Genomic DNA, 116,673 nt, shown 5'->3' on the forward strand with positions numbered 1-116,673 from the left:
ACATCCAGTACACACCTATACACCTGATTATTCATGTAGTTACCCAGTCAGCCAATCATGTGGCAGCAGTGCCATGCATGGAAAATTGTGCATATACAGGTCAGGAGCTTTACTTCATGTTCACATCAAACATCAAAATGGAGGAAAAAATGTGATCTTACCTTAACTGTGGAATGATTGTAAGAGTCAGAAAGGCTGGTTTGAGTATTTGGGAAACTGTTGATCTCCTAGGATTTTCAGTGTCTTTAGAGTTTATTTAAAAATAAAACCCATCCAGTGAGCTGTAGTTCTGCAGACAGATGCGTCCTGTTGATCACAGAGGTCAGGAGATAATAGCCAGGCTTGTTTGAGTTGACAGAAAGGCTATGGTAACTCAAATAACCATAATGCCCCATGTCACATAGCAAAAGTCATCTCAAAATTGTTTCATGAAAATAACAGTGAGTTCAGTGTAACTTCAATGACCATCGTCTTTGGGATGTTGTAGAACGGGAGATTCACAGCATGAATATGCAGCTGTCAAATCTGCAGACATCTGCAGTTACACCCCATAGGGGGCGTGGTGTGATCAGGGCGTGATGTAACCATCTAGTTACACCCCCAAACATACAATTGGCCAATGGAGGACCACTACGTTGCATACCGTTTTGGGTCAAATTTCATTAGAAAAGACAACCCGCGAAATAACATTTAGAGGACAAAACAGATGAAGCGCAATGGCAGAGAAAAAGCAACAGGTAGAAGCATCAGACCTCCATGCATGATGCATGCGTGTGTGAGAGAGACGTACAACATATGATGATAGTAAACGTTATTTAGCACACAGATTTTACGTTCAGGATTGAAATTATTTTCTGTAGCAACGTATGTGACCGAGGCTAACTGTAGCCTAGTTAACAGTGTTTTGTTTTCAGCTTTTTTGTTCTGGAATTTATCACTTTATGGGGACAACAATCTGTTTACACGGTCACGTCATGGGGACCTCTTGCAGAGTGGGGACAAAAAAATCAGGTTCCCATGAGGATAACCCTTTTGAATGAATGCAGGAGCTATTCTGAAGGTGCCTGTGTGATTTTTAGCATCGGCCCATAACACATGTTTTTCAGTCAGTGTGTGTGTGTGTGTGTGTGTGTGTGTGGAGTGCTCAGTTGCACTCCCCTATAGTTTGGGGCTGGTAATGCACTTCCTGCTCCACACAAACACACTTATTCCAAATATGGTTGGGTACTGACCACTTCCTGGTCCTCCTTGAGAAGGATTTCAGCAGCAAAAATATTTTCAGTGTTACCCGTAGCAATACACACAGTGGACAAAGAAGAAGATTATTTGCAGAAGATGCCAGCTAATGAGCTAGGAATTTCTGCAGTGGAGCATGAGTCAAGCAAAAGGTGAGCACATTTGTATGACAAACCAGTATAATTAGTGTTCAACCCTAAAATTAAGTGAATTAACTTTAATTACTTAGCAGGATAGCTAGTTAGCTCTAATTTACTAGGCCACAGAGGCTGTTTTACTTCATCTGATTCTGAATGCGAAATGATCCATATTTGTACTGCTATATTTAATATAGAGAGTACGTATTTAAAAAAAAAACAAAAACAGATTTTGCCCACTACGAAACGCTATTTCTCCGCTACTTCCGTTCGGAGGCTTTTAATTTGAATGTGGGCAGGAAGTACACGCAACATTAATGTAGCTAACTTACGCCTCCATCAAAATAATACATCCATGGTAAAAATACAACTCATGGGAAGGATGAAAACACAATGCAGCGGGCATTGGGGTGCTGAAAAGAGTACAGTAGGTGTCGGTGCTTCTGTGGTAAATATCAAATGAAGCCCAACACAATGTTTATACAGTAGGACGGTAAGGTAAGACATGTATTCATCACACCACTTGGATGTTACCGGATACTAGCATAGACTGTATAGTTAATTTGCTAGCTAACTGGAGCAGGGATTAAAATTGTCACAACATGATCTGGTCAAATTAAATTAAACAAGCATTTGTAAGGGGAGCTTGTCTGAGGTTGAGGTCCAAATCAGTAGTTAAGTAATTGCCGAGGCTTCCCGGGAAGATGATAGGGCCGGACGCGGGATTTTGTGAAAGATAAGAGACTAAATGAAAAAAGTGAGTTGCTCCCCTCAAGACATTGTGTCAGATATTTAACTGGCAACCAGGTGGCAACGTTTTGTCCGTATTTACTGAAAAGATCAGGTTAATTCTGCTCGTCTCCCCCATTTACCTGTGTCATTCATTACACATTGTAGAAAACAAAAGATAAACTTATGTCCTATATTGTGCATTTCACAACTATGTGTTGATTTGACAGTGGCCCTGAATCATTTAAAATTGGGAATGACATCAATTGCTTAATTTCATACAGTTTACTTGAAATAGAGAGCCCAAAAAAAGTGTTTGCCATTTAACAATATGTGTTTATGGTCAATCTATTTGCATGTTTTGCAGTATTTACATCAAAGTGACCATTTGTTTCGTATGTTATCATATTCTAAAATACTGTCTTCATAAAATGTGCGTTCACAGACGACCAGCATTGCAGCTGATGCTGTGGCAGTGGACGACTCCCATCCTTCACTCCTGCCAAAGATACATACATGGTCATCACTTCAGATTGAATTCTACAGTCTCTCTTTGTCATGTTTTTCTATTTTGGTTTTTATTAAGCAGCTAAACAGGGAAGGAAGTGCATTGTGATGGTAGTCTAGTGTGAATCAGTCCACCGTACAATTTAATGTAATGAATATAGAAGGTTAGTGGTAGAGGGCTGTTTAGGGTTGATTTTAACCTTGTCATGGATTTTTTTTCTTGCTTAATTATCGCTCTATTCTGGACACTCAAGATGTCCCCACACCACACTTTCAGTCAGTGTCGCAGTAGAAACTGTGTGAAAACAGTGTCTGAGTAGAAACTGTGTGAAAACCTGGACAAACTGGTCCCCTCATGGAACTCATTCTGTTTGAAAGGTCCCCAACAAAGCCTCTTTTATTCAAGGTGTGTTAATCCAGACAGAGCTTGGCTGGGCAGGAAGAAATATTTTATTGTGAATTTGAATTTTTGTCTCTTCAGTCTGCTCAACTAGTTTTGTTTAATAGCAAATAGTGTAATGGTGTAAAATTTGGTTTATACTGTTGCCTCTATTTATATTAATATAAATTTATAAATGAGACTGAGATGGACAAAAGGTATAATAGTAAGTTGTCAATAACTGGGATTGTGTTAAGGGTCTAATCAACAATTATTTTCACTTTCAATTATTCGTTGAATTATATTCTAAAAATGATGTTTGTATAAAATACCATCACTTCATATCACACAGCATCACTTTTTCTTTGAGCCAAAGATGTCATCATATGTTTTTCTTTTGTGAGATGAACTGTGCGAAACCCTAAAATATTCATATTATTATAACGTAAACAGCAGGTAAAAAAAAGTGAAAAGTAGTATTAAATTCTTGCCAGTACTTTGCGGAAAAATCAAACATCCCAGTACAATAAATCAAAAAACGAGTTAAAAGCAATTTATAAACAGACAAAGTGATGTTCAAGACTGCAAATTGCTAGCAGATCTATTTTCTGGCCTAAAGTACGGCCGTGACTGGTTCTGAATTTGGGCTTTAGCAGGCAGCCGCTCTCCCCTCTTCCTGGTACTGCGTACCGCCACTGAATCTTTTAGTGGTACGCAGTACCAGACCGTTCCAGCTTACTTTCACCCTTTTCACAGTTAAACAGTGAAAGGAAGCAAATTGTTAGACTTACAAAACCCACTGCACAATAGAAAAATTACTTGAATGATTAATTGATTTTCAAAATAGTAGCTGATTTAATTCTGTCAATTTACTGATACAACAATTATTATCAATATCAGTATCAGGAGTCAATCAGTGAAAGATCATCATTTAAATATACTTAAAATTGAATACCTTTAGTTCAACAAATGACACATTGATTATGTATTGTCTACATTCTGTTGTACATGTTAAGTATATATCTTTATGAAAATGTTGAATTTTGATTATTTTCCATAGAACCATCGGTAGAGGAGTCCCTTGCTCCTACTGAGAGGAATGAAATACTGTCACCACCACCACCAAAGAGACGCAAACCACCATCATCAGATGATTACAGACCTTCAGAAGTGAGTGCATTGAGGCCTTCATCCAAAGGTGAGCTCTTTACACTTTTTTCTTCGTATATCAGTAATGATTATGTCTGCTGCTTTTTGTAGGTGTACTTTCCACGCATGAATTAAACTTAAATGGACCAATGTTGTAGTAGCAGTAACAGCAGGAACATGGGAACATAAAAACAAAATCTACACACTTTGGAATCACTGACCACCTTACAACTGATTGTGATTTTGTCACTGAAAAAAAAAATTATAATTGTATCACAATATATAACTCTTTGGATGTAGTAACACAGCTAAGAACATGTTAGATACTGTCGTTTCTTCTTTAAAAAATTCTATATTAATATTTTTTTCATGACACAATATGTATGGTTTATAGGAAAAAGGTGTCCTAATCATCGTTGCCTTTCTCCAGTGATTATTTCAGTCTAAGTGGCAGACTGGACAAATCAGTGTGACTGACAAAGTAATTCTATTAATAAGTAGATTTACATGTTAACTGCTGGCATATATACTGATATAGGATTCATAGCTTCAGATCCGAATTACAGCCTTTTGACTACTTTAGGGTAAAGCTACCCAGAAAAAGAAAACAACCTGGCAGCCACCAACTCTCTGGTATGGCAGTTTTTGTTTACATTCACATGTCTCAGCAAAATACACTACATAGACCTGTTAACATGTTAAACTAATTTCCGGCCTTTTAACCCATTCAGAGCTCAGGTGCCCTCTAAAACCTCAGCACTGTGGAAAACAACCTCCTAGAACCTGAGGGTTTTCTGAGAAATTTGACATTCACTAAAACTTTTATTCCTTAGCCTCTAAAGCAGGTAGAAACATGAAATGAAAACCCTATGAGAGCTTAAACACATTTGTCACACATTTAAGCACATTTATCAACATTCTCAGTTCAGTTCAACTTTTTTAAGGTTTATCGATTTTTTTTTTTTTTTTTTTTTTTGGCGATAAAAGCCAAAGGTTTATGGTCTCCAATTCTTTTTATTTCATGTTTCTATCTGCTTCAGAGGCTGAGAAATAAAGGCTTTAGTGAACACATTGCATCAGGTGAATCTCTACCTTTAGCTAGCGGTGACAGTGGCTCTCACTCGCCAGTCTTCTGCCTCCTCCCCTCCTCTCACCCTGAGCTTTGACTAGCTGGTTAGCAGCTTAACAGGTTGAAGTCAGATGTTTACAGTTGTGTATAAGCTAACAAGGCTGTAGTTCGTGAACCTAATTTCTTTCATACCTCTAGGACCTTTAGAAAGGGTGGTCCCCACAAGTAATGATCAGAAGTTGCTCCCCATCCAGCATGCAAACCAGTATGTGTGTGTGCGTGTGTGTGATTGATTGATTAACCGTGGCTTGATAACGTTATGTGGGATTGTATGATCGTTAGTTTCACATTTCACTTTCTTTGTCTTTCGAAGAAACCTCAGCCTCAGAAAGAAAGACCTGCAGGACAAAGCCTAAATGCACTGCCAGGGGTCTGCACTGGAATCCCTAGCCTTCATTACAAGACTGTGAATGGATGGATATAAATATAATATTTAGAAATATATATTAGAATGGATGGGTAGAAAAATGAATATACTATAATACATTGATATAAATACAAATATACTATAGGGTAATATAATAGATGGATAGGAATATAAAATAGTAATAGGTAATTAGATACTTTCTATATGTGCATATGCAAATAGAACAACAAAGGCAATAAAGACTGTATAATAATTCAATGTGTTGAACATGTTCTGTATGACCAGGTATGAGTATACTTACTGTGGACCACATGTTTTTTGGTTCCTTTTTAATGTTTTTTATGAGGAATGAAATAAAACAGTATGTGTCAGAAAATATTATGTCATCAATAAACATATCCATCAATGCCTTCTGGCTGTTGTGTTCATCATTAGTGCATGCATACTCTGTTTTGACAACCTGAGACAGTTAACTGTTGATTGTGCTAGCCTTCCATATAAAGCTTTATAATATAAAGTTACTATTGTGGAAACATGAATACCAGTATGTCCTAATTTGTACTCATGAAGATAGAAATTTAAAAATGTTTCCAGAACTTTGTGGCAGCATTGTATTTATGTAGTATTAATTGTAGAAATTTGCTGCACTCATGCTTTTTCATGTTAGTTGTATATTTGAATTCTTTACTTTCCTGGATCTCTTGCTAGTTCTAGCTTGTGGAAACAAGATCAAATTGATAATTAAATTTTGGATTTTATGCTAATGCTATGACTCAAAACAATATCATTGTCTGTGAACAAAAATAGTTTATATTGTCATAATTAAGAAAGATAATAAGATCCATCCGTCCTTTTTCTAGTTACTGAACCGGATCAGATCCATGGTGGGAAAAGGGCCACCAGAGCAGCCCAGATAAGTTCCTCCTAGATTCACAGATGCTCCCAGACCAGCTGGGAGAGTCGAGAATGTATATATAAAAGTATAAACTGCAAACCTTTTGTAGAAGTCACAGAGACTGATTAAATGTTGTTTTCATTACATAATGAAGTATTTTAACTATATAAACAGAACAGGTTTAAGTCTGCATTTATAACAATCACTTTTTCACCCTTTCCAGGGGTTAAAGATGCCATTATAGTACATCCCTCATCCATTCACCGCAGTCTTGAATGTGTGCACAACTGTATTGATTTCTTAATTGAAGAAGTTTTAACAAGCATTTTTGATGCATTGACATTTCTTTGTTTTCTTTGTTACGCGATTTGTTGTCACAAGGGATAGTACCCCTCCACTTCTTTCTTGGTCTAATCTCCAATCCTCCAATCCACTCTCCCCATCACCAACCCCCCCTGCATGTGCACAATGAAGTTCTGAAGGTTATGCTATGACAGGGGTTCATAAATAGATCCCAACAAATATTTGTTTCATGATCTGACAAATGGCACATAGTCTTGATAGTCTATCCCCTGAGATGTTTTATTCTTCTGTAATTCCTTCCTTCCTGTTGGGGAACTTAGCGCTCACTTCATTGGCATGACTGTGATGATGTTTTTTTTAAAAACCTGTAATAACAACAGTGGAAACATGGACACTGTTCACAAGACCTTTAGTCTTGTTGCACACTGCGTACAGTGGTTACTGCATGAATCTGAAAAAAACTGAGGACAATGGAAACAACCTTCCCCTTAGGTCATCCTACACAAAGACTTTTACTACAAAATGTAAAGTGTGGTGATCTCCACTTGGTTCTGTTGTTTTCCTGTGTTTATGGAAAATTTATTTGGAAAAACAGACTGGGTCACTCCACACTTACCCTCAAACAGGATAAGATTAAAGTTTCATCCAGCACTATCCCTCATGTAACACTGGCTTTGTGAAGATAAACAAAACAAGTCACAGTACACACAGTATCTGTCATATTTCTGCAGAAAATGTGGAAATAGATAATGTTACAACATTTGGTGAAGTAAACAAAGTCGCTAAATATAGCTGGTTTAATCCGTGCATGGACATCTCACACACTAGACAGCAGCAAAAGGAAGCATCAGTAGACTGAAGAACAGAGTGAGCATGGGAGCACAGGGTGCATATGAACCAGCTTATTAGGAAAGCGTTGGAAGTTGGAAATATGTAGGCTACTGCCAAATATGGTGATGAGCTATCTCACAAGCATGACTTCATTTAGTGAGTGTGAAGCATTATCATACTGAAAAGTGAAAAGCCAAGAGATTACTTTTATGGTAAAGTGTTAGGGTAAGAGATGAGAGACCAGCTAAAAAGAGTGTGGGGATGTAAAATGACTATTAAATAGTTTAAATAAGGTTATTATTGAATGACTCGGTTAAAATCCATAGGCATTAGCCACTCTTCTGGTTTCAGACTTTCCACCAGATGTTGGAATCTGGCTGCAGAACATTCTTGCCATTCAGTCATAAGAGGCCCAGTGAGGTTGTGCACTGATGCTGTGAGGCCTGGCTCTCAGTTGATGATCCAATTCATCCCAAAAGTGCTGGATGGGGTTAAGGCTAGAGCACTGTGCAGGCTGGTCGGGTTTTTCCACACCACACTTTGAAAACAATTTCTTTATGGACCTGACTTTGTGCAATAAGGCATCATTATGTTGCAACAGCAAAAGGGCTTTCTACAAACTGTTGCGAAAAATAAAATTGGGATATAGGTTTTGGACGTGAGGAAGTGGGTTTATAACATGTACTGTGTGACTGTGCTGTTTGTTATGCACTACATGTTATGTGTCATTAGAGAATGCTAATGGTCATGTCACGCATTCACATGGAAGTTCACTGCTCACATCGCACAACTCTGGACTAATCTGTAACATCTTACATGTGAAAATCATATGCATTTACAGTAGATGAGGTGTTTTGTTTTTCTTCCACACTGCTTCAGTGTCAGAATACTATCATGGAAGAATGTCCCCAAACATGTAATATACAGTACGGTAAAGAAAACACACGGGATGACATGTCCAGCCTGACTAGCCAACAGTATTGACATACTTTCAATAGATGTGTGACATTACACAAGTTACAGCAAATTCCTCTTTTCTTATTCCCTTTTTGTCAACCGGGACGTCTGTTAAAAACCTTCCCATTCATAAAATGTCTTGCAACACAGTTTATTGGAAATGTAGTTTTCACTCAAGAATATTGAGCAACAAAATATTCCAGGATGTGTCACACCCTCATGTCATACAGTATGTGGGTGTGCACCAAAAAAAAATAAAAAAATAAAAAAAAAAAAAAATAAAACTGCAAAAGCAAAGTTGAACAAATATGAACTAAACGTCATATTTGCTATTTGTCAGATCAATCACTGTGTTTATTGGTATTCTGTATCTATAATTCCTGGCCACAATATTTCATCAGTAGTTGTCAGTAGAGAAGTCACATGCAGTAATAAGAGGCCATGTGACATCGTCAGCTGTTAAATATACAGCATGATGATATTGTCTTAGCATGTAGCCAAATTAAATGTCAAATAATTAGAGGTGTGTGCTATGACTAGTTTGCTGGATAACAAAGAAGGGAGACACACCCAAAAATGGTATTAATGAACTGACATTTATTTCAAAAAATAATAATAGCAAATGCAGTGAGATAATTACAATAATTCTGCTTCGTATCAGACAAATATCTCCAGGTTCAGACAGTTTTGGATGAAAATGAATCAAGGATTATCTTACAGGTAATGTTAACTGACAGAGAATGTACCACGGCTTTGACAGTGCGTAACCGCACAGAGCAAAAGCAGCAAAGCTCACTGTGACGGATCGGCTCTCTCAAGCAAGTTTCATATTGTGAAGACATGAAGTCAAACCAGTGACTTCCTCATTTTAATCACTTTAATGTGGTTAGCACATTACAGTAGCTTTACATACTTTGTAGTAAAAAAGCATTGGTGTGACATACCAACAGTCCACAAGTATGCCATGACAATAAGAAAGACAATGTGATCAAGTACTGCATGTGTGTGTGCCATAAGCCATTCTTTTAAGGAGGAGACTTTTTGTCCTTGAAATCATCCGCCATCTTCACAGATAATGTCCTCCCGACATTTTTGAAAGACCTGTTGGACATCAGCCGCTGTCAACAACAGCGCATTCAACGCTACAGTCTTTTGATCTGGTTTTAGAATAAACACAAAACAACCAGATCCACCCCCCACGCCCGCCTCCCCGAAGCTACAAGCCTTTTTCAAAACTACCAGCCTTCCTTTGATCACTTTCACTCAGCCGTAGTATTTACACCCTGACAGTGCTGACCACAGCAAATTCTTATGTCCTTGTCTTTAAAGCATTTTGCTGACACCGCAGTAGTATATTAAGGGACACTGTAATTCATTATTGAGGTGATGTTAAATGTTCAACCTGTTTAGAGGGGTGTGTTTGGCAAATTATATTACATTATTGTTTGTTTCATAACCTGCTGTAAGCGTCTGGTCTATCCTGTGTGTAGTCACTGTCATATACAGTGTGTCTAGAAAGAAGACACAAAGTCTTGTAGGTACAGTACAGCATGTATGATGTGTTACAAAACCCAGCAAGACTTCACTTAATTCCTGTCGGCACACAGCAATCCTCAGCCATCTAAAGCATCACAGTGGCCCCAACAAACATTAATGATTATCAGCATTGCTTAATGCACTTGTTCCAACATTTGATTTGTAACATCAGCTTTACAGAAGGATCCAAATCATTTCCGTACACCGCACACATAGCTTGTAAGTGAATCACAACATACCAGAAAACAAGAGGAATCCTGCTCTGAAACATGACCTGGGTGTTTGATCGCTGTTGTCACGGTTACCCTGGTGTTGTTCTGAGTCCCACGATGCAACGCTTCCAGGCACCACTGTCATATTTTGATGGATGCGTTTAATTACTGCAGACTCCAGTACTGCAACACACACACACACACACACATGCACACACACGCACACGTTTTAATACTTTAATTTAAGTGCAGGTTTTAAAAAAGCCAGCAGCAATACTAAATGACTAAACTCTGCTCCGTACATGTGTCACATGTCACATCTAACTTTCATTCAAGGGCACAGGTAGCAGCACTTTCTCTAAATACAGCAGCAATCAATATCTGTGGACATAAAGCTGTACTTTACAAGTGAGCCTTTTCATACGCATACATCCATCCTCCAAACAATGGTCAGAAACACAGCATAGATCCAGAATGACATTTGCTTTCTGCTCTCACAAAGACAGCATGTGCGTTTTGCTGTAGTAATACGGTTTGCAAACACAGTGCAGTTAGTACTGATTCGACTCAGAGTCCTACGAGCACAACTTTTGTTTTACTGACGATACTACTGAAGAATGTTAAGTTTTTCCGATTAAATCGGGCTAGTAGTGTACAGTCCAGTTCATATTCCAACAGTGGCCCATGTAGGAGAGTAAACATGATCTGGGAATGCAATTACCACCTGGAGCACATGGTTAATCCTCACCTTCACTACTCCATCCAAAGTTATTTTTAAAACCTCTGTGATTATTTTTCCCTGCTGATGCAGACAGACTCGTGAGCCAACACCTGCTTCAGTTCAGTGAAACTTCCTTCTTTCTTCCTTTTCACTGACTGCAAGGTTGCACGTACTGCTAAACCTTAATGATGCCAGTAGCCTGCATGCATAGCCTGACCCACTGTCATAGAGACCGTTTACTGGCCATTTATTGTTGACATTCATTACTGCACCTCACTTTGCAGATCTGTTATTTTTTCTGTGCATTGATGTAGTTTTACATTAGCCGACAAAATTGTTGTAATTGTTTCAAAGGACAAATGAAAGACTAAACGGTGACTCTTCCATAGTAGGTGCAGCTAAAGGTTGAAACAATTAACCTTAAAAAATATTGTATGATCATGTATTGTACTTCATCTACTGCATTTTGATGTAACTGTACATGTGAAAATGATAAAATAATAATAATAAAAGTCTTTGTGAAAGGCAGGTACGTAAAAAAAAGAAAAATGAATAATATAAGTTGATAATATCTACAGAGGTAATGATATCGTTGGACAAGGGCACTTCATCTTTCACACAACTACACCCGGACATTTGCTGAAAGGATCACTAAATCAGTGTCACCGAAACTGGTGTGCAATAACACAGGAAATCAGAATCTTTCAAAGGTGTTTCAAGGCAACTTTTTTTTTTCTTTGAAGTGGAAATTAAGTTCCATTTAGGTTTCTAGAAAGCAAAGCGAAACACAGAATGCATGTTATTCATTCCAGGACCAGCTGTGACAGACATGTTTTAAAGGTTTCTGCATCAGAAGCACAACTGTACCTTATGAAATATTGGTAATGTGACACATCGCGTACTGTTTTGTAACTTGCTGATTTCCCAGCATTTCTAAAATCATTAACTTTATAAGCCTCAGAAATTATACCTGCCCCCTATGAAGAGGTGCAAATTGAAAAAAAAGGGTTGGCATTGAATTCCAAGGCTTGAGAACAGATCATGGGGGAAGTGAAGTCAGTTTTTCTGTCAATACAGTAGGGTCCAAAAGTCTAACCCTAACCCTAACCGCTGTATGTCTTCCCCCTTATCTTAACCTTAAACGAACCTTCACCCTACCCGGCACCTCACCATAAGATGCTCGGCCAGTTATCTCTGCCTGCTCTCAAGCTTTGCTGTGTTTAATGTTGAGCAACTAATGTCACTGATGTTTAGTAACCACAACAATGAGACCGTGGGTGGTGAGAATGAATGAATGAATGAATGAATACATGTATGAATCCGTCTGTCACTGAGTGAATGAGGGCAGTTTTACAAAGGTGTGACCAAGGATTAATCCTCAGAACACCACATCTACAGCAGCGTTTAATGTCAACACATGTATCCGTGTAGTAGCCTATGGACATAGGGCATTTGAGTGAATGAATGAATGACTCCAACACTCAGTCAATCGGCCTGGAGCCATGTCCTGCACCTGTCTGTTTATATATATGCAGTACTGCCCCAACCACATGAGCTGCAAAACAACGCGTAATGCTTAAAACGCACTGGGTCCATATCCATCACAACGATGCCGGCACCGCATTACTTGGCCTTAACGTTTTACACCAGTAAAGTGAAACTGCTGGTGAGGACGGAAGTAAAATCACATGCTGTAGTTGCAGCACCGACTTACGCAGGACGTGGGAAAGCAGGACTGTATTCCTTGAGCTCAAAAGCCACAAGAACCGCGGGAATAGTGACAGGACGGCTGGGTTTATTCTAACAGTGTAAAAGCAGGACAAACGGAGCACCTAAGCCGCGATGAAGACACACCTGAGAGTGTGTGTTTCCAGCTCCAGCCCGCGGTGAATATGAATGAAGAATGACCAATGGTGAGTAAGAAAAACGTACTGCATGTACAGTACGCGAACTCAAGTGGCCTGAAGTGGTGACGCACTGAGTTAAACTGGCGTTAAACGCGCCCGATCCGAGCCCGGACTGAAGCCTGAGTGTAGTCCGCGTCAGTGCGCGGATGATAAAACCCATATCCGAAGTGTGTAGCGTGGAAAGCGGCGTAGTGAAGCGTCTTCGAAACTTACCGGGAGCTGACTACATGCGCATCCGTCCTCCTGCCTGCGCCGCCGAGCGACTGGCTGATGTGCTGTATGTCGGCTCAAAGGGTTTTCCAAACAGGGGAATTCCGTGTGAATAACTTCCCATCTGCCATTCAGAAGGAAACTGAAATAGGTTTAGGATTTACGGGAATTGACCTGCGACTTGCAGGAACTGGATGACTCATGTAGGGCAGCTTGAGCTGATACCTCAGTCAATGTTAAAGTGCAGGGACAGGTTAGGTTTTCAGATGAAAATACCAAAGCCAAAAAACTGCACTGCATGTCCCGCAGTCAGTGATTTGCTTGGGAAATGTACAGAAGTATAAAAAGGGGAGAGAAAAAAAAAAAAAGTCACAAGTACTACCTCTGAATGTGAATGTGGACAAGGGAACTGATGGCTTGACTAGTTTTGGAGAGACTAACATATATTGCAAAAAAGAAAGAAAAGAGCTTTGCTCACTTGTGGAATCCCTACATAGACTTTTTGGAAGCTCTTGATTTTGAAATGTGATTCATTTTAAATGTTCTGTAATTTATGCACTGCTGTGATCTTATCTTAAATACATTTTTTTTATTTTATTTGTGTTTCTTTTTTTTTTTTTTTTTTTTTGCCAGATTGGGGGATAATGTGTTTGTTTCATTTGTTAAAATGTTCATGTTTAAAGTTAATATAAAAATCTCAATAAAAATATGTTCAAAAGAGACAAAAAAAAACCACACCCCTTTCAGACTGTGGATTTTACTTGCTGATGTATTCAGTGTAAGCAGCATTATAATCGTGGTTGGTCAGGATGTAGATATTACCAACTACTTTATTAACTGCAGGGTAGTTAGTCTATAACCATGCAACACGTTTTATAAAGGTATTATGTATTAATTAATTAGCTATAGCTATCAAATAACTGTGGCAGAGTACAAATTCAAAACCATTTCCCTCTGAAATGTAGTTAAGTTTAATGTAGCATAGAATGAAAATACTAAGGTAAAGTACAAAGATAGAACCTCAAAAATGTAGTTTAAAGCATGCACTTTATGTATGTATATATATATATATATAATGTAGCTGGGTGTATTGCTCTGTTGTGGTAAAATAAAATGTGCGTGGTCACACAAGGGGACCTTCAAGTTTCTTGAGAAAATGTATAAAATATTTTAATTGCCCTTTGGGTGTTATTCAGGCCAACACTGTAAAAGAACTGTCTCAGTATTGAAGTGAAAATTTAGAATGCTTTGATCATGTTTCTCTGCAGGGCCCAGTAACAAATGTGTTTTAAAATAAATGGATATTAGTAGAGTTATTGGGGTTCCTTAAATGAAAAATGTCCATCAGTAATATATGCAGACATGTTTAAGATTAGATGACTGACCCCTCTGTCTCCCTCTGTCCCTGTATCCCTCACACTGCGACTGTAAACTCCCAGCCTCTTCTTTGCATCAGTCTCCTTGCTCTTCTGCTTCTACCTCTATCTCTGTCCTGTGTCAGCAAAAGGCCCCCTGCAGAAGTTCGAAAGGATTACATGGAAATCGTGGAAATTGAGCTCGACAACACGGTAAGACACCGATTTTCTCTACTTATATGTTTATTTTCCCACACTGCACTCAAGGTCAATAGACTTTCGGTGTCCTTCAGTTAGAAGCAAGCATACAGGTGAGTAATGACATCTCAAGGGATCAAGGGGTCTGATCAAATGTGCAGTGTGTGTTTTAGAGCAAGCACGGAAAAGACTGACTGTATGAAGTGACTTCATGAATTGCATTGAGAAGTTGAACCCAAGTATCCTTTAATGATGAGATATAAACACTGTAAAGGGAAGCAGACAAGTTAGAGCAACACTTTGAAGACAGCTGAGACCCTGGAGATGTTGCAACCTAATATCAGATATGAAATGTTAACCATTCTCTGTGCATGCACTGTACAGTTTCATTGAAATGTCATTGCAGGAAACTAAAGCTAACAAGGAAAGAGGCTTGTTTGGTCAGGAATTTAATGAGTGTTTTTTGGAAATTGGTCATTATATACGTATCTTAAAAGTTCAGACAGGTGCTCACAGTATTCCAGTGGGACCATAATATAGATTACACAAAATACATTCGAGGAAAGTAATTCTTTGCTTTTGTGTAAACCTCTTGTAGAACTTGACTAAAGACTTTATTGCATCAAGACTATTCAGGCTCTTTTAGGTAAACTGTCAATTTGTATGTTTCCTGTATGGAGACCCCTTCCCACTACGTGCAACTATGAGTTCTAAGTTATAAATGTGTGTGACATTTTAAATATTACCAAAGAGATCACCTTCCCCCTTCAAAATAACCTCAACCGTGCTTTGAAAGCAATAAAAGGTTTCCAACAGTTTCTTCGGGCATATCATGAAAAAGAAAATGAAAAGACTTAAATCTATCTGCCCCATGAACGCCTGATTTGGTCCTTCTGCAAAAGCTTCAGTTTTATTACTAAAACTGACCACTGTCATATTCTCATTTATTCAAGAGAGGAAGTATTATGGCTTTGCTGCACAACTCATCCTGCCCAGAGCTGAAACAAAAGCTGCGTCGCTGCACAGACACCACAGTGAGTAATAATTATTTTGTAGTTGTCAGCTAAAAGGGTTTGCTTTTGTTCATTAGTTGTGCTTTTTTGACATATGTTTCCTCATCTAGCTCCTGAAATGGTATCAAAACATACAGTGGTACTAAGTGACCATGAAAACAGAGACCCTGTCGTTGCTCTTCATTTGATAGCTACTGTGCACACACAGCTACATACAACAGCATCTCTATTTCCACAGCTTCTTTATACATGAACACATTAAAGGACCTAACGGGGATTGGCAGTTCCAACAAGCTTCTTTGTGATGGATTTGCTGAGAGCAACATCTCCATCAAAAAAAAAAAAGTCCACCCATCAACCTTTGGCCAACTGCACAATGCACTGCTTTTGACGCAGTCAGCTGTTGCATTATCACTATGATGCATGGCACCTGGCCAAAGGTGGTTGATTATGTTATTCAACGTTTGTGGTCACTGAGGATACACACTGTATTATTCAGTTGTTCCAAAATGACTCACGTGCCTCTGTTCTCCAGAATGTTGTGACTACCCTGCACTTCCTCACCTGCAAAATGAAGAATTTAAGGTTTTCCCACACAGACGGACTGGCCATGTCTGTCATAAACTCAATACGCTGCCCTTGTCTTGGGAAACCGGTAAGTGTAGTCACATTAATTGATTCAGTTAAAACATAGATGACCATTTCTAGTAAATGTAGCTTGTGTACTTCTCTATTGAAACTTAGAGTTAGGGCCTAAAACAAGCTGTCAAACTTGAGAAACTAATTCTTTCAGTTTCTGTGTGAGATTCTGGCAAACTTCTGACAAAGACAGTGGAATGTTGGCAAGCGGCAGTGTTTCCTTCTGCCACACACAGTGGGTGACTCACTGATAGCTTACATGGCCAGTCGGCTCTGTGAGTGTATCCAAACATGAGCCTATTTGTTTCCTGTACTAGTTAACTTAGTTCCAGGCAGGGGCAAGTTACAGCAGAAAGTGTATGTGCAAAACCTATTCTAGGTTTTTTGCTCACTCTGGCTGTATTTTCAACAAAGGCTTTCACAAGTCACACTGGAATACCATGAATTCAGATTTGTATGTTTGTATGTATGTATCTTTACCTCTGGTTCAGAACTATGAACTCTGCTGTTCACACGTACTTCATTTTGAACATTGCGATGTCAGAATCAGATTTGATGATTCAGGCTCATAGTTGAAGCCTGAGTCAGAGCCTCAGGTCTAACAAGACCAGCACAGGTTTAAAACACTGATTCACACTCTAACATGGCTGGTTTGAATATGATCAAATATACCTGAACTGCACTTTGATCAAACCGTCAAACCATCAAACCCCTACATTAGAAGCAGAATGATATTCTGAGGTCAGACTTTGATTTGTTTTACCGTGCAGAGTGAGCCTTGTTTCAGTTTACAGTGATAAGGATTATAAATTATAAAATTATTATATAATTATACTTTAGCATGATACCTAACATATGTTCATGAGATCAATTTAAATGTATATCAGTTATAGGACAGAACTCATCTCATTAAAAGGACTGAATACTAATTAGCACACTGTGTTTGTGTGTTGAAATCTCTTGACTAGACTAACGAACCCAGCACGAGGTCGAAGACGGCAACAAGACAAAGGCGGAACGATCAGAGAAAGAGCAAGGAGATTAAAAATCTCTGCAAAGCCAAGGCAATCCTGTCTACCATGACTGAATGCTATGAGATGCTCAATACTCTATTAATGGACACCTGAGACCACAGTCAACCACACTGTGAAGCAAAAAAAAAAAAAAAGAAAACCTGCAGCTCTTCTGTATTATACAGCTCTTCATTGGATTATGCAAGAGGAAGCTCCCACTTCATTTAAGCTATCCTGTCAAGTACTAGTATATATCTCTTGCGGCTGTTTTGCGTGTTGTATGACAACTGACTCTTCAGATAAGTTTCCAAGCTATGCAGAAACAAGCTATCAAGCCAACTTGGAAAAGAAAGCTCCAAGGCCGTACTGGACTGTGACATGCAATGTAAGCAGCTGTGTACTGCATGTACCACCCACTGCCGTGTAGAATTCAAACAAATGACTCCATTAACAGTGCATGATGCACCAAACAAAGAAGCTGTTGTATGGTTTTGAAGGTGTGTACAAAAGGGAAACTATTTTGTAAGATTAAGTGACAAGGAACCTTTCAAAGCAATTAGATTGTAAAGAATATGTTATGACATTTACTTGCACTTAGTATTGAGCGGATGGGTGCTCAAGCATGACCAGGAAATATTAAGGTGCTCACATAATTTTGCTTTCACTTTGGATTAGAGAGACCAGCCCTGGCACATCTTTGTTATCTCTGTTATCTAAAGCTTCTCTGTTTTTTTGTCTTGGGAGTTGTTTTAGGCCGTCCGTCAGGTCATCGGTGCTCTTCTTAAGATGACATGGCATTGATTAATCATTGAGTATGATTGATATATTAACACCACATTCTGCCACAGATGGTTGAGTTTGTCTCACAGGCGTGACTCTGTTCTGGGATGCACATAAAGAAGCTGTCTTGTCACATACAGTACCTGCCTAATTTAAAAAAAAAAAACAAAAAAAAAAACCTACCAACAATGTGCTGTAGCTTGGGGAGGCAATATGCTCAACTGCCACATTTATAGTTTTTCATAACTGTTAAATATGCTATTTGTTGATTCATCATCATCATCATATCATCATAATCACTAAAAATGCTTAAAAAAAAAAAAAAAAAAAAGAAAGAAACAAGCATGCAGACTTTGTTGATAGTTCCAGCTCCCACTTTCAGTGGAGCAGCTATTTTCTCTTCCTGTCAGGGGCCATAAGCAATGCATTATCATGTAGCCAATTTCTGTTTGTAAAATGTTATGTTTTTAACACTTAGAGCAACTAATATTGTTTATGACCCATGGAATATGTATTGCAAATATATTTATATCTACAACAATGCAAAGGCTCATGCGTCACTTTGTACTTATTCCCCTTAATAATTTACATTTTCATACTGTTTTCTACTTCCTCTCTCTTCAACAGACACTCTCACAACTCCATCAAAGCTGTCTTAATGGAAGTTTATTGACGGTGGATATACATGGCATTAAGTGCACAACCAGGTATCCAGGCTAACAAGTGTTGTCATCAGTACAGGAAAACACATCTGTCCAGTCTGTTTAAATATTATCTGTCATGTAAGATAATATCAGTTGCTTCTTGGAACTTGGAGCAAATGTCTTACTTCTTAAACATTTTCATGCCTAATCGCTGTTAAATGGCCAATAAGAGTTAATGAATATTAACTATGCACCTCAAGTCAAGGCCTTTCACAGACCGTCCCACCCGTAAATGAATATGTGGGGTCACAAATAGTGTCTGTTATATCAAGCAGAAATATTGACCATACCCATACAGAGCATTTCTAATGACTGTAGTGTTACTGTACTTTTGATCCTAAATACATGAATATATTGAATACTGACTCAACAGACAAGCTTTCAAGGAAAAGAAACTGCAACATGTTCAGGTGCATTTAGGTTTCATACCATTTCAAATAAAAACACATTTTAATTCTGTAGAACATTAACGAAAGATGCAGTCATTGTTCATTCAGTGAAAATGAAAGGGGATAAGAAAATAAATAACTCATTTCATTGTATAAAATGAGAGGGAATTTAAGAGACTGAATGCTACATTTGTCTAGAGACATCAGGCCTATGATGGTAACATTAAGAGAGCTGGTAACGAACTCTGCCTGTAAGGTGGCGGTAAAGGGAGCACTGACTTTTAATGGTTAGTTCATTTTTGGACCGGCCCCTGCCAAACCAAAGTGACATCCAAAATTCTGCTTTTAGAAAAACACATTGTTTTCTTCAGTAGTTAATCATATTGCACTTCAATAGTAGCATATTCTGTTTTTGAGGAAGTAGAGACAGATGGCAATAAGTGATGCATTTCAAATCACAGTTGACAGGGGACTGAGATACAGGGGTAATCACTCCTACCTCAAATGATCTATCCAACACTTCTATTCTACCTCCTTTTTCACATTTTACAACCCACCTCTTGTATCGACACTCTTACACATCTTTCCTCCTCTACTTTCTTCTAAGGATGCACCGATGGCTTTAATTGCTGATACAGACTCTACAGGGTACTCTTCTTATTATTCTAAAATTAAGATTTTGTAATAATACCAACTCAGACCAAATTATTTCCCATGACGAAAAAAAAAAAATAATTGGAAAAGTTTTTTTTTTCCTTATTACAAATTCTTAATCCCTCTAGTTTCACAGCAATAATGTGAATGAGTTGCTGGAAACAGCAGCAATGTTGTGAGCAAATCCTGCAGCATTTATGAGCTGTGTGGGTTCTTCCTGTGTCATTCATATGAGCTGCTGAAAATGATCACTTTAACATTGCTTTATACCAGCTAGGCAGTTATATTTGTGTTATGAAAAAGGGCAGAATTTGTACTACTTTGAACTTGTACACTATTCAGCAGGACTGCAAGACCTGGTTATAATATGTACCAACCATTTCCCTGACCCTAACCTTTAACAGCTTTATTTAGATTCACCTTAGAAAAGGAAACAGCACCATAGAGCTGTCTGCAGATTACGCCACTTTACCGCTGTGAAACTAGACCCAAGTATGAAAACACAGGGTATAATGGATGGTTGTAAAATTCTCATGAGTTTTGATGAAACTCTCTGATGCTAGCTTGAGTGCCTGTGTGTATCTCTACTTTCCTCTACTTTCTCCTCTTTCTGAGAGCCGTCAGATACACATCCTCCTGACCCCACACTCACAGCAGAATTTGGCGGACTCAACAGGGTACTTGGTCCCACAAGCGTGGCAGAACTTGCTTTTCATTCCGCCGTTGTCGACTTCGTTCCTACCATCGACATCATTCCTGAGAAATTCAACAAAGACGATCAACAGCAAGGTTAGAATTGATGTATATTAACTTGTTAATAATAATATTTTAATTACTGCTGGTAATGTTGTTAATGGTTGATTATTAGAAGATTTTAAGGTACTCTAAAAACAGCAACAAAATTTATTATGAGCATCAACGGAGTCCATATGACAGTGATACAACATACAAACAAAATATAACTTTAAATCCCTTTAAGTGGTTTAAATAAATGTTTTAGTTTTATAGATAGGAATATCAGTTCCATATTAAAATACTTTGGCTTTCCTACAAGGTGGACTGCAAGTAATTATCCACGCTAGCTGTATTGTCACAAATTTCAGCTTAATTAAACTTACAGTTTTTTTTTCACAAAGACATTACCGTAAACTAATCAGAGCCTGGAGCTGTATGACTTGCATAACCATTTATAAAACATAACTGCAAGCTATAAACATTCCTTTGTTTACGGTACCATTCTGTCAGAGCATGCACATGAACCAAGGAAACCTGAAAAAATAGATTAAAATAAAATCTAAATAAATTTAACTTAAATTTAATTGCAGTTCTTAAAGCATCTCTAAGAGGGTAATTTTGTAAAATTCCCAAGTAAGCGTGTGTTTATATAACAAGGTGACTCAGTGGGACCAGAACAGACCCATGAGCTTTATGCAATACACCACCAAACCACAGGAAGTCAGTACAGTTTCATAACACCATATGGTGATTTTTCATTAATTCTTGCTGACTTTCTGTGGAGCAAATGTCCTTGCGAGTTAGCTAACCTTGATATATAGGTGTCTACTTTCTTCTTGTTGAGTCCTATTCCAGAGTGAGTGTTCCTTGCAGAGCCATAGCCAGAGCTCGCTGCTCGCGTCTTACTTCCCACACTAACAGAGGAATAAAGAAAAACAAAAGAGAAGAGAGACAAAAGATGTGTCAAATGCATACCATCTGTGGGGCTGTGTTTGTAGCGCAAATGTCAAGTTCAAAACATCCATTAAAGCTTAAACCCTCTGAAACTACCTAGTTTCCCATCATCATCCACAGCTACAGACAAACACAATACGCTTAAGCAAATTACACACAACTGGTTCTAACCTTTAATGTCTTTATTGAACGCATCCATTATATAAATAATATATAACAATGCTTTTGGAAAAAGCTAGTGAACCCTTGGTCAAATCTCCTTTGGCAGCAATGACCTCGGGTTTGGACCATTCTTCCTACAGAGCTGCTTCTGCTCAGACACATTCTTAGGATGTCTGGTGTAAGCGGCTCTCTGAGCTTATTCCACAGCATCTCTATGGGGTGAAGATCTCGGCTCTGAGTGGGCCACTCCAAAATGTGGATTTTATTTATTTGTAGTCAGTTTGTAGTAGATTTACTTTGATGTTTAGAGTCATTGTCCTGCTGCATCACCCAGCTCCTATTGAGCTTCAGCAGGTGGACAGCCACCCTGACATTACCCTGTTAGAAACCTCCAGAAACTTGGGAATTCACTTTCCCCCTCGATGTCGTCGAGCTGCCCAGAGGCAGCAAAGCCCCAAATCATGATGCTACATGATCCACCCTACTTCGACACTGGGATGATGTTTTAATGTGCCCTTTCCTCACCATTAATGTTTGAATGACGTATTAAATATGAACAAGAAAAACACAATGATTTGTGTGTTATTAGTTAAAATAGATTGTGTTTGTTCATAATTGCATCTTAGATGAAGATATGACCATATTTTAATACAAATTTATACAGAAATTTGTGGATAATTCCAACAGGTTCATTTACTTTTTCTTGCTACTGTATAAACACATTTCTACTGATCTGTTCATCTGTCAGTCACAGTATTGAATATTTTTATATCAACAGTCTTGTCTAGAAAAGATAATATAGTTAGCAGAAAACACTAAATAAATAGCATAATGATATTACGAGAATATACATTTTTAATGAATGGTTAGAATTGCTACTACTTTTGTTACTGAGCTATGATGAGTTAAAGAAATTCAGTCTTTTTTCAGTAACAGGCTTCAAGCACTTCACGTGCTTGTGCTCAGTCAACTCAATCAGATAATCTCTAGAAAGGTGAACCTGCAGTGTAATTATGAAGCTTAAATCATCTTTTGATGTTAAGTTATTGTAATTAAATGATCCTGGCTAAATACCATGGAGACAAAATGTCTTGCATACCAAAGCAAAGACATAAAAAGTGAAAAAGTTTAATCAAGTTCTTTATTGATTTAACTTATTTATCAGGCAAACTCCCTTAACTTATTTTTCAGTCCCTTTGTGGTTTTTATTCTGACTTGAGACATAATGCAAAATTATCTAGGCTGTAAGTACAGGTGCAAGAATTTAAACAGAACCAACAAATGCTTGACGAAACATGACTTTTTTTACGAAACATTTATTTTTACTTTTTAAAGGGTAAAAATAAAGGTACTGCTTAGTCATCAGTGCATTTTAAATAACTGAGCTACACCTTCGACATGTCTAGTTTAACCTGCATTATTAAAAATAAAGTGTGCACTGACCCTGACGGAGGGCTTGTGAGGCCAGAGGGATTACTCCTCACTGAACCTGCAGAGGAGACCTTACTAGAGGGGATTCCTGGAGCGAGAGAGACATGGTGAGAGAAATAATGAGAGTAATACAAGACAGTGTGAGTGTTACTGTAGTCCATGTAATCAATTTAGCCTGGCCTAAGAAAAACTTCATTTTTCAAGCAATTTCAATTGAAAATCTGTTTCAAATTTAGAAAAGATAGAGGTCAACACAGCTGTGTCCTGTCTTACCAGTGGGCTGTCCAAGGCCTGATCTCTGGGGTAAACGAGAGGAGGCTGAGGGGATGGTTGACACAGCAGGAGAGTTGGCCTTCTTCACAGTAGCAGGAGGCTTGTACTGAAGACAGAACGACACTAAATAAATACACAATAATATAATACAAAATAAAGTACACAATGCACAACATTACATGTCATAGGATGCAAAGCATTAATATTGTCACTCTACCTGGAGACACTGAAACAAAAGACATACATCATGTATCCCTATATGGTAGCCTTCTTGACTACAGGTAACTGTGCATGGAGTGTGGTTGGTGGTTGTGCATGAGTGTAAATGGTATGTACTGTGATACATGCAAACACTGTGATGGTCTGGCTCACCTAATGTGTGTAATAACACACAAAACTGCAGAGGGGGGAAATCTGAGTAAACCATAAAAATGGAAAAAACTGATTGACTTGCACAGATCTGTTATAAATAATAGCACACTGGCAAACCTACATGACAAAATGATCAGTGGCCATCAATGAGGTTTATGCACTATGATGGAAAAAGCAGAGGTCTTTGGACCTTGCTGTTCTTATTGGCTGCCAAAATAACTCCCCAGTCACCGCAGTGCATGTTTGAATGTTTTATGTTTAAAAACAATCCAAACCAGATTTATAGTGAGAAAAGTGTTATATACAGGTGTATTTCAACTCAAGTAAAAGAAATAATATTTCCAACAAAAACACAAATTGTCACCAGAGCGGTCTCTGCGAGTGTGTACCTGTGTGCGACCAGGAGGCTTCTTGGTATCTCCTAACTTGCCCTTGTTGGGCATACGGGCCGCCTGCTCCTGGCAGAACTTGATGTGTCTGTCAGCCGCACTCTCGTTAAACCTCCGCTGACAGTAAGGGCACTGAATATAGTCTGAAGACCAAACAGGTGGTGAGACAATATACCATGGTAAAACCTGCTATAAATTGCCTTTTATCACGTAAATCCAGTACATAGAGAGAAATTGAGTGTGTTTCTTTTGCAAGTGTAAACTCAATGAAATAAGCTACCATTTCATCTGAGCCCATATTTATAATTTTGTCATTAATATTACCTACAAGCTCCTACTTCACTGTGTCACAATCTTTTTATGATTACTTCCTGATATATTAACAATCGAAAAATAAACCGTGGGCTCTGCAAAGTAGCTGTTTTTGTTTTATCATCACAGTTATACAGAGTTTCTAAACAGTAACAATAATTCTGTAATCTTTACTGTAAATCTTTCTATTTTCTTTACTTATCACAGGAGCTATGTGTTACCTGGGTCATAAGTAGGAGGAGGAGGTGGGGGTAATGGTCCCCCATCCTTAATGACCTGAGTGAGGGCCTTGGCGGCCCGGATGGTAGCAATGAAGTCCTCGTGTTTCCTGCGCCAATTGGATGGTTTCTTAGGCGGCTCTGCCTGGCAAGAGGCAACACAGAGGTGATGCTTAAAACAGCACGTTTGAACCAGCTGACCTGCCCATCCTGGTGTGCTTTCACGACTATCATGAATGATGATGAGTGTGTCATCATTACTGACTGAGCTGACTGGACGTTTTGAAAACAAGGTCACCTTGTTTCTCTCTTAGCGTCTCTAGTTTCTCCCTACGTGTTATTGAGCCACCAGGATGCCCAAAAGCCAGATGTAACCTGAAATGTTCTCTTGGCCAAAACGTCAATAGTCACATTATTATTCCTCTCTTACTTGGGCCTGAAATTTTCTATGATAATGTAATAATAGAAACCTGATGGTTGGCAGACAATAGATTTCAAACTGGGCACAAAGACAGAGCCATATTACTGAGCTCTGGTAATTTTAATCTACAACACATTCAAAGGAATAATAATGGTACAGCCACAAGAGATAGAAGATAGCAATAGTAGAAGGAAGTGAAAATATAATGCGATACATTTTAATATTGTCAGTTGAAGAATGTAGGTAGGAATGTGATTTTGCGTTTTAAATTACCACCACCGGTAGGAGTTGACAGGCCTCCAGAATATTCGAACCAATGTCTCACAGCAAGGAAATCACTATAGCGCTACAAAGAGTGAGTGAAAGGCTCTGTAGCAATTGTGTGGTTGCGAATCATTTATAAAAAAAAAAAAGAACGGACAAACGAAAAAAAGACAAATCAACTTACTTTCTCAGTAGCAGATGAACTTTGTGACTGAAATACAATTGAAAGTGGTTTACACAATAATCTGCAAACACAAAATACTGAGTGTCCTACAAGGGACAGCAAAGATTCAAAACATTAGACGTGCCACAGCGATGATCATCATGTTGAGCTAATTTGAACAGCTGATTCCTTCTGGGTTCCCTTGACCTACTTTGGCTTCCAAAAGGTGGCATCTCTTCACACTTTATTGTCTTGTGAATTTTTGATTTATGGATGAACATTTTCTTTCAATAACTCATCGTGAACATTTGGAAACATGTTTTTTTTTTTTGCAAATGTATTAAAACTCAAAAACTGAAACCACCATTGTCACTAACAGCTGGGTCTTCATTTCTCAAGTTCAGAGCGCAGAACTGATTGTTGATACTACGGTCTTTAATAATTTAGCACTGGGGCCCAAATAATACCGGGTACTGGAGTGACTGTCCTGTGGCCCAACCAAAGCCCAGACTTAGACCCCGTAGAAAATCTGCGGAGAGACCTGAAGATGGAAGTTCACAGTCAATCTGATGGACCCTGAAAGGATCTTCCTGGAAGAACCAGATAAACTGCCCAGATCCAGGTGTGCATTGCTTGAAGACCCCGGAAAACTCAAAGCTGTAACTAGGGCCTTCAAAGTACTGCATTAAGGGTCTGACTTTTGTAAATGAGAGATTTCAGTTTTTTTATTTTTAATAAATTTCCAAACTTTTCTAAAAACATGATCACTTTGTCATTATGGGATATTGAGTGCGAGTGTAAAACTCTGTAATAGAATTAAGTCTACAAAGGGGGTCTGACAACTTTCTAAAGCCACTGTTGAGTTTAATGTAAACAATAGGAATTGTTCCCTTGAACCAGAGTAAACAAGGTTATGAATAAGGCAGCAGATTTGCTGTGTGGCCTGAAAATCTACAGTATCTTGGCTTGTGATATGGAATATTATATTGAAAATAGCACTGTCCAACCCATGAATTACTCTTAAATATTTACTCTGGAACGATAAATTAAGGAATGGCCTCAGGTTAAAGATAGATGAGTCCTTTTTTATCATGAAAGTAGATTACCATTACCTTAACAAAATACATTTATAAGCAATTTAATGACAAGAATGTGTAACAGTCAGTGACAATGTGAAATTCAACTTAAATTCATCAAGTTTCTGACAGAGTTTCTGAGATGTGCAATTCTGAGCAGTTTTTTCTTTAAATCATTAATGTAACTGAACTCTGGTCTTTGTTGGATTCCCTTCCCCTTCCTCAGCTGTGGCCTTACCTTTGGTTTGATAGGTTTGAGTGTGGGGATGTCTGTGCCCTCAGCTCTCTGTCTACTGGAGTCAAAAACCTTCCTCCTTTTTGTTGTTGACTTTTGGCAGATTTTAGCATGCCTCTCCTGCAGGGAGAGAAAAGAAGTAATAACGACACACTGTAAAACTTCTTGTACAGTTGATATTGTTTCAGATTCGTACCTTTAATTTATTCTACCACAGGTTCAAAACTTTTTTTTTTTTTTTTAAAGAGGCAAAAAGCCTTCCTCCTTCTGGACCAGGGTTCAAGGTCAGTACAGAACAAAACGAGCTTTGTTGCAGCACCCATCAGTCATATAAATAAGTTGTACACTGTATAGAAGCAAAGTTTAATTAATGTATTCATTTATTTTCATTTACCTTGTGGACATGGTGTTGTCTGCGCTGATTGTTAAACGTGTATGTGTAAGACTAATGACTCTTTTTACTGCACACCAAATTTACCCACAGGTACAAATAAAGTAACCTAGCCTAAACAAACCTAACTTAAACAGAAGCAAGACAAATGTGATTTCTGTGCTAAATAATAATGCAAACACTTCTTTTAAACTAAGTTGTAGCTGCTTGCGTAACATTAACACCATCAATATTCTACAGAATTCTGCAATCAATTTTTTTCAAACCGTTTGAACTCCTAATGTAGACACAAACACACATCCCTTCACAGTTACATGCCAACAAAAGTAATAAGATAAGACTGTCCTTATCATATCTTACTACTTCAGTAACTAATGCACCATGCAGCCATTGTCAGCTAATGAGGCTTAGTGCTTGTGGAAGTGCACTAATGTGTCTATTTGCATTACTAGGAAACAATATCTTTCAATAACTTACTGGATCATTGTAGCTTTGATGTGGTAAAATCAAGCTGATATATTGTGTTTTAGTCACATTAAAGTGGTAAAGTAAGAATACAAGCAAACACAGTGTTGGCAAAGAAAATATGCATCCTAATCATCTTTATCCATGTGTATAACTACTACAGTAAATATATATAATATCATCATATATACAACACACTTTACACAATAAGCCAATTACAAATAAGTGTTATAAGTCATTTCAATAATGCATCAATCTCACTGATAAAAATTAGCCCATTGAAATTGCTTAAATGTGAAAATCTGGCATTTGTATTTTGTTTGAATCCTTGGTAACAAACTGTGTTACATAGCAGCCATTATCTATAATGTGCACAGCTCCCAAAATTAAATTTGACAACAATACATTTTATCACTAGACCAGATCCTTAGTCAGACTTTTAAATCATGTAGTCCAAAATTTCACACATTTGCTTTACCAAATAGCTTCATCAAAACTCTCATCTTCCACATGGCCCTGCTGGCTATTTGGATTGTAGTCAAGGACACATTATTATCCAAACAGCTGACATCCTGTCAGCTGATAATCACTGCCAAAAATATTGTAACCACAATAACCTCAGCATATCTTACTGCATACTCAACACAACAAATTCATTTTTTTTAGCACAGTATATTGACCATAAGAACAAAGGACAATTTTGATTGAACCAAATCCACTGCATTTTCATTTCAGGGGCTTGCTCTCACAACACTGCTCTGTATAGACCAGGGGGGTGATTTTTTACCAGGACTTTAGGGAAGAACCATCTTTTACAGGAGTCGCATTGAGTCAGATCCTCAGCAGGGGGAGCTTCACTGTCTGCAAAAATAACAGATAGTGTGTAGTGAAGAGGGTTAAATATCATGGGGAATAGAAATGGTGCACACCTGGCCATCCTTGATTTATTGATTCAATGAGATGTGTTTTACAAGAAAAAAAAAACAAAAAAAACAAAACAAGTCACACAAACTAACAATCAATATCTGGTATATGACAAACGTTTAGTTTCGCTCTCACAAATTGTGTTTTAGGCATTGTTGTTGGCACATTTACCCAACTACTGTGTCATATATCGTTGCCTTGATTTTCTTTTATTTTGCAAGGATTCTGTCAGTACTTTCCAAACACTGAAAACAGACACAGGCAGTCAGACGGTAGATGAGGTTATTGATTCTTAACGCTGGTTTTTATATCCCTGCCCCCGGTATAACGGTAGGCACTGTTCAAGAAATATAACATCCGACGGTAATTTGCAAAACGGTGGTTTAATTCATTTAAAGCTTCATTAGTTAGCAGCAGGCTAACACTGGATAGCGACGGCGGCTAACGTAGGGATCACACCCATACAGAGACAGGCAGCAGCTAGTTTCATCTTTGGCCCTGGCGTTACCTAGCATTACATGGGCTAAATTCCAAACAAAAAAAGAGGTCGCTATCAAAACTGGCGAGCAAAAACAGCATTAAGTCCTCAAAATTAAAAGGATGGAAACTGAGAGGCTGGGGGCTCGATTTGACCACCAAACAGCTAAAAAAAAAAATCTCCTGGAGGGGAATTTCTCTCACCTTCCAATTCTTCCATCATTAGGTAATCCCTTGTCTGATGCTGCTGCTGTTGTTACAAACGGCCAAAAGTAGAAAGAGGAAGTGAGAGGATTCACTCCTGCGCACTTCCGGTTTCACAAAAACACAGAGAACACCTATCAAATTCTTGGCATTACCTATTACTTATGCCCACTAATTTAGTGGACTACAAAAAAAAGAGCGATATTTAAGGTCTTTGTAAGTTAGCGGTGGTGTTGCAACACCTACATCTTGCATAAATTACCTTCATTTATGTATCAGTTAGATACGCTTCAAATGTTAATTAATTCTTACTCATTCTGGCTTTTCTACGGCATGGGGCATAATGATTCAGTTATAATTATCAGTTCATATCATGATAATTCAGTTCTAACGAAATTTCTAGACGCTGCGATTGAAAATGAACTATCTTGATATAACTGATCTTTGGCAACCAATAGCAACTGGCTCGTCTAAAGCCGCTTCATGTCCTAACATCCGAGCATGTGATTGGTTGTTACCGTACGGTTCGTTAAACGGCATTAATGCAAGTGTGTACTTTGAACAGCAGGTGGGGCCTGGGAGGCAACCTCTGTTCCCATGTTCTCAATATTATTATTATTCCCAAATATGGCCTCTCACTATTTTTGAAGTACATTACATAGCGGTTGGTGGGAATGGAAAATGAGTTCTTCACTGTTTTCACGGAAATCCGTCAGGTGTTGCCAACAATAATAGTGTGCAGTGCTATCACAAGCCTATTACAGATATTAATCGGGTAATAGTTGGGTCACGTTAGCCAAGTCCTTAATGATGGTAGTGTGTGACCTCTTGCCAGTTTGGCATATTGAGCACATGTGCCAGCTGAATGGAGCAGTTCACAGCCAGATGCTATGACACCACAGAAAATGTGATACTACTGGCTGTGGCCTCTGTGCATTCATCACAACAAGATCACTGTTTGCCCCCCCCCCCCCCACCGGCTCTCTCTCTCACACACACACACACACACACACACACACACACAGTAATTGCTCTGTCTTGACTTTTGACCTGAGTCACTATTTCTTCCATCTGAACGACAATCCAACTTCTTTTGGACTTCTTTTTAAAAATAACACAATTGACTGTAATATAATATAATATAAGTATAGTCAGGTTTATCATAATAGCCTTTTTATTTTATCATTAGTTTATATTTTACAAATGACTCACTTGAGTGATTCAGTGACTTACAAGAATATATATTACAATAATAGCATTTTGGATGAAGGTAGTTTTATAGGACTGGTTAAGCCTATTTGACGTTTTGAACGGTGGCGAAACAAAAGGTCCATTTCAAGCAAATTAGAGCTTTATTTTGAAACGGCACCCGGAAGTAGTTTCATTCTAACAGGGACTTGACGTGGGTAAATCCTCGGTCTTGAGCAGCGGAATGGTAGCGGTGTAGTGGTTTTCAAGCTGATGTGATTGACCTCTGCGAATATTCGGAAGCCCTCTAACCCAAACAGGTACCTACTGATAATGATGGGAAATTGCTGGAGTAGTATGTGGCTTGCTTCCTTGTTTCCATGCGTTACATTAATATCCGTGCAGGCTGCGTGCACCGAACTCTGCGGGGGTCTTTGTCATCAGAGAAAGACATATAGCTGTTGATTTATTATCAGCTTGAGCATGCCGATCCTGCACAAAGATCCTGCACCATTAATCTTAATGCACATAGATCTTAATGCAAATGCGAGGACTTAAACTGTGTCAACAATGCAAGTGATTTATTATAGGACCCCACCGTGCATGCCTAGATTTGATGAGCAGCAGCGCCTCCACTTAGCCCTTAATAGATGATAAATGTTGGAAGACATCAATTATTTAGACCATAGTCTAACAAAGGTTTTCAATGGACTGAAGACAGCTCAGGGCAAGAGCAGGCGCACTTGACAAAATACTTAACTACTCCTGTCATAATCCTCACCTATAGATTTAATAGGGTGCTGCAGAAATAACAGTAAAATACATTTTAAGCTCCTCTTAAGGAGGTGTTAAGATGTTGGTGATACCATAGTTAGGAATAAGATTAGTGTGTATTTCTGTTTGTGGGTGTGTGTGTGTGTGTGCGTGCGTGCGTGCGTGCGTGCGTGCGTGAGAGAGAGAGAGAGAGAGAGAGAGAGAGAGAGAAACAGAGAGTTAGGCATCAGTTCAAGTTATGCCCAGGCCACCTAGAATAACATTGGCATAAGTTTGTGGGACTCTGTTCCTGCACTGCCCTCATCTCTGCTAATTTTCTGTTTGGCTGCAGGACAAATCAAATGGTTGCAGAGCAGGAGCAGCCAAGTCTTTTGTTTTTGTTTTTTTTTTTATATATATATATTTATTTACTTTTTTCACTTTTTAGTCAGTGACACAGAGGGCAGGGCACAGCAGGCTGTTGTATTATTAAGTGATCTGATCATTTGTTTTGGGTCTGTGTCTCACACACACACTGCTGAACTGCTGATGTTCTACTGGGTGCAAAAGTGTGGCTAAATAATGTAAACTGTCAATTAATATTTCATAGAATGTGAGCATGGGAAACACATGCCAAGAGTGCTCTGTCACTCCCAGCTACATATAAAACCATCTCTTCAGTACAACATATCTACATTCATCTGCAGTTGTAAATGAACTAATTATTGATAACAAAGAGCCAGTCACCATTAGATTTACATGTGTTGATTAGTTATGTTCCAAATGAAAAAATAAATCAATACAATGTTAGAACATAGTCATCTTGTGTCCGTTGCTTCCCATGTTGATGTACAATTGTCTGTCAATTGTACATGGACATTTGTTTGGTCTTGCCCATCTTGACACCATTTTTAGAATGACAGCTGAGTGGGAGCGTGCTGATGATGACAGAGGAGGCATCCAAAAATAGCCACGGTCAATCACAGCTTGTGTGGCTCTGGAAATAGCCACAACTGGACATGGGAGCTGAGGTCATTTTTGCAGTATCTCCAGTCTGACTCTTCTCCAGAGTCTTAACTCGTGGAGGTGCTGACGTTCAAAATTGAGAGAGTTAAAAAAAATCTTTAGACAGACTGATTGTAATTAGTGGAAATAGGGCAGGGAAGCCAGGACCTACTCAGCGGTGAAGGGCAGATTGATACAGAGCATTAGAATGACAGCAGAGGGGTTTAGCCTAAATCTCTGTGGCAACACAGTTCCCATCGGGCTCCATGCTTACTCCAAGTGGGATGACATTTGAATACAGCACTGTCCTCATTTGCACTGTAATTACCCCTTGGAGTGTGTGTTTTTGGTTGCTGTACTGCTTTAGTTCAAGAACACCCTCATTGTTTTTTTTTTTTCATTCCACTGACCAGTATTAAGCTACTGTGTGTGCCAGGTCCTGCTATGGTGAGGTGTGTCAGCGATGACGGATGTGGAGGCGACCTACGAGGACTTCATCGCCTCTCGACGGTCTGGTCGTAGGAACGCCATCCATGAAATCCCAGCAGCCCCTGGAGTGCAGGGACCCACAGACCTGTCACAGAGTCTGGCACAGCTTAAAATCAACAAATCAGGTAGGAAACGTCACTGGTCATAATGGCACATAACGCACAAGCACTGATAATGTGGAAGAATTCAGTGTGATTAATAGGGTAGCTTGTTATCAGTGAAAAAATCTGTTATAAAACACTAATTCTACAACTGCTTTGACTTTTTATGGTGAAATAATAAAATCTTATTATACAATTGTTGGACTTGCACTACTAGTATCTAATAAGTGTATGTCTATTGATTTATTAAATAAAACACCCATTAACTTGTGCAAAACCTAATAGACCATAGGGATAGTTTTAATGCCTTTCCATAAATTTTGATTCTTTGATAGTTAGTTAGTAGTAATTTTATTTTTTTCTTTTATGCACATGCAAGTGCCCAGCCCACATGGCTTTATAAGACACCACTTCATTAAATTAAATTAAATCCTAATCAAAATGTAAAACTAACTACGTTTACTGAACTTGAGAAAAGAAGTTCAATAAATTTAAGCTATTAAGTCGACTTGCCTGTTTAGTCACATGGACAGTAATTACAGACAAATTTGCTTTCCTTTTGCACATTCTCCATTTTACATGAAGAACTCAAAGTGGTCTGCAAATTAAAACCAGGTGAAGTTGAAATTAACAAAACATACATATTTCGATTAAATTAACGAGAAAAGATAAATTGATTCCACAACGTTCTGTATGATGTCTTACAGTGCAGAGATTAAGGACATTTAATTAAAAAGTGTAAATTGTCATAAAACATTGTATAAACATAAAATATGAAATGTACCTGACCTAAACTACATAACAAACAAAGCCTTTTCTCTTCAGGAGACCTTTAAACAACATGTTTCTTTAGCTGTCATGAGTTGATTCTTTGCTCATTGGTGACGTAAATTCCTGCTGTTTTTATGGCATCTTACTTGCTGATTCAACCAACCTCATTCGCATCACTGACTTCACAAGTACTGATTTATGCATGAAACTTTCTGTCTGTCTGTCTGTCTGTCTGTCTGTCTGTCTGTCTGTCTGTCTCCTCTCTGGCCCTGGTCCTCTCCATCTCTCAGGTGATGAGGGAGAAGACACTGAGAAAAGCCAGGACTCTCCAGCGAAAGAGGAGGAGACTCAAGGTGAGGGCAACTGAGCAGACATTTATGGACTGAGACAACCGCTTATTTTTGTCAACCTGATCCCTGAATGCTAGGCCTTTGACTGGCCAGTTGCATCCAATGACTAAAGGCACACAAAGCAACATCCTCCATTACCACCATCCCACCATCAGGAAGTCATTGGCGTGACAACCAGTGCATTTTCCCTTCTGTACCTGGGTGTGTTCCAGTTTCCTTAAAAAGCCTCCTTCCCTTGCTGCCTTTCCTTTATGGTTGTTGATATGAGAGTGGATGTGATGCATGATGGACTTACCATGATGTCAACGGCCATAACCAGTCCCGTTTGTCTGTCAGGGGTACTGAGAGGAAAGGAGAGCAGGGAACAGAGGCCGTGCAAGGATTTTGGAGAAGGCTTACGCATTTCAGCTGAATTCAAATTTTGTCTTCCCTACCCCCCTTGCCTCGAATCAGTCGCGACACAACACTTCCAGGGAATACAGGATAGTGATTGGACACCTACTTTTCCTCTGCTCTTATTGCATCAACACATGTGCTTTCCATATCAGTGCTCATTACTGACTACTTCCAGTCTCACTCAATGATTTTGTGGGTCTAGCTTCATCTAGAGGCACTGTTATGTATTTGTCATTTGTTTATCCATGTCACGGGTTATATCTCAGACACTACTGACTTAATTTTAAAGAAGCATGGGTAAATAATGTTGCAGGCTTCATTACATTGATTGGTCTGACAGGGCCAGTTCTAATCAGGTCAAAAGACAGTACGCGCAGCGTTTATTACTGAGTTAGGAACTTGATCTGCTCTCTCACTCTGTTACAGTGGTCAAGCAAAAGTCCTCTTAAAAGAACAGTTGTGTTGTGTGTCACTGGCTGACTTTCCTTATTCTTGCTTTTTTCTTATACACTAGTCCCTTCTGTGTCCACTGCCAGGCCTCACAGACGCAGCTAGCATTTGCTCCTTCTAGATAACACATAATTTCTTTCCTGAGGACAGCATTTTAAAATGATTTTGTTGCCAAAGCAAGTCATCTACGCTGTTATTTCTGATTTTATATATTCAAAACAATGTGAAGTTTTTGTTCTTGGTCTTTACATGAGAAACTATTTCCAAATATTTAGTATTTAAAAATTGCAACTTACCAATGATTTTCCTAAATATGATTTACAATGTGAACTTTGTAACTTTGTACGAGTACATCATTGACTTTAAATATTCCTTGTGAGATTGACTTTCATTCTTGGAGTTATTCAGATGTTTGTTAATAGTGGGTTTTTTTGGGGTTTTTTTTGGGCGGGGGAGGGGGGGTTCTAATAAAAATTTTACCATACATCTTATGTAAAACAAAATTTTGTTTGGTTACTAAGTATGTTGAATCAGATTTAATCAGCCATCTGAATGTCTGTGGAAAAGTCTTCAGTCTTTTGGTACGTGATAACGATGGATGGAGGAATTTGCCATTCTAAGTACAAGGTGTAATGACTTAATATTCTGCATACAAATGTGTCTATATTACTGCTGTTTCCTGGTTAACCAACATTAGATAAATGCACTGCCTTCCATTAAGCATATGTGTGTGTCTGTGTGTGTGTGTCTGAGTGTATGTGTTTATGGTGGATGTTAAGAGAAATAATTTATTTGCTGCTGGAGATTAGAAAAATCACAATACTGACTGCACTGAGGTACACTTGTGTGTTATTTATAATTATTATTGTTTATTATAGATCCGTATGTGTGTGTATACACACATCGTGTCCTGGGGCTTATAGGGCGTCTGTTAGAATGATTATTGTTGGGATTGTACAGACTACTGATTAATTTTTCCATTTTTTAAAAAACCTTTTCACAGAGAAGAATCAGAATCACCCCTCTCAGTACTATAATGGTAGCTATCGTACACTGCCTTGTTTTGTTATACCAATTAAATGTGTGCATATACACTCTAAATGTCTCTAAAAATGTCTCTTGAATTGACATATTTTACTTTTTTCTAACCCAGTGACATCTGATGATTTAATGTTTCATTTGTCTTGTTTAGAGAAATATTACATTAATTATCAGCAATTTTATGACTAAATCAGGAATAATTTGTACATTGAGTCAGGCATAGTGTCATTTAATGACTAGCACTGTAGGTGACCTAGAACACCCATGATCATGTTATATTTTTAGTACTGTTATTTTCAGAGGTTCATTCGTGACTCATGCCACTGTGTTGTCAATTACTTTACTGTATAATGCTATCATATTCGACATTGTCGATTGTGTTAGTTTTGATTTGCAATTAAATCTCGCTGGTGAAAAATGAAATATTGTTAAAACTAATTAATGTGTGTTGTCCCATCTACTGACAGGAAGGCTGAGTAAACTATGTCTTTGTCTCCCTCTAGTGGTCAAAAACCAAACATTATGTCACAGAAAAACTATACCCCTGGTCCATTTTGTTTTGTAAATGATAGATAAAGTTCTGTGATGCAATAGTTATTGTAACTATAATTGTAAAATTGTGACACCCTATACTGTGATTTTAGGTCTCTGTGATGCAATAGATACTCTATTATTATAGACCTATGTAGTTCAAAAAAGATTGTGATGTTGCCCAGGCTTGTGATTAGATATTGATTAAGACCATGTTAGTCATTCAATACTGTGATTATAGGTCAGACCGGTGTCATGCAAACTAGATATTAAATAACTTAACGCAGCACTTTTTAAAACCAATAGCTTGAATTACTCTAAGCTATTCTAAAAGGGTGGTGAGGACTATTTTGTATATGCTTCCACTAAAACACCAGTGGAAAAAAAGATGGAAATAATGCCAAAGAGCAGCTCATTAGACTGCAGCTCAGCCACAATACTGTATCACCAGGTCATTCTTATGTCCTTGTGATGTCATTTTTGTCATTTTTGCAGTATCCAATCATTCACAGGAAATTTAGCGTACTTTGAATATAAAGAAACTTGTGCTATTTGGTAGATACTGTAAGTATGCTGCTATGTGATGCAATAGATCATATTAATGTGGGAATCTGTGACAGAACAGATAATTTGACTATAGGGCTTCTGTGATGCAATCGACAATGTTATTACAAGCCTCTGTGATGCAATTAATAGCATATTTATAGGTCTCTGTGGTATAACATGCTTCTGTGATGCAATAGATATTATCAAAGGCATCTCTGGTGTATTAAAGGGCTCTGTGTTACATTAAATAGTCTTATCATGGGCCTTCTGGTGTTACTGCAGGTTTCTGGGATACAGTAGATTGTCAGAAATATAACGTGATAAATTCGTCTGAACTGCCTCTGCTAGATGATCTCATGTTAAAAATTCACATTATGCTTTTAAGATTACAAAGGATGGGTACAGGGGTGCAGTTCTGTTGAGTCCCTGCCCATTTGGATGTTAAAGGTAATGAACAAGCAGATAAATTAAGTAAATTAATAAGTAAGTAATAAAGATGGCTCTTATAGTAAGATGACAAAGTGATTAAAGTAGCTTACTTTTTTTTTTTTTCTTTTAAATAAGTATTCAGGTAATCGAATGCCATGATTCTACACACTCTGTGTACATTAGGTGGCGGTATGCACCAAGAAATGCATAGAAGCAGGGGAAGCTAAACAGTCTCTGCTTATCACCTATCCTGCTCCTGAGCAGGCTGCTTGAAATAACCAAAGAGCAACTGGGCCTGAAAAATTAGGCCAACACAGAAATGCCAAAAACTGCAGTGCCTCACATGGCCACATGAGGCTGGCTCCGAAAGCGAGTCAATCCACATAGACTCCCATGCTAAAATGCCCAATTTTACAGCAGAAATAAATATGTTTATAGCCCGGTACAAAAAACAGTTTTGGTCTTTATAGCTAATTTCCCCAATCATGACAACTGTATGGGGGTGAATTTTTTTATATAACTCACCTGTTTTTCAATTTTATTATTGGGGGCGTGGTCACTTTAAATGACTGGTGGGTGCCATTAGCCACTTGGCGTCAGCTCAGTATGGAATGCCTATTGGTCCAAAACGCCAAAAATATGGACCATCCTGGTTGGGGAAGTTTTAGGATTATTTTTTCTGAACTGACAGTAAATGTATCAAATGTGCAGAGATAAAATATCACTTCTATTGTAATTTCCAGCATGTTTACCATTCACCGACAATGACACACTCCAGTAACAATGCAGAATCCTGCGTTTACCTGCCTCAATGCTGATAACCTTTCTTGGCTGATTGTGTGGACTGTTGCTGGCACAGAGGAGACGTGGCAACTTGGGTCTTCATTAGTCGTAGCATTTATATACTGACAAATGAGGAAGAAAATAGACGTTTTGTGTATTGGGGACTTTGGCACCCGTCTGTCTTGCTTTGTTAATTTCATGAGCTGTCATACAATACCACTACCTTGCTAACTGTTTTAACCCTAGAACACTAACGTCGGGTGATTTTCACCCACACGATTCATGTGATTTTCATTGTGTTGCTGCTGTCTGAGTTGCATGGGTCCTTGGGTAGCTTCAGGCTGCTCATTGATGTCATTAATGGTATGTTTGTTTCCCTCCTCCCATCTATGGTTTTTTCAAGAGGCATGCGTTCAGGTGATTTTCACCCGACATTACTGATGGTGTTACTAATTTTAACGTTAGTGTTCTAGGGTTAATCTGGGTATAGGTGTTACACTGTGAGGTCTCCGCAATGCCTGTAACAACTGTGGCAACTTTATTTACATACAGGTGACCACACCCTCCGTGTATCACATCTTTAGGTCCGGTAATGCAAATAGCCTTCCTTCCTCCCTTTTGTACCTGTATCCTGCCTAATTACAATATCTGTAACCACTATATGATCAGCATTTAGATACTGTGTGACCCCCAGCTTGTGCCTACTGTATAACTGTTCTCCTGCGCTTCACTCTTGGTCAGTCTATTGCCTCAGACCCGCTCTGTGTCAGTAGGCTCACCGTATTCTGGAATACAATTAAACTCACACCACTGCAGCAAACTCTGAACTGGATTGAATGAATTTTCTTCAACACAAACAGCCTCAAGTGCACATACATCGCACTACATATTGACAGCTACACTGCTAACTACTAACTAACTAGCTAACTTTCTGCTCCAGTTGCCAGCCTCACCCACCCTCTCCTCACCTGCTACGCCCGCAATCTACGTACTGAGCTGTTCCCGAAAGGACCTGCGCTACTCCTGTAAGAACAGTCTGCATCAAACTTACTGCAGAGAGGATAAATCAGTGTCATTTGCTTGTTTACTTGCTATTGCTGCCACTTAATGCTTAATGCACAAGTTTAGTTTCCACACGTCTGTGCAAGCATATGATGTGTGCAATGTCATAACTGATCTCTAGAAGCACATAAGTTAGTTTGGCGTGATGTTTTTTTGCAACTTATACACACTCGTGAATCTTTGATTATACTTTTTATTATTTATTCTTGTTAAACATAAGAGTGGGAATACATATTAAAACTTTACTTCTTCAATTTTTCTTTTCTTTTCTTTTTTTGTGAAAAGGTTAAACTCAAGTACAATGACAGTCGCAGCAGCACAAAAGAGTAATGTAGACTACATAAGAAACACTGATTATATATAGCTTAAGCAACGTTTTGATCCATACAAAATCAATAAATCTGCATTTTTCTTAATAAACATATGAAGAAAAATTTGTTTTGATACAATTCATATACATTTACAGAGATGAGGCAGTCCATTAATCTATGTGGATCCTCATTACACCTTGGTCTAAAACAACGCTATTCAGCAGTATGTTTTTCAATGTTCAAACAGATTCCTATGCCATTCTATTTGGGAACAGGTTGTTTTGAAGTTCTCCATAACTGACTAATTTCCTTGTGGGATGAAAAATCCATGCACGTCCTTGTGGAGCTCAGTATTCACATATGCTCGAGCGACTTCCTTGAATGTCCTGCCATCAAGAATCAGCATGAAACAAGACTGGCCTGGGTTGGAGTTGATAACTGATACTAATACCACACCTGAAAATAGAAAAGGAAATATTGAAATGTGAATACAAAGCAGAAAATCAAAAATCTAAGGAATCACATCAGTTAATACAGTTAATACACAATATATACAGTAAATATACAGTCTTGCAAATACAGGTGTTACCAGTGAGGGATCTTATCTTTTTAGGCTGGTAATCCTATCCATTTCTACTCTAGCTGATACTCTATATAATAGCATATATAACACAACATACATACTGCATACATGCCAAACATTGTGCATGCCCACCACACAATATTCTCACCATCATCCTCGGACTCTCCATTTGGTCTGGGGACGAACACCGCCTCTGATGGCCAGCAGTTGTCTTCAGACCAGTAGACCATTTCCTTGGTTTCTGTGTCAAACTTGGCAATCTTCAGTGATTGAATTAGTGAAAAGATTAGAAAAAACAGTTAATGCACACTATTATGCAATTTTAAATCCCACGTTGTTTTGTACAGGCTAAAGCGAACTTTGACTCAGCCTGTACAAAACAATAGATTTATCCATAGAAAAACATTAAAAACCAGCACTTTGCGTTTTCTTTACTGGATCTGACAAGCACTGATAACACTCAGAAGCTGTGATCACTGGCAGAGGACACAAAAACCAACAGGTAGTTTTTTTCTAAAAACACATGTTTATGTTGTTGATACAGAATTTATAGAATCACTGGTTTATTGAAGTAAGTGCAAAAAATGTGTCTTTTCTCATTTTCTCCTTTGGTGTTACAGATTGTTATAACTTAAATAAAGAGAACTTAGCATAAACAGCTTATCTTGTAGATAAGCACCGTGTTAGCACAGTACTTTGGCCCAACAACAAGCCATATACTTGCAAAAGAACTGTAAAGTTGTAAAGTAGACCATCATCTTAGTTCTGTGAGTTGGCTGTGCCTATGAAGGAACTGGCACCAACTCTTTTCCTAGGATTAGCTGGGTTGAGTTAAGTCAGTTTGCTGGATCAGATACAGTAATCACTAGGGAATCAAGTCATTTTTTCCCCGGAGGTACATCAGTGAAATTCTAATACTTCTTCATGCTACAGAGGAGCGAGCTGTTTCATTAATAAAAATGACCAAAAAGCCATATGTTGAGTTCATTCAAGACATCAAGACAAGACAAGGAGGTAAAATCACTGTGTATATTAAGATGTCCTCAACCACAATCTGCTGAAACTTTTTGTTTTTTAAACAAATATAAACAAGTCCATTAAGCAATTGTAAAGCAACTGTTTCCTAAAGGGAAACTTTAGCATGACTTAATCTGGATTTACACCTAGGTAAATTACTGATAGCGTTACATACCACAAAGGAGGAATACTTGTATAATTCCTATATAATTAACTCAGTCAAATACAACCATCCTGCAATAAATAGTACCTTTATGAGCTGGTATTTTGTTCTTGTTGAGAATGTGAGGTGCTGGTCCATCTCTAAAGTCATAGAGATGGACCATATTTAAGTAGATAAAAAACATTGTCTTGATGTGTTGATGAGACAACATCCATATATCCTGCATCACATGTCAAGTGGGGATAAATAAAAATATCTAATTGTCTAAACCAAGATGTTTCCTTTTGTCCCTTCCTCTTTGCACAAATTATGCCTCTGGACTGTGGGTGTGCGTGTGCAGTGAGACACAAGGGGATCTTTTCAACATATAATCTTTCTGCTGCTTCCGGTACCTTGCTGTACAAGTAAGCCCAATGGAAAGGATGTGGGTGTTATAGCCAGAGCCATTAAGTGGTTTGGTCTTTGTTGGTGCAAGTGGTGTTTCACATTTCAACAGTGTTTCCTATCTTCCATTGCGCCAGATGGTAATTCTCAGTTCGGCAATGTGCTTTCTAACTCATCAAAAAACAACAACAACAATGCTGTCAGGAAATCTGTTTCCCATTAGCCTTGCATCTAAAATCTCTATTCTTCTAGAGTTTCGGGTCTCTCTTGGCAAATATCCCTTATGAGACTAGGCGGATGTACCCAACACTTCTGTCATGCAATAGTTAAATTAAAAACAATAGGGAATGTTACCTGTCTCGCCAGTGCTGATTCCTCCACGCAGTTCCCATAGACATACCGGTGCCTCTTGCCATTAAAGTCGTAATTAATCCTGGGCAATTCAAGGCCTGGTGGAAATAAAATGACAATTTACATATCTGTATGGACAAATCAATTTCTCTTAAAGACACAATGTAAGAAATACAACCCGAACAATAATTTTCTGATTTGCTTCAGGTGTTATTAGGTAGGCTCTGGTTTTACCTTCAATGAGCACTTCTGCCTGGCACATTAGTTTGCCTTCTTTCTCCTTCACTGCACTGGCTGTCGTGTATTTGAGTTTCACCAGGTCCTCTCCAACTGCAACACCCTGCAAAACCCAGTCAAAAAGAAAAGCACAAGTGTCACAGGAACATCTTCTCAAAATTGTATGATGAAATCAATTTGATCATTTAAAAATCGCACCTTGTCTGAATGGATGGGAATCACAAATCTTCTGTAACTTGGTTTGGAATAGCTCTCATCTTGGAACCCGGTGTTTTCCTTCAGCTTGCTCAGGTAGAACATTTCATAAAGGCTGGTGTCATTGTAGGCAATGACATCGAAGATCACATGACCATTGTCCTCAAATGCATTCACATGATGGTAGACGACCATTGCTCCAGTGTAGAACTTAGTCTCAACTTCTTTGCCAGTCTTTCTGTCTATCAGGTGGATCAGAGTCTGAGGAAGACATTACCATAATAAAGACATCACACAGTCAGATCTAGACTCAATCCCACACTACCCAGATTTTCTACTGTCCATTTTCCACTGGTGTCTATAGATACATACGTATAGATGTTCAGCAGTATGAATATAAAGAATGACATACGTAGCAATAAACAAAACACAGACAACAATGGTCCCTTACATTTTCCTCAGGGCTGAATTTCAGGCAACTCGCCCAGTTGACGCTCCTCATGTACGCAGTGGCCATCCTGAGGATGTCCAGTTTGAAAGGCTGCTCGATGAAGATAAAGTAGTTGTCTGTCATGCCAAAGCTGTGGTAGTAGCTGGGCGTCAGCAGGGAGCGACAGGGAATTGTGCAAATCACCTCCACGTTCTTCAGTGCAGGGACATTCTTGCCTTTGTCTGAGAGGTAAAAAAGCCAAAGAAGCAAAGAAAAGAAACACATAAATTAATAAAAGCTGCCCAACATGTATGTGAGTTAAAGTTTATTGTTATAAAGATGCATTTAATTAACATCCTGTGAGATGTGCTGTTAGGTTTCATTATGATGTATATGACACAGGAGTGACTGTGTGATAATCATTTATTGAGGAAATGTAAATGAGGTGTAAAGCTCAGGATTGGGGATCACATTCTTTTAAAATTCAAGGAACCAATAGCAGCAGGATCATTTCACCCTGCCTCTTCTTTATCTGTTTCTCCTGCCATATATATATATATCACATTTGCATAATTGTGTGTTAAACCTTGACTTTTTACATTTTCTACAAAGTGCAGCTGATAGGAAGAGGGAGCAAAGTAGAGCAGGTCATGAGGTCCACATACCTTTCTCTGACACTGCAGGGACTTTAAACAGAGTGTATTTGGTCTTGCCCTTCTCTGCTATTGAGGTTCCCATGTTGTAGGCGTTGCCCTCCTTGTCGTAGTGTGGGTGGGATGAGGCTAAGTTTACAGCCAGGTACTTCATGTAATCCACCTGTGTGAAACAGTTCAGAAACATGTGAGCTTTGAAACACACTCCTTACGTCACTGTGTGTTACCAGTGGACAGGGGCAGCAGATGGTTTTACCTTGTCCTGAGTTTCCAGGGTCACAGGATCAATCTTGCGGATGTAGTTAGTTTCAGAGGTGGCATAGAAGTCGTTTCCATATTTGATGAAATTGCTTGCGCCGTTGTCAGTAAAGTCAGGCACTGTGTGGTTGAGAAAGGTGATTGCCCTGTAAAGTAAGGGGAATTTATTTTTTAAATGACATAGAAAGGGAAATAGGGGGTTTTGCAACACAATAGACCTAATTATCCCCAAACAAGGCTAATGCAGAGATGTGTGAGTTATTTGCATCTCTCACTGGCAAATCCACAACAAGGATGGAAACAGCAGGTGGTCCTCCACCACAAAAGACTGATTATCGTTATGTTATAACTCCTTTGCCTCTCTAAGATTACCCCCATTTCACAAAACTGAAACACATTGCTTGTGTGTCGCAGACGTTCTTGAAGAATTTCATCCAGTTTTCAAATTTGACAAATTTATGTGATGCCTAACAAATATTGTAACAATATTATAAATTTGTAAAGAAATTAGATAAGAAGACTTTAACCATTCTATGAGAGAAAAAGAATAAATTAAGGACAAGTTTGAGTATGCTTACTTGACAATGAAGTTCTTGCTTGGGTCTGGATAGGCCATAGTCCCCATTTCAGACACAACAATCCTATTTGCTTCCATGTTAGATTTATAGGTGTCACTTCTAAGGAATCTGCTTCGGTGTGTCATTTCACCTGTAAGAAAAAAAAAGCCATATTTGCATTTGTTCTGCATTGCACTGACATAAAATGACATGAAAACAAAGCTTTCAGCGTTTCTGATATGACATTTCATTAACTACACCTAAATTCCATATAGACAAGAATTGCAAGACCAACCATCTTTAAAGGCAAAGCTGTGCATGATGGCCATCCCATCAAACCAGTGGTTGTAGCTGGTGTCCCCCACAGAAAAGATGCCGGGGCCATTGCGCAGCAGTATGCCTTGAAGCCAGGTGGGAATGCTCCCTATATGAAAAGACACAGAAAACAACAAAACCTTCAGTGATATAATTCAAGTCAGTGCATCTGTTGCTCCTTCAGTAGTGGAAAAACACGACCTACCTTTTACTTCTGCTTTGAAGGGCTCCGGGCTCTCCACTGCATTCTTTGAGAAGTCTGTGGCCATGTTTGCCGGCAGTGCAATGAGGAGCACTTGGAGGTGTCTGAATAAATAGGCCTGCTGCAGGCACAACTGTGGAAACCACTCCCTTTGTCTTTCTTGGGATTTGTCAGAGGGCGTATTATCTTATCTCTACGTGGAGATGACCGTCCTCTGTGAAGATTTCATTGAAATCTTGTGGCTCAGTTCGGTGAAATGCTCCACTGGGATAGGGTTATGGGTTATAGCCAATTTAAATGCAGAATTGGAATCAGCTCATTTTGTCCTTACATAAGATGCAGTTGCAGCTGAAGTGTTTACCTCTTACTGCACCTTTGGTCTTCTCTGACTACACTGCGTAATCAGCAACTCACTTTTATTGACCACAGTGTATTTTTATTTCCTTATATTTTAATTAAGACTGCTGAGTGGAATACCGCGTAGCGGATATTTTCTGAATAACTGGTAACTTCTTCCTACAGGGAGTTTAATGTGAATTTAGAATGATCTCATCTGTTTTGGTGAGCAATGTTATGTTTGTGTATTGGCTGTATGTTTCACAATCATATACATACGTATTTCTTTTTTCTTTTTTTTTTTGTATAATTTTTTTTTTTGAAGGTTGTCTAGTAATCCCACACAGTCAGTAACAGCGAACAATTATCAGCTGCAGGGCTGTTATCTTGTGCTTTCTCTCTCTCTCTCTCTCTCTCTCTCTCTCCGTGTAAGTGTGTATGTGTGTGTAATAACTACTATTAATTATGTTGGTAGTATGTCATTGCCAGTTGTATTGTGTAATTTGTGGATCACTTGCCAATCATGATTGAACCCTTAACCCAAAAAGTGATAATACACCATATCAAATCCGAGGGCGAGCAACAGCTTTATTCTTTTATAGCATTCGTATGTTTGTTTCTCAGAATAACCAGCTGCTGACACAAGTGTTTTTGTCCTGAGCTGACCAGGTACAGTGCAGGGGCAACTTCTTATCTATATCCTACTTTCTGTTGTAGTGACGATCTTGTTTCTTCCTACAGGTCATCAGAATTGCATCAAATGCACTTTAAACATTGATAGGAACCCAACACTTAGAATTCATATCTCCACCAACTCAGTTACCGAGAAACACCAGTCAGATTTTCACTAAACATGAATTTCTTCATTCCAGGTCAACAACTTGTTTCATAACAGGATTCTCACATCTTTATGATATTTGTTGAGACTGGGGGAAGGACTGGGTGTAGGCGCTCTTATTTTGTTTTAATTTATTGTCATCAACTGACTTACAACATATATTCAGTCTCAGGCTGTCACGTCACTTTTCTGCTTTTTGAAAAGTTATTCCTGTCATGGTTTTATATGCTATGTCAATATTGTGTGTTGTGCACACTAACAGCTTTTCCTGCAAACAAACACACACACACAGACAAACAGACCAGGGGAAAACAACACCCTAAGAAAGTATGGCATGACAAGTTTTGAGTTAGATGTAAAAAAAAAAAAAAACGATCGGAAGTGACGTAGCACGACAACCAGGGGGAAAACGCGTGTTTAATGTTCGCCTCCTTTTCCGTGCGGTCACGTCTTTTAAAGCAGAGTTTAAGTTTTAGAAAGCGTCTCAGTGGAGACACTGTCCTGGCAGCAGCAGCCCATGTCCCCAGTCTGCGCATCAGCGAGCGGCGCACTCTTTGGATGTGTGTGTGTGTGTGTGTGTGTGTGTGTGTGTGCTCTTTCTCTGTAACTGCATGTGATGACGTGTGTCTCTGTGATCTCAGTCCAAACAGGAAGGCAAAATCTTATCTTTCCCTTTTTTTAAGCTTGTTTACCCACGTTTATTTATTTGTTTATATATATATTCTCCGCTCTAGCCCATGGCAGTGGTGACAGATGTAGCAATCCCAAGCAACAGCATCAAGAAGAAGGAACATGAGAAGCTGGAGAAATACCAAGGGCTGAAAGAGGAGCTAGAAAAGATGTGGAGAGTAAAGGCAACAGTGGCACCGGTGGTGACTGGAGCATTGGGGGGGCTGTGACCCCCAAACTGGAAGAATGGTAGATTCCAGAGAAGAGCAGTTCTAGGGAAAAAAAACCCTCAAAATCCCAGGCCTCTGGTAGAGGACACACCACCCATTTGCTAGTTTTCAATCAGAGGTGGAGGAAGGGAAGAAGTAGGCCTAGCTGCTGTTTAAAAGCTTTAGATAGGCCTAAATAGAAGTAGCAATACCACAAGTCCCACATTTCCCACAAACTGTTTACTTGAGTAAAATTATATTAGCATTAGAAGTTGAAAGTTACATTAGTTATATTTTTTCATTACCTAAATAGTAATACTGTTAATAATTATAAAAAAAGGTCAAATTTGAACTCCATTTTAACAACTTATTCTGTTTAATCTATAAATCACACAACATACCTGGTAAACATGTTAACATACTGGTAACCATGTATTTATGTACAAACATGTATGTAGTCTGTTTACATGTAATGTCCTAATCTGAAAAGTGACTAATAACTAATAACTATAGCTGTAAAATAAATGTAGTGGAGTAAAAAGTATGATACTACACCCACAATGTAAAATTAAAATTATGCATAATAATGCTTGCAGGTCCACTGCCTGCTAGCTCTAGTAGTTAGTAGTTATTTCTGCATTTTGCAGATGTTCACGGTGGTGATCTGTGCCTTCAAAAATGTTCACTGATTCAATCCAAAATAATCTGATACCCTGCATTCTCTGTCTAGACGTGTTTCTATCATTCTTTCAACTGTCCCGATGAAAACCTTTGTATGATGACATATGCCAGTCCTGTTAAAAATCTTGTAACCATGACAACACAGATATGTTTATCATAACAGTGCTGACACTCTTGGTTTCCACTGTCTCCGTAATGTCTCCGTAATGACTGTGGTTTAAGACCTTTTACTGTGACTTGTTAGTGGAAGAAGATCCAATCTTTTTTTTGATGTTTATTTTAATTATCCATATCTTCAAGTCAGGTCAGGTAGCAGATACATCTTAAATAGCTGTTTGCAACAGTAGGTCGTTGCCTCTGGCTCCAGCCAAAATGATTGCTGATAAGCACAATTCTCCCCTTGTCTTCTGGAGCTTCTCAGGCAGGTCCCTCAGTTGGCAGCTAGTTTGCTGGTGACGTACAGTGAGTGGCAATGACAAATCAACCTGTCCAATGTGTCCTTCATTGTTAATTCTATTTAAGACTTAATTTCCTAAGAGAATATACCTTAAGCCACAATCCACCCTTTTTGTCCCTTTTAGTCCCATGTGTGAGACACAAAGGGTGACACATTTACTGTGTGGTAACAACGGTACTGTATGGTCTATTTGCAAGTCAGGCAAACCTGCTCTTGGACAGTAGTATTTCAAACTACTCTAAACACATCAGAGAGTTTAATCTTTTCATTAATGACCAGCGACCGAACACCTGTAAATCACAGCCCCTTACTGGCTACAGGTTTAAGTGAAACCAGAGAGAGTAGATGTACAGGACACCACTGTCCTCTAGTGGCTCATGGAAGAAATTACATCTCATGGAGATTCATACAGTTGGTCCTAATCAATAGTTAATAGACAATAGTAAACAATTACATTAAGATAAAAAAATAAAATAACTGTTAACTTTAAGACGCTTTAGTATTTGAAAATTGTGGGGCAGAAATAAACAATTTGAATGTGAGGCGATCATTATGCATAAACATTACTAACACCATCACAGAATTAAATAAATTTACTTAGCTGACTAGGATTCATGTGCTATGTCAAAGCCTTACTTTTACCAGCAGGGGGCAGAAATGATTTGCCATTTTTTTGTAACCAAAAAGCCTTTTAGGTCCAATGGTTTTCAGCTTTGTGAAAATACGAGGACAATATCCTGCAATGTAAGCCATAGAAGGTGGTAGCCTGTTATTATTGTTGTGACCATGTACATTTTAAAATGGTTGGAATATATCTTTCTGTGAGACTTAGAAGTGCTTTGGTGGTCTGCAGTTTCCTTGAAACATGACAAAGAGAAATTCGTCCAAATATGCACTGTAATAGCTGCCTGGAGATGGTCAGTAATAAAATTGACATAGCAAAGTTCACTCTAAATATCTATTGACAGTGATAGCTTGCTTTCCTCAAATGGTATCACGTGAGCAAAAACAAGATGATGTCTTAAAATAATAATGTGTAATAATAGTGTTTAAGACTAATTAGGCTCTCGTGTTAACATGTCCATCCCAGATATAACGACTTTGATCACGTTCTTGGCAGCACAATGAAATCCTTATAACAAATTAAGGGCTCATTAATTACGCACTCAAATGTGCCAACAAACCATTTTCTTGATTGATATACATCACGTCATTTAATTTTGTATTTATTGTAATGAACAAACAAAAATGTAAATGACAAATATTTTCTCATCTCCAACACATTCATAGAATGTCACTAAACACTCCTACTCATATCTCTCCTCCATACAACATTCAGAACAGACACACCAACACCATGTTAACCAGCTGGCAGCAGCAGCACCATACTCTGTTACCATGACATCTGCTGTGTTTTACATTTACTTCTCTTGGATTAATAAATTAAAGACAATGGTACGCAGATGATGCAAGACGCTCATAGTATTAATGTTTATTTGCGCTGTTGCCCATGTTGTTATAAACTGTGCTGATTAGTATTCAAGTATTCCCTTACTGGTTACGTCTGTGCTGGACATTATACTAAATATCTGCTTCATGATGTTCTAATCACATTATCATCATCATCATCATCATCATCTGTGGATTACATTATGCGGCACAGTACAAGAATAACGTTTAATTAAACATTATGTACATGTACTAAGAAAAAGAAATCAAAGAATAAAACTGGTCTCGCAAATGTATATGCTATTTTGTTTATAGTGCAATCCCCATGCAATACCACATGCAGTTATAGAGGGTGCATGAAGAAGACCATTTTGACCATGCATGACCTTGCATACAGAGCCAGCCCTGATTCTACGAGAGGTGACAGTCTGCTGCTGTCCTGAAACCCTTGCATGACTGCCAATTCATTCCAGTGAAACACTGGCAGACGCCACATCCTGACTCCTTTCTAAGATGTGAGATGTGATATTCTCTTGCAATGTAGATGACATACACCCATAATCAGTTGTCAAGTCCGTCCTGTTCCGAACACACTGGTTCGATGGCATAACTGAAAGAATTTTTCCCAAGGCAAACTAATCATCATTACTGTCATTACTGCGACTGGCCACAGCATGCATTGTCAACAGAACTGATCTGAACCATTGAATCATGGTTACAAGTTGGCACTGCTGTATGAAAATCCTCATGGAAGAAAAAGAAACCAGCATCCTCCTATGACGACACCGTAAGTTTTCACCATGGGGTAGTAATGACTCAAGCATTGGCACGTATACAGAAATCTTTTGAAATTTCAAAATCTGTAACAAAAGCAAAAGCACTAAAACAACCAGCCTTAACAAGCTTCTTGGTTTTACATTTGAAACTGATCTATGACAAAGGCAAAACAATCACATTAGACGAGCATCAGACATGGAAAACACAAGTAAATCACAGTGTTTTGAGGAATTGGGTGTAACATAATATTCACTGTGCAATCATAATTTCTTTTAAAAAGGCAACAAAATCAAATTCTGAACATAGCAAGGCATACTTCAAAAACTAGCAATCCTTTCTGATTCACAAACATTTGACAGCTTTTGATGTACAACTCATAAAAAGATACATTTACAATGAAAATTCAAGTACATGTTTCGTAAATCATTGACTAATTTTAACTTTTAATTCGAACAAATGATACATTTGCCTTGAATAGCTTTAAGCTGAATTGTTCCATGTGTTCAGTGTTAGGTGATGGTCAGAAGAAAAGTTAAGAAAACAGTTATAATGTGAATCTTCACAGCTTTTTTCCATATGTTCATACCTACTGAAAACAAAACACCATTGTTGCATCCATCCGCTGATAATTATGGAAGGGCACATTATGTTTAACTGGAAATCATATATAACAGGAAGCTTTTGTTACTACAAGGCTCTTAAACAATCACAAAATATTTTTGACATGAGCTTTTACCATCTGAAAACACTGATTATTGTCTTTGACTTCACACAAAACTAAAATCTGCAGAAAGAAATTCATTCATATTAGAAATGAATGTACTGAAATCATGTACTGAATAGAATTTCTTGGTTTAACTCCTCAAGTCCCCCTTCGTGGAAAAAGCACTATAGCAGCATGCAGCTTGATGGCAAATGTTGCCCAGGGTAAAATTAACAGTTTGTGCCTAAAAACATATCATAAATACAAAGTGTGAATATTATATAAACCTCAGATCAACACCTGATGATGGAAAAAGTATAAGAGTGTCAGAATCCCGCTAACATCTCCCACCTAGTTCTTTATCAGCACTCCAGGTCAGTTTCACCCCTTCGCATGCAATGCACAATAGTGTCAACAAAATATTTTTTGTTTATGTAATGTGAAACTTTTTGTTTGCATTCTGTGAAATATCAGGTTGTACACATGTTGAATTGTGGATTTACAAATCGGATGTTAACAGTGTCGACTCTTCTTGCATTGCCTAATGTCGGCGTAAAAACACAGTAGTGACATTCAGCTTCCCTTTTAGCACCTCTGTACTGACGTATCCTGTACATCAGTGTCCTGTTTAACTGTTTGTGTCTTTAAAAATCCATTTGCCTCGATCCCCGCAAGACCAAACAGACTACAGTACACTCAGAAAGTATTCAGACCCCTTCTCTTTTTTCACTAAAATTGTTAAAATTAATTTTGTTCCCTCATCAATCTAGACTAAATACCCCTGATGACAAAGTGAAAACAGAATTATAAAAAGTTTTGCAAATCTATTCAAAAGGAAAAAAACTGAAATATCACATTGACATAAGTATTCAGACCCACTGATATAGTTGAGTTGCCTTCTATTTCTCTTGATCATCTTTTGAGATGTTTCTAGGCTTTGATCGGCGTCCCCCTGTGGTAAATTCAACTGACTGGACATGATTTGGAAAGGCAACTGTCTATATAAGGTCGCACAGATGACAAAGCGTATCGGAGCAAAAACCAAGCCATGAGGTGGAAGGAACTGCCTGCAGAGCTCAGTATTGTGTCATGGCACAGATCCGGGGAAAGCTGAAACCTCCAGGACAACCATGACTGCAGCACTGTGAGAAACAAGATTCTCTGGTCTGATGAAGCCAAGATTTCACTGTTTGGCCTCAGTTCTAAGCATCATGTCTGGAGGAAACCACGCACTGCCCATCACCTGCCCAATACCAACCCAACGGTGAAGCATGGTTGTGGCAGCATCATGGTGTAGGGGTGTTTTTCAGACGCAGGGGCAGGACTGGTCAGGGTTGAGCAAAAGCTGAATGGAGCAAAGCACAGAGATATCCTTAATGGAAACTTGAGGACAAAGACTTCAGGCTTTAATCGCTGCCAAAGGTGCTTAAACTAAATACTGAGTAAAGGGTCTAAATACTTGTGCCAAGGTGACATTACTGTTTTTCCCTTTTAAATACTTTTCCAAAAATGTATCATAAAATAAATTCTGTTTTCACCTTGTCATTATGAGTGTAGATTGATAAAGGGGAAAAAATTAATTGAAACTATTTTAGCGTAAGGCTGCAACATAAAATAAGTGTGAAAAAAACAAAGGGTTTGAATATATTCTGAAAGTGCTTTACATACAGCGTACCAAATGCCCGTTCAACCCTTCATTATTTAAATTAACCATTTGAATGTAAACGCAACCAGGACTCACGATATTCCAATACATTTCTTAAAGGCTGGTTTATTAAAATGAAACTCTCAAGTGAATGACAGTGGATGAATGGTGAGTTGATTCATTCATACTTATTCTTCTTTGTGATTACACTTTATAAGATCCGATTGTAACTCAATCAAGTCCCTGCAAATTTATCTCAAGGAGGAGGAGAAAAAAAAAAAAAAAAAAGACGCTTCACCTCTTTCCTTCAACAGGCATTTGACAATGATTTTATGGCACTGACCATTGTTGTGAAATCACTAAATGTTTTCGAGGATTCCTCAAATCTTTGCATCATCATCAGCATGAACCTAAATTTTGAAGTCTTTTGTTGAGCAATAAGTAAAGAACGGTAAACTTTTTGACAATTTGTGGTTGGGCTAACAGTCCACTGTCCCGTGATGACCTCTTTTGTGTAGTGATAAATTGTTCAAGAGAAAAATAATCGACCATGCACACAGAGTATTGCTAAGATGTCATTTCATGGCTTAGGGATGGCCAATTAAATGGTCCATCGTTACAACTCAGTGACTGTGCCCGCTTGCCACAATAAATCTGTTTCCCGCATTACATTCGGCCCTGTAATGTCACAAGTCCCAGGTGTGCTACTACTGAAGCAGCTTGACATGTAAGGGTCCAGACTGCTGCTCGCAAATGCACTGAGAGTGACGTCATTTATGTCTCTATTGTGGCGTTTCCTCACCACTGACACCCTGGTTCCCTTAATCCGTCTTCCCATTCTCCTGAGGTGTGGCGGCTTTGCTCCAGTGTGCCGAGCGCAACACCTTGTAGCAGCCGCGGGCAATCTTATGCATCCACATAATGTTCATGATGTCCAAGCAGATACTGGAGCAGATCCAAGCCACACGGCCACCCCAGGGCACAAGGTAGAAGGCCTCAGTGCCATAGACTGCATACATACGACCATAGTAGACTGGCATGACAGCAATGCGGACCATGAAAAAGACTACTGCCATGGCAACGCCATTTGCCATGTTGGGCCGGGAGGACTTGGGGTAACCTAGTACCTCAAAGAACCAGCTGAAACACAACAGAGTTGAGAAAACTGTGTCTAGTAGGATGAAGATGTAAATATGAAAACAGTGAAAAAAATAACTTCATACTTTATATTTAAAAAAAAAAAAAACAGTTGCATGACTGTATATGTATGTTAGGTATGGCCACAGCTTCATCCAGACAAATGGTTTAAAAAGGACTTAAAGAACCAGCTTAACACAAAGAACATGCAACCAGTAGTGGATTTCCTCAACAAGATTAAAATTCCTAACATGTAATGCAACCTTAAACATACAATCTGCAGAAATGTTGTGGAGCTCCAAACATGAATTTAAAGACCCAAATGCCAGGTGATTAGTAAGCAGGTACGTACCGCTGGTTCACACATGGTGTAGAAAACTCAGCGAGCAGACGGAAGTTAGCAAAATAAGGCAACATTCCTTGGCCCTGGAAGAACAAGGCAAGAATAGGAAGACAACAAAAAAAATGAAAGGGACAAAAACAAGACACTGAGTCATTGGGATCAGCATGCATAAAGCTGATGCACCATCTGGTCCTCAGGGTCACACAAAGCATTTCTTATCAATATCATAGAACAACAACAGCAGTTACATTTCCTATGACAGCAAAGAACTCGACAAGTCACCAAAACAAAAAGGTATGACTAAAATTCAAAGACCTTTTGGGAGGTATGATAATCAAATGATATTTTATATTTTATTACACGGTTCAAAAATGTATGAAATACCTTTACAGCATGGGGAACACAGGTCTAAAATTAGATGCAGCCCCCTCCAAATTTAGACCTATTTGGCAGATCTAACAAAGGACTGTTCTCCGTCAGGGAACATAATTATTCCTTCAAGTTTTGCAGACCAAAATTAGACTGTCGTCTCTAATTTCCTTTCCTAATGGTTCATTCTCTTCATTTATTGTGAGCAGAAACTCATCCTACAGTATGAGAGGGGGACAAAGAAGTGGGGATGTATGACATAACGTAAACCTGGACAGTAACTATAGGTAAAAGCAATGGACAGAAAAGACTGACCAAGCAACTCTGGCCTCGCTTCTAGTGAGCCAATAATGGCTTTTGGCTCAAATAAAGCGTTTAAACATCACTGGAAATTAGCAACAAGCTGTTCATCATCATCTACCCTTTAAAATCCTGACAGTTCATGCCTCAACATGCACAAATGCTCACATAAAATTAGGCATTTTTGTGTTTATTGATGTAATAATCACCAATGCATCCCCACAGTAAAATAAATGCCAACTATTGCTAGTCTTTTCATCCTGAGAGCAGAAAAACACACTGTTAGGACCAGACAAAGGTAATTCATCTGAATAACATCTCAACATGAAAAAGGTATTGAGCACATATCACCACAGCACAGGCTTTGATACATATACTGTACAACCAAACATACATTTATTCAGCCAGCCACTAGTTGGAGGAGCAATCAAAAGCCATGCAGAGTAAAAAGTAACATGTTTTAACTGCCAAACGTGTCACTGTTTAGAAGATCAGGCCCTGAATTTCACATTGTCTTAGGTTTTACCCACTTGCACATGAGTTCAAAGCTGGATTACGAGTGCTTGAGACAATTCCTAATGAAACTAGCAATAGTGGCCATGATACAGTATGTGAATCTAAAATGCACAAACAGTGGTTTCTGACCTGGACAGAAGCCGCTATAAACCCTAATATAAGTGACACTACTTTAAAATAAACGTACATGACTTTATTTCCATTTCGCAATTTTCAGCTGCTGCTAAATATAATGATGAAAGATGATCTTAAAACCAAGATGCTGTCAGGAGACCTGATCTTAAACACTGTTGATCTGGCCTACTTTTCTTTACCAACATCAAACTCCAAGACTAAAATGATGCTGTTAAAATTGCGCCATTAGCCAAATAAATTTGAATTATATGTTCTGACTGAAAAGTGTATCAGTGTTATTTGTATCTTAATCTGAAGTGCAATCACATAGTTTAAGTTTGACTCAGGTGTTCCGAACCAAATTTTGTGTCTACCTCCCGACGATACGAACAAGCAAAACTCAAAATTAGGATGAAAATCACTTTGTTAAATTTGACTAAAACAACTGCGAAACTTAGAATTCAAGGTTACTTGGCTTGTGGCCTGATTTATAGAGCATGTAAAAGAAGACTTACCATCAGGGCTGAAACAAAAGCTGGTCATTAAAACATACTTACTATGAGACACAAACAGGTACATCTGCAGTTTTTCTACCATATGATGTGAACATTCCACCTAGCATGAGCATGCTAGTACCTCTAGGAACTGGTAAGTCCATACTGTGACTGGGCATCATATCTGCTCAGTGCAACACAACAGCAATAACAGCAGACAAGACAGGAGTAAAGAAGTCCCCATCTAGATCAAGACCTGCCCTGGGTTTCTAAATGATACACAACCCTTTTGGTAGTTTTTGCATGAACGGGGATGACACAACCCAAACCTTTGTTGGTAGTTTTTGCATGTAGGGTTTAAAGAGGGGCTATTTATGTTAGAGTCAGCGGAGGACACAGAGACAGACAGACAGGTACATTAGAAGAAAATCAAAAAAAAAAAAAAAAAGTAAAAAAAGTAAAAAGATGCCACCACAATTGGAAGCAAATAAGAAGCAACACTTACAACAAGAAGAAAGCATGCATCTAATATTTACACAGCATATTTCCATCTTTTTGATTAATCTATACTTGACTGTTAAAATGGACACAAAAGACAGATTTTGCTTGTATTGAAAAAAAATATAAAATGACTTGAACACTGTTTTGACCAAGACATCAATGGCTGACTAACCAATAATTAAACCATACCAACAAGCTCATGTAAATAAGCTGGTTTGCATTTTTTAATACAGGTTTCCAAACTCTAAGTAAATTTAATCAGGCCTTAATTTTGTTGTATGTCTCAGGACTTAATATTGAACAGGTACATTTCTTTTTTTTTTTTTTTTTTTAATTTGACAGAAACACTTCCACATAAAAACACTCAACACATTAACTAATAAGACTAAGACAACATATGACAAAGTTGACTGGGTACAAAACTAAAGGAAATGAAAATGACATCAAGAATTAGCCAATTTCATTGTGTTTTTTACTGCAAATAAATGTAATAACACCTGCAGTCATGTGACTCATAATGTGTTTTCTTTCTATCACAGCTGAATAATTGCGGAGCATTCATTCTGTTATCCCACATGAATTTCACATCTAGTCTGAGGAAACAGTCATGAGTGTCCAGTAACAGTATGGCCTACTTCATATTTTGTTGTTTTGTTACTTCATAATTGTTTTGTTTTTTTTTAAGATACAGGTGCTTGCTCTGTTTCTCCAAGTGAGAGGCTGGATTCATAGTCAGCAATAAATCCTAATTCTGTTACGACAAAGTAACACTGTTTTAATCATATTATTATTGTTTAGACACAGGAGTGTGCGGAAGTAATAATCCTCGTGAAAAATTCAATAAAGGTAGACAAAAACAGATGCAAATACGAAGTGAGTCACATTAAAGAAGAAATCTGTAAATCCAGCCACTGACTGGAATACTGCAAGAGTTACTGCAGAGGTTACTCTAAACATGTGGTTGAAACCAAACATCTGTATTGCTTTTAAGATTTTATGATCACTTGTCAATGGCATCATAAAACCAAAAGTATAGTACTAAGCAATGTAAAGCATATGTTTTGTTTTTTTTAAGAGCAGTTGAAGTATGGGGACTCAGAAGCAGAGCAATTCACACTGTATGTCCTTTTCCATTTTTCTGTATGGAAAATATAGAACATTCATTGTAGGGGAGGAAATGGAATTCCCTTTAAGTTTGTTTAATTAAAATAAAGTGGGTATAAAGGAAAACAAACTGACTTTTAAGAGTGAAAACAACAGTAATTCCATAAGATACACCTGACAGAGTACAGTCAACAGGGTATTATAAAAAGCCTCGGCTATTTGGTGATGCACCTCATCATCTGGGGTCATGTGGATGACATTATTTGAGTGGCTTTGTCAGTTTTCCCTCATCAGGGAGTCTCGGGAGGAGTGTAAGGAGGAGAAAGAGGAGGCAGAACTAGGCTCTGGCACAAAAACAGACAGGCTGAAGGTACTGTAGATAGGCAGGTAAGTAATTAGGAGCGTTAGATACTGTTTGTTGGCATGCACAGTAACAAGAAAGGAACCCTGGCTGTATAGAACGCTTCAGAACTGCCAGCATGCACACAGTGGTTACAGTTCAGCATTCGGCTGCGCTAAGCTCAGAACAGCTCAGCCTACGTCACATTCACACAACATTAAAAGGGGTCAGTAAAACAAACAGAAAGCACCGATATTGTAAGGGCAAGGTGAAGGAAGGGGGGGGGGGCATCAGCCAGTACCATTATTGAGCATTCCATGCAAAAAATACCATAGTCATTCATCTCTATAATAATTATGCGACAGATCCTGGCGACCTAGAGGGTTTCAGATTGAACCAAGAGTGAACAGCACTGCCTATAAATGCTGAGTACACTTAACAATCTCCATATCTAGATAAGCACCAATTGTATACTAGCAGTGCAGGAATACCCAAATAGTCAATAATTGGCACTTAAGACGAATTTTGAAATTATTATCAGGCTAATGTCCATACCCACAGTGGACTTTGCAAAAATGTTACAAAATGACACTACTGTATTAGTGTCATTTTGTAACATTTTTGCACTCTTACACCAGATCACCAAACAGGTGATCTGGTGTAAGAGCTTGGACAATGCAGCTCAAGCAACTGCTGAAACTGAGTGAAATGTCAAACTAACTGGAGACATATGATTATCAGCGTTGTTACTGCAAGCCCCACAACACTCTTCAAGCTGTTACTTTTTAAATCTGACATTTCCAGCCATCTAAAAAAAAAAGTACAACTACAGAAAAAGCAACATCTTAATGATTACACATCTTTATAACATCAGGGCAGGCAAAAAGTGACTCCTGCTAGGTGGTTGATTTCAACTATCCATAAGGTTTCCTCCTCTGATGTGTTTGTACAGTTTTGGGTACATCTCTGATGACCTTGCCGACCTTGCCTTGTGCATATTTAACTAACCTGTATGAGCTGGAGGGCTGTACAGGGACAGTCATGGCCACTTACTGAACAACGGCCAAATAGACAACTTGACAAGACACGGCTGTTCACCCTTGGTTGTCTCCTTCCCATCTTGCCTGCACGTTCTGCTATTGGACAATAGGGCACTCACCAGTACATAGTAGTAAGCATACAATGCTGCCAGATGGTGAATTACAAAAAACTTGTCGCCTATCGCCTTCCAATAGTAAAATATTAGCAGCAGATCTGGAAAACAAAAGTAGAAGGAAAAGAGAGATAACGTGTCATTGGTGCAATCAAAACATTTAAAGTACATACAAACTAATAAAAAAAAATATATTTTTAATACTTGATTTGAAAATTCAGAAATGTGTCTATTATTTTATTTCTGACAAGCAATTGACACACACCATAGGGCCAAAACTCAAGGACTTTATCTAAGCACCAAGTTTATTGCATCTCCTTAACAATTACGTGCATGTTTTCTTGGTTTCACTTTTACAAACATTACCTGGGTAAACAGTGTGTTTCTCTTACCAGATATGAGGTAGCCTGTTGTGATGGCAACATTAGTCTTCACCAGTGTAGGATCTCCCCTATTGAAAATACACATCTGGTTTGACTTGGTTTGTGTGATAAAATTTTAAAAAAGGGGCTATTTGTAAGTTTCCAAAGTTCCAAGTTTACAAATAGCTCCTTTAAAGTCACTGCGTTGGTGGTGAAAATGTGTGACTCTGGTGATTCCTAGCGGTAGTATCACAAAAAGAAATGGACATAGGCAGCACCTGAAAGACTTGCAGGGAATTTCCCATTTCCATCAAACAGAGGGCATCATATCATCACCTTAAAGTGTAGCTAATTTCAATTCCAGCACAACGCAAAGCAGTTCATATTGATAATGTTGGAAGATTAAACACGCACAGTTCTTGGTATTTTTAGAAGCAATGTGTATTTCCTTTCACACAGAACGTAGACACAAGCAGGTTTCTCATTTCTAGCCAATTCGTATCAGCTCAAATGACAACTGTGGCAAATTTAACCAGCTCGGGTTAGCACGGTAGCACTAACCCCTCGAGTTGGCTGAAAATTGCCTCTAGTTGACTTTATAAGGTTTCTAGTTAGCTTATTCCAAAACCAGAGCCATATGAAAAGATCTTTAATATGCACTTGATGATTGCATGACCTAGATATCTTAACAAGCTTGGCTGAGGGTGCTGAAGTGTTAAGTTCCCAAAATCCAATAAACAACAGGACAGGGCTGCTAACTGGTTCTCACAAGGTTAACAGGTCATGTTTTGGTTTTTTTTTCCTAACATAACCCCTAAACCCAATGAAGTTAGCTATTTGCTAACGTGACCTCTGGGCCTTTGAAGTAATGCTAGGTTACAGTAGGTAGTCAGCAACGTTTATAGCTGACGTTAAAGCTGGCAAACTCAATGTGTAATCTATCACTGACACTTCTGCTGTTGTGTTTTTGGAAAGAAAAGAAAGACACCAGCCTCCAAAGTCTATGTACGCGGATTCAACATGTGGACGAGACTGACGGACCTGCCATGTCTACAGCTGCCAAGTATGGAAAGTGAAGGTTAACTCTCACCAGACTGGGTCTTCATTGACAGGATCATCAAAGAACAAGATGTAGAGACAGAAGATTCCCACCAACAGTGCGTGAAACGTTGACACTGTCCTGAAATGAAAACCAAAACACACACACACACACAGTTTGTGATGCTCTGCTCCTGTCTTGACACATGTCAGAGGATTTCTGTTCATACAGCTTGTCAAAGGGAGTAGTGCATATTTATCCTCATTCATGAAAAGTGGTGTGGAGCTGCTTTGTGGTTCAGCACTGAATTTTTAGTCCTCGCTATGGATCAACTGATTCCCTGTCAGGGCTGCACACAGATTCAGACCAATTAGACTAAGAGATTAAACACTGCTGAAGGGTCAGGCAGAGCGGCGCACAGTCCCAGTCAATCATTCAAGCAGTGAGACAGTCCAACAGTTCTCAGCAATCAGTCAGTAAGACAGAATGACAGCCTGACTGTAAGACGTTTTTATCCCCATAGCCTATATCCATCTCTATGAATCATTAATTTTTATTTGCTCATAATAAACCATGTGACTATATCAATTTCACAAGTGCTCTCTTGAGTAATAAGCTGAGTTTGCAAGAGGATGAAAATGAATGATTCATGCAGGTTGGACCAGGCTGGTGCGCTCTGAACACTCTACCGTCCTGGAAATCCACCGCCCTTCAATCCACAGCACAACTTTCACTCTTCTCACGGATCACAGCAGCCTGTCTAACTCTGTAATCAAATGCTCCACATCTTTTCATTCCAATATAGTTGTTCTAGCCTTCTTCTGCAATGTTCCCATAGCAAATTACCAGATAACATAGCAACGTGACAACAGATGACATTTGGTTGTTGTCTGATCAAACGGTCCATTCATCAGCCAGAGCACAGTGGCCCCGAAGCATTCCTACTTGTCTGTTCATTTTGACTGATGAACTGTGAAGATAAAATTGTTCTATTGATTAAATGTGATGAGGATGGTCTGACTGTTACAGGGAGATTTTACTTTATTTCACATTTTATGTACTTAATTTATTGAATTATTACTTCAGTCTGGGGGGTTGTGGTAAGAAACCCGAGTCCACAATGGAATCCATTAACACAAGAAACACAAGCAGTTGGATCCTCAGATGAACTTGAAATTAAAATGGACAAGAATGAAACCAAAATCCCACTTTGAATCTGTTCAAGATCTCATAGACGTTTACAGTATTTGGTTTGACGAAAAACCTTAACATTTACTTTGATTTTTATTTCCAAAGTGAAATCTTTGCTACAGATTGACGTGCACAAAATGTGTGTATGCATTCTGCCCTACTACTTTCTATATGAGCCTGTGTACAGTATACAGCAAAATGGAGTACACCTCTGTGCAACATCACTAAAGTGTTGAATGATCCTAAAATTTTACAATTTTTTTTATTATTTTTGGTTGAGGTGTAGGGTTTTTGGTCTTATATGACTACATTTAAAATACAGGCCCCAAAGCACAACCTTAATCCAACCAAACTGAAGACACCTGTGATCACTGCAACAAAAATTATTGCACCCGTGATTGCTTGCTTTACAATTTGAAAAACTAAGCAAGGTTTTCCTATGTCAGACAGAGATACATATTACATGATAAAATGATGCACAGCAGATCACAGGCTGAAACAAAAATCCTCAAAAAAAGCATTGCAGTGGGTTTCCACCATGCTCCCAGCACCTTGAAGCGGTGCCATATACAGCACAAAACACACAATGCATCCTACCAGTGAGTCAGATACTATGTTGCAGGAAATATGTGGGTTGACTGTCAGTGCTTATCTTTGGACCGAGCTGAAACAAATCCCCTCTGGCCAACATCTGAGCTGAGCTCACACTCCCTGCCGTACATAGCATGTGAATATTCAGCCTCATCATGATCAGGAGTTCACTTCAGGTCACCTTGAGTTCCATTCCACCTTCTGCTTGTCACTGAGGCCGAGGAAGCCGGGACTGATGCGCATGGACATCCACGGGCTGACTTTGTGGAAGAGCCACTGGAAGGTGAGGAAGCTGGTCACCGAGATGATGAGGATAAGTTGGCTGAATGGGTCCATGGCCATCCAACCCCACTGTGGGAGGAGGGACAAAAATTGGGTAAAGGTTAGAAAGAAGACACAGAACGTGAGCCATGCTCTGTTTCATTACAACATTCTGAAGACAAAAAAAAAAAAAAAAAAAAATTCAAAGTTGTGGTTTCAGCACATGCGTTTTCTAGAACACAAGGAACCTTCCTTCCTAGGAAGCTCTACAACAAAAACAGGCCATGTTCATTTACTGGATCTACGCTAACAACCAGAAAGAGACCCCAGTGTGCTTTTTAACCCACCGTAGACTTTGTTTTCTTAAAAACACATACGTGATAATGACACACAATAACCAACACAATAATAATCCACACAATAACCATTTTACAGCGTCTTTCCAATTTCAACCAGAGCCACAGTATGTGCACTGTTATTACACTCTGACTGACACAAAACCCACAGTTTCCCTTAGTGTATTACACGGTAGAGTGTATCTTCACATTAATAGTGGGTACACTGTTACTGGGTGGCAATTTAATGACCTTTTCAGAGCTACTTCTAAAGAGCATCTTGAACACCATATTAATTATTGACACTAGCATGAAAAAAAAATCAAATTTATAATTTCATACTGCAACATTGTGAGAAATAAACATTTGGTGGAACATAAAGAGGATGATTATTGTGAGACATGGAGATTTTAACACTGCATAGACTATTCAGCGACCTCTTGAACTTCTGATCATTTAAATCTTGCCTCCTTTTATGGTGGATCTGTGTGTATTAAGATGGGACTCTGAGTATTTGAACAGGAAGAGCTTCATTTACTGGAGCTCTGTGCACAGTTTGAACTCGGTGGGGTCCAGTGGAAACATTTGGATAGCGCCAGAGCTATTGACACTGGCGTACTATACTAACTGGAGCTACACTTGACCAAACTAAAACAAAAAAAAAAAAAAAAATCAATTTATGGAAAACTTTTCAAACATTGGCCTTTATCTTTGACAAATTCCTCTTTACCAGTGTCCACTACAGAGGCACCACATCTGGACTTGTGTTTATGAATAAACTGAATATTTCATAGAACACACAGACTTTTTATCATTTGATTAATGTGGTGGCTGTGACAAAGCTCTGACAGTGGCTACAGATGGCCTGATGTAGTGGAAAGGAAAGGTCTGTGTATGTACTGAAAAGAAACCACACACAGCCTGTTGTGTATTTATACATGGCGTCCATGCAACACGTAACCAAACTGTTCTGATAGCTACAGTTGGAGCTGCTGTGGATGTCACCGAGTCACTGTCATTATGAATATTCACCTCAACACACACAAACATGTCTAGAGGTGAAGGCTCAAGGGTATGTAGGCTAATATGTGCGTCCATGTGGCCATGTGTGTATAGATGGGTGCTAAATTCTCAGAAGCAACAATCAAAAATCAGGTGTAGGACACTTATATTGTTATATTGACATTTTGGACAGCCGCCATTCCTCAGCCAATGTGGCAACAGTGTCACAACCAATCATAGGTTAGCCCAAAAAGGACATAGCAACAAAAAACAAACCCCACTAAACATAAATACACTTCATATTACAAAAAAAAAAAAAATCATACTTCAAAAGCAGGACAATGTGAAGTATTCATTCAAGCCCGATGACATTGAAGTATTAGTATTGTGTGGGCTACTGCCTTAACCTTTTTTTTTTTTTTTTTTTTTTTTAAACCAAGATCTTGTGCGTCATATCCTGTCTACGCTCCTGATCAACACGATTCAAGATTCTCTTGAATCTCTCTCTGATTCAAGTCTGTACTTGGGTTCGTCATCATTTACAAACGTGTAGGCGTGCAGCACATGTCGTACAGTGCTGTGCTCTCCGGCAAATCAAAGCTGCATTAGCTTATAGTTGGGCCTGCATGAAAAATGTAACAGTAGCCGTATTTGTCAGAGCATCACTAAAGCTGCTCCATTATTTATAACACATTAATTCCACAATGTACAGAAGGAAATGTTATAGAAACAAAATAAATAGGCCTATTGTTATATTTGCCAGGGATTTTTATGATGCAGGTTAAGACTGGATGGTTTTTGACAAAATGAAGTGAAATGAATCTAATATTCAGTGCATTCGGAAAGTGTTCAGGCCCCTTCAATTTCAAAAATTTGTTCTCGAGACAAGACACTTAGAATCGAGGCAAACACTTCAGTCTTGGTTTCATCAGACCAGAGAATCTTGTTTCTCACAGTCTGAGAGTCCTTTAGGTGCTTTTTTGCACACTTTCACTGAGGAGAGGCTTCTGTCTGGCCGCTCTGTCATAAAGCCCAGCCCGGTGGGAGTGCTGCAGGGATGGTTGTGCTTCTGGAAGTTTCTCCCATCTCCACACAGGATCTCTGGACGTCAGCCAGAAAGAAACATCTCAAAGATGACCAAGAGAAATGGGAGGCACCTGAGCCAAATTTCACGTGTCCTAGAATAATAGTTATGTCAGTTTTTACTTTGTTAATATGGGGTATTGAGTACAGATTGATGATGGAAGAAATATTGATTTTGAAGCATAATAAAATGTGAAGAAGGTCAGCTGTGTAATGGAAAATAAGAGTGGGACATGGGTGCATAGTATGAATGCAGATCAGCATGGGATGGTTCAACAAAATCCATTTATGATTTACTTCAAAATCTAGGCCTTGACTTAACATAGCGACCGGCATAATCATGCACTATGGCCTGAAGCCATTGTTAAACCCAAAGTCTATTCATCACGGCTATATTTGGATCAAAAGTGTGTGTCCTCTATAAGACAACAAAGATCCAAAATTAGCAGCTCTACTCGCACTCTGGCTTGTAGCCAGTAAATGTATGTCAGTGACAGAGGTCCACTGCACCCACTGAGAGTCCACACCACTGAACTGTTTTATGAGTGTTGCATTGAGCTATTTGCATATTGGCTAATTTGACTGCTCCAGCCCTTGGTAAGAGGCCAAGTCTGTTAACTTTGAGGCCATATTTACGTCCTCCAAGTAATAGGACAGAGTATCTTCCAGCACAGGCACACAAAAAACAAACATCTCGCTCCCTGGAGCTCTGGCCTTGGTGATTTTATACCTGCCTTTGTTCCGGTGTTATGCCAAAGAAATGCTTGAGGACTAACAGTGTGCCTCTTGGAAACACTGTAAACAAGAAGAAGCCACCAGGGAACTGAAAGGCCAATTCCACAGAGCCCTCTCCTTTTGCCTGCCTGTAATGCATTAGTGGGCAGAGAGCTCCGGTACTTAAATGCAGCATGCTGCAAGGCAGAAAGACTTTTTGTTATTATAGGTACACTTTAAGAGACCATAAGGTGATTATGAGTGAGGAGACTCGGGCTCCCTTCTGCCATGCTTACAAAGCACATGGAACTGTTTTAGGTACACACATGCACATTTACGTCCGGTAAGTCCCACACAGGACACTGTTGCCAAGGGCACATGGCTTCAGAGGTTGACTGAAGGCCAGGGTACAGAAAGGAAACAGCTGAAAAGCCGCGGAGAACAAAGCACCACAAGCGTATACAGGCTCTCCCATGAAAATCTGCTTTTTACCGAACACATTTGTGTGGTCAACTGCATTTCCTCTGTAAAGACCGATTAATTCAGAACCCCACAGAGTGAACTGTGAATTGAGGTGAAATGAAAGTTGAACAGGAGAGAGTGGTTATGTCAAGGAGAAATCCCAAAGCAATAGATAAAAGACAGCAACCTGCTCAGGTACTTGCTGACATATCCGTTAAGCTGTGAGAGAGAACTGGCTTTTACTGCCACTAATTCAAAATAGACCTGCGGTGATTTTTTATTTATTTATTTTAGAAAGGTGGCTGCAAGCAAGAGTCCCTTATTATGAAAATCACATTTTGCCTTTGCTACATCATACTGTACTCATGAGGCATAAAAGCGAGTGTAACAAGGTGGAAATAATGAGTTTTGAGGAATTTACCCCAAAAAAGTAACTCCATGAGGGATGTTATTCAGAACCCCACTGATTTATTATTGTCTCAGCCTTTAGGACACAGAATGCCACTTATGGGCCCGTCTTTAAGGTGGAGTAAATGATCTGGGAAGTGATGCATCTCCACTGCACAAGAATGAAAACAGGTTACTTCCTGTTGGGTTGTTTGTCGTATGTTTCTATAACAGGCTAAAATGCGCTTGCGTAAGACGGGTAAGGTTTTTTTTTTTTTTTTTTTTTTTTTTTTAAGGGGGAAACGATAGCGTTTGATAGCCTCACGAAAATAACTTGGCTATGTGCATCGCCAGACAGCACTGTAGAGATGCTGGCCGCGATCGACCGCCTAAAACACGCGTTATCAGCCCAGTCACACGGTCCTTCTCGTTTAATGCAAAGCAAGAAATGCACAGCAACACACATGAGGCCAATTCACGCCGCATTGCCTGGTCAGCTGCTGAGGAAAAATAACACTGGCCTGGCGGCGTTTCCGTGTACCACGCTATATATATATATAGAAATACTATATAAATGGAAATAGGAAATAAAAGACCCCGGGCGGACTTACCTTCTGACTTTCATTAAGATAATCTCACGCTTTCACTCTCTCAAGTGATTGTGGGTCGCTCGCAGAGCCGTGTGTGTTGAGTCGAAGCCACAGCCATATCGAGTCATTTCTGATCAACAGCGCAGCACAGCCCGCCTCCCGCTCCGCGCACACGCTACAAACCGGAGGGGGACGCGGAGGGGCCGCCGCGCCGTGCCTCCGCCGCCTCCGCGGTGTCCACCGTGAATCCCGTCCGGCATGAAACGGGCATGATTGCAGAGGTGAGGATCGGGAGGCTCGACGCTCGATTACAGGAACGATAAGGGGGTGTTGGTGTTGGTGTTGGTGTGTGAGCTCTCTCTCTCTCTCTCTCTCTCTCTCTCTCTCTCTCTCTCTCTCTCTCTCTCTCCCCCCACAGGGATCAAATTTCAGCTGAATTCTTAAAGACACACACACACACACACACACACACACACACTACCACAATGTTCTGCCCGAGAACACTCACTGAGTCTATTTATAGCCAAGGCTTGTTGAACTGATCCAGGGTAAATCAGACAAGATAGCCAGTAAAGCAAGCTGCAGCCATGGCCTCCTGGTCTTAATATCAATGAATCCGTTAAGGCTTTGAAATCTGTCCCTTAACTGAATCTTTAAAGCCTTACGTTGATCTCATTCAGCAGTACCCTACACAGTTTATGATGGCAAATGGCCTGATGAGGGGCCCACAGGGAAATGTACACGGTCATTAGGCTACTGGGACTGGTGACAAAACATCAGAGGCTGTAAATCTGGTCAATGAGAGCGCACATTAATTGCCCACCCACTCGGCAAAAAAGACACACAAGATAAAATCAAATCAGGACGGAGATAATTACAAAGGGGAGTATTAGACAACATACAGCAGCAGTTTCATCTCTCAGTGTTAAGGCACTGATGTTACGGTCCACGTCCTTCCCCAGATGTCGGCTGTAGTGCAGAGTCCACCAATACACATTACCAGAGGGCAGATGACAGATTAAATGACCAGTGGGTGCGATATAAAATTACATCTCCTATAAATTGAATGAGCAAAGCCAGTGTATTTAAGGCGCAGGGATGAGGTTAGGCCTATATCATTGTGACCTGATTTGCAGTTGTGCAGACTACTGGTATAAGGTGTCACTGATATGTGCATAATATGACTCCACCAGGCCCCGTTAGTCTCCGTCACACACAATCAACAGAGCATTCACAGCTGAAACAGATAATGTGAAAACTGTCCCTTTCTCATTAATGAGAGTATTTTTCACAGCAAAAGCTACTCCCCTTATATCATTGCCCCCAACCTCCTCAGTGCTGGAAAACATTAACTTAAACAAATACGGCTGTTTTTACTTGTGTTTGTTGACACAGTGACTTAACCATTGTAAACATATTGTTGTTGCCCTTAACAGTCAGGTTCCTCAGGTCTTGCAATTGTAATCAGCAAACTCTAAAGCTCAGCAAAAGAGGCTTTTAATGGGACTTGATCAAGTACACCGTTAGCAATGGCTAATATTAGTTTGCCACCTGTGCTAGTTGCCCTGTAACTGCATGGTTTGACCTTTTGTGTCTCCAGAGGCCGCATCGCTGGTGACCATTCAGTCTGAGAATTTTTGTGTTGCAGCTTCAGTCTTTTCTGATAAGTAGCCACTTTTTATTTTTCCGGTGCACTTCCACTTGCAACCTGATCACGCATCCGCTTGTTCGAGTGCACAGTTAATACAGTGCTTGCAGAGTGTGTCTCCCTGCAGCTACAACTTTGTAAATAGTTGGGTGCTTTTGTCCTTCGTGTCTGGGCATCGAACACTTGACGCAGGTACCGACAGATAATATTTGTACTTGTCGCAGCTGCATGCCATGCCACTTGCAGAGAGGGCTGCTAGGTTTGCTAGGTTGAAAATAGCAATACTAACTGATGCTGACTTATCTTTTCAAATGGCTGCATTCAGCTCTCCTTTTGGGTTTAAGCGTAACAGGTCTTCTCAATGTGAAGCTTCAGTTAACCCTTTTTCATGACAAGGAGACTTAAGAACAGGAGGAACAGGATTCAGGATTGGATTCCCAGAAGGATGCTGACACATGTCATGACATGCGAAAGAAACCATTTATAAGGCCATATCATGACTTGGTTTGGAGGCAGCTCCCTCTAGTGCCTGCTTTAGATGAGCTCCTTCAGCCATCTGCTTTTAGGATTCCCCTCTCTGTGCTGTATATTGATGAAGTTTGAAGGGGCTGGTCAGACCCCAAAGCCTTCCTCCACCTCCCGAGCGACTGAGGGGTTTTTGCTCCAATGCAGGATACTTCTCAGCATGGCCTGGACCTAATGCCAGCCACTCCCCTCTCTGACGATTCTCTAATAGTATCTCTGGATTAGACCATTAGACCAGATCCCCCCTGTCAATGTCTTAACTTTGATGACCTACTGATCAAGAGCTATGATATAGCAACTCGAATCGGACATATTGGGAGCTTTTTCCTTAACCTTATAGTAGCTGTATCACAGACACTTCAAGCTGCAGAAGTTGATGCGTTGGCCAAGACCCTGAGTGATGCCCCGCTTCAAACTCTGCCTTCATGAGCAGAGAGCTTGGCAGATTGACGTCTACCTTGGCCTTGGCCTGCTGCCAAGTGGGGCTTGATCAGTCCCCCTTGGCAGGTGGGTGCAGGAAGAGACTTTGCACACATCATCCCATGCCAGATGTGTGGGCTCACAGCCCACAACTGATAAGACTAACTGTTATGGTATGTTGGATAGTTAGTAGGTGGCGCTTGTCTTTGTGTTAACCCCTTCGTTTCAAAACGGTCTGATTACCTAGTTTACCATATGTGGTCCGTTTTGTGTTAATTTTATTAGGTCAGTTTGTCTTTGTTTGGTCAGTTTGGTCTGTTCAATTACACTCATGTTTTGCTAAGTTAGTATTGACTGAGTCTAGGTTTGTTTATCTGACTTCTTTTATGGGCCTAGAAATTTTGTAAATTGTTATATTCTTAATTTTGGGTAAATAAAGAAAATCTACCTGTGTTTCCTCTTGCCTGCCAGGTCAGTCCCATACACCTGTGATCTGTCTGTAGTTAAGACTATACTTAATCTGAGAGCATCCTCTGCTAATATGCCAACAAGTGGATACCGCAGGGATCAAGTGTGTGAGTGTGAGTTAGTGTGTTGCTGTATCTCATGTTGTTGGATCAGGCCTCTCAGTGTCCCTTTTGTCCTACAGGCATTGTGCCGTAGGACAAAAGGCGGCCATCTCAGGTCAGCCTGGGTAATCTGATGTGGCTGTCCGGAAATACTGCTTTTCTCCTTGCTATTGCATCTGCAAAGTGGGTAAGCTGGTAACTTCATGCCTTGTCTGTTGTTGCAAGTATTTGCACTGGAAGTGGCCAAACCCTTTCTTCCTAACAGGCTTTCAGGTTTTCACAGCAATCAGCCAATCACTATAGCTTTTGCTCTGCAACCATTTCGGACCCTGAGAACATATATAAACATAAATAAATGTGTCAGCTGGACTCCATAAGTCTGATGCATTGTTTGTTTGTTATGAAGTGCACTGGTAGGGTTGTGTCTTATCTCGACTAGACTCTCCAACTGGGTTGTAGAAACAATAACCTAGGCTCACAGACACAAAACTATTGCAGACTCATATGATCTGCCATTCAGCAGAAAGTGTCTCCACCTCTTGGCCCACTCAGAAGTGTGTTCCACTGAGTGACATCTGTGCTGCAGCTACTTGGACTTCATTGTGCACTTACTCCCACTTCTACAGGGTGAACATGGCCACTTCTCATTTGGTGGCAACAATAGTATTGTTTACATCTTTTATCTGCAACTGAGGTACAGTGAGAGCAGATTCCTTGTCATTTTGTGGATATGTACGATCTCTGGCAACCAAGAAGAATGAAATAGAACCAGAGACACTCTGTAGGAAGCAACTGGTGGGTGTCCAGCTTATTTATCAGCTTGCTCATGTCACTGAGGTCACACGTGACTTTGTTGGTATAAGGTCTACATCTCTTGTGCATGCATGTGATGGATATCCAGGTAGTACATTGGTAGTCATCCAAAATGTATCTTTATTTTGCACTCAGAATGCATTATGGGTAAAATGTAAGCAACTCTGTACAACAAAACGGGCTTCAAGTTATAAACTTAAGATGCCGCTACAAATCACACAAAGAAATCACCGTAACAGGCTTGTTAAGTGAAACTTATAGTGGTAGTATTGGTGGAAAATTGACTGTCACCTAATGTTTAAGAGATGGTTGCACATTTGATCCACTAGTTAAAATTTAACGGCCACCTCACATGGTAGCACCTGAGATTTGTATGCGATACAATGCTGTCATAATAGTTTCATCTAAAATAGACACTGTAGTTTATTCTGGTACAAAGGGAGACAATATGACAATATGAAAAGTAAAACATATATTTTTTTATTATTCATACGGAAATACAAAAGATACATGCACTGGTATTGACATAAATATAGTAGGATCACCATACAAAAATAATTATTAAAAAAAAGAAAAAAAAAAAAAGCTCATGGAAACTTCCATTGTAACTTTAGTTGGTGGAAAACAACCATGTGTTCAGTGTGTCATGTATAAACAGATGTATTTTTGATCTTATTGTACTTAAGAGAAGTCAAAACAAAGAAACCACATATATCGCACTACATGAACGTGTACTTTGGTCAATAAAACAAAATAAGAGACAAGATGATAAAGGCACTAATCAGTGGACTGAATGTTTCTGATGTAGCCTAGAGTATGATGATTACAACATAAAAGCAGCTTTAGTGATCAATGTGGAATAGTCATTTAAACAATACATTAAACTGATGGCAATAAAAGCAATACAGTGAAAGCTAATGGACCAAAGCAGCACAATAATCAGTCTGTTTTGATTACAAAATGCATATTAATTGAGCATGTGTACCATAGATGTCGTCTGCCTGACACCTTCAAAATCTTAAAACTTAATCCTACAAAGTATTTTTTTCGCAAAACCACTCAGGACCATATTTCAACGTTTGCGTGTTCTCTTCACCACAAACAGCTTTTAAAAATCTAGATAATATGCATGTCAAAATACAGTCACACAAAATATGATAATTAAAAGGCATAAGTGGATAATGAATCATTAACTGTCATTAACTATTTTAACACCAACTACAACTTGGAAACAAAATGTACAAATATCACAATGCTATGCCTTATTAAATCTATTTATTCCTCTTATTCCTTATATTAAAAAATAAGAACTCGCCTGACACCAACTACATTTTAACAGTCACATAAGCTTCATTTCAGAGCCTGTGGTGACAATATTGTAAATCCAGCACAATAATCCATTTCAAAAATGACTTATAATCAGCATGTTGACTTTATAATTATACCCTAATTTAAATCTGATGTGGCTTGGATTATCAGTGTTATTCACCATGTGAGAATAGCACCTTGGAGCTTCATTAAAAGCTCAAAGTAGGGAGATATGTACATCAAGTATGCACGCAAAACAGGCACTTCCTTAGCACATATGTATATAAAGTCACACATTTTCATACGATGCACACATGCTCATCTGTGCAGACAAGTAAGATCCGAGAATGCCACTGTAATGATGCATGAAATTAAATCAGGATGACAAAAAGTTAAACTTTAAAATACACTTGCTCAACTACCTTTACTAAATTAATATGCATTATTTATTCTGTACATGTGAAATGGAATAAAAATAATTATAACACTTGAAATGATCTGACAATGATTATACCCATCGCAAAAGTTTTTCCATGACTCATTAAAATTGTTTGTTTTTTTTAGGCACTTAGCATTTCGAAAACAAAGCTATTGATTCACTCGTTTGTATTCCCGATTGATGTTAATAATGAGATGTTGATATGGACATAACAGAGAGCTCAAACTGTCTGGCTAAAAAAGAGCTACTGAGTTACAGTCTGCTCCTTTCTTATGAAAAGGGGCTACAATAAGCTCATGTAACAGTAAAGTCAGGTAAACATTTTTTAACACTAATGTCACACTTGAGCAGACAGACCTGGGCCCATTGTGAGCCACTGTAGTGCACCATAGCACCAGCACTGACCTCCTGAACTACATTACTTCTTTTGAACTGAACCTGATTGCCTAAAAATAATGAAATTATTATCTTATATCTTCCTACAATTTTTCCACATGAACGCTCCACATACAGTTGTAAACCCTGCCCATTCCACAATAAAATAATAACAAAATAGAAAATTATCTTGAGTAACTCAAGGCCACTGTCAACAAAAACTGTGTTTCGTTCTTCGGCATTGATGCCAACAATGTCCATCCAGGCACTTAAAAAGTCCAAGGATGAAAAACAAATAGAAAAGCCACAAAGGGCCACAGCACGATGGAATATTCTGCCGCCATAACCCCTTTGCTACACCATGAACTGGGTGTATCCCTCAGCACCTGTGACGATTACATCCATCCAGATCCTCATGGCCTCAGGAGAGGGAGCAACCATGTAATAGACCCTGTCGTGAGTCTTAACACTGAAGGTCAGGGAGGGGTTTGGACTCTGAAGGAGACAAAGAAGAAGACATGGGGATGAGAGAAAAGGAAGGGGGGAGAAAGTGATGTATAGTAGGAATGAAACAAGAGAAACAAGAAAAAAAAAGGAAGAAAAACGGCAATAGATAGAAAAGGAAGAAAAACGAGTGGGAGAGGAAAGAAGAGGGAGATAGAAGAATTTGAGTGAGGACATTAAATGAAAAGAAAATAAATCCTATTTTTCAAGACAGGAGTTGTTTGCATGCATCACTTGCAGAAACAAATAAAGGATGTAAACACATACCTTATGTGCATTCTTCAAGTGGTCATAATACACTTCTTCAATAGCCTGGAAGTAGATGACTCCTTTCAGCTTGACTTCATGCTTGTCTGCAGTAGATATAACATAAGAATGAATGAAAATGTAATGTAGCATGTTTTATTTAGATTCTAAATATTATAAATATATAGGAAATACAAAATACATACTTTATTGTGTTCTAGATTTCATTTCAAAATGGATTAAATTGCCATTTTTGACCCCAATCCACACCTTACATAACAACTTATAATGTCAGAATGTACATATCTTTTTGTAACTATATTAAAAATAAATATAGTTACCTGCGTAGTAGGAGAGTGTGCGTCGGTTGCGGTCAAAGACAAACCAGCGTTTCTTCCAGGTTTTGATTTTGCCTCCCATCTTGACCAAGTAGCCCCGACAGGTCTTTTCAGAGATGGACAAGTGGAAGCATGTGTCTGTGTTGTGGCCTGCCGACTCAATGTGAGCTCGCAGGTCAAAATCATCCTTTCTCACCGGCAAGTACCGTGTTAATGGCCGAGACTGGATGGAAGAGTGAATGTGGTCATTAAAAAGCAAAGGCGACTGGTTTGAGTAATGACAATTACGTATTTATAATCTATTTTATACAAGTCATGCAGACATATACAATAAGTGAAGGTAGATTAAAGAGCAAGATTCTTTCTTCTGCTGCCAGCAGCTGATGGTCCAGACAAAAGATGATGGATGAAGCTCATACTAAGAACAGTCAGTACAGACATGATTGAAACCATACAGAAAGAAAATGTACAAAAGTTAGCCACAGAAACAAGATGGAGTGCTTTAATCAAAAGATCAAAAGGTCCATAAAAAAGGTGACATCAAGTTCCAAATTATCTCAGAAGCACAGGATGAAAAATCTCACTCGTTGCAGTTAAGGGTCATATAATTTGAGAAATGAGTCTACACGTGATTAAAAACATTCTGTACTAAGGAATAATCACATACTGACAAACACTGCTGCTACTTTCCAGTCATAAATGAGCATTTCCCAGTGGAGCACAAATCTTTTATGCTGTGTCCCGTTTATCTTTCTCACCTGTGCCCTTTGTTTCTCTCGCAGTTTCACCTCTCGGTCAATGAGTTTTTGGCGTCTGTTCGTCTCCTCCTGCAGCCTTTTCTCCAGTTCCTCCCTTCTTCTCTTCTCCTCGTCCAGCGCCTGCTTTCGCATTTCCATCTCTCGCTCCTGAAGAACAAGTAAATTGTCTTTTGGTTTGGGATTTATCACACAGAAAATTAAGGGACATCATTTTGAAAACAGAAATACTCAGCCCACTGATTCATATCGGATTTAATAGAGAAAATAAAGGATGAATTGATTTCTCGTTGTGACCTTGTTTTCGAGAAGGCGGCTCTTCTCTGCCTGAGCCTCTCTCAGCAGACGCTCCATCTCTTCTAGCTTGGCCACATTTGACGTACTAGCACTGCAGCACACAAACACATATGCAACGCACATCAGGAAAAAAGCCACCACAACTATTTTTTTCAATGTACAATCAACAACTTGGCATTAGGTCGTAGACAAGCAAACTCCCAATCAACTTTCATGTGGCTGAACCTGAAATACATTGAGAATGTGAAGAAACAGAGCAGCTGCCTAAAACCTGCTATATCAGCAGGAAACATGACAAACTGAATCCATTCTGACTTTTCCATGTTTTTTTTCATATGCTTCATTTTCTGAGAATCTTTGGGTCAGCGCCACAGTAGTAGATAAACAGACATACTGAGACTGCAGTGGAGTATGTTATGTGTTACTCTGCGCTAAGCAGAATACATACCTGAGAAAAAGGCCTGCAAATATTAAGCTTCCATGTAATATTTTGAGCTAATACATACGACATTCATGAAGGATACTGTTTATATTCAGCCAGAGAGAGAGAGAGAGAGAGAGAGAGAGAGAGAGAGAGAGAGAGAGAGAGAGAGAGAGAGAGAGAGAGAGAGAGAGAGAGAGAGAGAGAGAGAGAGAGAGAGAGAGAGAGAGAGAGAGAGAGAATGCAGCAAAGGGCCACTGTTGTTAGGACTAAGTCTAAATGGTGCGTCACCAGGGTGCCCCTATTATACTCCTGATTATTGACTGATGATGTATACTAGTGCTTTAAGACATTAGGAAAGGAAGCCCGGATGTCAAAGCCATCCACAAACAGGACAGGTCTGACCCTCTGCGGCACCACTGTCTGTCTCCAGTTCAGACCAGCACGCCTGCTCTAGCTTCAGGTCTCCCAGACTGCAGATGGATCTATGACAGCAATTCCTGACAGACACCACAGGGAAGGGATTTGTGTGCGCTTCTGTCATGTTGAACAGTATTTTCTCTCTCTGTCTCGTTTTCTTGCTCAATTTCTCATTCTCTCCCTCTGACATGCAAACACACTCTCTCTCTTATCCGTAGCCAGACGGAAATGGATACCCAGTCTTGATGATATCACAACATTGTTGAGATGAATGCTAGGCATTAGACTTAGTCTAAACAAATCAGGGAGAAAGGGGGAGAGGGAGAGAGAGGGAGAGAGAGGGAGAGAGAGAGGAGAGAGAGAGAGAGAGAGAGAGAGAGAGAGAGAGAGAGAGAGAGAGAGAGAACTGGGTGATCTGAAGTAACAGAAAACAGAAGAAAAGGATTTGGAGGGAGATCATGAAAACATGAAGAAAAGATGAGAGCGTGCGCAGAAAAAGAAAATTATTTTCCACTCTAGAAATTTTTCATAGATTCAACAGTTTTCTATTTGATGTCCAATCAGCACCACAGCTCTCACTCTTCATTCTTTATTTGAACCGAACACCACCAATTACATACTAGTGGGCTTTGGATATGAGTATTACCTTAAGTCTATTGATTGTTAAATACTTTCACAGGGATTTCACATGTTCATTAATATTCACTGTCATTATAAAAACCACTTAGGCAGAGATGAATATCAGCATGTGATACAACTGATACTACAACAAATATAATGGAAAGAGTCTAGTTTAGTCTCCCTGTTTTCCTTTGTCATTACTCACAGAAACATTAATCCAACCTTGCTACAGTGTCATTGTAACACCCATCCGTTCCTCTCTTCCTACGATCCCCTTTCCATTCTCTTACCTCTGTCGATGAGAGGGAACTGCACTCATAGTCATTGTAGATTAGCCCGGTTCAAATCTCTTTATTCAAGTGTTTGGTTAATTGACAAGAACTTTATGTATCTTGCTCCAACACTTGTATCTCCTGAAGATGGGACACATCACTGACAAGATGACAAGAAGTCCAGTTCTATCAGGAAACTACTTTTTCATCCAGCATTGATCCAAGCTCCTCCACACATCTTCCATTTCAAATCTAAACCAGTACAACACAATCCAAGAGGAGGCAGCCTGTTCCCGGGAAACTTACAATGCAGAGAGATCAATCTGCAAATGGTTTTCTATCTGCAGAAACAAGACCATACCATTCAGGGAAACAAGAGAAGGGGAGACAAAAGACAGATGCAACCACTGTAACAAGGGGAGAAGGAAAGCAAGCACACATGGTTCTAGTCCAGACGGGTGGCTGAACCCCCAAATGTACCTCCACACTCATACTGGTTCGCTCAGTTCATCTGAACCTGAGGGGGTTGACTGTGAACACACACACACACACACACACACTTCAACTTTTCTGTCTTCCGTAACCTGACCCCAAGAACGCTAATCAGGAGTTCCCCTTAACTGGCATAACACACACACACACACACACACACACACACACACACACACACACCTAAGAGGCACCATGAAAGGCGGGAAACCTCTCCACACACTTTTTACATTAACTCACTTTCTGCTCTTCCTGTTCTATCCTGCCGCCCATCCCCTTTTCTAGAGTCAATGTTCCACATTACGAACACAAAGGGACATTGATTATGTCTGTCTCTTCTCATACTGCAGTCTTTTTGGTCTGTCAGTTTTCTCACAGCTCTCATTTTATATCACAGTGAAGAAAGAATGAAGAGAGAGTTATGCTCAGCAGCACATACTGTACATGTTAATAGACATATTCAGTCAAAATACACATTTTAGACTTCAAAAACTGAAATACACACTACTGCTTTGTTTGTGTTACTGCTGTTAATATCCACAGTAATACAACACACGGCAGCGACCCTTACCTGGAGACATTGTCAGGAGAGCAAGCAGAGATGCTGGTTTCAATGGAGTCGGTACTGTCCACACTCATCGTGTCAAAGGCCTGGTTGTCACGGTACCCAAAGGCATCGAGGTAGACATTGGTCTGGGAAGCTGCTCTGGAGCCCGGCTGACCTGTAAACACACACAAACCCACAGAAGGAGAAAAGAGCAATGGGTTTAGTAGCAACTAATGTTAGTTACTCTCCTTACGTACGCCTACACATCTGTGCTGTACCTGTCTGCGTCACGTCCTCTGGGACAACAGTTTGCCCAGACAGCTTCAATGTTGGATCACAATGCCCCGCCACTGTGAAACACCCTCTTACACATTCAGTGAAAAATATATCCACACCTTGATGGTGTAACTACTCCTGTGTCCAAACAGAGGTACATGCAGTAAAAAGGCTCCTAAAAGTAATTTAATCAGTCCAAAGATGTCTGGGAAGAAAACAAGACATCTTCAGAACTACAAGGAGAAATTATGGCAGTGCGGATACTCGGGAAAGAGACTCAACTCAGCCTCTGGATACAGGAAGAAACACAGAAAAAGCCTGATACCATCTGCCCCATGCAGCAGACCCACCCATCTGATGAGCCAGATCAAGGGACCAAAGGGAATGAGGGACCAAATACACGTGCAAATGTCAGGAAAAAACAGCAGCATGATTACAACACAAGCCACACGATATTCTCAAAATAGTTTCTGGTTATCTGTCTTGTAAAAGTTCAGTGATTAAACTCTTATTTATAAAAGATTAGAAGTGGTTGATACTCATGGCTATTCTGCTCATAATAAATACAGTTTCACGAAAATTCAAAGACCATACACACACACACACACACCGAATTTCACATGGAAAAAAAAAAGGCACAGCTGCCTTGAGGTAAAAAAATCGTCCTTCATCTTTCAACAGCAAAATCTGGGTTCAAAACCACATGTCAGCACACATCCAAACAGAGGGCAGAAGGATTATACTCTGTGGTGTGTGAATAGCAGGTTTTTCAATGATGGGAAATGGCTGGTTGACGTTTGTGGTAGGAAGAGGACTTATATCGACTTCCAAGTGTCTTTTCTTGTAACAGTAAATTGTTAATACATATAAAACACTTCTATCTAATAATGTAACAATTCTTATTGTTCATACTCAAAACAGCAGCTAGAGAAACTGTTCTTTAAGCCTCCACTGAATAATCTCACACACACACACGCGCACACACATATACAATACTCTATATCACTTGATGCAGCAGCCCTCCGCCTCCTGCATTCCTCCACTATCTTCACCAACGGATAAACAAATGACAAACGGTGTAATCTAACAAAACACAATGAGGTGCACTCCCACACACAAAACCTCTAACAGGGACAGTGTTACCATATAAGGCATATTCTCATGTTACTAACCCAGAGTTGTGTTTGTTTGTGCGAGAGAAAGAGATACAAAGAAGTGAGAGAAGAGGTGAAGAGAATCATTGTAGGTGAAGTTACATGTGTTGCCTCTGCCTACATGCTCTCTCTTCATCTCTATTTTTGGTTTTTACAAAAATGTTTGTGTGTTTGTGTGTGTGTGTGTTTGCACCTTTATGCAAACGTCGAGATTCAGTTTCCTTGTTGGATAATGAGAGAATTCTTGGAAGAATGCTGCCACAACTTGTGCTCTGTACCAGGGGCTGATGGGACTATGAAGAACCAAGATGGACAAAAAGTGTAACGTCATATAATATACAATAATAAACAACATAGCTATTTGTCAGATTCACGAAAATTGGTACTATACACACCAAATGTATGACAATAAATTATGTTCATGTATTTGTGTTATTTATGCATCATTGATCATGTATGTGTGTGTGTACCTTGCTCGGGAAACTGCGTCCGAGTGTTGCACACGTGAACTGGCGGGTCATGGTAGGCGTGGCTTTCTTCCTCGGTAAAGTGTCACTTAGGTGGGGCCCACTTTCTTTCTCAGACCTCTTCCTCTCCTCCAGAAAACGGAAATGCTGATCAAACACAACAGAGGGAGGAGATGTACACAGTTAATTTATTACAGATTATTCATCAATAACATTTGTCTCAATCAAAATGATCAACATTATCCAATTTCATTTTAGGTCATGTAACACTGTCCCACTTTTTTTTTTTTTTTTTTTTTTAAAAAGGTCCCTATGTGTGGGTTGTAAAATGTCTTACTTTGGTGACATCTGGTGGTAGTATAAAAGACAAAAAAGCAAAAGTGCATACTGAAATTTATGAAGCCACATTAAATATGTTTTAATTTACATTGATTATCCATATCAATAAATACTCGTTGGACTACAACTGAATTTATGTTAAAAATTTGCATTAATCTATATTTACAATTCACATTAATTTATATTTACAATTCACATTACCTGCCTGTGATGGTGTTTTTTGATAGGAAGAGGAGGCGGGGGAGAATCAGGGAGGGGAGAGGGGTCTCGATATGACACCATGTTCTCTGGCCAATGCACAGAGGGTGTTTTGGGGAGGGGGCGGGGATTTAGACGAGAGGAAGAAGAAGAGGAGGAAGAGGAGTGACAGTCGGCAGGTGAGGAGGAATAATACAGCTTTGAAAAGAAGAAAGGAACATGTCAGAAAACTGAAATAGTGCAAAAGAGGGAGGGAAAATAACACTCATACACATACACACTGTTTGCATCATCTGCATCTGTGTATTAGACTACACCCGTAATCCATTTACACCACAACACACACCTCATCCTCCGATGGTTTGGGGTTGTTGTCCTCAGGGGAGGGGTTTGCCTCGGACTCAGGAGAGGCATTGGCCAGAGCAGGGGCAGGGGTGGGTTTAGGGTCCCCCCTAAACTGTGAGTAAAGCTCATTGATTTCACTGACTGTGACATAGCCCTGGAAAGTATCATGGACAAATGGGGAAGAGAGAAGGGGTGAGGTGGGGTGAGGCATGAAGTGAGTCAGCCATATTAATACGTTATGGTAAATTAGTTGTTAGAATGATGCACACTTTGGTGGCAATTTTAGCAGTTTGAAAGCAAAAACAGAGCAAAAAGTGTCATCGCTTAGAAACAAGTTAATTAGACACAGCACTGTTAACAATGGTAGAGTGTAGTACACAAGACAATAAACATTCTCACAAGGGTCCCACAGTATTAATAGTATACACTGTGCTCAGCCTGATCGTGTTGCAGTTCCTCTCCTTTAAGACACCCGGGCTCTACAGTGCTGCATCCCACTGCTTAAACCAGTGAGAATTAGCCTGAATGTCTGAATGTGAAATATTTGGATCGGTGATGAGTGACTCTGAGTACAGGTTGGAAAAATTCAAAGGATTGGCTAAGCTTAGAGTTCAGCGTCACTAAAATGACAAACATCACTGGCAGTAAGTCATAACAACTGTTACTTATTAATACTAATTCTGTGAGTAACTTGATGGTTGGCCTGAATTAACCTGGGCTCATCTCAGATGAACTTTCATTTTTATCATGTTAATACTTTAGGCCTAGAAATGTAATATTTTTTAACCATGACCTTCAGCATTTGGACGAAGAAGCTCCTAAAAATAAGGTGTTAGATTAAGTAGTCTACAGTTGTGTTATTTCATAAAGTAGGTTATTTAATCAACGTTGAAGTAACATAAATGAAAGTACAGGTATTTGACTCGGTATCAGCAGATACTCAATGTGAAAGCTTTTGGATCAGGATCAGGGCCAAAAAAAAAAAAAAAGAAAGGATGACATGGGTTTAAACAGACAATCTGTCATAGATGAAAACAGAAAGGGATAAATTAGTAAAACAAGACAAAAGTACCTCAGCATTTTTGAGAAAAATAGAGGAAAGGAGGGCTGAGAAGCTGAGCGAGTTGATTGAAATGGAAAAAAAGTGCCGATGGTGGTGTCACGACAACAGTTGCTAAAAGACTGATGCACATCAGCCAAAAAAGGCTGTATCCTAGTAACCAGAGAAGGAAACCCCTGCCATTAAAACTAATAGATGGGTTGTGTCCACTTTAGGAATCTTAAATAGTCTAAAGAGGAGGCTAGTTATTAGTTTTCTTGTCTGACAACTGTCAATCAAACCTACCTCTCTTAGTGTGAAACCCCGGCCACCGGTGAGGTCGGCATGTTTTGCTTCCAGTGTGGAAAAGTTTTCTCTCTCCTGACAGAAAACGAAACAAAGGCAGTAAAAACATTGTTGAAAACAAAATTAACCTTTAGTTGATGGGTTTTTATGATCATTCACATACATAAGCAAAGAAGGTCACATGCATACACATGCAAATGTCAATATCCTCGTACCCTTTGCAGCATTGATTCAAGGTTGCTTCTCTCTTTCAAAAAGCTCTCCTTCTCACGCTGAGCCTGCTGGGTAATCTGTGCTGCCTGCTTCTTCAGGGTTAACAGTCGCTCCTGAAGGAAAAGGAAAAACATCAAGTAACAACAAGTTATGTTAAGTTATTGCCAATTTCCATTTAAGCAAATGTCCTGGTGACTGAACCCATCCACTGATGAAATTATCCTGGCATTTAACAGTTTTATGAACTGGCATCACACATCCACAAAATCACAGGGAACACATGTCACTAATACAGCGACTTAGTGACGTGTACAAGGATGGTTCAAGTGTAGCTCAGAAACAAACCTGCAATTACCATGTATCACCACAGGTGTCACCAAAGGTCAAGAAATGGAGACCTCTGAGATCAGAACACATGAAAGATGCACTTTCTTTCCACCATATGTTCTTCAACAGTCCAATTTAACGGATACTGTAAATTTTGTTTGTATTTTTGGTTTAATAAGGAATCTTTTCCACAAAAACTCCCTTCAATATTTAGAATTAGTTTGTTTGTTTTTTAATATCATGCAAGGCTACATGGTATTTTATTTATGAAATGATATAATTTCTATAATTCTAACCATAATTTGAAAATATTTATAATTTTCTGAATGAGCTAACCCAAATTTAGTTAGTGTTCTCATTTATTATTTGCGACTATGCCTGTGGTCCTTATGATGCCTAGAATTAATATACTGTCAATTTTATTTGGCTTATTGAGGGTACCATGCTGTTTCTCTGAGATACAGTTGTTCCTCAAATATTTTTTATGTATTTTACAAATTTGTTTCCCGTTATGTAAAGTAACAGTGATTCAACTTAATCAGTAGTTCAAATATGGTTCACTTCACCACAAACCAGTGCCTCTTTGAAAAGACTACTTTGACAGTGACTCCAAATCATCCAAATTATTTGGATCATTTGAAGTCATTACAGCACTGCAATATTGCATCATATACATTTTTTGCCAAGGTGTGACAAAGTAAGGAAAGCACACAGAGAGACAGCAGGTACCTTGCGAGTGACTGTGCTGCGCTGGTAATCTGCGATCTCCCGCAGAAGCTGCTGAGTATGGGTCTCCTTCTCCTCGTCCTGCCTGCTCTCTCTCTCCAGCTGCTGAAATTCCAGGTCCTCGAAACGCTTTGTCTCCGCCTCAAGCACCTCACAGTCCTGACACACATACACACAAAATAATACACAGGTAAACAGGCAAGACAAAGAAATGCATGTATACAGGGCAAACATGAAAACACACTTGAACAGTATGCATGCAAGTTTTCATAAACAACCTCACACATAAAAACCTGAACCTTTTTTTTTTTTTTTGAAAATTGTCAACATAAGAGCCTGTAATGATGGTAACTTGGCCCTGTAGGGTGATATGTGAAATGGTGTTCCAACTGCTTACAGACAAACAGAAATATGCAATCAATCATGCATCATCAAGCACCCTCTCATCCCCAGTACACTGACACAGACAGAGCAAACCAGACTCACAAATCCCTGATGTTGCATTTCAATAATCAAGTCATGAAACAGTGTATGCAACATGCAACAAGCATCTCCCCAAAATACAGATACATGAAAAAAAACAAACAAACAAAAAAAAAAAACCTACTTTTTTTGCCTTTATTGTGATAGTAATAGTGGAGAGACAGGTAACACAGGGAACAGGGGATGACATGCAGCAAAGGGGCAAGGCTAGATTCGAACCTGGGCCACTACAGCAGAGACTCTGCTTTAACATATTGAACCGCTAAACCAGGTGAGCTACCAGAGCATCCAATAATCATACAACAGAAAAAGGTGAAGCTTTAGACCCTGTGTCCACATGTCAGTGTATTTCTGTAAAAGCCAAACAGGCCTATCTCTTGAGATACTTCACATTCTTACAGACTCAACACTTCTTATGAAACAAAGAGATGTAAGGACATAGAAACCTAAAGAGTTAGACAGTGAGAAGAGAACATGAACCATGTAAAGATCAAAGGTGGACGTCGGGTGGAGAGCAAGTTAGCGCAGGAGAGAAAATGTGTGGAAGTTCACATGTAAGTTCAAGTATGCAAGCATCACATGTCTCTTTGTATTCATGTGTGAGACTGAGACTGTTCATGCGAAACCACCTGCCCATATATTTTATTATGTTTGAGTGTCAATATATATATGTGCACATATATCCTTAGGTCCTTTATTCTGGTTTTCTGCTATCAGTGTACACACTCAAGTACATATCTTCCTGTGCATGTGTGCGTGAGGTGTGAGTGTGTACTGACCCTGGCTAGCTGCTCCTGCAGGGGCTCCTTGGTGGCCTCAGGGCAGCTGTCCAGCTGGGAGCGCTGCTCACACACAATCTGAGCCAACCTCTCTACTCTGCCCCTTTCTGCCTGCAGCAACTCACACGCCTGGCATACACACAAATAAACGCACACACACGTGCCCACACAAGGACACACATACCATGTACACGTTTGTTTATGTGTACATATAAATACAAAGACACGTACACACACACGCAGGACAGAGAGAGGATGGCAGCGTTAGTTGGACTAGGGAGCCACAGTTAATTACTATGGTGACCAGGTCAGCAACATCAGTCTAGAGGGGAGGGGAGGGAGGGTAAGCTGGAGGTAAAAATAATCAACCAGGGATGGAAAAGTATGGAAGAACTGAGTAAAAATGAAGGTGGGAAGGTTTTATGGATATTGTCATGAATTCCTGTCTCTTTCTTTTGTTTGTTTGAATGGAAATGACTGAGGGTGAAGGCTGATGGGTGAGAAAGGAGAGGAGGGATATAAGGAATGTCTCAGCAGAGGATTAATGAACACATTAATGGTTCTCTCTATAGATACCATACATATACATACACACACACACACACACACGTCCGAAATCTGTACAAGCACTCACTCACTTACTCTTACCTAGAAAATAATCTTTTAAAACTCAGGAAACGCCTACATCTATCTAATCATTCTGTCTCTCTTTCTCTCATTCAGAATCGTGATGTTTTTGTTTTTTTTTACCATGGATACTATCTACCATCTGTGGGGTGCATGGAAATTTCAGGGTAGGACTCAACGGAGGAGAACATCACAGTGCCAAACCAAAGCATATACACACAAACGCACACATACAGTGACTTCAGAAAGTGGCTTCACTGAGAAGCAGGCCCGCTATGCCACCACCACGCTTCACCATAGGGATGTATTAGCCATGGTATGAGGAGTGCCTGGTGTTCGCCAGACATAGCAGAGAAACTATTTTTCTCACTCTCTCAGTCTTTTAAATGCCGTTTGGCAAACTCCAAGTGACCTGTCACATGCCTTTTACAGAGAGTGGCTTCCTTCCAGCCGCTCGACTATAAAAGCCTAATTGATGGAGTGGTGCTGAGATGATCGTCTTTCTGAAGCTCTCTTAGAGTGACTGCTGGGTTTTTGGTCGCCTCCCTGACCAACTCCTGTCTTGCCCAGTTATTCAGTTTGGCTGGATGGCCAACTTTTCACAGTTATTGAGGCCAATGTGCTCATGGGAAAAAAAGGCTTTAGGAATGGTTTTATGCCACTGCCCTGATCTATGCCAGCCACCCTTTCATCATGGAGTCTACAGAGAGGTCCTTGGATTTAATATCTTGCTATAGATTAGGATGCATCTCTTGTCACCACTTGTGATCGGATCTCACTTCCCTGCTCTGTATGCAAATAAACACATATGCGTTGTTATTTTTAGCCAGTCCGAATATAACAGATGGGTGTGTTGTCAATGTGTTTGTGTGAGACTAAAAGAGAGAGAGATAGAGATAGAGAGGGAGAGAGAGAGTGGGGCAGAAGGGGTTGAGCAAATGATTGCACTGCACACAGCTTAACAATGAAATAAGGTTCTCACCATCTAAAATCGTAAAATATTTTTGGTTCATTATGAAACTATGAACTAGGCAGAGGACATCATTGAGGTAGGTGGTCTGTCAGTGTGGCCCAGGATACATTTGCATCCACACTGCTAACAGAATGTGGCCACATGCAGCCCAGACCACCTCCGAATGTGATCAGATCTCAAATGCATCTTGGTCTTGCCTTTACATCTGTACTTAGAGCTGTCCTCTTGTGGACACCTGAGACGGATGTTAAAACCAGGTCTGAACAGGCCCATATACAAAGGTGTTCACCTTTATTAACTATGTCCAATCAATTCAATTTGCCGTGGGTTGATCATTATGGGTTGTTGAGCATAGATGTAGGGACAGAAAATGGCAATTTTATCAATTTGCAATTAAATCTACAATCCAATAAAGTGTGCATAAAGTGAAGGGGTCTGAATACTTTCTGAAGCCATACACATACAGCCACATACACATGTGCACTTCCCCCCACACTGGTGTGTGTAAGATGGGATCACTTGGTGACCGGTATACCCTGCGCAGTATTAGCGGATATATATTTGGACGTGAGACAGCATGAGAAGGATTAACACCTATCAGTTAGTCACATGACCCGTAAATGTATGAGAGTCTCTGAGTAGCCAAACGCACATACACCTTGCGAAGGGAAATGCCTGCTGCAGGCTAAAACCTATGTTTAGTGTACAAGTTTAAAGTAAGAAGGGTTTTTTAAAAAAAAAAAAACTTTTAAAATATGTATTTTTTCCATTTGTTCTGTATTTTTCTCCCTCTGGCAATTACTAATGTGATTTACCAGTGATTCAGAAAAGACATTCAAAAAATTTGCAGAAGATGCATCATCAAATACCTTAGTCTGTGAATTAGGGCTCTCTGCATTTAACGCACCCGCTCATCTTCTGACCCACCAGTGTTTTAACAGGCTCTTGGTCTCAGCCATTGAGAATCTCTGCTCATGCTCAATGTTTTAGAATGAAGCATAGCCTAAATAAATTAAATACCTTTTCTTTTTCCTGTTGGGACTTGGTCTCTAGGTCAGCCATCTTGGTGTGAAGTGCTTCCAGAGTATCTTTCTCCTGCTGGAGAGCAGCAACCTCCGACTCCTGCTCAGCCTCCACCAGAGCTTGTTCAACCTCCACCTTGGATACACGCACAAAAAGAAGTTCTTTTTCTGAACAGAACTGATTTCATCTTCATGGTTTAACCTTACTTTTATTAAAAGCTATAATAACACCACTTATTGATGTCGCCCGCCCCCCCCCAAAAAAAAAGAAAATGAATTGAAGTTGAAAAAATCACAGGATTTCTGGATTTAACATAAAACTGAATCATTATCATTATCTGTCTCTCTGTCCTCTCTCTACCTCTCGGGCAGATTCCTCCATTTGATTGTCCAGCTCTTTGATTTTTCTTTCCAGCTCCTCCATGTTGTTCAGCACCTGGATTCTCTCCTCCTCCACCTGCCTCACCTCCTCCCCTGAAGGCCTCGTGTGCTGTCGGCGGCGTCGAGCTGCATCATCTATAGCCTGGTAACAGCATCAACAAAGTCACAGATTCACCCATTGTTAGTATATATATTATATATATATGAGCCAATCAAAAGCAACTTTATCAGAGCCAATATAAGAGATTCCTGGTAATTAGTTGTAATATTAATCACTGACACCACAAATTCAATAATGTGGTGACCAGAGGTGGAATATGTATACCAACAGTGTTCATAATTATATAACAGTTTATGAGAGGCCTCGACTTGTTTCCTGTTGGACATGTTTACAGAAAAAAAACCTATTCCTATATAATAAACATAATATTTTGCAGTGCTGAAACTGTTTTAAGGACTTCCACTGGGTAATGAGCAAATATGGATGGAAACCAGCACTCAAACACACCTCCACACACACACCTCCACACACACACACACACACACACACGCACGCAAACATCAGCTGTCAATTCTAAATGGTAACACTTGGCCTGCTCTAATCTAATAAATGGGCTGTAAATATCTCACATCTGTTAACGTGAAGGATGTGTATGCCGAGACTTTCCAAGTATTAAGAGGAGCGATCCTTGTCACTCTTGTGTTTTCCAGAAAGAACAGGGTGCTTAAACACTTCCCACAATTAATCCTGATTAATCTTTAAAGAAGCTGACCAAAGTCAAAGGAGCTTCTCTTGCAGACACCCCACCGCTACAGGGAATGCCTGTTCACGATTGCTGAGCAGCACCCAACCCATGTTCAGTCCTGTTCAGGCGTAGGGTCATTAGGTTAGACGACAATGGTGTGAGGGTACCCATCTGTGGCTGAGTGAATGCAGGTATCATTCCCCTATTCAGTGCTTGACACCAGCTACCAGAGTACTGCATTGTAATTAGCCTCCAAGCGTCCTATTTCTTATACCTCATTGGTCCGCTGTGTTCGTGGAGAAGGTGAGGGGGCAAAGCTTCGCAGACTGATGGTGGGCGACTCTGCCCTATTGTCTCTCTGACCGCTTCTGTGCCTCTGTCGTAACTGTAGCTCATCATCATAGTAACCGTTCTCTGATCCAGGGGAGGTCATGTGTCCATTCCCTGTTGTTTCAATAACAGATGAAAAGTCTGAAAAGACAGACGGTGTGTCGTCATCGTCGTCGTTCAGCTGGAGCTTCTCGAGCTCCTGGTTGATCTTCTGGAGATCTGCCACAGCTGAAGTGGGGCTTGTAGTTGTGGCGCCGCCGTCCCTCTCAGCCTGGCCCAGCTCTGAGCACAGAGACAGTATGGTCTCCAGCCGCTGCCGCTCCTGTGACAGACACACATATAAACACAAGCATGTGTTACAGAATGTGCAAATGTAGCAGTGTCAACTCATGCTTACTTTGGTGCATTATGATATTGTCTAGCTTAGGTTATTTAAGTGTTAGTGAAAAGGCCTCAATTTAAGTTGTCATTTTTGTTGTTTGTCGTTTTTGTTACCTGCCTCTTAGATACAGCATAGAGTGTTGCTGTTAGGTTACTGCATTTCAGTTGTTATGGTGTCATGTTATCAAATAACAAAGATATTTTCCATAAACCCCTGTAGTAGTGTTGAATGTGTGTACTGAAAATACTACAGTATCATGAGGCGAGATATATCAAACTGATGTCAAACTGCCATTTCTGACCTATGTAAACTTGATATTTAACAGTAAATTACACATTTTTTCATATTAATTTTGAATTGTATTTCTTCATGTACATGCATATTGGTTTTTAAAAACGTTAAAATAAATGAACAAATTGAACATTATGTTATGTTCCTTACTAGAGAGAGAGAGAGTCATAAGGGCTAAAGCTAAAGTATTATTTAGTTCCATCACAAAATCAAGTATCCAAAGCTCAGGTTACCTGAGGAAGCATCGCAGAAATCAGTCCCTCTTGTTAAACTGTCCTCGTTTCGTCCAGAATGTAATCAGTATTATCATGTCTTGAGCGTCATTTGCATACTCTAGTTTAATATATCACTTGCATACACTAGAAAGAATATTTTCTCTCCCTGGGAAGTCCTAGAGCAAGAGATCCCCTTCCTACAGGTCTCCCTGCCCGAACACAGTTATCTGGGGGGCTACGGAGGCTGCAGAGAGTCAAAATACTGCTTATGGGTTCAGCAGTATCTTCTCTGGAGGGAGAAGTATGTAAGCCACACACAGCCTGTGTAAAATTAGAGAGGGAAAGAAGAAGGCCAGAAAAAAAGAACATGGGGCAGGGGTGAGTGTATGCGAGTGACAGAGAGATCGAGTGAGCTAATGAGAAGGTGGACAGCTGTCAACCATCCCTGGAAGTATACATGAGAACAAGCCATGACTCCAAACATAGGAATGTGTGTGTGTGTGTACTGTACTGGAACAAGACACTTTCCAGGGAATTGTGCTGTAGGAAGGAATCTGAACCAGGTGAAGTTTGGAGTGTGAAATTCCTGAGAAAGTCATCTGCCTGTTTGGAAAGGCTGGAAAGAGCTTTCCTATTTTGGAAAAGCATTATGGCTCTACACATACACTATATTTCTTATTATTTAACCAATTATCTTAGAGATTAAATATGAAAATTAATGTATTCAAACCAATATAAGCAATATAAATAATCACAAAATTGTATAAATTGTAGTCCAAAGGTTAGACTTTTAGGTCACTTTAAAGTGGGACCAGTTCCATAAAGTGGTCTCAGACCTTTGGACCCCACTATGTGTGCAGGCACACAAACAAACATACACAGCCCATTTAACGTTTGTAATGTGAACCAGGAGCTGAGATAAAAACCAGTCAGTGTCAGTTTGTCACCTTGTTCTATTCTAATGGCCACAAGCCTCTGTGGAGCCCTTATAGTCATCAGCTGTCAACTAAAGAGACAGATGGAGAGGGAGACAGAGAACAAGGACAGAGACATAGTGATTGATATAAAAAGGGTATAAAAAAAAAAAAAAAAGAAGAGAGGGGACAAGTTAAAAAATACAGTATGAGCTGGTGCTTTGCTAAGAGGAATCAAGTCTATTCTAATGGTAATAGAAATTCTTTCCCTTACGTTGAGCTAGTATAGACATTAATCTCACTCTATCTCTATCTCTTTATTCTCCCAGTCTGTGCTCCTTTATTCCTCATGTCAATTGTCAGTGCTCCCTTCTTAGCAGCAACCATGGTTCTGTTCTCTCTTTCCAAACTATTTACATGAGCAAGACAAGCTGCTGTAGGTGGCCTGTTACACATGGGCTAAATGCCAACTTGCAGATATGAAATGAAGGAATGCCATAACTGACACTTAATCAAGCCTCACCAAATACATCTAACCTGAAGGCTACATTGTAAATGGCACAACTGGTATTAGAGTAAGCTACTGTTTTTGTGTCCCTCTGCAGGTTTCCAGCGCTACCACTAGAGGGCAGACAACATTAAGACAATGACAGATTCCTCAGGGTTGAACTCATGGGTGCTGCTGGTACCTTACTAACACCCAGCAGCATCTGATGATATGATCTGTTTATTGTAAGTCATTTCAAAACTATTATTCAAAAGTAATAATTATTTGGACAATTAATTATAGAAATTGCATAATTTAATGTGGCTAATGGGAGGTTGCAGTCTTTTACATCAGGGCCCAGACTAAAAATAATTGGTTGTAAATCAATCCAAATAAAATCCAGCACTGTGGGATCTAAATAATTGTTCCAACTTGACACTGGGCAAAGTGTAAAAAAAAAAAAAAAACCCATCTTGCTGTCATAACTACAATCTGTGATATCTGGAATGTAGCTGAAAGCCACTGTGAAGCTTGTGAAATAGTTTGGTTTGTACAGCATCCAGAAATCTATCTCTCACAGTTAGAGAGGCACCAGTCTACTGAGCAGAATATGTCTGTGTGAAAGAGAGGGACATATAAAGAGAGGCTAGAATGATTTTGAGTCCAGTTGTCATTATATGTTGAGCATCTGTGTGTTTATCCACCTGCTACAGAGAAAGTCTGCTCTATAATCATCCTTAGTTTCTCTAACCGACGTCTGACTGATGTGTTCAGTGGCTCCTCAGTGGACCGAACCACACTGGGCGGTTCTCCAGATGACTGACATAAACTCGCACTACACATACACAAACACGCAGACACAATCCAAGCACGGGGGTTAAGAATAGTTCTGTTAGTATCGGTTAACTGCCATCTGTGTGAGTGGTAAACCTCACTGTGTGTGTGTGTGTGTCTGTTAAGCTCCCTGGGAGAGTATGTTTGAGAGGACAAGGAGGTTAGTGATGAAGGCAGGCATTCCTGAACTCATTCCATTCCTTGTGGGTCTGTGTGTGTTTGCATGTGTATGCAATCACACAATCTCCTGCTGCAAATCAAAACATATCTTCTTACAGTAATCTTAACAGCTACAAACAGTTCACCTGTCAACGCTCTGTCTATCTGTAAGCATAACTAATTTACACTTTACCCCACAGGATGCAGTCTGTATCCCAGTTTATCTACATATCTATACACTGTCATTGGAGCTGAATGAAAATATGTCTCCATAATGTGAACTGACGGATGCTGGAGGACATGAGGAAAATATGGTGTTTGTCTGTACAAATAGAGGTGACTCACCAGTCTCTCCACCTCCTGCTCACGTAGTCTCTCCTCTTTTTGGCGCTGGTGGTAGTCAGTCAGTTCCTCCTTCCCACTCAGTGAGCTGATACTCCCCCTTCTTTCCCTGAACCCCCCTGGTGGAGTCACACCTGCCTTTCCAAACGACGACCTCCTCTCTCCCAACCCCATCCCAGGCTCCAGCCCTGCCTTCCCGAAGGATGACCTCCTCTCTCCAAGACTAAACCCCGGAGTACCAGTGAATTCTAGATCCAGCCCTCGCCTCTCCTTGTCCCCAAAAGATAGCTCCATTCTTTGGGAGATTCCGTGGCTGTTCACCCGTTCAGGGTCTGCAGGGCTGGAACTCGTGGAGCTGATGGAGCCCACTGAGCTAGAGGAAGTCAGGCTGAGTTTCTTGGCCACACGGGGGGAGGAGGAGCCCCCTGCTCTGGATGGGATGGTTACATCAGGTGGGGCTGTTGAGGGGGAGACAGAGGAGGTGGTAGAGGGCAAGTTCTTCGTAGAGGAGAGGGAGATAGACACAACACCTTCTCCCTGAGTTTTGGTCTGGATTTGATTCCTGTTATAGGTCTGTTGGGTGGAGATACTGGAGTTGTGGTTGAGGTCAGGACTGGTATTCTGGCTGTTCTGGCTGCTAAGTTTGTAACCCCCACCAATATCAGGTCGCCGTGGGGGCAATGTTGACAGGGTCAGTACTCTGTTGCTGTTGTCATGAGGAGACGGAGAGGGGCAGAGGCGTGGCAGCGAGCGGCTGTGGCCTCCTCCCATCATCCCACTCAGCGAGCCTGCGGAGTACTTCCTGGTTCGACTGCTGGGTGATGGCTCTTGGTTCCCACAGCTACGACGTCCAAGACGGGGGCTGGATGGCATGCTGACTGCACCTCCTGTTGATGGAGCGCGGGATGAAGAGGAGGGAGGAAGAGAGAGGAGTGAGCTATCGCTACAAGCAACAGAGGTCGAAGAGCCTCCACCATTCCATGTGGACAGTAAAGGAGAGGAGCCCTGGTTGTGCAGCCTTCGGCTCTCGCCAATGCCGAAGTTGTCCTGGTTACGGCCAACGGAGGTGCGGGTCAGGGGGTCAGATCGACGTCCAGGGGAAAGAGGCGGGGCAGATTTCAAAGACATGGGTGGACGATCTGAGCCATAGAATCGCCTCGCCTGTTCCTGATAGGCTGATGAGGACGTGGCAGGACTCGTGATGGGGGTGGTGGGCGGAGACTGAGAGATAGAAAGGAGAGACACTTAAACATTCTGTCTTATTGCAATATCTAATGCTAACTGCGCAGACTTCACAAGCCCTGTTTAAGTGTGCTGTAGAAAGCAGGATAATAAACTCTACAGTGGCGCTAAATGATGACTGACCTGTGTCACGCTGAAGTAAGAGGGGTTCGCATTCCCGTTGGCTCTCAGGCTGTTCTCCAGGGCAATCTTCTTGCGCTGCAGGGTGTCCATCAAGTCCCTGAGTTCGGAGGCTGATCGCATGCCCCTAGCACTGCTGGTACCACCCGCCACCGCATAGCTATAGTCACTGCTAAACTTCAGGTAGTCTGGAGGGGGAGAGAGATGAAATATAAAAGAAAATAAATGGACAGAATGGGAAAATGATAGAGCTGTATGACTGGGATAAACCATACAGACTGGTCAGTCTGAGGGGAAAAAAAAAAAAAAAAAAACCTGTACCTGAAGCTGCAGGTTTTCATACATGTGGCCCTTGGCAGAACAAACCCAACCCAAACAATCCACAACTGGCAGCAAATCCCCCGAATAGGAGTCAACACACACAAACTGTATGCAAATACACACTCTCACAAAACCGTCCATCCGATCCAAGACAAACAGTTCAACTCTAACTCAAGTTCAGTTCCTTAGTATAGGATTTGGGAAATGAAAAAGACCACAAAATCTTCTGGAATACCCTCAAGAGGCCCCCCGCCCTTCCTAAAGCCTTTTATTTAAAGCTGTTTCAGCAGTGAGAGGGTCTTTTTCCAAACCTCAACTAAGGCAGTTTTTACTTCCCCTTTGCTAAATTTAACAAGAAAATTTCAACCAAAGACTATTTTTTCACTTCTTAAAATATAAGATCAACACAAGTTCAGTTGATTGATAGCGCTAGTAATGTTTTGCTTCCAAAGAGCCTAATCCCTAAATATTATCCTGTCATCAAAAATGTAGGTAAAAACACATGGGTAGTGGAAAGCAATATGTGAGAAACCTGCTCAGTTTTTTATCATCTGTGGCATAATGTGGAAAAGGAGCTATTACAATGTTCAAGCTTAGACCACCCAGTGTTTAACTGCCCCACACACACACACACACACACACACACACACACACACACACACACACACACACACACACACACACAAAAGCTGCGGCTCCGCCTGAGAGAAACGAACAAATGTGTATGTTACACGTGTACATATGCCAAGAGTGCACATATGTGTTAAGGAATTTAAGCACAAGTGAGTATATTCAACCACTGCTGCTCAGTTGAGTTATACTGTAAGAGAAACTAGAGTACCTAAAGGTGCACGTCATAGTTGAAAATAAGCCTGGTGGAGAGAAATGGGGCAGAAAATGAAAAACATCATAAGATCTAGAAACACGCTCACACACACACACACACACACACACACACACACACACACACACACACACACTCACTCACTCTCACACTCACACACAGACACACACACACGTACGCATGGTGTTTGTGTCCATACATGGGCAGATTTATACTGGAGGCCTGGTGTGCATCAACTCTCCTCTATTGAGACTATTTTCTTCTATGCCCGGCCACTGTTGCTTTGTGTGAGAGTCTTCACTTTAGGTTCACATGTCAGGGTGAGAGTCTTGGCAATCTGAAGGGTAGCAGTAAAGATTTTGGCTGCCCATAGTTACGCAGAAATGTGTGTGCAGGAGAGATGTAAGTCATTTTTATGAAAACATCAGAGAGGCTGGGGGGGGGAGACGTGCATTCCTTGTGTCTAGGAGTTTTAAAGAACAAGGATTCCACTTATTATGGCGCACACACACACACATACCGTATTTTCCGCACTATAGGGCGCACTGGATTATAAGGCGCACTGTCAATGAATGGTCTATTTTCGAACTTTTTTCATATATAAAGCGCACCAGACAGTCAGATAAGTCAGTCAAACTTTATTAAACGCGTTCACAATAACTCTCAACATTGTTCAAACGTTAATGAGCGTATCCACAATAACTCCCAACCTTGTTCAGTTGTAACACGTAAAAAAAAAACACAGTCTGATACCGCTAAATCAAACGTTAGCGTATTCACAATGACTCCTTATAGGTCCTTATACACACACACTGTAATATTATGGTGAAGCACAGTATGTATTACTCCGCGACGCTCCTGACTACGATAGCCGTAATGCTGCAAGCGGTGTGGCTTTGTAGTTTACCAAAGTTGTACTAAAATATATATATATATATACATACATATATATATACATACATACATACATACATACACACACACACACACACACACACCTTGCTCACAGCCAGATCAATCACTAAGGAGACAACAGAGTCCAGCTGAATCACCATGGCGATAGAGGAGCACCAGATGACAAAAACATTCCATCATGCTTTGAATTTAAGGTTTAGCATGTGTGTGACAGTGAGAGTGAGTATTTAGGAAAGACATATGAGAGGGCTGAAAGAAACATCTGCCCCCACCCAGCCTGTTTCTAACATCCCAGTCTCACACACCTGTCTGCATTGTGTCTACCTGTAACTTTAAGATTTCTGCGGGGTCAGATGTCACATCAGGAGAAGAAGCTGATGGAAGTGAGGTGGAAAAAAGATGTGGCAGAACAAAGGCAGAGAGGAAGAACAAAGAAAGAAGAGCAGGGATTAAGTGCAGTTCAGGGGTCAAGGGAGGGTTTTACTAGACCCTCTGTGTCTGTGTGTCTGTGTGTCTCTGTGTGTGTGTGTGTGTGCACGCGTACCTGTGTTGTAGGCTAGAGCGGACACAGGGCTCTTTTGTGGAAGCATGCTTTTCATTCTGCTTGCCTCCTCAGGATGGTTGAACCGGAAAAAGTAGGATTTACCCAGACACAGGGAATAACCTGGAGAGAAAAACAAACACACACAAGAAAAAAGCCAATATAACCAACCAACAAACACAAACACAATCCTGAAGAGCAAAAAACAAACTACACATACATTGATTGATTGATAGATATATATATCTCAGACATAAACAAGGATGGAGAGATAGTGCTGAATACAGCTTTAAATTAGTACGAGTCTGGAGTATTTATTCACAGCCAGACACACACTTGCACATACTCGCACACAGTCAGACCACAGTATTTACTCTGGCCATCAATTAGGCTGAGAGGGCCAGGTATTAAACAAGATGTCAGGGTCACAACCTCTGTAATACACATGGCCAGCCACAGCTGTCCAAATACCTCAGAAGGGGAGGAAGAGAGACAGAGGCAGTGCTGACACACACACACACACACACACACACACACACACACACACACACACACACACACACACACACACACACACACACACACACACACACACACACACACACACACACAAAAGAGGCCTGAAAAGTAAAAACGTGGAGAGAAAAGGAAAAAAAAGTGGATAAAAGAGATGACAGAGAAATCACAAGGCTGAGTGGAAAACAAAGAGCCCCGCTCTTATTTGTCTGTTTTCTCACACTCACGTGCAGTATTTTTGTCCTTTCAACCATCATCCCTTCAGATAACCATTACAGTAAACCCCCACAATGATTAGCATGTGTGTAAGAGGCTAAAAAAGCACCTCCTTAATAGCTCCATTACAGTTACATCAGATTCCTTGGACCTGAAGTTGGACGCAACCACTGAAGCAAGAGGGGGATAACGGAAGGGTGAATGGAAAAAGACTGAATGGAAAAATGTCGAAAGCACTTTTCTTTTGTTTCCCCTTCTCTTGTTTTCATCTTTCCTTCGCCCTTTTCTTTCTTACGCTAAGCTTAACGTAAAGTTTCATCCACACCTCCACTGAAAAGCAGTGTTAGCAGCCTAATTTGAGATTGTAGCTCAGCTAAAAGACGTCATACCTGTCTCGACATTGTCTTAAAGTGCCTAGAGAGCAGATTATTTGCCTTCAAAGCTGCGGTGTCTCAGCACAGGGGGGAGACCGGGAGTGCAGTGGTGAGCTGGAGCTAACACCACACACACATGAAAAACAGTGTAAGAAATGTTTAGTCTACACAGCTTAAGTGTAAACCTCTCAAATATACTTTATGTAAACACAATCTTGCAGGTTTGGGCCCAAACTGTGAGGAAGTGGCATCATGACAGAGAGATCAAAAGATGCGTCTCTGTGAGGAAAAAAAAAAAAAAAAAAAAAAAAAAGATCTAATAATAATATGCTTTTCTCATTGCCAGACGTGAGTAATGTGAGTGCATGTCATCAAAATGCTCTACGTATCTGTGTGTGTGGGAACATGTCTTGTAACATGCTCTGCCTAATGACTCCCAGTAGCTCTCAGTATTTAGCACAACAGCAAACACACAGGCATGCGTGCACACAGACACACACACACACACACACACACACACACACATACAAACACACACTTAGCCAGCTCTTGTAAAAATCTAATTTCCTAGCTTCAATAGCCCCGCCATGTGCAACCTTTAAAGTTGAGGGTAAAGTGCATCACTCGGATTTGTTCACAGCCCCCGACCCCCACCCTTTCTGTTTCTTCTCAACACTTTAGCTAACAAATTATTACTAGCTAATCCTCTCCTCCTTTCCATCCCCAGCATAAACACATACTAACGCTAACAGATGTAGTATGTGACAGAGAGAAAAAAAAAACATAGAGGAACAGATTTAAAATGTAAAATCTGATGATTTAACCTTTGTAATTTCTCTTTTTCTCAGACACACCTGAGTTATTCTAGTTGTAAAGACATGTCCTGGTCTTCTCTAGAACCTTACTCCTAAAAATCCATGTGTGATACACGTGCAAGGAAACACACAACATCCCATCACAAAACTCTCATCATAAGCGCTTCCACACAGACTAAATTTAAGCCTGCTGTCCTCAATTACTTTTTGTCTTTTATTTAAAAAGGCACACACGTGCTCACTCCTTTCTACACACAAATACAAACCCTCCACAACAAAACATGTTTAATCTCATTCATGTGTTGACTTGTTTACCATCGAATTGAGTTCGCCTCCCATGTGGAAGCATGTTCCCCCACCCCCAACACAGACCTTCTTCAATGACAATAAAACTTGAAATTAGTCTGTATATACATTTATAGGATAATTGAAAGTTTGTGATCTACAAAGTCAGACCTCAGAGTCTTTGAGGACACAGATGTAGGAGCTGTATCACGTCTGGAGTCAATTTCTGTCTCTGTGTAGATCTGAACGAACCAAACTACGCTCTCACCACAATGTTATGGGAGAGGAAACTCAAACTGTTTCTCTGTTTGGTTAACATAAGTGGAGGAACTGCCAATTTGAGACCAGTAGGTTAGAATGAAAAATAAACCAATTACAAAGACCTCATGAGCTGCTCATTGGTCACATTTGACATCCAAAGTGCTCGCAATCGAAAATTTCAAAGAGCGGTCAGAAAAATTATCCCCAATATATTTTCTCAAATTGTATGCATTTATTTGAGAGACTACTTGTCTTCGAAATGTTTCCAGGATCTTAAAAATCTACATGATTACTGGATTAAAGCTGAATTTACTCAGTCATGAAAAGATGCAAACACACAGAAGTCCCAGTGGAAGTGTAAATTGGCCTGAAAACCACAAATTAACCCTCTCTGGGGAACACAGGTCCAGTCGTAACATCATAAAAAAAGAAACAGACTGGCCTTTCTCAGTGGAGCTGGTGCAGATTAGTTCAGTCACTCATTCACACTTTTTCACTTACTCTCTCTCTCTCTCTCTCACACACACACACACACATAATCTCCTCATCAGATCTTCTTCCTGTTCTCTCTCAAATGTTACCCGCAAAGCATCAACCCAATGACCCACCCCACTTCTTTCAAGCAAAGGTCGCAGGGACGAGCATGGGTGTAGACTATCAACAACTTCTTATCTATCTGAAAGACAGAAAGGTAATCACAAGCTGATAACATGGGAAACATTTCTCACTTATCTTTTTAATTTAAGAGTAAAAAGAAATGTGCAAGGGGCAGGCAGAAAAAACTCATGAACACAATACATCCAGAAAAGTGAAGCAGGTTTTCTTTTCAGGTGTCAGGTATCCTGACCACTGAGCCTGTCTCCATGGCCTTAGGCTAGCTCTCTTTGTCACATGACCTCACACCAGTCTGTGAACTTGCCAGCTAAGATACGACCCTAAGGCATGCACACCAGGTTATATCCATCAAAAGGTGCAGGTAGTAAGCGACAACCAACAGTTTGGGATGTTAGGCTTCAAGAGTTTGGCTGCAAATAAGAAATTGTACTTCCTGGAGAGAGCTGGATTGCACTGATTCACAACGCTCCTCCTGCTAGAAAGAGTATGCTATGTGAAGCTGGGCTTTACAGTCATCTACCATTTTAAGATCACCATTAAAACCAATAAAAGACAAAGAAAGTTAAAAAAAAAAAAAAAAAAAAAACAACAACAAAACAAAACATAATGTTAAAAAAATAAAATATACCATTCAGTGATTTCACCTTAATGTATTAATATTCCCACTGATCTACAGTGACAGATGGGACTTAATATACATTTCATGTAGCTTCCATTGCAGCCGATCTGATGGGCTTGTTACTGTTTTTAAAAGGAAGCTCATTAATATCAGCTGTTCAGTAAATGCTGTTCATCCTGGCTGGCAGAAGCAGCTCAGACCGCTTATTTCAATTCACACAGTCCTTCAAACAAAAAGGTATCGACTGGTGATGAGAACCCAAACAAATTTTAGGGTAGAAGTATAACCTAGCACACGACGGACACGGTGCAGTAAAGTGGAAGCGCGTCAAACCCGTGTGTGAGTAAATGTAACGTTACTTTGTTACTTTTGTCTGAGGAGAAAACAGAAATCCATCACAAACCTTGTGATTTCCATTCAGCGCGCACTTCTCACGGCAGAAACACGTATCCCTTTGAACGTCTCATGAATTATTCTGACAAGCCCTCAGAAGAACTTCAAGAACGAAAAGAAAAGAAAAGAAAAAGAAAAGGCTGTACAGCTACACTGCTGCCGGTCTCTGTGTTGTCGTCTGGCTCCCTCCTCCACGGTGAAACGCCTCCTCAGCCGTCTTGACTCCGAGTGGAAGAAAGTTCACAGATTTACCGTCTACGAGCCTGAGTCCGGGACTGTACCACCTCTCGGTGAAAAGGGGTCTGAGGCTCAGGATTTACGAGAGAAAACGATTGAAGATACAGTCGAGAAAGCCGACATCGCACTTGAAGTGGACGTCTACAAAACGCCCCCGCAAACGTGAAAAACCACCAGTGTAAGCAATTAAAAACCACATGTAAACTAACAGCTGAACACGCCATCACCCCCATCGGGGGGCCATCGGTAGTTGGCTGGTTTAAAGGCTATTAGATAGTGAGGTATTTGGTGGACGCCCCCTCAGCTTTTCTTTGTCTACCTACCTATTTTCCTTCTTTCCTTTGAAAATACCTTGGACCAGTGTAACCCCAAACCAGTTGGACTATAGAGACTGACTGAAAAACCCTGTGAAAGTGGTGTTTTGATTCTATCCAGGCTAAAATCTAATTCATTTAAGAAGTGATTCATTTGACTTCTAAGAATAAACAATAGGCAGAGAAGGTGTGTATAGAGAGGGTATTTGAGGGTATTCCAGACAGATAGAATGGAAGAATTTGTGAGGGAAAGATAACACTGACAAGCAAACTTTGCCCCCTGGCCGAAGTCAGGGGTCTGTCCCCCTGTTTCGTGTTTCTTGCGAGTGCTTTGTTATTTGCAGCCATTCATAACACACCATGAACCCACCGACAGTCTGCAGACTGTGTATGTGTGACGAGGAAGAGAAAAGGAGAGCGGCTGGTAGAGCAGCTGTGCTTTGTTCGGCAGCTAGATTTGCATTTGCTTCATACCGGTGTGACTGTTGGGAGACTGAGTTAATACCCAAACTCCACTGTCATGTGACCTGACAAAAACATCATGTAAAAATGACATGTAAAGATGAAATGGATACATTATGCAGAAATATATGTTATTCAGTTAATGGCTTTTGTAAACTACAATAGGAAGAATAATCAATAAGGCCCATAGTAGTGATACTGCTTGTTTGTCAGTGCTGTTGGCACAAAATGATTTTAATTGTCATTGTTGCTGTTATTATGCTGTATGAACATATTATTATTGTATTCTACAAATGATTTTGTTCTGTCAGGAGTGAAGCTGATGCGATTCCAGGTCAAGTCCCGAGTGCAGAACAGATCACTTCCTAAACATAGCTAATCATCTCCAGACTGCCCTGCAGTGTGTATGTGTGTGTTTGTGTGTGTGGTTAGACTAACTCAACTCAGAGCATATGAGACCAATGGATATTCAGAAAAGATGCTGCTGCTGCTCTCTCTCTCTCTCTCGCTCTCTCTCTCTGTACAATTTACCAAAACATGCCCTTTTGACTTTTTTTTTAACCCTCTCAGTCCTTTTCCCCCCAACCTCTGCCACTTCACGATCCCCTGGCCTTGTGTGTTGTCAATATTTGAATCAGCCAAAGCACAGAGGGAAGAGAAATAGGTTTGTCAATATTTAACCGAGAACGGCCAGGCCACACAGGACACAATGAAAAGGAGAAAAGAGTACACGGAGCGGATGGACACAAGGAGAAGGAAAAGTCAATGTACTGATGCTTCTACAAAATAAGAATGGGGACAGGGAAAAGAAGGAATACAGAGTGGAAAGTGTCACAGAAGGAAAAAAAGAACTGTGTAACAGGAGGAGCTCTGCAGCTGCAAAAATCAAGGAAAATTAGGAGAAGAGAAAAGTAGAGAGAGCACAGAAAGACATGAGATAAACTGATCAAGACACAGGCAGACACAGGCACGTGGGCAGGGGCGAAGAGAAAGATAAGACTCCATTAGGATTTGGGAGGCTACTTTGTTTATGTGTGTGTGCTTTGCCAGTTTTCTACAGTAATATAACAGAATTTGAAGAGAAGTGCACCCACTGCAGTTTCTGGAAGCTGTGACTCATTGTAGCAGCTAGCTGTTCCAAACCATGACAAATTAAACCAAACCAGAACCAGAGGTGCACACGCATTACATACACTACATTAATCAAAACACATACACAAAGATGTGGAAATGCTCACACACACATAGGCCTATACATTTATGTGCACACACACCAGAGATGGACAGAGTACTCGACCCCAGTACTTGAGTAAGAGTACAAATACTACCGGTCAAAATTTACTCCGTTACAAGTAAAAGTAGCTCAGTCTAAATGTTACTCAAGTAAGAGTAAAAAAGTACTTGCTTTTAAAGGTACTTAAGTATCCAAAAGTACATGCTTTTAAATTTACTTTAAGTAAAAGTACGAGTAAGAGTAAGAGTAAACTTCTTATTTTTCACATCAATGAATTACTATAATTTTTTCTAAATGAATTTAAGGACCTTTTAACTCTTGTTTCTGAGAATTAACTCTTTGAAACCACCTGCACTGATGTGCTTGCTTTTAGAACCACAAAGTTTTATAAAGCCTGCAGAAACACCTATAAAAACAAATAAAATGAATGGGATCGTAAGAGGACAGCAGATGTTGCAGATGCAGCGTTTATTAACAATCATTAAAATTGTAACCAAATGAACCTGCACCGTCCAACTAACTCTCTATCATTTAGCTAAGTTGGGAACTGGAACCCCCTCAAAGACCAATGTTGTCCCCAGACCACTGGTTGAGAACCACTGCTTTACAAAAAACTACATCTCTGCTTTCAATAACTCAATGTTGAAGTCACTTGACTTTCCAGGAAGGACATGTGCCAGTACAATATAGGAGCACAACAAACTCTGTCTCCCCATGTCTGTCTTGTCTGTCTCCGTGCCTGTCTCCCAATGTCCGTCACCCCATGTCTGTCTTGTCTCCCCATGTCTGTCTTGTCTGTCTCCGTGCCTGTCTCCCAATGTCTGTCTCCCCATGTCTGTCTTGTCTTGTCTCTTGTCTCTATTATCCGCTTTTATGTAGATCCCAGTGGAGAGCGTGCACTGTGATAGGTTTCATTCTTTGACAAACACAGCTTGTGTCCAATAGTATTTTAGAATTTAAAAAAAAATTTCCAAAAAGAGCAGACCTGAAAGTAACAAGTACTTTTCAGCCTTCCTAGAAATTTACTCGAGTAAAAGTAAAAATATTTGTCTTGGAAATGTATTCAAGTAAGAGTAATAAGTACCAAAGAAATCTAATACTCAAGTAAAGTACAAATCCTCTGGATATGTACTTAAGTACAGTACTCAAGTAAATTTACTCCGTTACTGTCCACCACTGACACACACACACACACACACACACAAATATACTTGTTTTTTCCATAACCATATGACTCATACACACACTGAAAGGAATGCAGGTTAACCAAACCACAAACTAACCACTCTCTCTCTTTCTCACACACACACACACACACACACACACACACACACACACACGCACACACACACACACGCACACACACACACACACACACACACACACGCACACACACATACAGGGGTTATGAAATGCTGGAAGACCCTACACTTGACGCAATGAAATCAACTCTGTTCCACCTATGTATTACTATTGACCAGTAGGTGGCAGCACCTCAGAGCCTGTACGCTGCAGCTCTTACCCTGTGTGAGCGGTGTAGGCACAGCGACCTGGACTCCATCCAAACTGCAGAGGTGACCACAGGGGTCCAGGGTCACCACCCCTCCTGTTGTATTGGTAATGAGAAGAGGGTCAGCTTTAAACATACGTTCAACTCATACTATCACTATTAGAATTTTGAACTACAGGTGAAAGATGACTTCTTACGCACTATCAGTTTTAATTATAGCACATGCATGAAACCATTGTCATTAAAAGGCTTTTAGTTTGGAAGCTTAGGCTATTAATGATAAAAAAAAATTTCCAGCACAGGAACATCAACCGCACTAAGACTGTGTATCACTCAGCTTCTCCCCGTGTCTTCGAAGATCCTTTTCTTTCAACCATCCAATCCACTATTCAGTATGTGTGCACACAGATATCCGGTTAAATAGTTAATTCAATCCCATATTCATCTTGAAACATTATTTTTCTTATAAGATTAGGCCGGTATATTATGGTAATTTATTCTGATTCTGTTGCAGTTTTGTTATAATAATCAATGGTCTTAAAACAAAAGAGTCTATCATTGGTGACTTACTGAAAACGTATCAGATCAGCTCTTTACAAGTTTGACAAAATACTTTCAAATGATATGATTTCACTTCACTGGCAGATTTTTTTCCGTAGATTCAATTGTTTTAACTAAAGTAAGATGTTAAGATTACACACTAAGATTAAAAGCCTTGTTGTTTAAAGGAGGAGTCACTGGCCCTGGCACACTTAGCAATGTAAAGATACAAACTGGGTGGCAATTCTAATCTACACTTGCCACTTAAGAAAAGATACTAGAACTGTGTTTATTCAGAGGCATGGCAACATTAGGAGTTCAGTTCAGAGAAAGCGAAATGACACTAACCCTCATTGATGATGAGACAGTGCTCTGCCTCAATGCCAGGCCCCTGGATGGTGATATCTTGAGGGATTGGTGCATCTTCTCGGCCTATGCGTGTCACCCCTGGAACATCAAGACACACATGTGATCATCAGTAAGATAACAAACACAACAGACAATATTGAATTAAAATCAGGCTTGAAGAAGTGAATAAGACATAATATAGATCTGCATGTTTCTAGAATAAAATACTCTTAGACAGCACCTTCACAAGTGAAACTTTAACTGATGCCCAAGTGCAAATGTCTTTTTGAACTATACGGGTGGCCTGTGATTAAAGGGGTACTGCAGTATGATGAATATATGAACTAGTCCTTGTTCAGTAGACTCATTGTGGAATAAAACTGACCCCTAGTTCTCCTAAAATGGCTTGCTCACATTGTTGGCATTCCGCACTGAAATGAAAGGGCACACCAAGACGGGAGATTGTGAAAGTGTGTGGCAACGGCTATACACCGAACAATGATAAAGCAAAATTTTAAATGTCACAATGCTGACTCTATTATTACAGTCACCCTTTGTACTGTATTTGTAAGCTTTACCCATCATCTTAGTACCACTTATACTGTGACTAAAATCACCCATCTATTTAAAAGCTAGTGCTGACATAGAGGAGACACAACAAACTGTCTCTGTGTCTCTGCATTAGAAATATAATGAGAGCTTTGTAATCCATTCAAGACACATTAACTCCATAAGGATATGCACAAGTATCCCCACTCTTATTCAGTTAAAGACAGATATTCCCTTTCTTTTAATGATTTTAATCTACTGTTAGTTTGCATTTTATTTAGCTTTTATTCAGTTTGTATTGCTATTTCATGAACTACTATTTCTGCAATCAGTTGCATTTCTCACTAAATGTGATCCTTGTATCTCTGCTCCCATCTCTTCAATACCATGTGTTTGGCCTGATAACTGGAGCAGCAACGACGTGATGGCACCTGTGGCTCGCTGAGCTGATGAATGTATGTGTGTGTTAATGTATGTGTACTGTAGGAGAGAGAGGGTGAGTGACACCTGTGGGCGGCTGGCGATAGAGAAACTAGAAATAACTATAAATGAACCAGTATTAGGTCACCAACAAGAGACTTTACTCATCTTGTGAATTTCTTTCTTTCAATTTATTGGACGGGTGCTTTCACTCTGTGTATGAAGCACTGTCATGAAACCGTGCAGTGGGAGTTATCACGGTTTTGATAGTGTTTGGGTTGTGGTCTGTTAGTGTGGTATTGTCATTTTTGGATGATTAACTGTGGGTTGGACTGTGCATTAACCAATAAGTGGGATAATTCTCACTCCGAGTGAAAATAAATAGAAATTACCAGGGATGTGGATATAGGTGAGTAACTTGTGTAAATTTGGGGTTTCAGTCCTCTTGCGAGAGATAGTAGTGTTGGCTCTTTTACTTTATTGTGACCGAGTATAGAGTTTCACTTTCCCCAATCAAACCACTCCCTACACGCCTCTCTAGTACTCATGGAAAAGGAAGTGATGGGTGAGCAAAGAGAGGGGAAAAAAGAGAGGAGAAGAAAAAAGGAAAAGGCAGGGAAGCAAAGCGATGAGGGAGGGATAAGGAGGGGATTAACAGGCGACAGCTTTACATGACTGGTGAAAAATTACATTTGACGATCCCATGATCCAAGGAAGGTGAAGATGGATAGCTACTGTATGACCCAGTAATCCCACCCTCAAAGGACTATGTATTTCTATACAGGATGTGTGTTACCTTCTTTCAATGGCAGCAGGGTGATTGCCACACTCAGCCTCCCGCTGCCCAGGCTAACTAGATGAGGTGTAGCCGTCTGGACCTTCAGCCCCTTCCCTGTGTCGATCAGGTCCAGCGGTGGAGACTGCAAGCATCAGTCAGAGTGGAAAGGTTAATTTTGCACACAATTTATTTATTTAATGGATTCTTAACTTATTGTCTTAAGACTATAAAATACTTAGACCCCCACTGAATCTGGCCCTTAAGACCTTTCTGTGGAATGATAAATTATTTCATATTGATTTGGCCCTTTACCTTTAAATAAAGGGCTTTGACCTAAATACATTTCATAATTTGGTGATGAATGACATAACACATGTGATTGTGTGTATTCACTCACCTTGGGTTCAACTGGAGACATCTGGTCTGACTCGGGTTGGAACATCATCTCAGAGTCCTGCAGTAAAGATGGAGGAAAAAAGCAAATTATATAAAGTGGCTATCCAGAAAGTGGTAAAGTATACACACATGAAGGTACACAGATATAGCATACATATAGTACATGTAGACATGCAAGAGTAGGGTCACACAAGTACGCAAACGTTGAACACATCTGCTCAGCTGCCACATGAGAGGAATTCTCTGTGTGAAAGTGTTCCAAGGGGAAAATACCACTTGAGAGGAAAAATACACACACACACACACACACACACACACACACACACACACACACACACATACACACACACCAAAGCTGGTTTGCAGTGGGAAGAACTGGCAGAAATATTCCATGAAAACATTGTTCCCACGACTTGTTGCTTATGATCTGCCATCACTCTGCCTGGTGCTTTAAATGCGCACATGTTTTTGGGTATGTGTAAGTGTGTGAGAGACAGCAGTGTATGAGGTGTATGGGGACAGTGTGTTTGTGTTTACGTATAAGTCAGTGTATGTGTTATGGATCACAAAGTAAGTTGAGATCATAAAACCTGATCATGCCATCCCAGCAAAATGGCAGCTTTTCTTTTTAATGTTGTTATAATTTATCTAGAAGCTGTCACACAGAAATGGTTTCTCATATTAAATAACACACAATTATAATGAAATAGATTTTACTAATCCTCTTTTTCACTAGCCCCAGTCAGTTATTTATGTTTTTATGCAGACGGACCAAAGCAATATCCATTAGCTGCATGGCGTATGATGATGAATCGTTACCATTTCAGACAGTCCATTAGCTTTTCTCTTATGCCACAGTTCAAATGTCATGAGATTTCACCATTAACAGGGAGAGTAAGAGAGAAACTTCAAGCTCACAAGGAGATAAATTGTTGATCTTGGCATTTTTCTCATGCATTCACCTCAGGGCAAACCTCTGGACACTTCAGCCTGATGACTATTTTTGTTTGATATTGATTGCCACTGACATCCCTGATAAAGATAACTTAAAGTTGAAATGTTCGAGGGGTGGGAATATTCAGGAGGCAGAGAGAAAACTCTGAAACAGCAGGGCAGGATTAGATTGGCATTAAAGGAAGATAATGATTAACCATTAAGAGGAATGAAAACGAAATAAAAAAATGCCCCAAAAATGTGTGTGTGAGTAAACACAGTGAGATCCAGTGTCAAGGACAAGCTCTGCCTTATCCTACAATTCACAAAAAAGCCAAAAACAGTCTTGCTAGCTTCTATTTGTATGTGCATAAACACCCATTCAAAGGCACAAACACGTGCACACACACACACACACACACGCCCAGAGTAAAATGCTTCTCTCCAAAACACAGATGATTGCAGATGGGAAACCACTCCGACCTCCTTTTGCACCTTCTGCCGTCTCTTTTCTCTTCTCTCTCCTTGTTATCCTCCCCACAGTTTTTACCATTAGTATCTTATTTCAGTCTTTCCTTCCCTTCGCTAAATGACTTCTCTGCTTCTTTAACCATTTTTTCCCAACTCTCCCTTGTCTTCTTTTCTCTCCCTCTGTATTTTCTCCCTCTCCTTGCTTCATCCTCCTGCCTTTTTAGTGTCACTCCCCTCTCTTTTCTTTCTTTCCTCCAATCACCAGCAGAGGAAGCGCAAAATCAAAGTCAGCTCCATACCACTTCCTCTAATTCAGTGCCAGCTTCCTTACTGAGCTCACTTCCTTTGCTGCTTTGACACCCCTATTGCCTTTAAACACACGCACACACCACCCTCACACCCGTATTATTCTTAAAAACACACAAACATCCACAAATAAAGTCACACATCAGCTCTTTTTGCTATCACATGAAGATATGAGGCCCCACATTCCACAGATTTTTTTTTTTTTTTTTTCCCCATAACTGGTGTAGACACAGCAAACACACCATGTATGATGGCAACATCAGCTAGACAAGTGTTAGGAAGATCAGATGAGAAATGGAGGTCAAAGTCTAAAGGGAGACTGTTGTTAGTACAGTGACAAGGCTTTACTCTTTTCTTCTTCCCTTCCTGTGTCTCCTTTCCGGCCTCCTTGACCCTCCCTTTCCCTCACAAATTGCCTGTCCTTTCTCTGCTCCATTGTGACTTGGTTGTTCTCTTTCTTTGTATAGCCCCCCGTCTCTGTCTTTAACCAGGTGAGCTCCAGTCTGGGCAGGCTAAAACAAGTCCTCTGCCCTTGTTGTGTTCTATTTGAAGCAGAGCAGTGAGGTGTGTCGAGCCCCCTTCTAGATTCCCAGATTCCAGCTCCGACATCCTAAGATTCTCCTCAGTCTCAGATGAAAACACCGAACATGATGCTATCAGGCACTCAGGACTACTGTATGGTTTAGGTATTTGTAGACATATAGAGGTAAATACATTAATATGATGCACTTGTAAAGACCTTTGCTGACTTTAAAGCTGACCTAATAAATATCCTAATGACATTTTTCAATGGTTAGTTTCTCCTATTATGGGAAAGTTGACTACTGGGAAAATATCCTAAAGAGGCAGCTCTGACCCACCCATAACCCAAATCTGGTGTACACCTAAACTAATCCTTGAAATAATTCCAGACCAAAAACTTTGTAAATACACAACGGTTTTAAAGTCACAAGGATTCAAGTACAGACATGGACACACAATCTCTCTTTGATCCCATCTGTAGAACAGCTGAGTCTCCCCAAAATGCTTTGTTTACCCTGCATCTGGAGACAGAGAAGGAGGAGGAGAGAAGCGAGGAGATATATGGACTGAAGGGAAAAGGGAAAGTGATGGAGGATAGAGAGAGGACTCATAAAACAAGAAGGAAAGCGCCTGCATTCTCGGACTGTTTCATCTTATCCTTTCATTTTCTTCATCCTCTGCTTTCATCCCTCAGTCTACTCTACCCTCTCCTCTATATTTCCTCTCCATCTGTTTCGTCTTCCCCTCTGTTTCAGTTACCTTCTGCATCATTTTCGCTGTCTGTGTTGCAGCCTGCATTCTCATAACCACATCACAGGACAGTTCCCATTGTTGTTCATGTCACTGATTTGGAAAAGAATTTTTTAAAGTGTACTGGTGGGAATAATTGAGTTATTTGTATGTCTGTTTTTATCCATCTTGCTATTTTATTGGTCTGCAAATGAATATGCACACGAATCCTCTCATTTGCAATGCTATAATGCCAATAATAAACAGGATATTGTGGATATCTTGGAGTTGTGAGGTCAGGTTTGACTATTAAGACAAAAGTACCAACATCAACTAGGATGTGCATTTTCACAGAAAATGCATGTGACTGCCACTGCTTAAGCTTGCTGCTTACTCTCAGCTGCAGCAGCAGGCTCTCAGCTCTTGCTGCGGAAGGCGGCAGCTGCAGCACCCTTTCTTTCGGCTACATCTGATAGCACATACAATCCACATTTGAATAATTTTTTCATGTACATGATTGCGTGTTGACCGGAAAACCTCAAAACAGCAATAAATGTCCTCCACACCTTAGTGATATAACAAGACTTTTTGAGCATTTCACCATGAGCTAGCTGTCTGCCGAGTTTCAGTTCTGTAGCCTTTAAAGTTTTTGAGATATTAGTCATTTTATACACTCCTCATTAAAACTCGTTAATTATAACAGACATCAACATTTACGACTCAATATCGTGACGTCATGCTTGACATTCTAAAACTGCAATTTTGTTTTGAGCCGTCACTATCTGAGAGCAGTGGCGATTTCAATGAAGTAATTATTGTTTGTTTTGCCATAGTGCCCCCTAGTGGTGAAACTGAATTAAACTCAGTAGTCATATTCATGGCATCAGTATGTACGAGATATCCACATTTGGTTGCAATTGGATAAAGCATCTAAGAGATATAGCTGATTGAATTAATTTGACCACGGGCTGAGAAAATTTGTTTGCCAATCATGGAGAAACAATACATCTAAGATCTAAGGGTCAAGGATGTAGGATAGGTAGTCAAAAAAGAAATTAGTTCAAAATGGCAAGAAACTGACGTAAATGGGTGTGGTCTATATTAGTGTCTTCAACAGCATCCACTGAATCCATAGACACTTCCACGGCTCACATTTCCCGAGATATTAGCATGGTGGTGCTATCGCTACCATTTTTGTTTTGATGAAGCATTGAAGTATGGGGAGGCTCTTCACCAAGATTCAGTGTTGTAGCTCCTATAGTTTTTGAGATACTCATGATGATTCATTATGTTTCCATCATTTTAGCTTTGGAACCATGTTCCTACCTGCAAGTGTTTCGGACTACTGGTGCATCAAAATACAAACGGAAGAAAATGGAAATAATAAAGACTGATAGAAAACACAGAAGAACATGCAACAAACTAATCAGAGGTATTGTTCTTTTCTACTTTTAGTGCAGATATTTGATGTCGGTCATCTGCTTCCTCCACACTTCTGTTGTCATCTGTGCTACTTGCACATGTTTTCTTAAGTTGGGGTGCATTACTAGGTACATTAGAGGGTGTTTAAAGCAGGCAGCTCCTCCAGATGATGGCCATGAGATGGGGTATGAACAGAGAGTAGCAGGCAAACATGGGCGTTTAGATTGAAGGACGATTGAAGAAGACATGCTATAGAAATAAAATCTGGCTGGTTTAATACGAAAAAGACGTCTCTGCAGAGGGAACAAAGCAACAGATGAGTTCCAGTTGCTGAGCAGCGTGTATGATTAACCCTGTGCAGGACCACAGGACAAGCTGGGATTGTATCTGTGTAATTATGAATTGCATTCACAAATAGCTGCAAGTCTGTGCATTGTGTATCGTTCATGTGCGTGTTTGAGTGTCATGTACAGTACTGTGTGACCGTGTATGTCTGCCCCTTGGTTTGTGAGTAATCCAATCTCCCAAACTGTTAAGCTTCTCTTCAAAATGTGAGTAAATGGAGTCACTTGATTGTCACAGGATCTCCTTTCCCTTTGTTCGAGTCTCTCTTTTTTTAATGATGTGAAGCCAAAACAAGTCTTCCTCGAACATCTTATTCGCTCTGTCTCATCTATGTTCATTTACTCTTGAATATTACCTGTGTTCCATCTGTTATTGATATGCTGCCGTGTCTTGCCTGTTTTCTTGCCTTGCCCGGCTGCACTCCTCTTTCTGTCTTATCTCTCTCTTTCTCCATCCCTCTGTCTCACTAACATCCCCTCCCCTTACATTCCAGCGTGACCCTCTCCTCCCACCTGACAAAGCCAGTATTGTATCACAGATGCTGTTTAATATGGAGTCTTTCTCTGAGTGGCCCTCATATGGAGCAACTCACCACACTCTCTGTTTTGTCTGCAATAATGTCTCCAACAAGACTTTAATTAGTGTGATGTATGCCTGCACACACACATGTAGGCCATGAAACTCTTTACTTCTGCATAAGAAGCTCTTAAATCTACTACATCATGTGTGCGTTTATCTTTGTTGAAAATTCTGCAGGCTGATTAATACGACTTGACCTTGAATCCCTGCTGATGTCCACCAGCATTGTTCATACCAAATCAAACTCTCTCACACTTTTCTATCATTTACCGAAATGCAAGATCCTCACAGGAAAGAAAGTCCATTGTTATTGCAGCTGACTCAGAGCTGGAGGAAATCGAACTTGAATTTCTATTGAGGGTGTGTGTTCGTGTGTGTGTGTGTGTGTGTGTGTGTGTGTGTGTGTGAAAAAACCCAGATTACCTTAGCTGCTGTGCAAAGGATCAACGAATGTTTGGGTTTCCAAGGGGCTGGATATGAGAGAGAGACAAGGAGGGACAGTGAAGTGGTCGAGGGACACATAACCCACATTAGCCACATAGTTCACAGGGTGAAATGAACTGTGACTGATGGATAGAAAAGAAAAGAGGAAGACAGAAAGATGGAACTTTAGATAGCAAGAGAGACAAACTGAGCGTGCGGGGGAGAGCGGGAGACAAAAGAAGAGGAAATGAATGAAAACACAGACTGAAGAATCCAGGGATGACGGAAAAGAGATTAATGGTGGACCAGGAAAAAAAAAAGTTTCCCCAAGCACTGGTCTTCAAACTAAATGCGGCTGTATACTGGAAGGATGACACACTGAACCAAACATTTACCTTCATACATCAACATTAAACTCAGTATCCAAAGATCTGTTACGTCTATGTTTTAAGCCATTCGACTGAAGCCACTGTCCACTCACAGAGCCAGTGCCTCTGCGCAAAACTAAACTATTTTCTTTTACTTTTTTCAGCTGATACACACAAGGTAAACACAGAAACAGCACCCGCTCTTAAGAAAATGCTGTAGAGGATTTTCATTTGGCAAAATGCAGAAGACTGACATTTCTTGATTGATTTCCAAGTCAGGCTGCAGTGGTTCACTGAACTCTATTTGACCTATGGAACTTGTAGATTCTTTATCTGAGACATGGATTTAGTTTAAGATTGTTTTTCAGTCAAATGTAGCAGATTTCTTGTGGAATATAAAACATCCTGTATACTGTCCATAAACAGTCCAAACACTGATCTGATTGGTTCCCTTGTAGGTCCTATAATATGCCTGTGGTACTCACCATGGTGGTATTACTGTAATCACAGGCAATAACAATAAGATCTATAATGCCAAGCTGATACTCTTGTATCCATATCTTTTTTTAGTATGTTTATCTTCAGTGGAACCACGGAGGATAATCACGCCTTTATTCCTGTACTGGACAGGTTTAATCGGTGGCGCAGAAAGAAACAAAACCTCCCCTGTATTTCATTTGCTGAGAACAAAATCTGTAATTACAGTCGGATAAGATTTGCCTCGTCGTTAAACAGCTCACTAAAGAAACAGACCCTGTCAAAAACTCTCTGAGCTGTGGATTAAACATGAATGACACCCTGAGAGAGTTTAAAAAAAAAAAAAAAAAACTTGCAAAATGTAGAAACACACATTTGGATCATAAAATATTACACTTACCATTGAAGCGGGACTGGCCACTTCTGTCATTGTGCCGAAAATGACGCAATTACGCAGCAGCAGCTCCAAGATCCAGGATTATGTCGCCTGAAAATATTCTGTCACTTCTCCCCTTTGTGATCACCGTCGCCTACTGGACGGCAGATGCATTTCCTGCGCTGCGTGAGCAACCTCTGGATGTCTAGGAAAGACTTCTCATTCCCTGTCACACTGACACATACAAACACATACAAACACACACACTTCAAACACAGCACATACAAACGTAAAAAAAAAAAAAAGCCGGCAGCCTCAGCCAATTGCGACGTGTAGAGGAATGCAACAACAGCTGGAAGTTGAGCTGGAGAGGGGACAAGGGGGTTGAGTCTCTCTCTCTCTCTCTCTCTCTCTCTCTCTCTCTCGCTTTCTCTCTCACTCACTCACTCCCTCACTCACACAGGGAGCATGATGTGCAGGTGCTAACAGACCCCCTACACTTGACCCCTCATTCTTACTGGTTCAAAGAAGCCTTTAGGCTGGGAGAGAGAGGCAAACAAGAAGAGAGAGGTAGAAAAAGAGAGGGTCAAAGAGAGAGAGAGAGAGAGAGAGAGAGAGAGAGAGAGAGAGAGAGAGCATTCTTTCAGACCTACTTGGCCGTGATGATAAGAAACCATGATAAGAAGCATGTTTAGCTAATGATATTACAACAGGAATGCAGACCAGTCTCCTTATAAAGAAACAGTCCAGTCCTGTTACTGTATCTTTTGATTCATTCACTTACATGGAAAGAGATTCGGACTGCTGAGCAAACAGACTGGCAAAACTCACATCATGCAGCAGGCAATGGGAATTTTATGAATAGAATCAAAGGACTTGCAATGAAAGACTATAATACGGATATATGGATGTGTCTGTGATGGGTCTGTTACAACAGATGGAGTCATATAGTAACATAACAGGTATGGATACATGTGGGGGAAGAACCAACTCCAAAATCCACTTTTCAGAGCCACACTTTCCAACTACTTTGGATTATTATGCTCACAGCAAACAGATGCAGTTCACAGTGATCTTGAAGAAAAGTAGGTTGGGTAGGTTAATCCACTAAGAGGATATCACCGGGATTTCAGTGAGAATAAATTTGAGGGCGAACACATTCTTCAGCCAAGTAAAACTGATGTGGCCTTTTATTTCATCACAAATAGCCCTCATATACAGGAGGGGATATTTATGTAACTGTATCCCAGAGGGACGCAGGTGCAAGAGAGACTCGATGTGACCACCCCTCCGACTGAAAACCGCAGCTATAGTGAAGGTGAAAAACAAAAAGAGGATTTATAAATAAAGTGCAAAATTCAAGATGAAATATATCCTGTTTTTCACCAGCAGATCCATAATACCTTTCTGACACAAATGGTCATATTTCGTGCGAAAAAATGTGGGTATCTGTGGACGATGGCAGGCTGCTCTTTGCTCTTTCCTAAGTCATGTTTGTCATCTGAAAAATCTCACCTGCATGTTTGGTCATGCATCAGTCTGAAGGCATCGTGTAGGCATGCCAGCAGTTCTGTATCAGAAGTGGGTAACTTTACTTGGCGGCGGTGGATGCATGTTACAGTTCATAATAGAGGTTTCATAAAACAGCAACATGCACAGCGCTCAACTGTGCATATCATGCAGAATTTTGTTTGGGCTGTGCACAGAGACCGCAACTAAAGTCAAATAAGCAAATGCAGATGTCAGGTGAGCTTGGCAAGACTGAAAAAGCAGATGACATTCAATATAGGCCTGACCCATAGTGGATTAAGTTCAGTGGAAATTAGCAAATGATGCCCATTAAGATAAATAAACAAGTCCTCATCTAAGGGAGCTTCTGAAATTTGCTTCTGTGTGGCAAAATGTCAGCTTTGTGCTCATTTTAGGGTCTTGACCCAACATTTACAGATGTATCTCTGCTGTCAAAAGTCTTAAAAGGGGAACAGCTTTGTGTTATCAGGATAATGCTCTGAAAATTGTCTTGCAGTTCCTTTTAACTTTCCTTCTTGTCAAGTGTTTCCAGGATCTATTAAGCTATTATGCCTCCACGGATGCTTGCTAGCAATAAGAGCTGGTAAGCTTTCCCAATGACATCATCTCAGAGCCTGCGGGTTCGAGAGAGCCGCCGAGCGTTTGACAGCATTCCCGAGTCAATTCCACAACTCCCATGTGATCCCGGGAGGCTGAGCAGGAACTCTGGAGCTGTTTGGAGAGGGATTCAGTTGCCATGAGAGACCACTTTCATTCAGATAAATCCTCCTGCTTACATTTCGAATAGGTTTTTAATAGCCATTACTTTAATACCCATATTCCTTTTCTTTTGAAGTCATTTTTCCA

The 116,673-nt window shown here is 40.0% G+C and overlaps 5 protein-coding genes and 2 long non-coding RNA genes across 16 annotated transcripts; 2 read left to right on the forward strand and 5 right to left on the reverse strand.

Annotated features, from left to right (window-relative positions):
- The first annotated feature begins 314 nt into the window (after window positions 1-314).
- Window positions 315-8,903, forward strand: LOC139625475 (uncharacterized). The gene is made up of 2 exons (XR_011691895.1): window positions 315-2,621; window positions 4,049-8,903. It is a non-coding gene; the product is annotated as an uncharacterized lncRNA (long non-coding RNA).
- A 293-nt stretch (window positions 8,904-9,196) lies between these two features.
- On the reverse strand, window positions 9,197-13,587 carry LOC139625474 (uncharacterized). Its single transcript, XR_011691894.1, has 3 exons — window positions 13,209-13,587; window positions 10,395-10,550; window positions 9,197-9,720 (listed from the first exon to the last, which is right to left on the reverse strand). It is a non-coding gene; the product is annotated as an uncharacterized lncRNA (long non-coding RNA).
- Window positions 13,588-18,853: 5,266 nt separating this feature from the next.
- On the reverse strand, window positions 18,854-29,517 carry zc2hc1a (zinc finger, C2HC-type containing 1A). Of its 2 annotated transcripts, XM_071485480.1 has the most exons (10): window positions 29,417-29,513; window positions 28,599-28,672; window positions 26,959-27,075; window positions 25,666-25,692; window positions 24,800-24,941; window positions 24,267-24,409; window positions 23,506-23,611; window positions 23,245-23,320; window positions 21,495-21,599; window positions 18,854-20,706 (listed from the first exon to the last, which is right to left on the reverse strand). In XM_071485480.1, exons 1-10 carry the CDS (start codon window positions 29,433-29,435, stop codon window positions 20,571-20,573), a joined length of 945 nt encoding a protein of 314 aa, XP_071341581.1. In that variant the 5' UTR covers window positions 29,436-29,513; the 3' UTR covers window positions 18,854-20,570. The 2 variants fall into 2 exon arrangements, with proteins under 2 accessions (XP_071341581.1, XP_071341582.1); XM_071485481.1 differs by lacking the exon at window positions 25,666-25,692 and having other exon boundaries at window positions 29,417-29,517.
- Window positions 29,518-30,786: 1,269 nt separating this feature from the next.
- On the forward strand, window positions 30,787-47,041 carry pkia (cAMP-dependent protein kinase inhibitor alpha). Of its 4 annotated transcripts, none has more exons than XM_071485489.1 (4): window positions 30,787-30,924; window positions 32,776-32,976; window positions 34,014-34,076; window positions 46,876-47,041. In XM_071485489.1, the coding sequence occupies exons 2-4, from the start codon at window positions 32,826-32,828 to the stop codon at window positions 46,935-46,937; spliced, it is 276 nt and encodes a 91-aa protein (XP_071341590.1). In that variant the 5' UTR covers window positions 30,787-30,924; window positions 32,776-32,825; the 3' UTR covers window positions 46,938-47,041. The 4 variants fall into 4 exon arrangements, with proteins under 4 accessions (XP_071341590.1, XP_071341587.1, XP_071341588.1 ...); XM_071485486.1 differs by lacking the exon at window positions 46,876-47,041 and adding an exon at window positions 39,190-39,426; XM_071485487.1 differs by lacking the exon at window positions 46,876-47,041 and adding an exon at window positions 39,190-39,426 and having other exon boundaries at window positions 32,799-32,976.
- On the reverse strand, window positions 39,489-45,108 carry bco1 (beta-carotene oxygenase 1). 2 transcript variants are annotated; one of them, XM_071485483.1, is made up of 11 exons: window positions 44,971-45,108; window positions 44,746-44,874; window positions 44,472-44,601; window positions 43,892-44,039; window positions 43,648-43,798; window positions 43,004-43,224; window positions 42,556-42,813; window positions 42,355-42,460; window positions 42,124-42,218; window positions 40,354-40,465; window positions 39,489-40,078 (listed from the first exon to the last, which is right to left on the reverse strand). In XM_071485483.1, the coding sequence occupies exons 1-11, from the start codon at window positions 45,032-45,034 to the stop codon at window positions 39,924-39,926; spliced, it is 1,569 nt and encodes a 522-aa protein (XP_071341584.1). In that variant the 5' UTR covers window positions 45,035-45,108; the 3' UTR covers window positions 39,489-39,923. The 2 variants fall into 2 exon arrangements, with proteins under 2 accessions (XP_071341584.1, XP_071341583.1); XM_071485482.1 differs by having other exon boundaries at window positions 44,746-44,870; window positions 44,967-45,099.
- Window positions 47,042-52,837: 5,796 nt separating the features above from the next.
- On the reverse strand, window positions 52,838-67,440 carry tlcd4a (TLC domain containing 4a). The gene is made up of 7 exons (XM_071485485.1): window positions 67,141-67,440; window positions 62,467-62,636; window positions 60,555-60,644; window positions 59,495-59,553; window positions 59,109-59,203; window positions 54,221-54,294; window positions 52,838-53,871 (listed from the first exon to the last, which is right to left on the reverse strand). The coding sequence occupies exons 2-7, from the start codon at window positions 62,625-62,627 to the stop codon at window positions 53,553-53,555; spliced, it is 798 nt and encodes a 265-aa protein (XP_071341586.1). The 5' UTR covers window positions 62,628-62,636; window positions 67,141-67,440; the 3' UTR covers window positions 52,838-53,552.
- A 4,111-nt stretch (window positions 67,441-71,551) lies between these two features.
- On the reverse strand, window positions 71,552-114,655 carry phldb2b (pleckstrin homology-like domain, family B, member 2b). Of its 5 annotated transcripts, XM_071485491.1 has the most exons (25): window positions 114,322-114,655; window positions 113,077-113,123; window positions 107,348-107,404; window positions 106,969-107,092; window positions 105,204-105,302; window positions 104,328-104,411; window positions 96,468-96,587; window positions 93,847-94,031; window positions 92,485-93,702; window positions 88,802-89,179; window positions 87,762-87,923; window positions 87,399-87,536; window positions 84,779-84,907; window positions 83,520-83,675; window positions 82,466-82,576; window positions 82,251-82,325; window positions 80,907-81,059; window positions 80,027-80,170; window positions 79,750-79,849; window positions 78,151-78,301; window positions 75,357-75,447; window positions 75,063-75,209; window positions 74,308-74,527; window positions 73,988-74,073; window positions 71,552-73,711 (listed from the first exon to the last, which is right to left on the reverse strand). In XM_071485491.1, exons 3-25 carry the CDS (start codon window positions 107,393-107,395, stop codon window positions 73,571-73,573), a joined length of 4,260 nt encoding a protein of 1,419 aa, XP_071341592.1. In that variant the 5' UTR covers window positions 107,396-107,404; window positions 113,077-113,123; window positions 114,322-114,655; the 3' UTR covers window positions 71,552-73,570. The 5 variants fall into 5 exon arrangements, with proteins under 5 accessions (XP_071341592.1, XP_071341591.1, XP_071341595.1 ...); XM_071485490.1 differs by lacking the exon at window positions 113,077-113,123; XM_071485494.1 differs by lacking the exons at window positions 80,907-81,059; window positions 113,077-113,123.
- Between the last annotated feature and the right edge of the window lie 2,018 nt (window positions 114,656-116,673).

Source organism: Trachinotus anak, unplaced genomic scaffold, assembly GCF_046630095.1.
Source record: "Trachinotus anak isolate AG129_WGS33_773 ecotype Australia unplaced genomic scaffold, CSIRO_AGI_Tana_v1 ptg000009l, whole genome shotgun sequence".
In the NCBI taxonomy this organism is placed as follows: Eukaryota; Metazoa; Chordata; class Actinopteri; order Carangiformes; family Carangidae; genus Trachinotus; species Trachinotus anak.

Excerpts from the sequence above, each read along its gene's own strand:
- pkia (XM_071485486.1), top strand. The coding sequence starts at position 32,826 with ATGACGGATGTGGAGGCGACCTACGAGGACTTCATCGCCTCTCGACGG. Across the intron at positions 32,977-34,013 it reads GCTTAAAATCAACAAATCAG|GTGATGAGGGAGAAGACACT; the intron begins GTAGGAAACGTC and ends TCCATCTCTCAG. Across the intron at positions 34,077-39,189 it reads GAAAGAGGAGGAGACTCAAG|TTGCCAGCCTCACCCACCCT; the intron begins GTGAGGGCAACT and ends TTTCTGCTCCAG.
- zc2hc1a (XM_071485480.1), bottom strand. Across the intron at positions 24,410-24,799 it reads TCCTCCTACTTATGACCCAG|ACTATATTCAGTGCCCTTAC; the intron begins GTAACACATAGC and ends TTTGGTCTTCAG. Across the intron at positions 21,600-23,244 it reads CTCACAAGCCCTCCGTCAGG|TGTGGGAAGTAAGACGCGAG; the intron begins GTCAGTGCACAC and ends TTCCTCTGTTAG.
- bco1 (XM_071485483.1), bottom strand. The coding sequence starts at position 45,034 with ATGGCCACAGACTTCTCAAAGAATGCAGTGGAGAGCCCGGAGCCCTTC. Across the intron at positions 43,225-43,647 it reads CCCTGCAGTGTCAGAGAAAG|ACAAAGGCAAGAATGTCCCT; the intron begins GTATGTGGACCT and ends TTTACCTCTCAG. Across the intron at positions 42,814-43,003 it reads AATTCAGCCCTGAGGAAAAT|ACTCTGATCCACCTGATAGA; the intron begins GTAAGGGACCAT and ends TGTCTTCCTCAG.
- tlcd4a (XM_071485485.1), bottom strand. The coding sequence starts at position 62,627 with ATGGCCATGGACCCATTCAGCCAACTTATCCTCATCATCTCGGTGACC. Across the intron at positions 59,554-60,554 it reads GTCAATGAAGACCCAGTCTG|GGGAGATCCTACACTGGTGA; the intron begins GTGAGAGTTAAC and ends TATTTTCAATAG. Across the intron at positions 54,295-59,108 it reads ATGCTTACTACTATGTACTG|GGCCAAGGAATGTTGCCTTA; the intron begins GTGAGTGCCCTA and ends TTGTTCTTCCAG.
- phldb2b (XM_071485490.1), bottom strand. The coding sequence starts at position 114,351 with ATGACAGAAGTGGCCAGTCCCGCTTCAATG. Across the intron at positions 105,303-106,968 it reads CCTGCTGCCATTGAAAGAAG|GGGTGACACGCATAGGCCGA; the intron begins GTAACACACATC and ends TTGATGTTCCAG. Across the intron at positions 74,074-74,307 it reads CACACTCTCCTACTACGCAG|ACAAGCATGAAGTCAAGCTG; the intron begins GTAACTATATTT and ends TATCTACTGCAG.